This window comes from Vipera ursinii, assembly GCF_947247035.1.
Source record: "Vipera ursinii genome assembly, chromosome: 9".
Lineage (NCBI taxonomy): Eukaryota > Metazoa > Chordata > Lepidosauria > Squamata > Viperidae > Vipera > Vipera ursinii.
The window spans coordinates 15,499,756-15,606,813 of NC_139523.1; the positions used below are offsets into that span (position 1 = coordinate 15,499,756).

General features: G+C 42.1%; 2 protein-coding genes across 14 annotated transcripts; both read right to left on the reverse strand.

The window, feature by feature from the left end:
* Positions 1-13,608: 13,608 nt before the first annotated feature.
* Positions 13,609-63,811, reverse strand: PUM1 (pumilio RNA binding family member 1). Of its 10 annotated transcripts, none has more exons than XM_083370044.1 (22): positions 63,686-63,811; positions 57,388-57,761; positions 49,462-49,530; positions 39,207-39,315; positions 37,675-37,853; positions 37,221-37,387; positions 35,463-35,733; positions 34,746-34,839; positions 33,953-34,069; positions 33,215-33,363; positions 31,443-31,581; positions 31,165-31,308; positions 29,492-29,782; positions 27,197-27,433; positions 23,015-23,282; positions 21,925-22,054; positions 21,472-21,606; positions 20,447-20,584; positions 18,947-19,072; positions 17,634-17,755; positions 16,403-16,595; positions 13,609-15,409 (listed from the first exon to the last, which is right to left on the reverse strand). In XM_083370044.1, the coding sequence occupies exons 2-22, from the start codon at positions 57,748-57,750 to the stop codon at positions 15,278-15,280; spliced, it is 3,573 nt and encodes a 1,190-aa protein (XP_083226170.1). In that variant the 5' UTR covers positions 57,751-57,761; positions 63,686-63,811; the 3' UTR covers positions 13,609-15,277. The 10 variants fall into 10 exon arrangements, with proteins under 10 accessions (XP_083226170.1, XP_083226171.1, XP_083226163.1 ...); XM_083370045.1 differs by having other exon boundaries at positions 63,520-63,723; XM_083370037.1 differs by lacking the exon at positions 63,686-63,811 and adding an exon at positions 63,021-63,038.
* Positions 63,812-72,658: 8,847 nt separating this feature from the next.
* Positions 72,659-102,613, reverse strand: NKAIN1 (sodium/potassium transporting ATPase interacting 1; the record flags this gene model as incomplete). 4 transcript variants are annotated; one of them, XM_083370051.1, is made up of 8 exons in its annotated part: positions 102,479-102,613; positions 83,837-83,974; positions 82,809-82,889; positions 79,780-79,977; positions 77,666-77,726; positions 75,470-75,642; positions 75,148-75,229; positions 72,659-73,926 (listed from the first exon to the last, which is right to left on the reverse strand). In XM_083370051.1, the coding sequence occupies exons 1-8, from the start codon at positions 102,530-102,532 to the stop codon at positions 73,892-73,894; spliced, it is 822 nt and encodes a 273-aa protein (XP_083226177.1). In that variant the 5' UTR covers positions 102,533-102,613. The 4 variants fall into 4 exon arrangements, with proteins under 4 accessions (XP_083226177.1, XP_083226178.1, XP_083226179.1 ...); XM_083370052.1 differs by lacking the exon at positions 75,470-75,642 and having other exon boundaries at positions 72,663-73,926; XM_083370053.1 differs by lacking the exons at positions 72,659-73,926; positions 75,470-75,642 and having other exon boundaries at positions 75,144-75,229.
* Between the last annotated feature and the right edge of the window lie 4,445 nt (positions 102,614-107,058).

Below are 107,058 nucleotides of genomic sequence, written 5' to 3' on the forward strand. Positions count from 1 at the left end.
TCTCTTACCTCCTGAGAGCTACCTGGTGATAAATTCACGGGCGGCTTCAGTTCTGCAGGTTTGGAATCCAGTGTTGGTGGTTTCCAAACAGGTTCAGAGAGAGGGCTTGAAGGCTTCTGTTTATAACTTTCAAGTGCAGTGGCTCTTGAGAACGATTGTCGTGATGAAACATAGCCCTGTGGCTGGCACAAAGCTTCTCCTCGCTTCTCTGTCTCCTTCTGAATGCTACCTGAGGGCACAAACACGTGTTGCTCTTTGACAGGTTCATGTAATGGACTTATCTGCTTGTCCATCCACTTTTGACATCTGTGCTGTGCTACGGCCACTGATGGAGTCTCTTCTGGCTTGGAAGATTCCAAGGGGGTTCCATGAAGCTGTTGCTCCCGACCATCCTCATGAAGAGGGTCTGGTTCTTTATAAAATCCCAGATTGCCATGAGTAGGAATAGTAGTCAGTGTTGGGATCTCCCAGTCAGCTTCATGAAGTGGACCTGACTTTTTGCTCATCCCCTGCTGCCGCCTGTCAGGGAGAGCAACAACTGAGAAAATGTCTTAACTGATGAGGCCCTTCAAGGACTTGTGTAGTAAAACAGCCACTGTCTTTTGAGTTATTGTGACTTCTCATATGACATTTTCATTGATGGCCAACATAGTGGATGTTATATGATTGAAGATAATGTGGGTTGGATTTGGATACCCCAGTTTTTCTTCACATTGGTCATTATTGCATGATAGATGTGTCATCATGGAAGAAGGAGGGCTACTTGGCAGTCCTTTGTTATGATGTAGCATGTCCATCAAGCTTGCAATGGGAAGGCTTGAGTGACATACTCTTTAGGAGACTCTGGAACTATTTATTCTGGGAATTCTGGTAACAGCATCTGAAACTATGGGTGATGTCATAGGGGTGAAAGCCAATCATGTCCAAAGATTGCCAACATCGTTCTTCATAGCAGTTTTAATACTGTTTTAAACTGGGCTAAATATTTAATCGTTTTTTAACTTTTGTATTCTGCTTTTTTATATTTACTGCCCTGTACACCGCCCTGAGTCCTTCGGGAGAAGGGCGGTATAAAAATATAATTAAATAAATAAATAAATAAATAGCCTTGAGAGACTATTGACCAACTGTGCAATGCAATGAACAAACAAGTATATACACGCATGTACACACCGAGAGAAAAGCAGTAATTTCTGTCATTTCACTGATGTTTATAAGTGCTGTTGGCTATAAGATATTCATAGGGTAAAGAGCACCCCTGTATTGCTTGCCTCATTTGCAATAGAATATCCTAGGGCTAGTTCCACACAATACTGTATCTGTTCTTTGACTATGGAGATCTGTTTAACTGGCAACTTACACATAGGTGTCCCTTTAAAGAAACTCACACAAAGCTCATAGACTTTGGATGCCTAGGATGGTCCATGAACGTGAACCAATTTAACCATGACTGCTTAATATTTGGATATGAAAGGCTGGATTGCAGTGGGCTGGGATTCAAATTTTGAAGAAGCTGACTCTGATTTTGAAGAAGAGCCTATAGCAGAACCTGCGGGGTGTCAACCTCAGGAGACACAAAGCCAAGAATCACATGGGGTGATCAAAACTAGGTACCACCTGGACAATTGGAGCCATCAGATGAGGATGACTAAGGCCTCCCCTCTACTCTAACCTGGTGAGTAGACAGGTGAACAGAGCAGAGATGTTCCATGAGGCTCCTTGCCAAACACAGGAGTACATCGATAGCATGCCCTGCCCAACAGCATCAGATATTAAGAATAAATCTCTTGATTAAAGATTAAAGAAATCAAACTGGCTGCAGTTTGATTTAAGAGGCAGCCTTGGTCCATGTTCCTCTGTTGGAAACAGCCATCTGATCTCCAGTGCTTGCAACATGTTCTTGTAGAGTCTACTGATGAAACTCTGACCACTTTGACATGGCTCTCGGTACCTTGAACATATTTTTGCAGCATTCTTCTGCATATTGCTGTTTAAAAGCTACCCATTCAGGCAAGCATCTGTCAGAGACTCTGTTTTAGCTTGCCTGCTTAAGACTGTTAACCCTTTGACCTTGAGTAAACTGTGAACTACCATACCAACTGTGTGTGAGTTAGTATTCATAACCAGAAGCAGGACACGGGCAACCTGAGAAAAGATTGGTAATCTTTTTCCATCTGGGGAAGAGGCATCCTCTGTCTCTTTGTGAGGGAGTTGTAGTTACTTTGTGATGTCATGGGTGGGTGGAGCCAAATTCTTCAAATCTCTTCTGCTTTTTAGTTGCTATGGGCACCTTTGTTCTTTGAAAAGCTGGTTGGACATTTTGCCTCTTAAAATCTCTACCTTGAATTTTTTAAAAAAAATAATTGAAGATTATAGCTCTACTCATTTTGGTAGGGCCCACAGATGTCTGGGGGGGCACATGGCTAGCTATCTGTTGCTCACCAATAGAACATAACTGACAATACAGCTTGTACCACTTTTCCCCAATTCGGTGCCCTCTAATTTTTCAGACTATGCCATCAATTAGGATCATAATAAATGAGATGACAAGAACTGAAGGCCAAAATACAACTACAATTTGGGAAATGTCTTGATGCCTGATGGACATGATTACTACATTACATGTTTTAGATATTTAGGGTTTTCCATTTCATTTGTTTTTGTCTCTGGTTTTGGAATCCTACAGGTGACGTCGAACCATCTGGAACTAAAGGAAGTATTCAGATAAACTACAAGGTCACTAATACCTCTGTTGTTTAGGACTGGTTTGAAGGGAGTCGCTAGTTGGATTATAGGGGTGCGGTGGCTCAGTGGGTTAGGACGCTGAGCTTGTTGATCAGAAGGTTGGCAGTTTGGCGGGTCGAATCCCGAGTGCCACATAACAGAGTGAGCACCTGTTACTCGTCCCAGCTTCTGCCCACCTAGCAGTTCGAAAGCATGTAAAAATGCAAGTAGAAAAATAGGGACCACTACGGTGGGAAGGTAACAGCGTTCCATGCGCCTTTGGCATCTAGTCATGCCGGCCACATGACCACGGAGACGTCCTCGGACAAGCACTGGCTCTTCGGCTTTGAAACGGAGATGAGCACCGGCCCCTGGAGTTGGAAACAACTAGCACGCATGTGCGGGGGAACCTTTACCTTTACCTTTTTACTAGTTGGATTGTTTCTGCAGGAACTCAGAAGCCCATTCCATCTTATTCCTCCTCTTGATTGGTTCTCCTTTGTATCAGTCCTGGAACACTTAGGTTTATCCAGAAGAAATAATAACAGATAATTGATAAAATCTGGTTACATCTTAATTATCTAAATTAATATTTCATCCATATCAAACACAATTTCCACAATCTTTTTCATATAAAGTATTTGCTTTGTTACTATGTTTATATCTAGTTAGAACCCAGGAAGCTGACTTCTCTTGAAGTGGACAATCAGTCCATTTAGCTGAGTATTGTTCACTATGACTGGAAGAAAGTTCAATTCAATCCAAAGACAATATTCAAAGATGATTTGATCAAAGCTCCACTTTGAACCACATGGTCAGACTGAATTGCAGAATTAATTTGTCATGTCTAGCAAAATCAAGCAACTCTGAATTGATTGGAGGATTTGTCAGGTACTAGCAAAGGCTGGGTTCACTTTTTTCCCCCAATTCCAGTGGCTGATTTGAACACTATTAATTCCATTTGATGATTCAGATTGATTTGAGTCAATTGACTTGACTCAGCGAATAAAATTGACTCCTTGACTTGACTCATTGAATCAACAATATAAATGGAATCTTAAGGAATTGGCACATTTGCACTGTCCAAGTTGATTTTTCAGGATTTCAAAGAGACATCTTTTTTCGGCTCTCTCTGGATATGCTAGATTTGAACCTGGAATCTTCTGAGCTATAGAAATTATCTTGCAGGAGGCATTGGGCACCAAAGATGTCACTTTTCTGTGATATTTGCCAGTGAAATAATGCCTGACATTATAATTTGTCTTAGGAGATAATATTAATATTTCATATTCAGTGGTCTGGTCATATTCTTAACACATTGAGGTTTTTTTAAAAAAATCTTTAAAATTATGTTACCTTTTGTATAACACTAAGAAGAATACTTCTCTTCCAATCTATTGAGATCAGCTTTTATAGAATAGAATCAGAGTGTTGGAAAAGACCTTAGAGGTCTTCTAGTCCAACCCCCTACCCATGGCAGGAGACATTATTTCATCCCAGACAAATGGTTGTCCAATGTTTTCTTGAAAACCTCCAGTGATGTTGCACCCATACCTCCAAGAGGCAAGCTGTTCTATTGATTAATTGTTCTTACTGTCAGAAAATTTATCCTTAGTTCCAAGTTGGATTTCTCTTTGACGAGCTTCCACCCATTGCTTCTTGACCTACCCTCAGGTGCTTTGGAGAATAAACTCACCCCCTCTTCTCTGTGAGAGCCCTTCAACTATCAGAAGACAACTCTTACGTCACCTCTAAACCTTCTCTTCATTATTTATTTTATTTATTTATTTATTTTAATTCCATTTATATCCCGCCCTTCTCCGAAGACTCAGGGCGGCTTACAAGCTTAGCAGTAGCCTTCATTCTATGTATATGCCTGATTATTAGGGCTTTCACACCCCCTCCAAGCGGCATTATTACAAAGTCAGCTTATTGCCCCCAACAATCTTAGCTTAGACATACCTAGTTCCCTTAACTGTTCATGATATCATTTAGCCTCCAGACCCCTTATCATTTTTGTTGCTCTTCTCTGCACTCTTTCTGCGGCAGTATGACAGGCAGTGTAGCAGTTTTTAAAAGAAATGTATGCTTAAACTGTCAAATGTGGTCTTCACAAATTGCTTGTAATCTAATGAACATAGCATAGCAAGTAAAGGAGAATGAAAGTGAGGGGAGAACACACAAAAAAGTCAAGTCTCATTTATGGTCTCTCTCTTTTTTTTAATGAAGCCAAATTAAAACAAGAATTGGTGGAATTCTCTGAAGGAGACATATCTCATGGGAAAAGTCTGACTTTTCTCCCCAAAATTTCCAGCAGTTCTCCAAAGGCATAGTCAATGATAGAATTCTTTTAAGTGAGCAGGAGCTCAATGACAATCACACCCTAGAAGATTCATAGAGAGGGATTCAGCCACTCTGAAACAATAGCCAGAAGAAACTCCACTTTCTCCACTTCTCCCGGCTTGGTCAGGAGAAACTTGGCAGATTGAAATGATTTGCCCGCCCGTCTATTGTGTTCCAGCATTTGGCAGAATCACCACTACTGGAGTTTACAGAAGGTGAATGGAGACCAGGGATGATTCCTCAGCCTCCTCCCTTTTTGAGAGCTGCTGGCTGTGACTGGCTGAGAAGAAGGCAATTGCCCCTCATTGTGAGCGTCTTCCTCCCATTCCCTTTGAAAGTTGACAGCTGGGACAGCCACCAATGGATTCTGCACTAGTAGGGAAGAGTCTAAAGGGGGCTGTTCCCAAATGGGCTCATGAAGAGGGCCTAGGTAATGTCCCTTCTTGTGACTTTCAGATGCAATGACTCCTGATGACGTTTGATCCGGGAAAACAAGGCCAAAAGGCTTTTGGTTCAAATCATTAATAGATGTTGGTTCTTTCTTCTTCTCTTTCTGACAACATGGCAGTGACATAACTACAGGAAGAACTGGTTTTGAAGATGAAGATTCTAACGGTATATTCCAGATCGGTTCATGGAGAGGACCTAGATAATCCCCTTTCCTATTTTTGGAGCCTCCAAATGAAGTAATCCCTGACAAAGTTTGTCTTGAGTCCACTGATGGTGGTGGTGGTATCAAGCCAACTGTGCAGAACGCATCTGGTTGTTTCTTCTTCTTCTTCTTCTCCTGATTACTGCGTAATGGGATAAACAGTTCTGGAGAAGAGGGATGCAGTGTCGGTGGATCCCAGACCAGCTCAGGCCTAGGATTTTTCATGCTGTCCATCCACCTCTGACATTTGCATTGTGCCTCGGTTACTGGTGGAATCCAATCTCGTTTGGAAGAGTTCAAAGGGAGTCCAGGAGGATGTTGCTCCAAAACAGCTTTGTGAAGGGCACCTGGTTCCTTGTCATTTTGTGTTGGATTGCCATGAGTTGAAAGAATCTCTGGTGAATCACATTCCTGAGAGGAAGAGCTCAGTGACGCTTGCTCCCAGGCCGGCAGAGGAAAGAAAACTGGTTTTCTGCTCATTTCCTGCAGCTAGTTTCCAGAGAGAGTGATAGTTGGTAGTATTTCTCGTGAGTAGGTAATACTCACTGACAATCTCCATCAAGCTTATATGCTGACCTGATCTGCCTCTTTAATTCTTTCAAGAGTGGGTTTTAGAATAGCCACTGCTGGAGAATCTGCTGAGATTTATTGTGGCTTCCTATCCAGGATTTGTATCAATCGCTACCATGTTGATGTTGTAGGAGCGTGGCTGCTAATGAGATAGATTTGGACATCTCAATTTTTGCTGAGTCTGGTCATTGTTGCATGGATATATGTGTTGTCACGGGTGCTGGAGTCATCATCATCATCATCATCACCATCATCACTGATGAGCAGGAACCATAGCAATTACAGTGATAATAATTGGTTGCTGATGGGATGATCCCTGTTTTCCCTTGACTTTCTTGTGTTGGGAGCTGTGATAATTATGACTAGAAAAGGGGTTCCTGAATATGTTTACAAATAGTTGCAGAAGGTGATTCCTTCAAGAAACAATATTACTTGTGAAACGGCCTTTTGATTGGTTCACTGAAGAGTGCATTTGATCAAAATAGTGTATGCACAGTATATTTTTCATGCTCTTATGAAATCATAGAGTTGGAAAAAGGCTTTAAATTCAAATATCCACCCAAACAAGAATTCAGTTTAAATCAAACTCAGCAGATAAGCTTACAGCATCTGCTTGAATCGACACGGGAAGTTCATCCCCACTATATACTATTCAACAGTTCTTATACTGTAGTTAGATTTTTTCCCCCTAATATTCAACCAGACTCTACCTTCCTGTTATTTGAAATAATGTTCCTGTGTTCTTGAGGCTCTTCTGTGTGACTTCTATTTAGCTTCAGTATTTGGAGAGTGTTATTTTATCCCTATCACAGGGATAAATCTCGCCTCACAATCACGAGTCTGTGAGTTCAATCCTAGGTAGTGGCAGATATTTCTCTCTCTGGGGCAAAGAGAAAATATCTGCTGTGAGCTCCACATAGGGGTCGAGAAGGGCATCCAGCCAGTAAACACTCAGCTCCATTCAGTCACCCCAACTCCACCCCGATTCAAGGCATACAGGGTCGTTAAAAGAAAAACAATTATCCCTGTCACACTCCACCTCCAATCATCATCTTTCAAGACTAAACACTCTTGGATCTTTCAGACTTTCCTTGTTAATTTCACTTTCCATCTCTCTTACAATCTTCATTACTCTTCTTTGCACTTTTCCAGTTTCCCCCCAAATCTCTCTCAAAATGAATGTCCAGAAATGGACATAATATACTAGAGTCTGACCAAAGCAAAATACAGGGGAACTATTAATCCCCACAACTGGGAACCTGTACCTTTATTGACACCATCCTAAATTGCACTTTTCTTTGCCGCTGTGCCTCACGATTCAGTAGTAATCAATTGCAACCATGAGATTCTTTGCATGTTCTTTTCATGTACACCAGGCATCTATACTTGAATGGAAGGTGGAAAAAATGTTCATGTGTAGGCACTGATTTTCAGGAACCCATGCTCAATACCTGGATGTTGGACGACATCTGAAACATGTATGATAAAGTAGAGGTCCCCAAACTTTTGGGCACCAGAGTACTAGTCCACGGACTGGGGGTTGGGGGCCCCTGTGATAAAGAACAGTGGTGCATTTAGTCACTCTTGTATTTCAGACATGAATATTACTGAACCTTTGTAGGATTGCTGAATATTCAACATCTGAAGCACGTGCTCTACAAATGAGGTGCTACCCAGCACATAGGAAGCTATGCTCTGACGAGGTAAACTCTTATTAGAGTTCTACATTGATTGGTAAGCCCTTTCCATGTTTTCAGAAGTGTGTTCTCCTGCTATATACAGTATAGAGATGCTGAGGACTGAGATCTCCTAAAGCTGTTGTCTTCAGCTACAAAGAATACATTTCACCACTGAGCTAGAGAGATTGCTTTGGGGGAAAACACTTGATAGCCAGTGAGTATTTGACTCCAAAAAAAGACCCCATTTATTATGTTGTGGTTAGGACGCTGGGTTGGAGGTTAGCAAGCCCAGGTTCGAGATCCGAGTGCTGCCATGGGATGGGATGAGCTCTTGTCCTTCACTTCAGCTCCTGTCAGGGACGTGAAAGGAGCCCCTAACTGGGCATTCCCAGGCAATGGTGATGTCATCAGCTAATCCTTTCAACCTGGAAGTGTCTTAGTACTTCTGACACGAGTGCAATTTACTATGTTCCTTAACTTTGCAAGCTATCTAATCTAATGGGAGAGCGAGAATCCTTAATACTTTTCAAGGCTGTATGATTTTGGAAAAGTCATAGCAAGGTTACACGTTCAATCGCTGTGATCATGCTAACTTTTGTGAGTCTTCTTTACATAGAGCAATCTGCTTCACGCACTACAGTATAGTTCTTATGGGGATTTTAACTGTCAAAATTATAGAAACGCAACTGAAATGAGTTAAAATCTCATAAAAGTGGAACAAAAAGTATGAACGGTGGAGGAAAAATAAGAAAACAAGCTAAGTCACTGCTTGGGTACCTTCATTATTATTATTTTTTACCAAAACAGGCCCAGATGTAATGGCTACTGATGGTATTGGAAGGAATAAGAGAATTCATGGCAAGTGGTGATAACCAGGCTCTCTTTTTGACAGAATTGGCTACCGATGGACACCATTTTAAGGAAAGTGGATTCCAATGGTAATCATTCCCAAAGAGTCTCATGGAGAGGACCTAAGGGACTTCCCCCTACTTCTTGGCCTTTACCAGGTATGATGCCTACAGATGATGCCCGTTCTAAGCAGGGGGAGCCCAACGGCAGTCGAGCCCATGTAGGCTCATGGAGATTGCCGAGATGACTACTACAATGTGGAATGGTCACTGAAGTAGTGTGTTGAGCTTGGGAGGTATCTGGCACAGGCAATGGATCTAGCTGGTCCTGCCCTTTCTTGTGACCATTATCTAGTTGAATAGGCTCAGGTGGAGTCTGCAGTAGGAGGGAAGAGCCCAATGGTGGTTGATCCCAGAGAGGCTCATGCAGAGGTCCTAAGTGTCTCTTCATCCCTTTCTGGCAACTGTTTGGTGCAATAGTCAATGATGGTGACTGTTCAGGTTGAGAGGAACGTGATGTCTCAATAGGATCCGGTTGCCTTTCTACCCTCTTCTGATAGAGGGGATTTGGAATGTTCAGGGGTGATGGAATCCGTTGCAGGAGATAGGAAACAAATGGCATTCGGCACCATGTAGGCTCGTGGAGAGGGGTAAGATGCTGCCTCTTCCCTTTTTTATGATTGCCAGATGCCACTGGTGGAGTTTGATCTGAGAAGTTGGAGCCCAATGACCTTTGGCTTAAAGTAGGTCCATAAATACGATTCAGCTGACTTGGCATCATCTTCTGGTAGTTGCCAGATTCAATGGGTTCTGGTGGAGTCTGGAATAGAAAGGTCTCCAATGGTGGCTGATTCCAAACAGGTTCATGAAGTGGGCCTAACGGTCTCATTACACTCTTCTTAGAGTTCCTAGAATCAGCAACTTCTGTGGGAGTTTTCCCTAGAGAGGAGGTAGCTGATGGCTGTTGCTTCACACTAGGGTCATGAAGATACAACTGTCTATATTTCTCTTTATGAGAACTGCCAAATTCAATAGGTACTGCAGGAGTCTGCAAGAAGAGAGAGGTGCCCAAGGGTGGTTGTTCCCAGACAGGTTCGTGGAGGGGGCCTAGACATCTATTCATCCATTTTCTACACTTGCATGGAGGAATGACCACAGGTGGAATTGCTTCTGTTTCAATGGAATTCACTGGTGGTTGCTCCAAGATGGGCTCATGGAGAAGACCTGGCTCTTTGTCAATCCCCAGATGATAGCCATGAGGAGGAACAATTACTGATGGCACCTTGTCTACAGAAGGAGAGTCCAATGAGGGTTGTTTCCAGATAGGTTCATGGAGTGGGCTTACTTCATTGGTTATTCCATTTTGATATTTGTCATAGGGATTTGCCATTGATGTTGTCTCTTCTGGGTGGGAGGAGCCCAGCAGCAATTACCCCCAGTTAGGCTCATGAAGAAAGTCCATCTATTTTTCTCTCCATTGTGCTGGATGTGTGGTGGAATAAGCCACTGGTGGAGATGTTTCTTGAGATTTATTGCAGTTTTGTGTTAAAACTTCGCAGCACGTGTCTGCATGGTGATGTTGCATGAATGGGGTTGATGAGTTGATAGATTGGACATCCCAGACTTTGTTGCCATTAATCATTATTGCATGGTGAGATGTGTCATCATGGGGGATGGACAGTAGCCCTTTCCTATGATGCAACATAGAGGATGTTTGGTAGTTGATTATTTTCCCTGGCTTGGCTTGCTTGTAGTAAGAGCGGCAGCTATTGCTGCTTCTTTATATGCGGTTCCTGAAGCCGTTTGTGATGTCATGTGAGTGTGAGATATTTGTACCATGGTAACTGAGCCATTCTTGGTGGCATAATATTCTATAAAAACTAGAGTAAAATACTGTTTCCTCTTGCACTCTGCTTATAGATTTAGATCAGGATAGAAAGGCTTACAAATTTCTGAAGCTAATTAAAGATGCCAGCATGATCACTCTACCAGAGATTTTCAAAAATTTTCCTAGGTAATAAAAACTGGAATCCAAATGGCATTAAGAAATTTCCATCTCATCTGGAAGATGACCCTTGGTCAATGGCTTCTTGCTCGATCTTTCACTGGACTTGTAGACATCATCCCTATGCTCACTATTAGACATAATTCCTCCCTCCAAGACTGGTCATCTTAAAAGGTCAGGAGCCGATTACAGCCATACCTCAGTACTCCACTGTTTTTAAAACTTGTTGAATTTGGCCCTTGATGCATATTGACGCGAAACTTTTGTCCTGGTTATCCGTTTGTTTGGTACTTGACACACAAGCTAGAGCTTGTCAGTGTTAACTGCCTCATGACTCGTTACCTTTTCCAGCCAAAACAAAGGGTCACATGTTGAGTCATATGGGTTTTTTGGTACTTTTCAGTACTCGTATCTCCCAGAACCAATTGACGAGGACCAAGATACCACTGTATATACAGAGGCAAAATGTGCAGTAAATGTTATATGCAAAATAGATTCAACTTAAGTCTCAACACTCTTTGAACACTTAAAACTGTAATATTTGTGTTCAAACAAGCCTTGACTCCCATAAGAGTTTTAAATACACCAGGAATGTTTTAACTCTGGTTTGCTCAATAAGCCACAGTAGCTTGAATCAACTATAGCACCATGCCATACACCACAGATTTCAAATCAATGATTGGCTTAATGTATCACTAAGTCCAAAACAGGTAATGTGATTTATCATGATGTGTCAATCGAATTAGACTATACCTAGGATAAGTCATACATTTCCCTCTTTTTTTGGCTGTGTTCACACAGCATACTTAATCAGGCCATTGCACATTTTCACAAATTTTACCTTGGTTACTGTTAAGGATGGCCTAGTACATTGTTTGAACACCATCAATCCATTCCTGAAAAACCAAGCTCTGGTCTATGGAAGCTTAATTGAGAAGGTGCTGTATATTTTACTTGGCTTTTATTGCAGACCCTCTTGGAATTATGAAACAGGTTGCAGCTCCCTCAAGTGGCCTAAATTGGGCACCTAGATTCCACAACTGTGTTTCTCTAAAACGCGCACTGAACAAAGTCTAAAATAAAACTATTATGCTGTACTTTAAATAGACTTTTTTTTACAATGACGTAAAAACAAAACACGGTTGAAAAAGGCTAGATTATTTTGAGCCTACAGGTCAATTAAACACTATTCACTTTTTAAAATATATTAGCTAGCCACTTGAAGTCTTCAAATAAGAACGGATGCCCTCTCCTAGTCACAGGGAATTTTATTTAAGATTGTAAACTTGTATATAAATTTCCTTTTAAAAACATTTCTTCTAGAATGGTTTTATGCATTTCTTAAGAATTCCAACAAACTGGCTTCCATGATAGTTGCAGTCCTACCCTCCTTGTGAGCAAACACCACCGAACTGAAGAGGATTTACTTTTGAATAGATCGAAGTCAGGTTCTCGTAATGTGGTTGGGATTTGACTTAACATTGCTGTTTGTTCAAAAAAAATATCATGGTTTACCATTACCATATTTCAACTATTACTGCCCATATTACTGCCCTAAATGGCATGGGCCCGGATTATCTAAGGGAGCACCTGCTGCCAGCGTCAATTTCCCATCGTCCTGTGCACTCCCACAGGGAGGGCCTCCTCAGGGTCCCGCCAGTCAAGGATTGCCGACGGGCGATCCCCAGGGGGAGGGCGTTCTCTGTGGGTGCGCCTGCCCTATGGAATCAACTGCCAACGGAACTCCGGACTGCCCCCGACCTTCGTTCATTTCGCCGGGACCTAAAAACCTGGCTCTTTGAGTTATCCGGTCTGGACAGAGAGGTTTTAATGTTTTTAAATTGTGATTTTAATTTTTTGCGGCTAGACTTAATTTAATTTTAATTTTGTATTGTATTGTTTTTAAATTTTGCCTTGTAAACCACCCTGAGTCCTTTGGGAGTAGGGTGGTATATAAACCAAATAAATAAATAAATAAATAAATAATATTCAGAAGACAGCCCTCCATAAAGAAAAGTATTAGATACACCTTTGGTTAATTAAAGGAACCCTATCACCGTAAGAAACAAGTGAATACCCTTATCTCCCATTGGAAGCAAGACTGATGGTTTAAGTCAGGGGTCGGCAACCTCGGCTCTTTTATGACTCGTGGACTTCAACTCCCAGAATTCCTGAGCCAGCTGTGCTGGCTCAGGAATTCTGGGAGTTGAAGTCCACGAGTCATAAAAGAGCCGAGGTTGCCGACCCCTGGTTTAAGTGAAGTTCCCTACATTAGCATATCATCTTGGTCCTTTCTGCCTAGAACCATCTTCAGCAAATAACATTTGCCATTCATTATGTAACCATCATGCAATCACAAGAACTTTACCTACATCCGAGTACTTCCCCTCATCTTTAACTCCTCCTCTCTGGACTTAAAAATCAATACAAAATTTCACTGAATGCTTAGGGATAAAACCAATATATAAATACAGTGGATTAACTCATATATGACATTAATCCATATTCTGAATTATTTTGACACAGAACATTCATTGTAACCTACAAACTTAATTTATAGCTTCAGATTATGGGTGATTCCTGCTAGCTGTGTCTTAAGACTATAAGCCACCTTTAGATCTGTATAGGAACCAAGCAATAGAATATCCCCCCACCACCCCCACCCCAAAATACAACTATTTCTTTAAAAGCACTGCATAAGCGCATGGTGAAATCAGAAAGACAGAGAGTTATTTAGAATATTTCGTCCTGGTGCATTATATTGAAAATACTCAAATGAAACACAAGTCCAGATTCCAAAGTTCTGTATTTTTCAAAATAAAGATCACACATTGTTTAGAGACAATCTACACAAGAGTTACAAAAAATAGTTGCCCAGGCATAAGCATACACAGGTTTGTTAATTATACACATATGGTTACAAGTGTGCTCGCAAAAAGGTTCATTGGAAATATACACAAGGCTCTGTAAATGTACACCGTGTAGTGTTACAATTCTATATTCAAACAAGGAAAATTGACAGTATGTTACATTCACTTACAAGTAGACAAAATGCAAAATACAGTTTTATCTTCTGTACAAAAAGGCAAAGTGATTTCACACTTTACAAGGTGAAAGAGGGACTCTGATTGAAAAGGAATAAGGGGTGTGTTGTTTTTTACTGCCACAAAATAAGTAAAACATTGCTTTTCTTTTTCAAAGAGTCAAATAAACGCTATTTTTTTAACTGAATCGTTTGTAACATTTAGAAAGGATTGCTACTCTTTTGACTAGGTGACAAATAAAAAAAACCCAAGCATTTTCTTTTAAACATTAACCAGGCTGTATAAAGAGAACATTTCCTTCCAAAGAAAAAAAAATTTACTTCTGGTTGAAATTACAATTTACAATATACAACACTATATGCTACGACCATAAAAGGGGTGAATATACACTGAAATGCACAGGTTTTGCTAATTTATTTTCTTACCAAAAATGGGTTTATGTTGATTCAAACTTCTCCACATTTACATTACAGAGGTTTACAAATGTACAATTGTACAATCAAAAGTATGTTCCACTACTAGGGTACATTATAGATACAGATTAGACATCAAAACAAGAAAATACTACAAATTTTTATATATGCAAAGTCTACACCAAGTATACACTATATATTTATAGAAGCAAGACCAAAGTTGAATTGGATTTTTTTTCTACATGCTAAATAATTAAAAAAAATTGCCTCTGTGTTAACAGAAGAACTGTAGTAGGCAGTAACCACACACCAACCAGCTATTTTTTTTAAAAAAACTCTTGGTGTGTATGTTTCCCCCCCAAAATTGACTGCTAAGCTCAATTTTTTAGCACTTTGTACTATGAAAAAGGAATTTTTAAAAGTTTGTGAAACTTAAAAACTTACCTTAAATTGAAGCTTTAGCAAACTGATTTTTTTTAAATTTATAAACAGTGTTAAATGCAGTTCTGCGCAATTTAACTAAAACTTCTCCTTGAGTGTGGACTAAAAGAGAACAAAACAGTTGTTTCCAAAAAGCTCTCCTGTAAGGTAGAGGAGTTAAAAATGTTTTTGTTTTTTTAAATTTCATATTAGCCACCTTGAAAGTTTTCCATATTTGAAATAGTTACATCAATGAACAAAAATGTGGCTTTCCATGTACATCTGTTGCCTATGTACAAGAATTCTATACACCACTGAAACAGCAGGGCAATTTAAAAAAATAATTAGTACATGTTATGCAGGATAAAATTAAAGAAATTTACAAAGGGTCTTTTTTGCCTCCCCTCCCAGCTTTTTTTTTCCTGTTTAAATTTGTTGATTAGTTTTATTTTGTCATTCTCATAATATCTATGTTGAGCAACCATGAATATTTTTCAAAGTATATATTAGAACTTGACAGGTTGCTGGTTGTGTATTCCAGGTACTGTGGTCACAAATTCTCTTCTGTAGCTCATTGTTTCAGATGATGCCATTTGGTGGTCCACAAATAGGTCCAAGGTCAACCCCGTTCTTCATGTAATACTTCTCCAGCTTGGCCAAGATGTGTTTTCCATAAGTATATTTGCGGAGAGTGGCAATGTGAGGTCGGATCTAGGGGATGAGGGCAGAGGAATTTAAGCACCATTGGTTCACAAGCACACTCACATGAAACTATGACTGCTGAACTACATAGGATGATGAAACATCAGATCTGCTTATCATCCTGGATTACACAAGTACTCCTGAAATAAACAGTCTGGTGGGATCTTTCAAGCTGCCACAGAGTGGATTAAATGCAAACCATGAACTAGGCAGCAAATGGCAACAACAATTTCTGCCTTCATACAGATAGTGCCATTATCTGTTGTAAAGGTGAATTCAGAGACCAATGAAACTAAGCCAAACTAGAGATGATCAACCTTGGGAACTTTTGTTCAACTAGTAAAATGCAAAACAGAGGTATCAAGTTCTGACTAGCCAGTATTAGGGAGACACATATGCACTTCCTTCCAAGAAAGATTTGGGATCCTCCCAAATAACGTATTTTAATGTACATGTGATAGCCAAGCCTTTGGTAGTCATCATGATTGTGCATTACAGCAGCAGTCCCCAAACTTTCCAGCTTGGTGGGACCCGGTGGGGTGGGGGTGGGGGTGGGAAAAGGTAAGGTTCCTTGTGAGCAGCAAGAACACATGCTCGCACAAATGGAGCTGTATGTGCACACACTCAGCTGCTGCTTGCATGGCCTGTTATGGTTGGAGACCCCTGCATCACAGATTATCATTTGCATTGTCATGATCCTCTTCATGATTATTCACTAATATATAAACTGAATAATGCAAAACCAGCAAATACGGTTAATTTAAACATTGTTGGTATTTTAGTAGGGAAAGTGAATGCCAAAACATCATTCAAGATGCCACCCTATAACAAAAACACAACAGCAGCTTTGACAGCTTCTGTTGCCCTAATCAGGACAACTGAGAAGGGGTAGTGGCATCTTTCAGGTCCTTGGGTAGTACCTCCAAGAAATGTCTTTTCATGATTTCTGCACTGGCTGTATTCCAACAAAATAAAATGGGCAAATCTAGGCCATCGACTCACCTTGTGCATCACAATCTTCCTCTGGGCTGGCTCTGCCACATCGATCATTTTCTGTACCACATAATTGGCATACTGATCTTTCATCATGGTGTATAAGGCACTGTGAGGGCCATCGTTCATAGTACACACCTCATCAATCAGCATGGCTCGTTCAGTGCGGGAGGCATGCGTGACACATTTCTCCACAACATTGCTGCAGCAAGTCAGAAAGGCTACAGGTTATTGGCAGGCATCCCAACAGGCATCTATATCAATGGATTTTGCAAAGTATTTCACGCATCTCTAAGTGTGGATACGCACATCCAGAAAGGACAAAACATCTGAACAGCTTTCCCCTTATCGTTACATAAGAATGCAGACTCAGAAATTAAAATAAATGGTCAGGACTGAGTTTTAGCTTGAGACTGAGATAACAGTGTCTTCTATAAACAAGCTTTAAAATATGCTAATGTTGACTCAGTGGTATCAAGAGCAACTAGGAATAATGCACATAGCTACTATCTACATTTATCTCAAAAACAAGTGCTTTACAATATAGCACGTACCCATCTCCAACTTCTTCACCTACCCTTAAAGGCCTCCTGAATTGACAAACACAAAATAGTTGGTTGGGCTAGAACAAAGATTGTGATTCTAAAGACATGCTGAATATACACTGCACACTGCTTTATGTCAACAGCAAAATTGCTCTTGGATGTTCTTAGTTCCTGAAGCAGTAACAGCTTCATCCTCCTCTAGTATCTACATTACACTGCACAGAAGCTGCCCCCAGCTGGAATCAGATAATACTCAGTCCTGATTTGGAGAAACGTATTGGTGCAAACACTCTTGACACCCAAGGATTTGAATTATGTTTCATAAGAGGGCAGTACTGGATAAAACTAAGCAACACATCACCAAGTGATAATCTAATCTTTCATCTTGGTCTGTTCCATGACTGCATTTAAACTCTACTCATGCAGAATTCATCATTTCACTACCCTTTAGCCTCTCCCCACCTTCCCAATGCCACATTCTGCTCTATGCAACTCTGCCCAATAAAGAGATCTAAAATTACGTTTGTGGGACAGGAGAGAAGCTACTAAATATTTTATCATTAAGATGAATCCTGAACCTTCATTTTGAATTAGCAGCTCTTTTTTCTGTATATGATAAACGAACCTCCCACTTCAGTATTTTTCCTAGAGCTAATTATTTAGAAATAAGGACATAAAAAGAAATATAACGATACCTGGCAAATTTGTGTTGACTCAATACAAGCACATTGCCTCTAATTTCTGCCACTATCTTGCTTTTATCTTCAGGTCGCCCATGTTCAAGTACATGTTGGATAACATAGTTCCCATATTGATCCTGTTTGGGTAGACAACAGGAAACCCTTTTTTCTGCTAAACATTCTTAAAACATGATTGTAATTACGCAGTACTGTGTAATAAGCCAGGCTGTAATCAAGCTAACTACAATTTTCACTTCTGAAATGGAGTACCAAAACTATTGTCTTCTCATCAATTCTTTCTTCATCAAAACTATTGTCTTCTCATCAATTCTTTCTGCATCCCACCTTTTATTCAGGAACTTAACACAATGCTTTGTTCTATATTTCTCTACAAAAAGTGTGAGAGGTAGACTGGTGGGCTGAATATGATAACCAGTTGCTACATAAGAAGGATTAGGTGTGACATGATAGGAGTGTTCCAATGTCTATGGGGCTGCCACAAAGAAGAGGTGATCAACCTATTGTCCAAAGCATCTGAAAGGCAAGGCAAGAAGCAATGGGTGGAAACTAATCAAGCAGAGAAGCAACTTAGAACTAAGGAGGAATTTCCCAAAGTTAGAACAATTCATCAATGGAACACCTTGCCTCCAGAAGTTGTTGATGCTCCAACACTGGAAATTTTTAAGAAGAGATGATTTATTTGAAATGTATAGGGTTTCCTACCTGAGCAGGGGATTGTGCTAGACCACCTCCAAGGTCCCTTCCAACTCTGTTATTCTGTTTTCCTAGTGCCAGTTTAACACCTTCAACAGTATAGGTAGTCAATGTTTTTCAGCCTTGGCTTTCTGAAGCTGTGTGCACTATAGTTCCCAGAATTCTCCAGCCAGCTATGCTATGCTGGCAGGAAAATTCTGCAAGTTGAAATCCACACATCTTAAAGTTGCCAAGGTATGCGTATGATAGTCCTTGTTTAGCCACAATTGGGATCAACACCTAAGTGAAACCATAACTACGTTCATGATCTTACTTCAGCATTCCTTTGCTTTACCAATCTGCTAAGGTCATACATGCAAGTATTGGTCATCAAATAACTTTTTCATCACTATTGTAATGGTCAGTAAGCAAGGCAGTTGCTAAACAAGGATTAGGCAGATATCCTATTTTTCTGCCCTTCTCCAATCTGGTATCTTCTGGATGTGAGTTGCTGAACTTCCAGATTGGCCTACCCAGCATTGTCATTGCTGAGAATTTTGAAAACCGACCACATATCTGGAGAACATCCAAGTATTAGAACACTGTCCAATTTCATTTATGATTTGACAGATTACCTGTACAAGCTGTTCTGTGTGTTGATGAAGCTCTTCCAGGATAGGGAGGGTCTGTTCAGGTAGACAGTGTTCAAGGATCCTCTGAATGACCCGGCAGCCATATGGATGGGTTGACAAGGCAAACACCTGAGTTCAACAGACAGAGGTGAGGACAGGGTAAAAATCCTTATTCAGAACAGCCTAAATTTAAAACAAACAAAAAACAACAGGCAAGGTAGCATGTCAAATATTTAATACTCGCTAGTTATCACTCACTGCCAGGCTCCAAAAGCTGTGAAACTGAATTCTTTGCACATTTTAAAACTTGATGTTAAGATTGATGATTACATGGTGCAGTTGGGAGAAAAATGGTCATTTTGAGCTTTCAAAATGTTGTCATCTTGAACTACCTTATTTTCCTGCAGTTCTGGAAAAGAGAAGGTAGCCTTGGCCTACTGCATACTGGATTACCTGAACACGGAAATGCACATGACTCCTTTGTGCACTTCATGCGCAGGGCCCTAAAATCCTGCCGAAGGATTGAAATACTTTTTTTTTAAAAAACTGGTTGTTATTTATACAGAGAGATATATTCCCAAGACCATAGGATGTGTGGACTTTCAATCCCTTCTCAAAACTTAGCTCATTTTGATGATGTCTGCTTTTCAGCACTTCAATTTCAGTCCAAGTATTTATAACAGAACTGATCCAAAATTTGCTCAGTGACTTTGGGACAATACTTGGAATTTAAGCATTGCAAGGCAGGAACGTGGAGATATACATCCATACCCACACATGTGTATGTACGAAGAAACTTTCCATCTTCCACTGCTCTTTTCCTCTCCCAACACTTTACCAGTTACTCTATAAAACAATATACATATTGGTGGAAAAACAATGGTAATAGCATCCCCAGTTAGAAATGAGGGGGGAAAATGGGCTACGGGACGCGGTGGCTCAGTGGGTTAGGACGCTGAGCTTGTCGATCAGAAGGTCGGCAGTCTGGCGGGTCGAATCCCGAGTGCCGCGTAACAGAGTGAGCGCCTGTTAGTCGTCCCAGCTTCTGCCAACCTAGCAGTTTGAAAGCACGTAAAAATGCAAGTAGAAAAATAGGGACCACTACGGTGGGAAGGTAACAGCGTTCCGTGCGCCTTTGGCATCTAGTCATGCCGGCCACATGACCACGGAGATGTCCTCGGACAAGTGCTGGCTCTTCGGCTTTGAAACGGAGATGAGCACCGGCCCCTAGAGTTGGAAACGACTAGCACGCATGTGCGGGGGAACCTTTACCTTTTAGACAGCAGCAGACAAAGGGTACAGATCAGATCACTAAGTGTAACTTTTCAAGGAAACAAAGCATTTAAATGATCTGGTATCTGATCATCATCATCCTGCCATTTAACTCAAGGTAAGAGTATCCAAAATTAATTCCTTCAAGTCCTGCTCTTTTACCACCAATTTCCCTGCCTCCTAATGTCTGTGTACATTCTCTGTCAAATATGCACACAAACACCTTCTTACCTGCCCCTTAAATGCATCGATTATAAACTGCAGGGATTGTGGCTGCACACATTCAATGCATTTTTGCACAACATGATTTCCATTCTGGTCTTTTACACACTTCAAGACGTGGCCATCCAGTTCTCGGACCATCTCGTTCTATGGAAGAAGGGATAGAGAAACACAGAGAAAGCACCACCAGCACCAGAGAGAGCAGGCACTGTAACAACCAGGCCTTGAGAACCAGCTAAGAGGATTCTTCTTCTTAAACTCCCAAGCACTGATCAGCAAGATTCTCACGGATCTTGGGCCAAATGAAGCTTCTCCTATCTCCTCTTTCTGATAGGCAGGAACTGAATCGCTTGTGCAAACAAATTCAAACCCAACATGGCTCTGGAAATGACATGATATTGCTCTGATCACCCAAGTGCTTATAGTTCATAGATAGATTTCAGGTTCAAGCACAAAATGGGATGGTTTCAAAACTCTTCTGGAATGGTCAGAAGAGCATCCAAACAGCAGTCTTGAGCTGGGAACAAAGTCTTTCAAACGCAGGATGTTTTGAGTTCAAAACATTTTGCAAAGGCCTATTATTTCACTTCCCCCCCCCAAAAAAAAAACGCATCTGAGCTTGCCAATCACAAAGAGCAGATTTTGCTCAATGGGCTGTGGGCTATCTCAAGAGAGGAATGTCCCAACTGTAGCTCCTCCTAGCTAGCAATCACCACTAACCCCACCCCCACCCCCCCACAAGAAAATAGCAAAGACTGCACAAGACCTTTTATTATTTTCTTCACTACCTTTATGGCAAACGTGATCTGGGAAGAACACACAGCATCCCCTTGCCCACCAACACCTAGTCTTGCATTCCCCAAAAGTCTTTCACTATTTGTAACACGTACACAGGTCACAGAATAGATACATTACAACCACTAAAAGGAGAAGAAAAAAAAATCACAAAGACAAAGCCTAAGGTAATTTAGCTTAAAATGAAAGCCAACACTGACATGTAACATCAAGAGATAAAAAGTAAAATGGAAACTTACAATTACCTGCTGGTCTGGGGGAATAAACTCAAGAGCTTTTTGTATAACTCGGCAGCCATACATTTGCAAAGCCAAGGAGAGGACATGGCCACGGATACGTTCTGCTAAAGCGAGCTTCTGTTCTAGGCTGCCAAACTAGAAGCAATGACAGCGGTTACAAGACATATTTCCGACTTTATCAAAAACATGCAGAGTAGGTTAAAACCCATCTGATTTAACATTCTTAAATGGCCAAATTTTTTTGCAAGACCGCTGAATCACAGGAAGTTTCTGCGTTCTCACAGGAGATTTCACAAGGTGACATCATTGTGACTAGATGAGATTAGAGGTAGGAAGGAGACGGTGATGTTCGCCTGAGAGGTTGGCCAACTCCTGAATCATTCCACTTAATTTGCGGCTAAGCCAGATGGAAACAGTACCTTCTCTGGAAATAGCACTGTAAACAGAACTCACCTCAAAAAATTTCTGGATTACGTAATTTCCAAACACATCAACCATCAGCTGATAGGCTGCCTGTAGGATTTCATTGAAGACAAGCTGTCTTTCAGCTGGGGTGGCACGTTCCAGTTTGAGCTGGATAAACCTGGGGAGGGTACAATTAAACAAGAAATTTGTATGGCTGATGTTGATGTATTTTTTTTAAAAAAAAAACTGAAATGACTGAAGTCAAGACAACTATGCCTAGCATTCGCCTGACAAAAAAAAAAACGAATAAAAAAACAGCACTGAGACTTTCTACTGGATTAACTTATCCATTACCCTCCAGCCAGCAATTCCCTATTGATTTTAACTCAAAATAAGCATAAATCCGAGGATACCAATTGCTACTGGCACGCTGAAGCATATAAACCTTTCTACACAATAATAACCCTCCTCCCTGTCTTTCCCTCGGGACGGCTGCTTGAACCAGAGCTTTCTAAAAAAAAAAAGTTTCTAAAAACAAGTGACTCTTGAGGGCTTCACTCTATGGAAATGATATAGCTAAAACTCGCCAGGATTTTAAGTTGCTTTAAGTGGCAATCAGACAATTTTATGCAGTTTCTGTTGCCAGTGCATCATACTGTCTTGCTCCTTAAACTATTTCTGACATTTATAGGAATGAACTCAGCCACCCACCGTTCCCAAAGGCTTCAATGATCTCCCCAGGCCTCTTCAAAATTCCAATGGTTTTAATGTGAAAAGAGGATGAAACATGTAATTATATTGGTCACATTCTAGGCAGATGGGTGACCTTGGGTCAGTTTCTTAGGGCTAGAAAGAAAGCAATGGCAAACCACTTCTGGGGAAAAAATTGCCAAGAATAGTATGGCTTTGTCTGCGTACTTGCCAGGAAGGAAGACTGACTCAAAGGGACCAAAACAAAAACCTCCCCGTTATAAATAGAGGCTAATCTGAATTTGCAGGGCCCAGTCGTCTTCGAGGAGAGCAGTCCCGCAGAATGCCACTCGAACATTATGCTTGGCCTGGGGGGGGGGGAAAGGGGGGGCAAAGACCTTGCATTCTTTTCTATAAAAGTTCTCTTCTGCTAGTTCTCCCCACTTACCTTGATCCGTGTTGATCCTGGGAAAATTCCATAATGTGACCAGCAATCTCTCTCAACTGCAGGTTCGGATACCGGTTATTACGGAAGTCTTCGAGCAGCCTGCTGCGGCCGGAGGGCATGACATCGGACATCCCATAACGCAAGCGCGAGGATGGGAAGAGGGTGCTGCTGGGACTAAAGAGACTGGAAGCGCTGCTTGCACTCCGGTACTTGGCTTCAGCTCCAGGGGCAGCAGAGATGTAACGGCCACTTCCATTTGTGAGACCTCCTGCAAGGATTTTAAATATATATTTATTTATTTTATTTATTTATTTAGTTATATTTATATACCGCCCTATTCCCTGAGGACTCAGGGCGGTTTACAGGGAATTAAAAATCCAAAATACAAAAATTAAGAACCAAATTAAAAAATATTAAATTGACCCTGTACTCAATTAAAAAGAACCCCAAATTAAAAATTTCTCCTCAGTCTGGGCCCGAGAGCTCGAAGAGCCAGGTCTTCAGGCCCTGGCGGAATGATCGGAGGTCGGGGGCAGTTCTCAGCTCCACCGGCAGCTGGTTCCAGAGGGCAGGCGCTCCCACCGAGAAGGCCCTATCCCTGGGTGTCACCCGCCGGCAATCTCTTACCGGCGGGACCCTGAGCAGACCCTCCCTGTGGGAGCGCACTGGGCGAAGGGCGTTTGATGCCGGCAGCAGGTATTCCCTCAGATATCCCGGACCCAGGCCATGTAGGGCTTTATAGGTGATAACCAGCACCTTGAATTTCACCCGGAGGGCAACCGGAAGCCAATACAGCTCACGGAGTAGAGGTGTTACATGGGAGTATCGGGAGACCCCCATTACAACTCGCGCGGCCGCATTCTGCACCAGTTGAAGCCTCCGAGTGGTCTTCAAGGGCAGCCCCATGTAGAGAGCGTTACAGTAGTCCAAACGGAAGGTCACAAGCGCGTGAGTAACTGTGCGTAGGGCGTCTCGGTCCAGATAGGGACGCAACTGGCGCACCAGGCGAACCTGAGCAAAACCCCCCTGGTCACGGCTCCTATATGGTCTTCGAAATTGAGCCGTGAATCCAGGAGGACGCCCAAGTTGCGAGCCCTATCGACGGGGGGTAACACCTCACCCCCCATCATTAAGGATGGAATAACTTGGTTAACCCGAGATGCCGATATGCACAGCCACTCAGTCTTGGCGGGATTGAGACGAAGCCTGTTTCTCCCCATCCAGACCTGAACCACCTCCAGGCACCGGGACATCACGGAGAGGGCATCACTGGGTTGGTTCGGGGTGGAAGAAAAAGTTGGGTATCATCAGCGTACTGGTGATAGCCCACCCAAAAACCACGAATGATCTCGCCCAGCGGCTTCATATAGATGTTGAACAGGAGAGGCGAGAGGACCGACCCCTGAGGAACTCCACAAATGAGAGACCTCGGGGCGGATCTCTGCCCTCCTGTCAACACCGACTGCGAGCGGCCCTGGAGGTAGGAGGAGAACCACCGTAGAACGGTGCCTCCCACTCCCAGCCCCCTGAGACGCCGCAGTAGGATACCATGGTCGATGGTATCGAACGCCGCTGAGAGATCTAATAGGACCAGGACAGAGGAGCAACCCCTGTCCCTAGCCCTCCAGAGATCATTCACCAGTGCGACCAATGCCGTCTCCGTGCTGTGTCCGGGCCTGAAGCCCGATTGGTACGGGTCCAGATAATCAGTTTCCTCCAGGAACAGAGGGAGCTGATGCGCCACCACGCTCTCAACAACCTTCGCCAGAAAGCGAAGGTTGGAGACTGGACGGTAGTTGTTTAAAACAGCCGGGTCCAAAGCAGGCTTCTTGAGAAGGGGTCTCACCACCGCCTCCTTCAAGGCGGCAGGAAAGACACCCTCCTTCAAGGAAGCAGTTATTACTGCATGGAACCAGCCTCGTGTTCCTTCCCGAGCCGCATAAGCTAGCCAGGAAGGGCACGGATCCAACAAACAGGTGGTGGTGCTCAGTCTCCCCATGATCCTGTCCACATCATCAGGGGAAACAGGGTCGAACTCATTCCAGATAACGTGCTCAAGACCGCCTGATTCCTCCACATTAGACTCTGCCCAGTCAGAGTCCAAGCCGGTCCGGATCTGAGCGATTTTGTCCGCCAGATGATGACTAAACTCCTCGGCTCGTCCCTGCAAGGGATCCTCTCTCACCTCCTGATTAAGGAGGGAGCGAGTCACCCTAAACAGGGCGGCCGGGCGATTATCTGCGGACGCGACAAGGGCGGCAAAGTAGTTAGACTTCGCCGTCCTTATCGCCGCAAGATAAGACCTTATAAAGGTTCTTAACTGCAATCGGTCGGATTCGGATCGGCTGGATCTCCAACCGCTCTCTAGACCTCGTCTCCGCCGCTTCATCTCCCGGAGCTCCACAGAGAACCATGGGGCCTAACGGGATCTGCGTCGGGTCAGAGGTCGCATGGGTACAACGCAGTTGAGTGCCCTGGTGGCTGCCGTTTCCCAGGCCTCCACCAGGGCATCGACTGGGCTGTGGGTAAAGGTGATAGGTATAGGCCCAAGCGCCCTCTGGAACCGATCTGGGTCTATTAGGTGCCTGGGGCGGAACCACCTGGTCGGCTCTGCCGCCCAGCGGCGGGGGATGGCATGACGGAAAACCAGCCTCAGGAGGTAATGATCTGACCATGACAGAGGGGTGATGGATGGAGCACCCCCTCCCAGATCATCCAACCACTGTCCAGACAGGAACACCAGGTCGAGAGTGTGACCCCCCTCATGAGTCGGGCCCTCAATAACCTGGGTCAGGCCCATGGCTGTCATGGAAGCCATGAACTCCCGAGCTAACTCCGACGACCCTCCCAGTGATGGCAGGTTGAAGTCACCCAGGACTACAAGCCTGGGGAACTCCACCGCCAACCCTGAGAGGGTGTCGAGCAGCTCGGGCAGGGCTGTTGCCACACAGCTGGGCGCCAGGTATGTAAGCAACAAGCCCAACTGAACCCGAGGACCACACCTCAAGAGGAGGGTTTCACTCCCGGCCATCTGGACAATGGTGGCCTCCCGGGGACACAAAGTCTCCCGAATAACCACTGCCACCCCACCACCCCTGCCCTGAGCCTGTGGCTGGTGCAGCACCCGGAAACCCGGCGGGCATAACTCGGTGAGAGGCACCCCTCCCTCCGAGCCCAGCCAAGTTTCCGTGATGCACGCTAGATCCGCACATTCCTCCTCGATCCGATCACGGATGAGGGGAGCTTTATTAACTACGGATCTAGCGTTAAAATAGACCAGCCTGAGCTCAGGGGCCTGATCACCCTCATCCCCGGGTAAGAGGGTGCTAACCGGAGGGTCGGAGCGCGCCACCGCTCGAAGATAGCGGGGGCGCGATCCCAGATGTTGATATGACCCTCCGCGCAAACACCTGCTGCCATACCCTATCGCCGTGGGGATTCGATGCCCCACCCCCACATTCCCAGCGCCAGCAGCCACCTCCCTCAACCCCGTCCCGTCAGGACCTCTAACAGGACCAGACTGAGTGCCGGTTACAGGTTCCCTCCCCACCCCACCCTCCCTCCCCCTCCCTAACCTCTTAAAATAACCGGCTAAAAATCTGATCAGGGGCCTCTTAGCGCGTCTTAACTCGAGGCCCCTATCCAAGCCCAACCACCTCTCGGAGTCCCAAAGCTTGGGCCCGTCATTAAGGGGAGTATGGAAACAGGCGACAGGTCGCGCCCATGAGGCAGGAACCGCCCTAAGGGCATACAAGTCCGTCCTAACCCACTGAGCCACCGCGTCCCTACCCAAGCAATATAGCATAACAATAGACAAAATAGGATCCTCTCAATGTTTTGAACTGGCTGACCTAGGCTGTTAGCCAAACCATTCTAGAGCAGAGATGCCCAAAAGTTTGAATACCAGGGACTGGTTTGTTGGAGAGAGGTTTTTCCACAGACCGGAGGGGGGGTGGTTTTGTGTGCTGCCTGCATCCCGCGGATGGGGCTTTGCTCGTTTGTGTGGACGGGTCGCTGGCATGCCGCGGCCCGGTACCGGTCCACAGACCAGGGGTTGGGGGACCCTTGATCTAGAGGACAGCAAGTTTCAAGCAGTGGACCAGACGGGAAACAATGAGTGAGGGGCAGCCACAGCTTCAACCCAGATGCAGGTTTAACGTGTGAGAACAGCAGTGCCCTTACCAAGGTTTAAGCTTGAAGAAGAGCCATGAGAAGACAAAGATGGCGGAGGAGTCTGAGAATGGCCAGGTCCTTGACTAGGTAAAGGCATGCCGACTGGGCCAGGTGAAGAGGAAAAACCAAGGCCATTATAAAAGCTATGTCCTATAGGAGTCAAATTGCTGGAAGTCCTCTTGTAGAGATCGGTGCTGCCGGTGAGGGAATCTCTGCGAGAACCGCTGCCTGTGTTGGAATTGGCAACTGAAAAGAGAAAGGAGAGGAGCGAAAGGTTTCATCAATAAGAAAAGAAGGATACTGGGAAGGAGGAATACCTCAGGGACCACCTGCTGCCGGCGTCAACTCCCCTCCGCCCTGTGCGTTCCCAGAGAGAGGGCCTCCTCAGGGTGCCTCCGGTAAGGGAATGCCAACTGGCGGCCCCCAGGGGGAGAGCCTTCTCTGTGGGCGCTCCGGCACTATGGAATCAACTGCCGGTGGAGCTCCGGATGACATCAGACCTCCGAACCTTCCGTCGCGACCTGAAGACCCACCTATTTGAATTAGCTGGTCTGGCCTGATGGGGGAACATGGGCTTTTAAAATTGTTGTTCTTAGCATTGTATTATTGTTTTTTAACTGGGCATTGGTTTAATCTTATTTTAACTTTTGTATCGTAATTTATATATGCCCTGTGAACCGCCCTGAGTCCCTAGGGAGAAGGGCGGTATACAAATTAAATAAAATCTAAATCTAAATCTAAATCTAATTATCAAAGCAAAACTGAGAGATTGGGAATTATCTCCTAACGCTACCAAAATTCTTTCACATTAACAGAAACAGGCATGACAGCGCTCTCCACATTAAATAATTTTAAAATAATTTTTTTAAAAAAAATAAAATCTGGAAAACTCTTGAAATCAAAATCTGGCTGGAATGCTCGCGTCCTGTTTTACACACCCTTTTAATTTTCTCACGTGAGATTTCTAGAAATAGAGGGATCAAATTACGGATAGGGATGTGGCATTCCTCGTAAGAGATTTTCTCTGAGAAAGACTGATTTTCTCAGACACTTTCTCAGCAATTTAGCAAAGCGCCAGTGAGATGTAATGGTTGAAGTACTGAGATTCAGAGGCCGGAACAAAATTTACTAGGAAGCCTTGGCTGAGTCACAGTTTTAACACAATACTTTCGAGGTAGGTGTTTAAATAGGATAGGGGAGGCCACAAAAAAGGCTAGGAAAACGCAAACAAATAAAACACAGCAATAAATATTCCTTCATATACAGACATCAACGAGCTGAAATGTAAGTTGTGCTAACACACTGGGCTAAGTCATACTTATTTGTCATATTTAACCACCACCAATCTCCCTCACGGAGGGACTTCTGTGATTTATTTGATACGGCTGTGTTGTCTGAACCTAATTCTTGAGACACCCTGAGAAAACTCTGGCTTTAGACCAATGTGTAAGCCCAGGGTCACGTCCTAAAGCAGTGATGGCGAACCTTTTATAGAGACGGAGTGCCCAAACTGCAACCCAAAACCCACTTATGCATTGTCGGGTGTCGGGTGGGTGTGGCCCATTGGGTGGGCGTGGCCCATTGGGTGGGCGTGGCAGCAACGGCAGACTGGGTGGGACTAAAAAGTTCAATCAATCAATTCCAACTTTGCGAGATCTTTTTTCCGAGAAGTTGAAATTGATTGAACGTTTAGGGGTTTTTTTGCACACGGCGGCGGAGGGCTAAAGCAAAAAGGTTTCATAAAACCAAGCTGAAGGCCTAGGACTGGGGCGACAGCGTGCGTGCCCATGGAGAGGGCTCTGCGTGCCACAGGTTCGCCACCACGGTCCTAAAGGATTTTCACTGGGTCTATTAAGAACCGGGAGCTTTATTCAGAACTGACCCGACATCAAAATTCTCATTCCCTCCTCCGGAGGCAAGTCATACAAGTCATATTGTATGACTTGTATGACTTGGTGGAGCAGTGGGCTAATGCCTCCTTAAGTAACACCAGCTGCCTGCAATTAGTGCAGGTTCGAGTCCCACCAGGCTCAAGGTTGACTCAGCCTTCCATCCTTCCGAGGTAGGTAAAATGAGGACCCAGATTGTTGGGGGCAATTAAGCTGACTTTGTAATAATGCCGCTTGGGGGGTGTATGAAAGCCCTAATAAGCAGGCATATACATAGAATGAAGGCTACTGCTAAGCTTGTAAGCCGCCCTGAGTCTTCGGAGAAGGGCGGGATATAAATGGAATTAAAATAAATAAATAAAATAAAATAAAATATTGTTTGCTTCGCTCCGGGAGAGCTGCCGCTCCTTCCTACCTGCTGTTCCGAAACCTCCCAGCGCAGACCCCAGGGTAGCACCAAGGGAACTGCTGCTCCCAAAGCCGAGGGAAGTGTTGGCAGGTTGGGCAGAGCCCTGAGAAAAGAGCGAGCTGCTCTGCGAATTGCTCGTTAGGGAATTGTTGCCGTAAAAGGAGCTGGAGGCCAAGTTGCTGGTGGGCTGCTGCTGCGGCTGCGGCTGCTGAGTCCCAAGAGGTCGGAAGGGTCCGCTGGTCGTTCCTGCCAGGCCACCCGCAGCACCGTTTGCTGAAGCTGCAGCAGCTGCAACCGCTACCGCAGGGAAAGGGAGAGGGGGTAGGGGGTAGGGAGAGAGAGAAACATTAACAAGGCAAAGAATGGGAAACCTCACCCAGCCTGAATAAATAACAGTTCATTTAATGACCGTTCAAAGTTACAAGGGCACCGAGAAAAAAAGTAACCTATGACCGTTTTTCAGAGTTACGAGCTTTCCAATACCCCCAGAATCACGTGGTCAAAATTCAGATGCTGGATAACTGGTTCGTATTTATGAGGGTTGCAGCGTCCCAGGGTCACTTTTTTTTTTTTTTGCACCCTTCTGACAAGCCAAGTCAATGGGGAAGCCAGATTCACTTAACAACCGTGTTGCTAGCTTGTCAACTGCAGTGATTCCCTTAACAGCGGAAGCAAGAAAGGTCGTAAAATGGGGCAAAATTCACTTATCAAGGGTCTCACTTGACAACAGAAATTTTGGGCTCAACTGTAGCCGTTAAGTCGAGGACTATCTATACGGCATTTATTTTACAGAATGCTATGCATCCAAATTCATTTCCAGGAAAGGCCATCGGTAACTTTTATGTGTATCACTTGGACCAGTAATTTCTAAACGGTTGGGAGAAGAGTCTTATCACACTGGCAATCAAATTAAATGATTTGCCATGATAGCGAACCAGCTTTCCACTTAACATTCCATACCCTCCTTTTCTTTCTAGTGAGTTTGTAAACAGCAAAGTACTTTTACTGCTGTGGCAGTTTGGAATCTGCTTACATGCAAACCAGCAATTGTGCTTTATTTATTTATTTAATACTATTTCTATACCGCCCTTCTCCCGAAACAAAAAACAAACTCTAGCTTACTAAAACAAAGCATAAAACAATCACCTGGTTAACATGTAATATTAAGCCACAGTAGGAAAGATTAGCATAACGTGATTTGCCAACCTTGTATCTTAAGTGTTATGTGCAAATCTAGCCACGGTCGATCATTCAAGAAACACTCAATTTTTTTTTTCAATTGAAAAAAAATCCTAGCTAAATATAATGTGAGAATACCACCAATTCAGGCTTGGAAGACGGTAGATTCAACACTTACCAACTAGAATCCCTGCTCTGTGTGTTATAATTTAAGAATCACATATGCATAGAAACGAAACGCCAGTTTGGTCTGCATGAGGGAAGAATGCTTGGGCCCAGTTTGCTAAATGGGAACGACACCTCCTGGCTCGCAAACATGCTAGGCAGGACTTGCCTTTTCCATAGTTAACAACATCGTATTTCGTGTTTTCTATGGATTTTTAAGTCCTATGCAACCATCAGTGTTCCATCTGGATTCTGATACCCGTTACATCTAACAGTTTCACAGAGTTGCTGAAACGGACGATGCATCCGACTGCGGTGCTCCCACAGAGACTTGCCTGCTTGTGCAGCTGAGGAACTGATGAGGACAGGGGCAGGAGCCACCAGTCGTACCGGAGCCCCAAGGCCATTCCTTGCCCCTGTATTCACCACAAGAGCACCTGTTTGGTCATAATAGGCAGCTGGAGCCAGGACTGGGTAACCTATGAAGACAGATGGGACCGTTATAAGGAATCGTCTTTACAATACTGGTGTGTGTGTGGGGGGGTTGGTGTGTGTGTTGCCATACACACACACACACACCCCACACACAGCTCTTCTGGAAATAAGCTCTTACCTGGCATTCCTGCTGCCAGCCCCTGCCCAAAAGCAAGAGCTGAATTCACGGCTGCTGCAGCCACTAAAGGATCCGTCTGCTGACCCTGCTGGTTCTGATTTGGGGTCAAAGGACGCTGGCTGGCTCCTCCCCGGAGAACCTTGGAGAAAAGCAAGGAGGTTATCAGGTATCAGCACTATCAAGAGTAGAAAACAAAATGGTGAAATTAACACAGAACATCCCTTTTTATTTGTTATATTTTGGAACCAGCCATCTCCCCTAAAACACCTCCACTGAATGTCTCATATATATAAAAAGTTGGGCTAGAGGAAACATTTATTAGTCAGTCAAACCTTGCACGCTCTTTTTCTAAAACCTCAATTTTTCAACTGCTCCTCATCATTCCTTCTAGAGTCCCATGATGGTCTCCAGCCTATCACGTTTATCCTTGTCTTTGCTCTGGTCTACTGCCTCCCAATTTTTTAAGAATGTCTCACTAGAAATGTAGGTTATGCTTAAGGCTACAACTCTGCTTTAAAGCATTGCCACTTCTCAGGGCTGTTTTTATAAAAGAATTAAAAAAAATCAGGAGGGGTGGAGAATGTGCTGGGCTGTAAGGGCAAAGTTGCTAAGGGACCCTGAAAAGGTTGGTTTTCAACAGCGGCACAGATTCCTGATTTTCACTCAGAAAAAAATTAAAAAATGGAGTTTCCTTTATGGAGTATTTCTAGCCCAAAATGACACCATTGATATGTATACCTGGATTTTTCATGGCTGAGTATAATTAACTAAGCTTAATACTCCTCATCATTATCCATAATTAGTCTTAATGGATTGCTGCAAGAAATACAAGGTATACATATAAATTCATGAGTACCACAATGAGCGTCTGTCCTATTTTATTGTAGTTTTACATAGCAAGTCGTTATAATAACAATTTGTAACTGTTTTTATATATATGGGAACTTATAAAAAATATCTAAGTAAATTCTTTGGAGAACAACCGTCAATAATATCTCCATGTTCGTTCAGCAGAAAACAAATGGTAAACTCTTATCATAATAACAATGTGTTGTTTAAGAAGGTCCAGCTCAGCTTATCTGAGTCCATAGCAAGGTTCTCATTATGGAACAATGTTCTCAGTGAGGGCAAGGGTGTCATCACTGCCAGACCTTTGGAGTCCAATGACTCTGAAAAGTAAATTAAACTGCATTTCCTTATCCTCACATGGCTGAAACCGCACTGCCAAATGACTTATTTGTTGCAATCAAATACATTATTCTGCCAAACCCCATGCCAAAATCTAGACAGATAATCTTCTTTTTGAGGATAGATATGCATATTTTTAGCCAGGATATGAAAGCTATGAAACAGACAGAACACAATAAACCACAAATCATGGTTAACAAACCCAACAGGGGAGTTCACACAATACGCGACACCAAAAGCACTTCTACAGCTTAACACGATATTGGAACCCAATTAAAACTGCCCGTACATGAGAATTTCAGCAAATATTCTTGGCCATATTTCCATCCTTCTTCTCTGCCTCGCCTCCTTTTATGCACACACCAGGCTTTCTTTCTCACAATCAAGGACCAACACGCAAATCCCATTTATCAGTTTCCGCCTCGGAACTACTTATAAAAAAAGTCTGCTACCGCTGCAGACTTGGCTCCAATAGGAGACTGCTCAGCAGGAAACCAACAAAAAGAGTCTCGTGCCATCACCAACCAGATCACACCTAGCTACTACAAGGGGAAGGTGCTGTCTTTTGAGGCAAGGCTTCTTACCTGCTGTTGTCCTTGCTGGGTCTGCTGTGAGGTCTGTTGATTTGAGGAGTTTGTGGCAGCGGCGGCAGCGGCTTGTTGCTGGAAAAGACTGGCGGGATACACTCCCCAAGGAGCTACTCCGTAATATTGATGCGGGACAACGGCAGGCCCTAAAACACCAACAAAGGACTGGCTTTATCTTTTACTAGTTGCCTCACAGGGATTTGTAGCTCAAAGCAATCCACCATTAACTGAACAAGAGAAATAAAGAGCTAGGTAGCTTAAGTGGAGGAACCCTATCTGGCCCAAGGGGAGAGGGGATAAAGAAGGCGGCCCTGCCACATGGCCAATTTTCTAACATGTTCCAGTTATAGGCAAAAATAATAATAGTACTTAACGCCCAGAACAAATACTTGCTTACTGGCAGGTATCTTTCACCTGAGATGCCTATACTTTTTCAGTCCAGAAGCCCAGGGATACAAACTAACTGCTCTAACTACTTAAGGGTCTGGACAAGCTAAACAACATACTTGGGTCAGTTTCGTCTCCCTGGTCACCCCTTTCCCAAACTTCTGAAAGCCAAAGCAGGGGAAGGCAGCAAGCCGAGGAGGATACTGTGACTCAAGATACAAAGCTAATTCTGTGAGACGTGAGGAAGATGGTCCCTCGGAGCCTTGAGTATCTGCGGGGGGTGGTGGTGGTGGTGGTGGTGGGAGAGTGTGTGTGTCCCAGAGCAAAGAGTGTGTAAAAGCAACTTACCTAAAGTTGCAGCTGCCGCAAGCCCTGCTGCATAGGGATCCGTTCCTGGTGGAGCAGCACTGATGATGTATGGGTTGGGCACAAAGGCAGCAGGAGCTAAACCTGCTGAAAGCATACCTGTCAGTGAAAACAAACTCGGCTAGCACTGCAACCCTACTAAACAACTTCTGCAGGGTGTGTGTGCGTTCGTGTGTTTGTAAGCAACCTATCTCCGATCTAACAGAGCAAAGGGTTCAAGGCATTAAGACAAGAGTCTTAAAATCTAGAGGTCTTCTGTTGAGAAAACTACTACTCATTTTGATTTATTATTTTTAAAAAAGAGCTTAAAATGTGGTGGTTCTTTCCCATTTTTTCAATAATTACATAGAGCATTTTATCCACGTTTGATTTTATTTTATTTTGGAACAGCTCTATAAACCCCCATAATAAGGCATATTTGCCTTCTTGTTCAAACATTATGCGAGGCTATTTCAGGAGGAATCGGAGGCAGGAGAATGTGTTTCTCACTTCAATCTTTTAAGTAGCTTAATTCACGTCTGGCTCAGAGGCAACGAGTCCTTCCAATAAAAGTTCTCATTATAGACTCACAGTCTCAGTGAGGGCAAGAGCATCATCACTGCCAGACACGATAAAGGTAAGGATATAAAAACCCTGTAAAATCACATAATCATTTCTGCTTTATCCTCTTTCTTGAAACAAATGAACACCCATCTCCAGAGTTACTTAACCAAGTGATGAATGTTTAACAGAGAAGGTGATCAGATTTTTACCCATTCAGGACCTGAAGGCTTACCTATGTGAGGCTGATGAGCAGCTGCTAATGCGTATTGCTGTTGTTGGGCTGCTGTCAGTTGCTGGACCGCAAGTGCATTCGGTCTTTGGAACAGCTGAGAAATATGCAATTTTTTTTAAAAAAAGACATTAATTTTACAACTTTACCCCAACGCTCTTAATGCCAGGAGCTCATTTAACCTAGAGTCTCTTTCTGCCCATAATGCTATCCCTCTGACAAATACAATTGTTTAGCGATTGCCTCGTACAGCAACTATTTGCAGTGATGAAAACATAACTCTGTGACCAATCCTCACATTTATGACTTTTGCAGGTCTATAAAGCAAAGGAAAGCTGAAAATAATAAGCCCACCCAGCTGCCATTTTGCAGAGTGACAGCTTCGTTTAACAACTAGGCCAGTGGTCCCAATTGTGGTTACTTAAATGAGACCCTGCAATGGCAATTCTTGTTATGCCTAAAACCTGCCATTCTGTTTAATGCTAATGGAAGTCCCCATTCTACTCCCTCATTTTACTCTCTTTCTAGCCATCTCTCTCTCTACCATATGGTCCCTGAGTGATAATTCAGTTCGCTGTTATCAAACTTTAGGATGCATTTATTTGTCAAAATTTCCCTAGAAGGCACTTGTATCTATTGCCACAATAATGCTACACATCACATAGGGCCAGAAGAGAGGTGGTTGAAAAAGGCATCTGGGTCGATAAATGTAGTAGCTACCTGTTGTTGTGAGTTGTAATCAAATAAGCCCACAGTTGCCGCAGCAGAATCCACAGGTACTTGGGTGCCAGAGTAATCAAACTGAAGTGGCTCCATGCCAACATGCTCCATGGGATCCAGAGGAACATTCTGGGATTCCATATTAGAGAAATCCTCCACAGGCTTGGCACCATTAGTACTAGCTAGCTGGGCTAAGCTTTCTGATCCATTCTGGTTTGGCCCTAAAAGATCCACATCACTGGCAGAGTTCTGACAGTTTCCTGGTGTCCTGCTGAAAAAGAAAGGGGAGGCTCTGTTTTCAGTTTCTCCTACATATTTCCTATACACTTAATTTTAAGCTCCACAGGAACATGTATACTTATGTGTTACAACACACTCTGCTTAGTTGGTTTATTATATATGGCTTCTTTTTTCTTTTGTATTATAAACGTCTTCAACCCAGACAGGGTACCATTTTGGAATTCTCTCCCAGGATAATTTTATTAGTGACAATAAAATCTGAAGGCAGCACATTAAGGTCTTGCAAAATTATCTTGCTCACTTAGCGATCCAATGAAGCTGCCTACTTCTATGTGATCTCCCAAACCACAACTCCCAGGATTCTCAGTCAATAATCCTAGCTTACAAGGGGAAAAACCTACCTGGCCCTTCCTACTCGACCCAGGATAATTTTATTAGTGACAATAAAATCTGAAGGCAGCACATTAAGGTCTTGCAAAATTATCTTGCTCACTTAGTGATCCAATGAAGCTGCCTACTTCTATGTGATCTCCCAAACCACAACTCCCAGGATTCTCAGTCAATAATCCTAGCTTACAAGGGGAAAAACCTACCTGGCCCTTCCTACTCGACCAAGTTTAAAGTCCAAGCCTAGTAATTTGGTAAAAGGTAAAGGTTTCCCCTTATCCATTCATTTCTGACTCTAGGGGGCGGTGCTCATCTCTGTTTCTTAGCGGAGGGAGCCAGCATTGTCCAGATATTTCACGGTCATTGGTCAGCACGACTACACGCTGCGGCACAGAGAACCCCATTACTTTCCCACCAAAGTGGTACCTATGTATCTACTCTCATTTGCCTGCTTTCAAACTCCTAGATGGGCAGGAAATGGACCAAGTAACAGGAGCTCACCTGTTGCACAGAGCTTGAGTCTCAAATTTGGGCAGTCAGCTTTCCAGCTGACAAGCTCAGCTTCTTTTACTGCTGAGCCATCATGCCCTCTTAAGTAATTTTGTAATACATTACAAACTTTCCACCAAGTGGACGTACTTGGCTACATTTCTACATAACCCTGAACTATGTGCATACGTACCCACTCCATATAAATTTAATAAACCTAAACCTTTAATAAACCTAAACCTCCTTCTGGAAGAAAGAATTGGAGAAGCACTCCAATTCATTTTCCTGGTTTGCTGTTCATCAGTGAAAACAACTTTAAATTAGGATTTTTATTTATTAATCACATTTATATGGCTGCCTGTCTCATACAAAGCAACTCTGGACAGCTACGTAAACTTAAATTTTCTGTTCAAGTCAACCAAAACGCCAGGTCTTGTCTACCAGTTTGCTTAGCAACTGATCAGCATCTGTTGTTGCTAAGCAAACTGGTTACAAGACCTAGCGTTTTGGTTGATCTGATCAGAAAATATAAGTTTACGTAGCTGTCCAGAGTTCCTTTCTCCTTAGAGAGTATTAACCCTGATTCGGCATGATGAACTGCTGCCCTGCCCAGCGCACCATCACATATGGAAACTTACGTACCTAAAATCTTTTGTATCTGCATCAATTCCATTTTGCACAGGTAAACCATTAGCCTTGTCCATTACGTCTCCCTCTTCCTTCAAATCACCTAATTTATCGCCATCAAATGTACTTTTATTTTTCTTGTCTCCTTTATCATTGTCATCATTCTCTGCATCCCTTGGCCCCTGTGCAAAGCATAGAGGGTTGCTAAATTTTGCATAAACCATGTCAGAAAATTCAATTATAACAATTTGGAAAAATTCTGCATCATAATCTGCATATCACTTATAAGTTTAACTACTGTTTTAATTCAGTCCTATTTAATTTTACCTTATGTCAACGTAATTTTGGGGTATTAAGATGATGATCCACTCAAAATTGTTCCAAATACAGTGACAGCGCATCAGGTATATCCCAAATAAATAAATGATTCAAAAACAGCAATGCCGTAAATAATCTAGTTATTACTTACAAATCCTCCTTTTCTGAGACAGGAGTCCCCAGGGGATGAACTCAACACGTATTCTACCATGCTAACGCCGAGTCCACCACTTTCTGATCGTGGAGACAGCACTGAATTAACTTCATTATTCACATGAAAACCTTGACCAGGTCGTCTCTGAACCATGATTGGTTGGGAAACAGAATGATCTACGACAAAAATAACCACAACAGTCACGGGTTACAATTTCTCAAAAGGGAAATTTGTTACCAGCAAAATATTTGGGGTCCGCAACATTATGATTATTTCCCACCTTGTCCTTCATGCCCTATTATTACCTACTCATTAATTTTACCATTTTTCCCCACCTCTAAAAGCCACCAAGGATAATGTTCAATTAAAAACATCTACTAAAAGTTAGCATGAAACCTAAGGACAAGGAGACACTGTCCTATAGAGTAAAAGCTGATAGTCATCTATGACAAATATTCCACATCATTTCATGTTGCTGGAATTGGGTATGTGTAGTTTAATGAAGAGAAGGGTGAGGGGTGACATGATAGCAGTGTTCCAATATCTCAGGGGCTGCCACAAAGAAGAGGGAGTCAAGCTATTCTCCAAAGCGCCTGAAGGCAAAACAAGAAGCAACAGATGGAAACTAGTCAAGGAGAGAAGCAACCTAGAACTAAGGAGAAACTTCCTGACAGTTAGAACAATTAACCAGTGGAACAACCTGCCTCCAGAGGTGGTAAATGCTCCAACACTGGAGGTTTTTAAGAAGAGACTGACCAGCCATTTGCCTGAAATGGTATAAGGTTTCCTGCCTGAGCAGGGGGTTGGACTAGATGACCTCCAAGGTCCCTTCCAACTTCTTCTTCTTCTTCTTCTATTATTATTATTATTATTATTATTATTATTATTATTATTATTATTATTATTATTATTATTATTATTATTATGTAAAGTAATACAGAAAAGTATTTACTGCCTATTTAAAAGCACAGACAGAAAGGAGGCTAAACTCTTTTTTCTCTTGGCAGGTGTTTCACAATCAGAGGCAGCTACCAACAATACCCATCAACCTTGGCTCTTGAGGGCCTCTAGGAGTCATGTTAAATGATCAGCAGCCTCAAATAAAAGAAGTGGGTGTTTCAGATATCCTGGTCATAAATTATTTAGGGATTTCAGAGTCACAACCTGCACGCTGAATTGTAGCTGAAATAAACTGGAAGCAATATCCTCTTCCAAGAATGGTGCAATGTAATCTCTGAAAGGCATTCCAGTTAAAAAAAAAAACCACCACCCTACGTACAAAGGTTTTCATTCTGCCTTTAAGGAATTTTAGTCTTTAACAAGCGCAAAGAAATTAAGTACCCCTCAGTGGCTGTAGTCAGCCCTGACCTTTTTTTCCACTTCCTTAAAAAAGTGTACCCAAGATAATTTGCTTTCCTGTATTATTCCCTTAATCAATAAAATGTATTATTCCCTTAATCAATAAAATTATACTTTTAATAACACAGATTTGTCCAGAATTATTTTAAAATCGGGGTAATTCAAAGTACCTGATGTCCCCCAGGCGCTGTCTCTCCACTGATCACCCAAAAATATTCCTTTTGGTCCATCTTTGCTTGAATCATCGGATTCCCAAAATTTTTTCCCTGGCAAAAGCTGCTGTAAAATAAAAGCAGAAATAATGCAATGTAAACATTGGGAGAAAGATAGAAGCTTTAAATCGTCACCCTTCCTCATGTCGCTGATAAATAAAGCAGATTTCCTAAGTATGTTAGGACTGCAACTTCTTCCCAGAAAGGTATGCTCGGAAATTGCCCTCTCAACACAACTGGAGGGTATGGGTCAAGTATGTTTTGTCATTCAACATTTCAAAGCAATGTTGTGTGTGTGTGGAAGACAAAGTGATTTAATTTTGGACAGAAAAAAACATCATTACAGGTAGTGCTCAACTTAGAAGAATTCGCTTAGTGACTGTTCAAAGATACAACGGCACTGGAAAAAGACACTTAGGGCCATTTTTCACATTGACAGCCATTGCCACATCCCCATGATGTGCAACTAGCTCATGCTGACGACAGTCACAGTGTCCCTGGGTCACGGGATCCCTTTTGTGACCTTCTGACAAGCAAAGTCCATGGGGAAGCCAGATTCACTTAACAACTCTGGCAAGAAAGGTCGTAAAATGGAGAGAAACTCACTTAACAAATGTCTTAACAACATACATTTTGGGCTCAATTGTGGTCATTAAGTTGAAGACTACCTGGTCCTATTCTCAATTCTTTGCAAGGAAGGAGGCAGAAATACCTTCCTTGAATTACAAAGAGAAGGCAGACACTCTTGAGCAACATGTCCAATAAATCACCAAAATAATTCAATTTATGGGGCAGGTGTAGGTCAGGCACAGCAGGCCTGGCAATATCTTTTGCTCCAAATTTACAAAAGTTTCGATGACTGTTAGGCTTTAATTGGGTAATAATAAAGTAAGGCAGAGTTGGGTGGAACAAAATTGAGTAGTAGGGGAGAGAGGTACATTTAGGAAATTCTTCAACAACAACAAAAACAGTTATGGCTCAGTTAGTGAGGAAATGCTTTCTAAAAGGGAACTTATAAATAAGTGTACCAAGAGCAGTATGACAGTAATGCCTCAAAAGAACACACAACTAATTTAAGGCCGAAGAGTCATGTTTACATGCCAGTATTTACATACAGTAATAACATGATTATATAACTATATACTCATACTAGAATGAACAATTAAAAGGCCAAACACAGCCACTATGCAGGAAGTGGTAAACATTTAAGCAACATGGAATTTCTCATTCTCTCTGCGGCCTGACAGCTGCCTTCTTTTACTCCCTTCGCCATGTTCAAGTCCCCATTTGCTAAAATACAGTTTAGTAGCTTACAATAAACCACAAAAGCTCTCACTCCTAGTAACTGACAGGAAACTATAATATTTTATTTCAGACCTGTTGGCATATTAAATCAAGATGGAAGGGTGGAAATGCTGAAGAAGAACGGCACAAATTCTGGAAATAATTTCACCCAATGAACCATTTAAAAAAAATACTCGTCTGATCCAGCTGGGTTTCTTTGACTGTCCAAAGGCAGGGGACTAAATTTCCAAACTGCGCTAGTAATATCTAATATCCTACCCTACTCAGGTAGGGTAATTTAGGGTTACTGTGACACAGAGCAATATCAGCTTTGTTGTTAGGATTCATCCAAGGAAACTGGGCTAAAACAAACTATGACTCAATGCACTTGTGACCCCAACCAATTTCTCATATTCTAGGGACTAAGAAAGGGGCCGAGAGAGTATGGGAACCATTCCTTGTCACTTATTTGGAATTTTATAATTAATACACACGGCACATATTATTATGCTATGGGGTCTTCCCATTCAGGAAGTTGGCTGACCATTGACATTTCATGATTTGAAGTTGATGTATCTCATAAACCTTCTGTATTTCCCCTTCCGTTATTCAGTATCACGAAGGTACAAGGCACAAGTCCACACGGCATGTCTTGTTTTTGCTTTATTTATTTTTTATTAAAAAAAAGCTTTTTATATTTCTTTTTAACAGTTTGCACAATCTGGAGCTTCCCTCAGCTTTTTGGGGCCTTATTCTTCTTATTCGGAGTCCGTTATGGGTGCAAATAGCAGCTGAGTCTGCTTTAGAGGAAGTGATGTCTACAGTAATGAAACTCCACAGATACAGCAGTCCTATCTATTGCTGGTCCTGTAAGTCCCCCTAAGCAGAAGTAACCAGCATGGAATGTTTTCGTCTAAGACAGGGGTAGGCAACTTCGGCTCTTTTATGACTCATGGACTTCTGACTGAGGAATTCTGGGAGTTGAAGTCCATGAGTCATAAAAGAGCCGAGGTTGCCTACCCCTGGTCTAAGACAGTATGCTGGCTGGGGAATTTTGGGAGTTGAAGTCCACATAGCTGTAAGCCACCAAGGGTAAGAAACATCGATCTAAGAATTTGGTAGGGCAGAGTGAAGGATGGAATAGCATACTATGCTGATACTGAAAGTCAAGTATTCAGGGATTATGTAGCAATTCAGATGTACGAGCTGTGGTCTTTTTCTATCAGCATACATTATTCATTTATAATGCATCAGTCAAAAATTAAAATGTGAAGCCGAACAAAAAAAATGTATTGTATCAAGCAAGTTAATATTTTCTCAGTGAACGTAGGTGTGTGCAATTTTTTTTAGATTTTCTAATCCCATCTTTTTTATTTTTATAAGTAACTCAAAGTGGCAAACCTACTTAATATTCCTTCCTCCTTCTATTTTCCACACAACAACCCCATCAGGTGAGTTGGGCTGAGACTGAGTGACTGGCCCAAAGTCACCCAACCGGCTTTCATGCCAAAGTCAGGACTAGACTGCAGTCACCTGCTTTCTAGGCTGGAGCCTTGACCACTAGATCGAATTGGCTTGGGGATAGTCCACAATGATTAGGAGAAATACGACCTGTGACTACCAATTTTATGTGTTTTTTTCCTGGTTGGTTAGTAGATTTTAGCTGATGAGATCGCTTTTTTCATTTAAAATTCTAGTTTTATTTCAAACCACCATCCATAAATAACTAGCAGAGTTTTTAAAATAAAACATCACTATCCTATTCCAAACATTACCAAAAGGAAAACCAGTAGCCCTGTGACAACTTTCCTTTTTTTAGGCTTCTACAGAGAACCAAGGAGTTTCACTTATATGGTTCTTTGGTACCTGGGTACTTATTCCTGTGCAAAAGAAGGACCCTTGTCCCAAGAACTTTGCACTTTACCACAGCTATAGCTACAAAGACTATAGTTAGAAGATTTACACAGACCTGCCATAATTTTTTTGTAAATAAACTTAGTGGTAAATCCCATTCTTATAATCTTTTGAGAGATAGTTCAGAAAAACAGCTTTGCCTTGTAATCCAGATTCTTTTTACCTTATGTTCTCAAATGCTCTCATTAAGTAAACTTGGCTGTTATTATTTAGGATCTTATAAAGGTCAACATCAAAGCTTCATTTATTCACCTGCAGGTGAAACCAAGCCAGCCAATTAAAACTCTATAATACTGTCCTTCAGATCTTTTGGGGTTCTCTGTTTTAAATGAAGATATTGTTAGTATGAGCATTTTAAGCTTAAGGTTTACTTGTATTTATATACTTTATAAATTTATAAACATTTGTATTTATATTTGTAATTTATTTCTGAAATATTTATATATTTAAGAAAGTAGCCAAGACCCTTGGTGTTTTTTTCTTTCCATCATCTCTAACTTATTTTGATAATTGTTTTTATATGCAAGGAAGCTACGTGTCAAAAGGTCACTTTCACCCTAAGGAATAAAATATGTCCTCAACTTTACGGATGAGAGCAACACCTCCAAAGCTCAGTATCTTAGCTGATGCTTTTGGCCCAATTTTCAATATAGTTTGCATACTATTTCACACTGTCCCACCTACATTAAAAAAGGTTCAATAATACTGACAAAGAAGCAAAGTGGAAATGAAGTTAACATTAGATGGACTAATTTTTGAGACACAGAATTATATAGCATAAAACAGCATTGGCACCTTCAAGATGCTCTCTAGAGACAAGAGTTTAAAGCAGGGGTCTTCAAACTTGGCAACTTTTAAGACTTGTGGACTTCCAACTCCCAGAATTCCTCAGCCAGGCCTTAAAATTGCCAAGTTTGAAGACCCCTGCTTTAAAGTATAGGCAGTATACGCAGTCCTCGCTTAAACAGTATTGGGACTGGGAACTCCATCACTAACCGATGGGGTCATTAAGTGTGGAATGTGATTGTGCCAATTTATGGCAGCTGCAGCAGTTAAAGTTGCTGTCATTAAGCGAATCCCACACTGTCATTAGGCACAATGTCAACTGATTGCTGTTTGCAACCTTCTTTTGCCTTCCTGACTGATTTTGCTTGTTAGAAGCTGGCTGTGAAGACTGCAAATGGTGATCACCTGACCAAGGGACCCTGCAGCCATTTTAATTTCAAGCCAGTTTGCCAAGTGCCCAAATCACAATTATGTGATCGAGAGGATGCTGCAAAGGTTGCAACTACAAGGACTGATTGTAAGTCTCCTCATTCAGTACTGTCATAACTTCAAACAGTTGCTGAACAAGTGGTTGTTAAACGAGAAACATCTGTATTCAATCATAAAATTTATTTGTGTGGATAGCAGCACTAGTTACACTAACAGAAATCTCAGTTCTTTGAACTCCAGTCATATGAAGCCAAAGTAGATCCAGCAACATGAGGGAAGTTAGCAGGCTCAGAAGAACAATAGAGATTAAAAAAAATATTTTACTAAGGAAAACCTGAGGATGTTTAGTAAATGGAATTATTAGACCACCTGATAGAGAGCACTCCATACTTTAATATTGTGTAATGTTTCTACTTTCCAGCTTAAAAAAAAACACTCTACGTAATAGGAGAATGCACAATGTGATTTTAGTGAACTTACTCAAAGACTTCTCAGGACAATTTTTGCAAGAACGAAGTTATTAAGCTGCTAATAAATCAGATTCTTGGCTTTCTATGCAAACAGATTAATTAATTTTAATTAATCCAAACTTCAAATACCAAAGATGAAATGGCCTGAAAAAATAAACACACTTGCAAAGGCTATTATTTTCCTCTCTGTTCTGGCAAAATGCCCAAACAAACCACAAATACGGCAGCTTTTCATCTCCATTTTTGCCTGTACAATTTATGCTTGGAAAAATAAATATGGGTAGAATCCTCACAAATACTACAAATGGGTAGGGCAGCCTTGCCACTAGATATGCTATCCACAGCCCAAGTCACCAACCATCCAGAATCTCTGACTGATTAAAATGTTTCAAAAACAGGAGACCTATAAAGTGAGTGCCAAGATTTAATTAAACTGCTATTGGAAATTTGTAGGTTACCATGAACAAACTGCACCCTACTGCAGATAAGTTAATCTGTGCCCATCTTGGTACACCCTACTTGTATCACTGCCAAACCGATCAAAACTGAGTCTTGCGCTCGCTCCTTCACAAGTCAGAATCATGATGGAGATTAGTTCATGTTTGAGGAATCATGGCAACTTCTGGAAGCAACGAGGCATAAATCCCATTCAGTTGTTATTTTACACTTTTCAACTTCCAGATGTGTAGGACTGCACCTCCCACTATCCTACTGAGCATTTAATTTTTGGTTTGCACGCAAAGGAGGAGCAAAATTGGAGAGTTAAGAGTAGGGCTACTTCTAAAAATAAATCGTGTTCTCCAATATTCTAGCACAGGCATGCCAAACTTGCGACATCGCACGACGTATCACGACTTTTTTCCCATTGCCGGCAATGGGGAGGGCACGGTTTTGTCGTGATGCATCCAGCCCGCGGGCCGGCAGTTTGACATACCTGTTCTAGCAGATTCTTGGTGCAAACCTCACTTCTGCTTTCATTCAGAGCTTTTTTTTTTGTAAGCATCATTTTAGTCCACGCAAGCTAATATATTTTCCTTCCCAAGTTCACCAAGTAGTCCTAACAACCGCCACATATTATTAAAATAAATTCTGAGTTGGTCATTTCCCATATTTGGAAAGATTTTTTATTTTATTTTTTTGGAGATCCACATGATCAGATTTTTAAGGTGGAGGGAGTAGAAATGTCGAGGGGGGCAAAGTAATAAGGGTTCCTCTAATAAGGCAATTCTTCAGTAATTAGCAAACTTGAAAACTCTTGAACACATTCTTTCTTAAGAGAAAGAGAGAAAGATAACTGCCTCCCCCCCCCCAAAAATCCCTTTTCTTCTACCATGCCTTGAGGAACAATTCCATCATGCAGTCAAATTACAGAAACCAACTGAAGGTCAGACCAGCTAGAGTTAGGCACAACTGCTTCTTATCAGCATTTAACTTTGTTTTTCCAGGGCAAAGCACGTAAAGAGTCTGGGTGGAGATGCCTCAAAGGGAAGCCAATCCTTTATCTGTTAGTTAGGATAAGGAAGCCTCTCCCTAATTCAGTCTCCCTATATGGCCCAGGCTGCCTTACAAAGCAAAATAGGCTGACTGACCATAGGAATAAAAAAAAAAGCCTACAAAGCAGATTGAATCCACCTCCATTGCTTAGTACTGTATTCGTCAAAAGTATCTCTTGTCCATTTGAATCCAAGAGCAAATAACATTTGCATTTTATTGGCCAACCTTTTACTTAGTTTACAGCAGCTGGCTTTGGATTTCATATAGCTAAGGTGTATGGCAATTTGGTGTTTTTGGCATGTAGCTTGCAGGCAAAACTCAAAAATGTTCTTAAAGTTTCAATAGCATAATACAAAGAGCTCCAAGTAGCTTACTTCTCTTATTTTTATTTTATTGATTAAATTTATGTGCTGCCCATCTCACTATCCAAAGCAATGCTGGGCATAAGTTTTTAGAACTTTCAAGGGCCACCTTACTTGTGCTTTCTCCTCTATGTGGAAGGCATATGTGGGAACATGACCCCAGGCCATTTCTACACAGGCCTATAGAATAGCACTCTAAGGCAGGGGTCCCCAACTCTAGGCTGTGGTCAGGAACCGGGCCACGCAAGCAAGCGAGGCCCCAGCCATGCAAACACGGGATCCAGGCAGTGCACAAAACCACTCTCTCCAGTCTGTGGAAAAAATGCCCAAGATGGAACTGGTTCCTGGAACTCAAAACATTTGAGGGCCACTGGTTTAAGGAAATGTTCCTCAAAAGGTTTGTAAACCAGAAGTTACTAACTTAAGAAATCATTAAAGCCTGGAATACCCTTCAAAAATGGTTATGAAAAAGGTTCTTGTTTAATTCTACTATTAAATGAACAAATAATATAGAAATTTTAAAAACTATTTTTTTAAAAAAATATTTTTTTAAAAAATAAAAAAATAAAAATTGGATTATCCTTTAAAAGAAAGGTAATGGGATCTGATACAAACAGAATACTGAAGTTTAGGCTGACCATTTTTTTTTTAATCTCCAATGCTGGACCGTCCTGTGATCATCTAAGCAGAGAATATTATAGATCATAAATAGAGAACTAATTATAGTGACAAACATCAATGATAAGTCAATGTTTAATTACCTAAACAGCTAGAGAATGACCCCAGGTGGAGGAAAAAAGCAGTGGAAGCAGGAGCGACTTCCTGCTCGTGGGAAGCTGGCAGGAAACATTGGAAATCACCACCATGTGATTGCAGAGATGCTGCTACGCCACAACTTTGCAAATAAAACTGGTCTGAACATTTTCAAGTAATATTTCAAGTAACAGTGACAATCTCTGTGGCAACCACGAGTGCGCGCTCAAAACTGATTTAGCTGGACTTTGGCTGGTTTCCCTTGAGAAGTTGCTATAAGGCAGCCTGCTAACTTCTGTAATAACTCTAATGAACATGTTCTTTTCCGTATAATAAAACGTAATGACACTATTTATTTGTATTCTGCCTTTTATTGTTATTTGTATACTGGATCAAACCACAGCACCACTAAGTGATAAAAACACTTCTTCTTCCCCACCGCCTTGACTCTCTTTCCCAAGGATTTACGCCCGCTGAACTTTTCACACAACAAAACCATGGGAGATTTAGGACTCGGAGGGAAGTTTTAAATAAGAAACAGTCTCTTTTTCCAAAAATCGCTCATTGAGAAAGGAATAGCTGCTCTATGATATGTATTTCTGGCATCTATATATCCAGGTTCAATTTCTTCTTCATTTCACGCATGGACAAATCAGTAGACAATAAAGGGAGGAGGAGGTCTTTTCTATTTTCTATTCCCTTAATATCTGAAAAAGCCAGTTCAGGGATATAATATTGAGCTCAACAGATATGACATGATAAAAGGCACCTTTTGTTGTGATTCAGGGTCAGCCTGTGGGGTCGGCAGTTGGGTCCGACGACTCAGAGGAGGAGGAGGGGGGTGTTGAAGAGCTTGCTGATGATGGCCTTGAGGCTCCGCAGAGCCCTCAGCCAGGCCCCTCCCACCTGGTCACGACGGAGACCCAGCTGTGTGAGCCTGACAGCGTGGATGAAGATGACCCACAGCTGGCCCTGTTCAAGGACGCCCGACGCAGGAGGCAGTCAATCAGGAGTAAACAGAGGAAGGCAATGGGGCACCTCGGAAGGAGGCAGAGAGAAGCCATGCCCTGAGCTGTATAAAAGGGGAATGCGTGGGAGGGCTGGTTTGCTGAAGGCAACCACTTGAAAAGCTCCTGTTTCATGGTTCGTGTTTGCTCTCTTTGCTCTGTGTTTTTATGTTAATAAATTTGGCAGGCTTAATTCCAGCCTCTTGCCTTCTTGTAAAAGGGGTTGTCCCTGCCTTTTTTTGCAGGGCCGGTAGCAGGCTGGTACAGAACACCTTTTTAGGGTCAATACTCCTACTCGGAATGAAGAATATATACATGAACGTGGCTAGTCCAAAGCAGGACCAACAGTCAGAGATGGCAGAGGTTACAGTCTCAAACACCAGTCCTCAATCTGTACCGGCAGCTGCACTGGTGACAAGAGGGGATGGTTTCACACAACCTAGCTCCTGCACATGCATAAATGAAGTTTCACACACTTGTCCACTTCTTGTGCAGCCTGGTTCCCAACGGGCAGCATATTGGTACCGGTCCGCAGCCTGGGGGTTGGGGACCTCTGGTCTAAAACATTTGAAAAAACCCAGGCCAGTCTGGGATAGAAAAGTAGTATTAATCATCATTTAGTAGATCATGCATGTGTACAATTTGCTTAGCTATTAGTTTATTGAATAAGCCACAATTGGTTAAATTCATACACAATAGGTTATGCCATAAATTTGGGCTTACTAATGCTTCTGTCTGCATTCAAAGCCAAACAACAAAGAATATCATTTAGTAACACTTTACAGCCAGCAATATCGTCACAGCATCACACAACCTACTATGAAGAATTCAAAATAAACAGGAAACCTATTCTATTCTATAAGGTCATAAATGTAGTTTTGTAAATATGTAGTCGTTTTACAGAAAGGGAAAAAAATAACATTTAGAAGGCTGGAACATTGAAATGGATGAGCCGCTATAAACATACCTTTGAAATCGCCAAGTATTTAAGTACAGAAATGCCAAACACCTTAGGGGGCTATTTACTCAAGCAAGATTTGAGCAGCTGGACACAATTGTTAAATAAGGAAGGCATAATCAAATCCCGTATAATGAATATACTTATATTTGAGGAGCCCCAGAGACAGAAGACATAACACATATTTTATCTGAATGTCAATAGTATAAGAAAGAGATAAATCAGTATCTGGAACTGCATATTAGATGAATGGCCTATCGGGATTATTATATTAAAATAATAGATTTCATGTGCAGTCAGAACCCAAAAATTACATATAATATGGATTTTTACTTGAACCCAAAAATTACATATAATATGGATTTTTACTTGAACAAAACAGTACAGCTGAGAACTGCATATGTGGTTCTAATTTGAGGTAAGTTGTAGGGTGACATGAAAATTGATTTGCATTTTCTTTTACAGTACTTATTTCTTTTATTCTATTTTTAACATATGGTCTTATTGTTCTGTGTTTTATATTCTGTATTCTGCTTTGGCTTAATGGTTAATTCTGCTTTGGCTTAATGGTTAATCAATAAAGTATTACTGATACAACATCTGGACAAAAGACAATATTCCCATAAACAGTGTGAGAGTTTTATCTCTAGTTCCATCTCTAAAATTAAGCCTAAATCAGGTCATTTATCATATGGAGACAAGGAAGAGCACTGGCTTTGCTAGAGGAAGATCAAGAGAATAAAATCACCTACTTACCTCCCCCATCGCCCTTCCTTCCAAAGCAAGTGCTTGAAAATCATGATTTAATTCATCCATGGATCGAACCTATTAGAGAGGGAAGAGAAACTTAAGTAAGAGAAACTGAAAAACTAGAGGATATAAAGCAGAATTTTGAGCAACTCGAACATAACCATATGTACTTAACTTGCATAAAAGTATATTTAAAATTACAGGTGCAAAAACAAAAGCAAATGCTTGGTTATCGGTTAAGGTACACAAATCATTTAAATTTACTGAAACAGAGAGATGGTTAGCCAACATAAAAGAAAATGCAACTGAAGCTAATATAACTAAACAAAACATTCACATTTATATATGTGTATTCCTTTTAAGTTCGTAAATCTCAAAAAGTTTCTTGAAAAAACAAAAAGAAATAGAAGCTTATGACTGCACCTAAAGAGACTCTGGATTGCATTTAATAATTAGAAAACCATCATTATCAACTGTATTAATTTTCTCTTATATGAAATATCTAATGAAATCTCTCCTACATTTCAGCTCAAAAGGAACACAACATGATTGTTTTCTTTTTCTTTCCCTCTATAAGTTGCCTTCTGAACTGGTAGCAACGGATACATTATTGTTATGTTACCGAAAGAATGCATAAAAATATACAAAGTCCATATGACTAACGAAATTGTTTACGCTCAGGACAAAACATCCATATCAATTTTACAGCACTAGACAAAGTTTACAGTAACTGAATCTATGCCTCATCATTCTGTGTAACAACTCAAAAGTAGAAGCATCCAAAATTTCCTTATACTGTATTTACTGCTATAAATAGGCAAATGAATTAAGTTAATTCCAGAAACGGAGCAAAAAGAGAAGAGAAGGGAGAAGCATAAAAAGCTTTTTCCCCCTTGATTCCTCCTAGGGAAAAGAAGGGCTCCAAATAAATAACAAGTATTGTGTTGAAATGTGATGTGTATCTAGTCTGCAACCCCTAAAAACAGCTTCTGATTCATGCTAAAACAAATAAGACTAACTATGAAATTCATATGACATTAAAGATGTCCTGATTGTCTTAGGTAACATCAAATTTCACACTTATTTTCTCCTCAGGCGTGTACATATATTAATATAATTTTTGTGTTTACGGTTACCTTCAATCAGTTTTGATTCGAAGTGACATGAACATGTCTATGCAGTTTCTCACAACTATTTCAGAAACAGTCTACTATACAATACCATAACAATCCAACTTGACTAGAGCAATAGTTCCAAAGAGCTTTTATGCTCATATATTCTGATTGACATCAGACCAGAAAAGGATTGTGCAACTTTGTATTCTTGAGATTCCTCCAATACAGATACAGCTAGTCCTTGACTTAGGACCAGTTGCTTAGCAACTGTTCAAAGTTATGACCTACCTGAAAAATGGGCATTTCTAGCCATTCCAAAGTTTCGCAGTCACATGACTGCATTTTGGACGTTCAGCAACACAGCATTTGTAGCCATTTGCAGCATCCTGTGGTCACATGAATGCAATTTTAACACCATTACTTCCAGTTTTATGCAGCTGCGTAGTTGGACAGAGCTTTGCCTGAAACATGATGCCCAACTGCAATTAACAACGGCCACACAAAAGGTCATAAAATCTGATTTACAACTGTCACAGTTTACCACAGTAATGGGCAAGCTCCATTACAGTAGCAACCTGAGAACTATAGCTGTATGCTCTATCCCTGAACACAGCTAGTGATAGTATCCCAATTTTAGGGATTACAGTCCTGATATTTCACTCATACTACTGAGTGGTAACTCCCAAATCAGCTTCAAACAATTCCACACTTCTACAGAAAGACAGCTGCAGTGTCCTTCTGGGATAAACAACAGCTTCAGAGGGAAAAAGAGGCTTAAGCAGAACCACTGCAAACAGGAGTCACCCCATCCTCATTCTGTGTGGCTACATTGTCAAATCTAGTTCTATACTTAAGGGTATAATTAAAAAAAACTGACTTGTAAAACATGATTCATTATTTTCCTCTTTCCTTTGTCAAGAAGCTGGTAAATTATAAGTGTTAGCATAAACTTGCTCATTATCTTATGTTGCTAGTGCTAATCAAAATATAGTCATCATTCTTGCTTTGAGATTAGTACTAAATAACTGGGGCAACAACAAATGAACAGGCAACATTTAAAGCAGGAGACCAAAACTATGTTATCTGTACAACAGCTTAAACCTTTGTTGTACTATTTTTAAAAAAACACTACCAAAATTGTTTTGTGTGAAAAGCAAAAACTTTCTCAAGGCAAAAATAAAAGAAATCAAAATTGGTAATGTTTCAAATTTACGCCAGGCCATTCAACTTCTCTCAACCTTTAAGAGGATTTTGAGGGGGGGAAAACACAAACCTCAAATCAATTTTAAGTGTAGTATATTTTATTTTTTTATTTTATTTTATTTTATTATTTTTATTACATTTATATCCCGCCCTTCTCCAAAGACTCAGGGCAGCTTACAAGCTTAGCAGTAGCCTTCATTCTATGTATATGCCTGCTTATTAGGGCTTTCACACATCCCCCAAGCGGCATTATTACAAAGTCAGCTTATTGCCCCCAACAATCTGGGTCCTCATTTTAGGAAGGATGGAAGGCTGAGTCAACCTTGAGCCTGGTGGGATGCGAACCTGCACTAATTGCAGGCAGCTGGTGTTACTTAAGGAGGCATCAGCCCACTGCTCCACCAAGGCTCTATATATGTTAAATTTTATATGGCAAACCTTATGTGCAAAGTATTAATATATTATCTTCAGACTGCTTATTTCAGCAATGCCCAATGGAAGTTTTTATTAACTGATTAAGCCCCCAGCTACAAAATTAGATGGAACGCTTAATGAAAGCTTGTATGATTGATCATTAATGAAAAGAATTTTACAGCTATAAATATTAAGATCAACCAAGCATCTTTAAAAACGTAAAAAAAACTGGTTATGAAAGCTGGAACTTACTAAACTATTGGATGGCAATACTTAAATATCTGCCAAAACAGAATGAGGAAACTACAAAAAAAGCTGGAAAAAATTGTTTTGTGTGAAAAGCAAAAACATGTGTTTCATAAACTTTTCCAAGAAAAATCAGAGACAAATAATGAGAAAAAGTACTGTAAATTAAAAATTACACATACTGCCTCCAAATTCGCTAGTTCTCTACCAGACAATTGAAAAAAATCACTTTTATAAAAGATCCCGTAGCACTGGGATAATCAGTTGACTGTGCCTATTTACTGATTCTTGGGCTTGTTAATTTTTACATAATGACTTATCTGGGGGATGGGACTTATGTGATGGAAGACACCACAGCCTTATTCGTTCAGGATCTTGGGTCTCTCTCTTTCTCTGTGTTTGTAAAAAATAATAAAGGTGGTGTCCGTGTGTGTAAAATATAAATTTAAATGTTATAACTGTCTCAGGCCTAGTTTATCCACTGTAACTGTCTCCTAACAGCTGTTGCTGATCTCTCCCTGTCCCGCGATCCTAGCACAGGTAGTCCTCAACTTACAATTACAGTTCAGCCCCCAATTTCTGTAGCTAAGTGGGACATTTGTGAAAAGGGAGTTTTGTCCCATTTTCTTGCCACAGTTGTTCAGTGAATCACTGCAGCTGGTAAGTTAATAACCCGGTTGTTAAATGAACTTGGTCTTGATTGTCAGAAGGTCGCAAAAGGTGATCACATGACCCTGGGACACAGCAATGGTTATAAAGCATCACATGATTATGGGCATATATATATATATGGATCCATGGTTTTTCGGGTTTTTCCCCGCGTAGAACTAGAGGTGTAGGTGCAACGTTTCGACGGAATCCCATCCGTCATCATCAGGCTTTAGCTTCCTTCTTCTGGGAGAAGCATGTGGCTGTGCTTCTCCCAGAAGAAGGAAGCTAAAGCCTGATGATGACGGATGGGATTCCGTCGAAACGTTGCACCTACACCTCTAGTTCTACGCGGGGAAAAACCCGAAAAACCATGGATCCACATACAGGCACCCGCGAAAACCTCAGAAAACAAATATATATATATATATATATATATATATATATATATATATATATATATATATATTTCAGTGCCTTTGTAATTTTGAACAGTCACTAAACAAACTGTTATAAGTCGAGGAGTACCTTACAAAACAGTGACATTTTGACTCTGTTGGACCTTCCACATCATTTTCACAATTTCCTGGTACCTGTGTTTACAGCCCTCCAATTACATAATTCCCTCTGTCTGTCTTCCTTTATGTTTTGGTTCATTATGCCAATGTCACTGTCTCCAGTTTCTGAGTTTTTAGGGACCTGATCCTGTAACACCGCAACCATCCCTTTCCCTCTGTGGAAATATGATGGTTTGAAATAGTTTTTCTTTTATTAGATTAGTGAATTAGGGTAGGTCTGGTTGTTCCAGCCTAATTGTATTTAGGAGAAAATTGTAGGTTGCATCTGTTTTAAATATATTCAGTCCTACCCCAAAGTAGTTTAAAAAATCACTGTGTGGTTATTTTATTACGAATGAAGGCAAATAAATGTTATATTATTATTTATTAATATTGTTGTATTACATTGTTGCATTCTTTTACTGGCTCTTTATGTGTTCATATTTGTTTAATAGATTCTGGGTTTATGTTATTGGATTAATTTGTAATTACTGTTTTCTACTATAGGTTGGTAAAGGCATTTATTAAATCCTTACCCTTGTTCTCTTTATTGTCCTGCTTGTGCTGACAGGATGTAGAAAATGTTTTTGTGTTAAGTTTTGTAAGCTTAACAGAATCTTTCCCAATCTAGTGTCTTTCAGGAATGCTGACCCATAATTCCCATCTAGAGTCAGTGTGGGTAATTAGCGAATGAGTAAGAGCTCTGGAGCCTTTGTTTAGTTTTCAGTCTCCTTCCACATAGTCAACTGGATCCAACCGAGTTGACATGCATAGAGCTACATTATAAAACTTTTTCCTTCCACAGTGAATCTAAATTATGGCACAGCTATTAGACACTAAATAACTGGTTTAGGAACAAAACAATTGGCTATCCCTAACAGCGTACAGAATGACTTTACACATCAAAAGTAATTCCAGAAGGACCATATCTAAAGAGTTTTAATTTCCATATTCTATACACAATGTACCCAGCTAAAATAACTGATGGCATATCCCTTCTTAAGAAGTTTAATTTGTGTAATACCAGAGGATATTTTGCACAACAAGCAATACAGGTTTTAAATTAAGTAAAGGTTTGATATATGAACGTCCATATCAGGCTTTTAAATATTTTTTAATATCTTTCATGAAAATGTAACTGTTTCATAAACATTTGCAACTCAACTGCTTTGAAACTCATCGAATTTGGTGCTCAATGTATTTTGACGCAAAAATTTTGTCCCAGTGCTCACTGTTTGTTGGGTACTCAATGCGCAAGCTAGAACTTGTCAGTGTCAGCTGCCTTGTGACTCACTACCTTATTCCTAATGGGAAAAATCTGTTTTGATACTCATCGTTTTTAGTACTCATCATGCCTCCTGGAGTACTGAGGTATTCTACAATTCAGGAGAAATACACCTCGATTATAACAGATTCTTACATTTAAAGCAAACAGAACATAATGTAGATCGTTTTCCAATTAAATTCTCAAATCAGGACCTGAGCTTTGTTTCATTCATAAGCACAGCCAAATGCTAGAAGAAATTAATATTCTTAACCCTTATTAGAAAATCCTGAAAAAGGGATGGAATGAAAGCCCTTGCTGAATCTATCGGAAGAACCAGCCTAAGGACAGGAAAATCCTTCCAAAAGAGGACAGGCAGAAAGGCAGACCACAGATTTTGGGATAAATACCAGGGGTCCCTAATCCCTGGTCCGTGGACCGGTACCGGGCCACAGTACGCCAGTAACCAGCCTGCACAAACAAGCAAAGCCCCATCTTTGGGATGCAGGCAGAACACAAAACCATGCACTCTCTGATCCATGGAAAAACCTTTCTCCACGGAACCGGTCCCTGGTGCCCAAAAGATTGGGGACCTCTGATATATACCATTATCTAAGCAGTATTGTACCACATGCTAGATAATAGTTTTACTCCAGCTCATCAAAATTTTGGTTGAGGTCATGCACAAAGGTTTATCCTATTAAGAATCTTGCTAATTCCCAAGCTCTTAAAGAGACAGCAGATTATCTTGTAGCTTTTATCCTTTTTTCAGAAAGTGTGTCAGGACACTCCTCTTTCATCTGGCATTCTGAGCTGCTGCAATGTTAACTTTACCAGTCATGTATGAATTTTAATGATGCTTCAGAAACAATTATTTCAGTATGTTAGTTGTCATTGTTCAGATGGAATAAATAAAAACATGTTTCAAAGTAATGTGCTAATTGAAGTCTTCCATGAGAAGAGCATGGTAGGAATCTAAGCAGTACAGACGCCTGAGAAGAAATTATCAAGTTAGCAGTTTGAAATCTGGACACTGAAGAGTGAATATATATGATTTCTGCTACACAAAATACTGAGAAATTAAACAGGGTATGCTTAGCAGCTGTCACTACTATTTGATAGACATTCTCAAAAAAAATGCACAATTCATTTTCACAAGACGACAGTAATTATTTATTTTACAGCGCTCTTTATGTATAAGATTAAATCCACAGAGTAAATTTCATCAAGAGAAAATATATTTCTCAAAGCATGGCTACGCTTCACAGGTTGTCTTACTCTTTGTCAACTTTTAAAAGGGGGTGTCCGGTTCCTAGAAGGACAAAAATGTTAAGAATTGGACATTCAGCTCTGATCCAAACTTCATATTCTTAAGAGACTGAATCTGTTCAAGATTCTCATTAGCTCAGGAAGGCCCTTTTTAAAAGAACATGTTTAATGAGATTAGTTTCAAATTTTCACTTTTAAACAATCTAACAATGCCAACATGCTAAAACAAAAAGAATTAAAAGTTGTGAAAATCATTATCTTTAAATTAACATCAACACATAAAAAATAAACACAGTCCCACCCTGTCTTCTAAATCCCCATTACTACCCACAGCCTTCTATATATGAATACAATATAGTGAGTTTCTACATAGCATTCCAAGCACATAGAACAAAGGCATATAGCAGCAGCTATTTCCTGCCTACATTATAAATCACCACGACCACCCTTCTTCCATGTGGCTCAAAAGAAAAGAGCTGATGGAAACACACTCCCATTTCAATGGCTTTTGACAGATGATTCAGGGAAACATAATTACTGTATCCATATAATTTAGTTTCTAGAACGGTTTACAGGACCATAAAAAGCATATACAAAAGAAAGGCTTTGCTTGGGTGACCAAATAGATGTTTTAAATTTAATTTGAAAACATTTTTAAAATTCCACGGTTATTGGATATGTAATAAAATTCAGCTTACTTAAAAATATTTACTAGCAGCAGTAGGAGGGCAGAGGGAAATGAAAGTCCCAGGAATGTTTGGTTTTTAAGTTATGCTTCCCCCAGTCCCAGCAGATATGGGACTGAACAAGCAGCAAACTATAGACATTCCACCAATATAAAACATTAAGCATCTTTGCCAGTGACGCTTTAAGAACTTTGATAAATGTACTAAATAGATTAACAATAGCAGCACATCTGAAAAGGAAAGAAAAGGGTGAGGGAGAGAAAGAAGCATTGCACTCCCAATTTTGATACAAAAGCAAATTGAACAAGCTTAAAACAACTGATGAATATTCTGATTTGAATCAAAAGGTATTTGGAATCTCTTGTTACTGTGCTCTAAGCAAAAAAAGAATGTCAGTTTGGAAATGCAAGAAGCAAGAGAAGGAAACATGATCAATTAGATACACAGGCATTTCATAACATCCACCGCATGCAGCTACCATAAGGCCCGCTTAGCTCATTTGTTCAGTTCTGAAATATTTAACTTTTTACCTGATGTTCAGCATGAATGTTATCCCCAGTAGGCCACCGATGTTTGCTGTTATTATAGCTGCCTCCACCACTTCCGCCTCCCCCAAGCTGCTCACCATGCTGCCTCTGAAAGAAGTAATCCACCATTGCGTCGTCCTGGGAGCGACCTGCAACCCCTATGGATCCAGGAACAGGGCTGGAGTGGGTCCCTGCTGCAAGGGCTTGATTTGCAGCTGGCTGTGACTGAGCCTGGGACCCTGTTCCAGATGTCAAAACAACAGGCATGTTGGGATTAGCTGTGTCTTGACTGTGCTGTTTCAGGTGGGGGCTGAAAGAGTCCTGCCAGAGCACTGCTTTTCTCTTCAAAACACATGCAACGCTCATTCCACCAGTACCTAAGGGAAGACAAGTTCAAAACACTAATTAAATTGAGTCTGCCATTTCCAAAACTCACTGAATAGCCATATCAAGGAATCCTAAAACTACGTCCCACATGTATCACTACACTAGCCCAGTGGCCCCCAACCTTTTGGGCACTAGGGACTGATTCCGTGGAGAGAGGTTTTTCCATGGACCAGAAGAGGTGTGGTTTTGTGTGTTGCCTGCATCCCGCAGATAGGGCTTCACTTGTTTGCGTGGCCCACTTTGTGGCATGCCGCAGCCCAGTGCCAACCCACAGACATGTACTAGCTTACTTTTTCACAAGGCATTCTTGAAAGTGTACCACAGCAAACATTACTGGATGAACGCATGTATCCCTAAATTCCTGGATGAAAAATAATTTTGGGTACATGCATACATACACACATATTCCCCCTTACACACTCCTCATTCCTTCAGAGTGGTATCAGCAACTACTTTTAATTTTAAGTAAGACATAATTCCCAGTTTAGTTGGAATTCAAGGAAATGTGATCATGGCTTATTTAAAGAGTTTGGATGATACAATATACAGAAGCAAAAGTGCTAAGGGTGCATGCATGAAACATCATTACTCCTGTTTCCATACAGTAATACTTTTCACACATCTATCATCTCAAAGAGAAAAAAAGACAATTCAGCATGCTCTGGATTGCAGCTTAATCAACCTATATTTGGATATCAAAATTACAAAGTTTCCAGTTTTGCTGTTTATATATAGTAACAACAAATTATTAACAAAATGTGGTCAAATTAAAATAGTTACTTAAATAAAATTATTTCAATCTGCATTCAGTGCCATCATTAAGTGTAACTTATTTTGTTATTTGGAGCTACAGCTCCAAAACAAACAATTTTTCTTCTCTTTTTATTTCCAAATATGAAAGCATTCTCCAGTTTAAAGTTGCTACTTGTCCTACAGGAATGGCAAAAAAGTTGCATTATAACTGACATTTTTTAAATTAACATATAAATAAAATACATATGTTGGCTTTCTACTCTACAGACTAGCTTAAGCAGGAAAAATGTGTTTTGATGTAACAAAACAATGAAAAAAAGAGTATCCAAGCCGCAAGGCAAATTACTGCAATCTCTATATTTAGACAACCACTGAAATCAGAACTACTGTACTTTAACCAGTATTTTTGAAGCATAGCCAACCAAATTGTCCTTAGGAAGGGAAGCCACAAAGTGAGTACTACTACTACAGGCCTACAACTGAAAGAGTGAAGAGTGGGGGCAAGGCAGTTTCCTTGCAAAGGGGAAAATCTGCAAAGCATACAGAGAAATTCCATTTCTTAAAATTATTTGGTAAATGAATAACAGTCAAATAAAGCACGCAAACAGCATGTATACTCTTAATTAAGTAAGAGCTGTCCTTTATTTTGTTCAGGTGAATTATTCCTCTGAAACACAGTTGAACTTCAGGATATTCTACTGGGCTAAGCTATGCATTACAACATTCATAGTTGCTTGGCCCAGAAGTCTGAGCATAGCATTTTCCAGAAGGTGGATCTGTGCTTCTGACAAGCCATAAGAGAGCAGCATTCAACAGACCTCTCATTTCAATAAAATCTGGAGAAACACTTTCACACCTCATAAGAGGCCACTATTCTTGCCACTGTATAGGGATATTACAATGAGATGGCATACCTTTCTGATTTTCTAAAGGACATGTCAATGAAATGCACTCTGAGAAACATGAGGAAATTTAAGTTATCAATAGTAGACACGGTGACTATATGAGACATTCAGAATCCATGGCAGGTTATCTTACACACCAGTTCCTAGATAACAATGGTGTGAGAGAACTGCTGCCTTTCCACTCTGTTAAGTTTCCTAAATCCATCCCAGTTGCATGAAATGGTCTTCGGGCTGATTCATCAGAATTATTCTTCTCTTATAAAATAGAGGAAATCCTACAGTTGCATAACACTACCAGGATTATCAAAAGTTGTCATCCCTCCCTTCCCCAATAACCTATTGGCCCAATCCACATGGCATTACTGGAGCGATAAGAAAGAGTAAATTAAGCAATTGTGTAGAATTTCTAGAGTTTTTCAGGAGGGATTTGATCCTATTTTGTTTCCATTAATATTCTCAGGAAGTTAACACGATCCAGAGCATGTTTAGCTAAAGAAGGAAAAAAGAACTAACATGAGAAGAGAACTATTGTTTTTTCCCCACAAACCTGAGTGAAGGTGTAAGCTGTTATGCATCAGCTATTTCTCTGCTATATTTAGTGATAACAAACTATTTGTTATTTGTAGTCTTTGTTATAAATTTAAATGCTGTGAACGGCTTTGTCAACCTTCTAGATCAAAAGTGGGATACAAAACCAAAAAGGTTTGAGTGCTGTTCATGGGCCTTGAAAGCTTATCTTGCAATTCTTTTTAAAAAATAATTTAAGAGGTTTTGAGATAATTAAAAAATTAAGTCAATATATTTTGAACAGCACTGCATTCACGATTTTTGTGTTGCACTAATGCTCCTTATCAATCCATCTGTCTCAAGATGTAAAGACAAATCCATATGACAAAAGGCTATCTTACTACAAGAATAGCAGCAACAATGAGCATTCCCAAGGTCAATTGGTGAAACAAATTTTCAATTCTTCTGTGAATGACTGCCTGTATTGAAAATGTTAAGGGTAAAAGTATTATTTTTCTATATTCAAAATTAAAAGAAAAACCTACAGTATTATAACAATTCTTAATTACTGAAATAAAACATATTTTCAGCATCATCTCCAGGACCAAGTCAATAAATTTGTGCTTGAGGGGAAAATATTGGTGAGTATATGTTTCTGTACACCTTCCCCTGTAAAACCATTGCTTTCATGGATGTTTATATAGTATCAGTTCTATTCATGAACATGGAAGAGAAAGCACCCCATGCAATGTAACTGCTGCATTGTTGCTTGCAAAATTGTTAAAAAAACTAATTCTATTCTGTCTTCTGGAGAATTCAAGAATATGGCGCAATATGTTAGTTAAAAACATCCCAGCTTAAATCAGCTCAGAACCTCAGAAGATTTTAAGCCAGACATTTGCTCTTAGTCAGCAGCTAACTATCACATAGGACCACAGGAGGACAAGAAAAAGACTTTGTAGGTTGCAGGAGCTATATGGAAAAAGAGTAGGCTAAACTATGATGAAGGAATTAATCACTTTCTCCTCAGAATCTTAGCAAGCATCAGTACTACCAAGAGTCATAGATTTTTATCTGCCATCCGCAAGGCATCCCAAAATGAGTAAGCCTGACAAGTTTTGAACAGCAAATGGGGAGCAGCATCACAGGAAAATTAAGTGTAAAAATGTTTGCATTACTCCATGGAAACAGGTGACACTGAGCCTGATCATTCAGAGAACTGAGAAATGAACCCATTGCATCTCGTGGGATTTCTTCATTAGCCCATGTCTTTACCCCCTCTTGTTTACAAGAAGAAACTATAGTGCACCTCCTATTTTTAGTTAAGACATCTATATTACAGAATTATTATCAGATGATTAATGGAATTAAATCTCCTGGAAAATTCTAGAACCTACATAGGTAAGATTCACCTGTCATGGTGTATATCTGACTAGAATGTCAAGGATGCTGTTGCCTAGAAATTTAAATTCTAAAGGGGCACTCTAAAACTGACAGATTACAATTCCCATTGACCCTAACCTGGCCGGATGACAAAAAGCCCATCTAGGGTTTATCAACTCTCCCTTATCAAAAGTTCATTGCCATTAGGAGAAAATAGAACACTAAAGTTCTACTACCTTCATTTTTCACTCAACAAAAAGTCCTGCTGTACAATTTGAAACATGTCATTTAAGAATATTACAACTCAGTAAGTTCAGGTCTCATGATCACCACTGCTTTTTTAATTTCCCTACTTTGAGCCCCTAAATTGTTTTTGGTTTTGATTCAGTTGCCGGCGAGATTTATTTGCAGTTATCAAAGAGTTTGTCAATGTATTCTTTAATAAAAAGTTATGCCTGCTATAAATTACCCAGTGTTAAGCTGGAACGGAAATTAAAACATGATCACAAAAAGCCATGGTGTATTAATATTTTGCTGAACAAACCAATACTGTCACTCTAGATTCACACAGGATACCAAGCCAAAACCAAATAAATCACTTTACAGCTGAGCACAATGTGAAGCTACACATAGCGCACACACAAGCACATATATTTATGTGTACTCATCTCTTTCTCTATATATATATATGTGTACACACACACACACAGCTTGAAATAAACTCAAAAATCAGTTTGGTAATAAGAAAACTGTCTTCTAAATAGTACATCTAACTGTAAAACTATATTTTGAAAATCCCATGCAAGAAAATATTTTTAAATACCTCTAGTCTAAATACCTGTAATTTAAACTTATCTTATTAGGCCATCAAAGCTGTCTTTAATGCAAAACCTAAAATCAGCTGTTTCCCCTCACAACTGCTTTCAAACTATACAACCTAAAAACACTAAACAGTCGACTAATATAGGACATAATTCCCCACATACATGCATGGGGAGTAAACATGGCTGAATACAGTGGAAATCACTATAAATAAACATTTACAGAATCAGGCTACATTGTTAAAACTGTCCCCCGAAATGCAATCCAAACACTAAAAACTTCACAAATTGCACAAGTCTCCCCTGTTTAAACAAAACATTTGATAAGTACAACAGGACTTACTCCTGGATATGTACTGACTGGACTGTGAAATACTGCTAAGCCTTTTTTCACAGGACAAATTCGCATTATAACAATAGGCCACCCGGTCCTCTTCCATAACTGCTTTGTTTCCCAAGCTGCTTGGCCAAAACTAACTTGAAACTGGAACAGCCGAGGGCCTAGGAAGAGATGAAAACAGCCTCCTGTTGCTGCTTGCTCCCTTAACGGACCAAAACATCATTTTTAAAAAGTTATAGAAGCGAAGCCAAGAACGAAAAGCCTTATATTTTCTTCCCAGTCCCCTTTATTTAGTGGAGGGGGTGGGGAGAGGAAATCAACTCGGCGCACTTTTTTGCCTTGTTAATCCTAACCTAAACATTACTGAAGTCCAAAAAAATAAATAATAATAATAATAATAATAATCAAGCCCAATTACATCCTACCGAGCGACCCGGCTTTCAAATGAAGGACAGCCAAATCGTTCATCGTTTTAACACAGCCCAAAGCTTAACGGATGACACCCGTACAACCCCAAACAGATAAAAAAAAACTTCATACCCTAGGTAGGAGCTTGTGCAGAAGTCACGTACTCCACCATTTCCTGCACATACGACTCCTCTACGTGTTAATTAAGACCTCGCCTTCCCCATCCGAGTTATTTTCCCTTGTCTTACTTTTCTCTCCCTCCCTCACCCCCCCCCAACCCCACTTTCCTTTCAAAACCACGATGGAGTTGGATGAAGGCAGGGGGAAAGCCCCCTCCCAACTCAAGAAATCACCAAGCCACCTTCCTCCTGGCTCTTTGGAAACAGTATCCTAAAGGCCAACCAAGCGTTCCCCCTCCCCCCAAGAAAAGCGAAAGGGCAGGGAGGGAGGAAAAAATAAAATCGAGCCAAGCCGCCGTTGGGGAGCGTAGGGGAACCCCCCCTTCTTTTCTTTGGGGTCGGCCGAACGGGGCAGCCGCCGCTTCCCCTCGTCCCCCAAAGAAGCGGCTGGCCTTTCTCTCCCCTTCCTGGAACAACAATAGAGGCCTTGCCTCGGACTCGACAACATGTACCAGGAACAAGCGCGAGGAAGAGCCTCGGCAAGAATGCCCGCCCAGGGCCGCCTTTCGGAGGGCCCTACGCCGCCTCGGCCGAAGCCCTTAACCCCAATACGACTTCGCCGTCGGGCCTCCTGGGGTCCGGAGTCCCGTTCTAAGTCGCTTCGGTCCGGATACTCACGGGCGGAACGGTAGGATGAAGACGGATCTCAACGGCCCCCCCCTCCCCCCGGCCTCGTAAGCTCCGGCTGCCGCTCCCCCTTTGCCTTTCACTTCCACAACATGGCGGCGCACTGGGGACTCGGGGAGTCGCGCTGCATTCTGGGAAGTTGAGGCTGGCAGCGCGGAGAAGCTCGGCCGCCGCGGAGTTTCACACACCCCCCCCTCGGCGTGGCGGGATCTGGGCAAGCGAGAAGAAAGGGAAAGAAAGGGGAGGGTCTTTCGGTAGGGTTTCTTCCCACCGCCCGGACGCGTCTGAGCCGGCGGGGGTGGGGGGGGTGGGGGGGGGAAGGAAAGTTGCATTGGATCTCCGTGCATTCTTCGCACGAGCCATCAAATGCCCATTTTTGCCAAGAGAAGATTGGGCTGGTTGGGGCTGCGGGGGGGGGGGGCTGAGTGAATGACCGATTTGAGCGAACAGATACGGGTTAACGGGAATGTTGCATTCACAAATGCAATGATCCAGCACGGGGGGGGGAGGGAGGGAGGGAAACAGCTGATCCCCTATATCAGACAATACGTTGCAACACGGGTGCCTGCGCCCCCGTAACGCGTTGCAAACGAAATCCGTCAGTGGTCAGAGCGAGTTGCGGAAGCCCCTATGGCCAAGGAAAAGGAAGGCGAAAGAGTGAACAGCTGGCTCGACAGGCAGAAATCCGACAGGTTTACCCCAACCGGCTCTCTCTGCCCGCAAGAGATGGGCAAGGTTTGGAAGCTTTGACGACAATAATTGCACTTTTTTTAAAAAAAAAAAGTTTCACTCGGTGTTTTTCAAACTTGGCAACTTTTAAGATGTGTGCACTTCAACTCACTGGAGCAGGGGTCAGCAACTTGAAACAGTGAAAGAGCCACTCGGAACAGGTTCCCTCACAAAAGGAAAAACTGGGAGCCACAAAAAATGTGTGCACATGTGCGTACATGCATGCATGCGCAGAACAGGGTTTGACTGAAGAGTGGAGCCAAGGCGAGATATGCACCTACGCTGCATATTTGAATTGATTAGTTGAACTTTTTTAGTCCCACTTTTTTTTTTTGGACTGCACATGGCAGAGGACTGGGAGCCGCAGGAGACGGCTGAAAGAGCCGCATGCAGCTCCGGAGCCGCGGGTTGCAGACCTGTGCACTGGAGTGATACTGCTGCCCCTTCTATAACGGGGTGATTCACAACTGGGGTCCTGCTCTTCCACTGAGCTTTGTATAACTATAGTTTTTTTTTTGTTTTTTTTGCTTGAAACCTGCCCAGCATCGTGAAAGAATCAGGCAGCATTGACATTTGATGACACACAGTAACCCTAGCAAGTTGGCTACATGATACATTTAAAAATTAAACCAAGGTTAGTCTTTTGTTTGGCTTATAACAGGTTATAATAGACCTGGTTAAGTCTGTCAGGTGAACCAAGCCATACCCAGTGGAAAACACTAGGCTGTTTTTTATTGGAACAAAAACTGCTCCAACTTCTCTTCCTTCCTATAAACAACCCACAAACAGAATAGTTCCTTCACCAACATTAGTTAGTTCCATATTCTCGGCAGCAGATGAAATCCACTCAACCCAATTTCACTCTCTCACCAATTTTTTTCAGAAGAGCAAGCACAAGATGACACCAGCCATACTAGACCGAGTTGAGTATGGTGGGACAATGCCCCGTTTCTCCCGAGGCCTCAGATTTGCAGATCTCAGTTGCTACTCTTAGTCAACACAGTAAACCAGCGTGATCTTGTACAATTTCCTCCAACTTTCTGCCAGCTTCCTGCTTTGCAAATATGGACTTGCCACCCATAAACAGCTTGTCAGTAGCCTGTCAATCTTCCCCCACCTTTTTTTTAGTAGAAATATTTGCTAAATGCCCATCCAAATCAAGCCTCCGGATCCTTCTGCAAACTTTTAAAACCTGAAAGATAAGGTGGTGCTCACTTGATTTACCTTAGGAATCACAGATTAAAACAAAGGGTGAATACAGATAACAAATAATAATCTGCTTTCTAAATTCCTTTCCTATGGAAATGGAACACAGTAGCACTTTCCAATGAATATTAGACGATATTAGAATATTAGCATGGGAGAACTGTGGCTAGGCCTCTTCAAAGCAAAGGTCAAAACTCCCCAAAACTATGCTTTCAAAGGGAAGAACTGCAGATCCAATACATCTAGAGAATTCATATTGAAGCAAATTTATTCGAGATAAGGATTGGGACTTACCCAGTCCTTGTGTGAACTTATATTGTGGTTTGTCAGCCGTGTTTTTGTTTAGTATATCCTGTGGACCGATCTAATTGTGCTTTATTCCATGTATTATTAGTAAAAAAAATCGTAGGAAAACATGCTGTGTGAGCAGGCACCTCTAGCCTGTATACAAGATTCGGCTTCCACAGGACGTATCTGTGACTTTAAAAGAAAAAAAAAGTGGGCGGTGCGGAATTACACAAAGAAAGGTCCCTCTGAAAACCTCTTCGTTATAAATACAGATGATCGACTTTGTGGACTCTATGTCCCACCTTGCATTGCTTTTCCCGGATATGAAAGTTGGATATATTACACATTGACCCTGTGCATTCTGGGACTCGTAGTTCCTGCAAGCATACATCCAAGTTAAAGGAACCGCTCGTTTGAAATCCGGCGAGGAGGAACAATCCAGGAAGAGAAAATCAGGTTGAAAGAAGGAAGAGGATTCAGAACAAACAAACAAAAAAAGCCGCTCTTAATAAGATTTCCGGTTTCCTTACTACTCTGGCAATTTTACTATTAGCCCTTGATATCTACAGCATCAGCACAGCAACAGAAATATACCCAGAATTTTGGAACATCGTAATTCTATGGCTTATTTGTATAACGAAATCAAGTTGCGAAAGTTGTTTAAATGAATGCGTAAAATAAAATTATATTTTATTTGAAATAAACAGCAGAGAAATAAAAATATTGTTACTTAGGATCTAGAAAACACTGACAGAATGTGTATGATTTAAGTGGTGCATTTGGACATGGAAAACGACATACACACCACAGCCCGTTGGCTGCATCTGGTGTCTCTAGTTCTCTTTTTGTTGTCCAGAGTATTGAGCTGAAAAGATCGCCGTTGATTTCAGTCTTTGGCTGTATTCTCATGATGTACAAAGCCACAAACACCTTGTGTATTGTATGAGGCCAGAGAACTGGATTAATGGTAAGAATAGTGAGCAGACACTGCTGCTTTAATTTTATATAGGTTAAACCTAAGCCACTTTAGGCCTTATAGAGAAAGATTCCTCAAATTTATTTTATTTATTTATTTATTCAGCTTGTATAGCCACCCACCTCACTTCTGTGACTCTGGGCAGCTTATGATTGAAAACATAATTGGTATCCAAGAACCCAAAAGCAACCATACAAACAATGTAAAATGTTAAAAACAAGTTAAGGTCATACAATACAGTCACCAGGAAAGCACAGTCATTCAACAACATGTCATTTTGTTGCCTCATCTTGCTCTCTAATCCTCAAGTGAGATGGCAAAGCCAGATCTTTATGCCCTTCTGGAAAGCTATCAAGGTTGAGGTCAGCCTGTTCTCATGGTCAGCACCTGCCGTGCAAATCCCAGCAAGCCAGTCTAGGTTTAATTTTTCAGACTGCCCTTTGCGAGTCAAAGACTTGACATCTCAAGCGCTTATTACTATTGTTGTTTCTACTACCAACCCCATTAAAGGCAATTTGAAAATAGAAATTTTGTTGGCTGATGATGAGGTTGCAAAGTCAATAGTAAGAAGTAACAAATATTGTCCAGCTCCCAGTGTAACTATTACTACATACTACAAACCTCTTATTCCAACTCCATGCAAGAGAAAAAATAAATGGTTGCATGCAGGCACACAAATACGTAGTGGTGTTTTTTTCACATTGTGCTTATTCCTCCGATTTGTGGATTTGTTTCTCTGATTCGTAGATCCCATCAGAGGGAGCTATAAACCTACACAACCTGTGTAGCGCAGTGCTGAAGTGTTGTACACCCAATTTTAAATTGACCTTAGCTGAACTGTTCAATGTGCTAGCCGCCCATATCTCTCGCAAATGAAGGCAAATATATGTGTCCTGGGATAATGTTGCAGGATCCAATCTGGATTGGTCACAGGACCTGGGGCTAAGTCTTCCGAATTTTCGTTAGAAATTCCTTAAGGATGGGCTCCAGCACAAGTCCAAAAGCTTGGAAGACAAAACCCCTGGTCCTGGTGATCAACCCAGATTGGATCCTGAGACTCTTAGTTCTTCACTTTCTCTCTGCCCAACTTGCCTTACAGGGTTTTCACTGTAGGAATAAAAGAAGGGAGATGTTCTTTGTGGGAACACACAAAGATAACTCATCTGAGCAAAAAGAAGAGCATTTGAATCACATCTTGAAATACGGGCATGGAGAGTGGGTGAAGAGTCTTCTCTGTCCTTCTCACGTAATGTTATGCAGGAAAGACCTTGGAGACTGGGCCAAGAAATGCTGCCAAAAGAATGAATGGTCAGATAAGAAACAGCATAGCCCACAGCTGAGTAGTGGGGAGAGCAAGAGGCTAGTTTTTTAAGCAGTAAAGGAAACAGAATTGGGGGGGTGGGCTGGGATTGTACTTTTAGATTTTCAAGATTCCGTCAATGTAGCTTTACAATAAAGTAGAATCAGCTCATCCGGTTGTCTCTTGTCTGATTTCAACCACAAACAAATCCAGTGTGTCTTTTAAACCTAGAGGACAAACTCTCAAAGCACCTTATCTTGAATGGGCTTTCAAGATTTGCAGTTCTTATAATGGATTAATTATTTAGATCAGACACAGACCCTCCCTCCGGATATTTGTGGCATGGTTTACCCAAGGTTTGGCCATGGAACATGCTGGCTGGCAATGATGGGCACTGAAGGGCATAATTGGCTTTGCTAAGATAGTTGAACTAACAACCTTTGATGAAAGGAACACACTGATGGGCCTCCAGCATATCTTCTAGAGACCAATATGGCTCTCAGATACCAAAAAGCTATTCCTCCTTAATTTATGCTTTACTACAGCCGGGGTCCTCAACCTTGGCAACGTTAAGACTTATGGACTTCAACTCCCAGAATTCCTCAGCCAGCTTTGAGGACCTTTGTACTATGGTTTAAAGAAAACTGTTAACGGTTTATTCCAGATACCATAGTTTAATCCAATGTGTGACCCCAGTTCATCAGCTAATCAGCACAAGGACACAATTCATCAGTTAATTAAGAAACTTCCTGGTATGTTACAAAATGTTACAAAGTAACATTTCAAGCCATCACAGAAGAAACACTTCCACTTGCTTCTGAGTAGACAAAGATTACACTACTGAAGTGAAAAAGCTGCCTACATTTACCTCTTTCACCTTTTCTTCTCCATTAAATTCCCACGTGAAAAAGGGAGAAATAGGTGTAGAAAGCTCCATTTTGCCATTGTTATATGGTGATTTCGATATCAAAATTACTCTAAGCATTTAAAACGGGTCAGGTTTTTCAGATCTGTACAATATTAAATATTTATAGTTGAGTGCCATATTGGGCAAGTGGACAAATTGCAAACTGGTCTACCCAGATGCAAAGACTGAATAGGATAAAGCATCTTGTTCCTCAAAGGTTGTGTAGGATAAGCATCTTGTTCCTCAAAGATTGAGTAGGATAAATAAAGCATCTTGTTCCTCAAGAAAGAGGATGCTTCCAGTTGCTGAGTCAGGGAATATCTTTATTTTTCTGTCTACCATGTAAATCGTACATTACCTTTTTCAATGTTTAGGAAGTTTTCAATTCTGGGATTGAAGTCCACATGTCTTATAGTTGACAAATTTGAGGCACACTGCATTCAGCTGTTCAATCAAGGAGGCACGCGCTACCCTCTGAAGGCTTATTCCAACAGAATACTTCAGCAAGCATATTGCACCAGAGATATTTAAGGAAACGTGAAATCTGACAAGTTGACAAGCTTTTCAATCATCCACAGGAAATCTGGCAGACAACCATCCCAACAGGTAACAGGTACATTTTATTTGATATACAGGTAGCCCTCGATTTACAACAGTTTATTTAATGACTGTCCAAAGTTACATCAGTTTTTAAAAAATGACTTATGACCATTTTTCACACAGTTACAACTGTTGCGGCATCCCTGTGGTCAGGTGATCAAATTGCAGATGCTTGTCAACTGATTCATATTTATGACGGTTGCAGCATCCTGGGATCACGTGATCATCTTTTGCAAACCAGTTGACCAGCAAAGTCAATGGGTAAACCAGGCTAACTGAAGAACTGTGTTACTAATTGCAACTCTTCACTTAACAACTGTGGCAAGGTTGTAACATGGGGCAAAACTCACTTAACAAATGTCTCGCTTAACAACATAAATGTTGGGCTCAATTGTGGTTGTAAGTTGAGGACTACCTGTACACCCCACCTTTCCACCAAGAGGGTACTCCCTTCCCCCTTTGCTCCCCTCCCCCTGCCATGAAAGCCCTGTTTTAGTAGATGAGAAACAGTAGTGGGGCCCATGTTGTCCAGGAGGATCCATGGATTAAGGCTAGACTTCATGTTCAGAAGAGATTGAAAAGCAGGGACAGCAGATCAGCATAACAATATGCCTGCAGCCGTGAGATTCAAGGGCACAGTTTCAGAGAAAGGTTTAAGAGGGTTAGAGCAGGGATGGGGAATTTCTGACCTGACTGGTGACAAAAATGTCCGTTACCATTTTTCCCCTATGGCCACGCAAATGGCTTCCATGGTAATTCACAAATATCGGGAGCTCAGGAACAGGACGTTCCTTATCGTTGGTATAGGAATGGCAGATTTAGTACGCCATATTTTAATCTGTATCTATTGCTCATTCAGACTATCTGCCAATCATTCCACTATAAGAGAGGTCCCCAATGTTTTGGGCACCAATTTCGTGGAAAGAGGTTTTTCCGTGGACCGGAGAGTGCGTGGTTTTGTGTGCTGCCTGCATCTCGCAGATGGGGCTTTGCTTGTTTGTGCGGACTGGCTGCTGGCGTGCCGCGGCCCGGTACTAGTCCACGGACTGGGAGTTGAGGATCCCTGCACTACAGGTTGTCCTCAATTTACAACCGCAATAGAGCCCAACATTTCTGTTGCTAAATGAAAGGCTTAAGGGAGTTTTGATCCACTTCACAACAATTGCTTGCCACAATTGTTAAATCACGAATTGCTGCAGTGGTTAATTTAGTCACACGGTTGTGAAGTGAACCTGGCTTCCCCTATTGATATTGCTTCTCAGGGGGTTGCAAAAATGGATCACGTGACTCAAGGGACATTGCAACCGTCACAAATATGAATCAGTTGCCGAGTGTCTGAATTCTGATCACGTGACCGTGGGGATATTACAACGGTCGTGTCAAAAATAGTCATGTCACTTTTTTCAGCACCGTTGTAACTTTGGCCGGTCACTATGGGAATGACCATTTTGTTGCATGCCGAGGGCACATCATTTGAGGTAATGAAACTAGTCCTCTGGAAGTACCCGCCTTCTCTTGTGGACACATGATACTCCAGGATTCAGTTGCGGGAAATGGGGTGGGGAAAAGAGGAAGGAAACAGTATTTTTTACCCCAAATTTCAGAAAAAAACTGATTCTCGTGAAGTCCAGTTGACCAGTTTACAGCGATTTGTATTTTTTAACGTCAACAGTTGTGGAAAGAATACCTAACTAGATGGAAAACCTGGGCAAGATGGTAGGAAATCACCTTAACCAAGAGTTTTGGACTCCAGAGATTATTTTGGGCTGGAAATATTGGGAGACACTTCTGCACAGGAGTAACACAAATCCTTTCCCAACTACGAATAGTCTTCAACTAACAACCGTTTGTTTAGTGACTGTTCAAAGTTACAACGGTGCTGAAAAAAGTCACCTAGGACCATTTTTCACACTTATGACCATTGCAACCGTTTTGATCATGGTTACATGATAAAATCTGGACGCTTGCCAACTGGCTCATATTTATGACTGTTTCAGTGTCCTGGGATCATGTGATCCCCTTTTGTGACCTTCTGACAAGCAGAGTCAATGGGGAAGCCGGATTCGCTTCACAACCGTGTCACTAGCTTGTCAAGTGCAGTGATTCACTTAACAGCTGAAGCAAGAAAGGTCGTAAAATGGGGCAAAGCTCATTTAAAATCATCGCTCAGCAACAGAAATTTTTGCTCAGTTGTGCTTGTTAGGACAACCTGTATCAGGGCTGCCAAAATAGGCCTCATGGGAGAGTCAAAATGAAACAACGCAACAAGTTGCTTCATTTCCACTTTTGGAAGGGAAAGCCTGGGGAATTCTGGGAGTTAAAAGTCCACACTTAAAAAATACCCCAATGATTTAAAATGTAAAAGGATAGTTCTAGAAGAAAGAGGGGGGGAAAATGGAAGACTGATTTGAAAGGATGTGCCTGGCTTTTGCCTAGTGAAGTTAGACACAATTGGGACCCCATCCTGTGATCGCCATGGTATGAATATGGAATCGCAGATTACAACAGTGTTTCTGAACCTTGATAATTTTAAGATATATATGGACTTCAACTCCCAGAATTCCTCAGCCAGCATGCTAGTTGAGGAATTCTGGGAGTTGAAGTCCATACATCGTAAAGTTATCAACGTTGAGAAACCCTGAATTAGAATCTGCAGTGTAGTACCCATGGGTTCACAGGCCATCCACCACCCATCAAAAAGTTGCTCATCACCATTAATTTTTTTAAACAGAAAGTGTTGAAATTTCATGTATCCATAATTTTTTCAGGACTTCAGCTCATTTATGTGGAATCACAGGATTCCAGAGCTTCTTTGCAAGATCTTAGGACAGGGGTCTTCAAACTTGGCAACTTTAAGACTTGTGGACTTCAACTCCCCGAATTCCTCAGCCAGGCTGGCTGAGGAATTTGGGGACTTGAAGTCCACAAGTCTTAAAGTTGCCAAGTTTGAAGACCCCTGTCTTAAGATAATCCTTGAAATCTTGCAAAATGTTATGGGATCAATTTTGATATGAGCCAGAGGACCGAACAAGGTTGCCTGCTTGTCATCACTGAGGCCATGGCCTTCAACAAACAGGGGGGCTACACAGAAGGGGGTAGGAGAGACTCGAGCCCCTTTACAAAAGAAATCCCAGAGATATAAAAAACAGTTTAGACCCCCATCTTCAGCCATCATACCTCCCCTTCCTAAGAACATGATTTTCCACCTCCAGAATTGAGAAGTTAATTCATCTCACACTTTTCATGAAAAAGAGGTGGTGTCATCTGAAGAAAAATAAACCATGCTTGCCCAAATAGACATCCATTTGGTTTTATCTTTTTGATAAAAGGAACGATTTCTGCCTACAGATCTATTTAACTGATGTTCTTTGACAGACGTTCATTTTGATTCGATTTTTCAGGGGTTCCTCCTAAAGCCCACATTATCAGCCACAAATGAGTGAGGGGGGGCACTTTCCCCCTCACCTTTGTCTCTCTCTGCCTTTTCTCTCCCTTCCTCTTCACCTGAAAGCTGGGTTGGAAGATAAAATTCTGGCTATACATCAGAATGGAATGCTTCTGATTTGGAGGCAACCATGCCATCCCTAGATGAACCAGCTTAGAAAAATATTCACTAAAGGATGCAGCACATGTTACAGATTTCAGACCCTAACCAACCTTCCTTTCCATTACCCACCTTTTATTTCATTTTCCATTGATTTTATTCCTCTACTCCTTTTCGTTATTGCAAAATATTGCAGCCTACAGTTTAGCACACTGAAAGTCATTTGCTCAGAAAAAGAAGTATCTCAGAACTATTTTTTTTTTTTAGAAAAACCAACAAACGAAAGAAAAATCAGGAAAAAAAGGATCTTGCTTAGAAATAAGCAATAAAATCCGTCAATTGGCCATTGACAGTACATAATCTGGCCAGTAGGTGGCGTTCTGAGCTTGTTTTGGCTCTGAGGTCTTTTTTAAGCAGAAACTTAGATCTGGAGAAACCCTGTTGGTCAAAGTTTCCCCAATGAGTTCATGATTCTTGCTTAGCTACCAAATGAAAGGCATTAACGGATGAGGAGGACAAGATGGAGTCACTGTAGTTGTCCCTCCGGGAACACCAAATCTCCAGCAAAACTGCTTTGCCCTACTCCATTTATCTTGGTGGCTTGGCGTTGTTGTTATTGTTGTTTGCAAACGTCCCCAAAGGCTTGTTCACTGTAGGTAGGCAAGGAAGCAATTATCCAGAGCTAAAAAAAAAGAACAGAAGACCAGTGACATAAGATTATAACATGCTTCAGAGACAATTGAAGAAACACAGATTGAACGAAGAGCTAAGTCAAACCAGGAGCTACTCTGTCTGATAATACTGTATTCATATGTTCTAAAACAGAGATGTCAAACTCAATTTCATGGAGGGCCGCATCAGCATTGTGGTTGCCCTCAGGGGGCCGGGTGGGTGTGGCCTGGATGGGTGTGGCCTACTGGGTGGGTGTAGCTAGAGTGTGTATGGCCTACTGGGTGGGCATGGCCAGCTCTACATCGTTCGCATCAAGGGTGCCTATGGGGGCCTGGGCAGGAGTGGGACAGATCTGAGGGTCTCTGGCAGAAGGAGGGTCTCTGGGCCAGGGCCAAGGCAGCTGGGGCCGTTCCCTCACTGTTTCCAGGATGGCTTCGCGGGCTGCATGAAACCACTTCGCGGGCTGGATCTGGCCCCCGGGCCTTGTGTTTGACATGTCTGTTCTAAAACAAGGGCAAGGAGAAATAGAGGTACATAAATGAGAATTCCATTTGCAACTTTTACCCAAACTCAGATAATTTATACCACAAAAGCAATGTCTCTCGACGTTGTCAAGTTTAAGATGTGTGGACTTCAACTCCGCACATGCTGGCTGGGGAATTCTGGGAGTTGAAGTCTACACATCTTAAACTTGACAACATTGAGAAACACTAGAGAAAAGGATGTCCTCAGCTGCCTCTTGTCTGATTATTGTCTAATACGCACCCCTTCCTCCTGTCTCCCAAGGTCAGTCCCCCATGCCGCTACCTCTACTCCTAAAGGCAGAGTTCAACCATTTCTCTCTTTCTGGAAAGAATCAGAGCAGATGCAAAAAATACTGCACCATTGGGGAAGAGAGACTGATGTATGAGGCTTAGCTCAAGGAAGGAATCAAATGCATCGTTAAGTCTTGAACCCCTTCGCGTCCCCAAGTCCAGCCCAACTGGAATTTCATTGACTCTTGTCTCCCGTCAATTTGCTTTGATTATTAGTAGTTCAATTCTTGTAGAGAGTTTAAGCTTGCAATAAGCCCTTATGTACATTTGAACTGCCTGAGTTTCCTGGTGTCCAAGCTTGACAGCCAGTGCCCTAAGCAGTATGTGGTTAGGGAAAGGGAAGGAAAACTACTTTCCTATAGTTCTTACAAATGGCTGGTGGGGAATCAGAATCTCAATTGATAAAAGCCACTTACGTGTACAGAGGCTGTAGCTGAAGGTGTGACATCTTTTGGGGTGCCTGGTAGCCGTAGGAATCAAACCCTCCAATGAAATCAACTGTGGGTGAAAAGAGAAGAAGGTGATTGTTCTGACAAACAGCTAGACCAGGGGTAGGCAACTTTGGCTCTTTTATGACTCATGGACTTCAACTCCCAGAATTCCTGAGTCAGCTGACTCAGGAATTCTGGGAGTTGGTCCATGAGTCATAAAAGAGGCGAGGTTGCCTACCCCTGAGCTAGACAAGGTAATGGTTATTATCTTACTCAAAAGAAGTCATTTAAAGCAGAGGTCCCCAACCTTTTGGGCATCAGGGACCGGTTCCATGGAGAGAGGTTTTTCTGTGGACCAGAGGGGGCGTGGTTTTGTGTGCTGCCTGCATCCCGCGGATGGGGCTTTGTTTGTTTGTGCAGACCAGTTGCTGGCATGCCGCAGCCTGGTACCGGTCCACGGACCCCCAGGGTGGGGGACCCCTAATTTAAAGAAAATTGCAATAAAGCACCTAGCATGCCAGCTGGGGAATTCTCTGAGTTGAAGTCCACACATTTTAAAATTACCAAGTTTGAACAACATTGCAGTAAAAGAACAAGAGATCCCCTTAAGTTGCCGAGGCAGATATTCATGGATGAACCTCAGATTTTTTTTTCCTAAATTTTTTTCTATTCCTTCAACTATTGGTTTGCAGGGGGAGGGGAAGAAAATCAGTTCAGGAGTTCCCACTTTTTCCTCTACCTTTTTTTTAAAAATTGCTTGCTTGTTTGCACTGATGGGCACATCAAAAATTCCCAAATGTCATTGAACCCTCAAATGACCAAGAAACAGCTTGAGTTTACCCAAATAAGCAAAACAACAAAAGCATTTACAGGTAGTTTTCGATTTACTACCTGTAAATGGTTTTGCTGCTTTACTTATTTACTACCTGTTGCTAAGTGAGACATCTGTTAAGTAAATTTTATCCCATTTTACGACCTTTCTTGCCACAGTTGTTAAGAGAATCACCGCAGTTGTTAAGTTAGTAACACGGTTGTTAAAAGTGAATCTGGCTTCCCCATTGACTTTACTTGTTAGAAGGTCGCAAAAGGTGATCACGGGGGGAAGAATTGTCTACAAAGATCACTCATTTAGTGAAAAGACTTCCTGGCCCATCATCCTTTACCTGGCCAAGGAGGGGAACCCAAAGTCTCCCCACAGGGTTAAGTGAAGGTGGAAGAAAGTCTGATGAGTAGCTGATGGTGGAACCTATGCGTAAAGATTTCAAAGGCTTCAATAAAGCATAAATAAAGGGGAAGCATCCAAGCTTACTCCATTTACCCAGTGGTAAATGAGATATTTTATCTATTAAAACTAGCAAAACCTACAGCCCTGTTGATACTTTCCATCCATCTCTTTTTCATTCGGTATTGTCTGAGCTTTTCAAATATGCTTTTAATGTATTTTCCATATTAAATTTGCTGCAGCCAAGGCTGCCCGTCTCATCTTTTTAATGGAGTGTTTTATTAGGTCTGAAAATAAATCAATGAATGTCAAAAACCAAAGCTCTCTCAGTACCCATGAGGGTGGGTAGAAAAAGAGAGGGAAGGAACACGGGCATAAGAGTTTGGTCCCACAGAGCTGGAGAGACAGCATGCTAATGCTTACAATTTGCCACCCATGAATAAGCTTTTTCATGTGTAAAGCTTATTAATAAAGTTCATTGGCATCAAATCACACAGTGCCCGTGCTGTTAGGAGCCCCTGCCGGGATTCAAATATATAAGAGCCGCTTCTCGCATTAGGTAAGAAGTTCCTTATTTCACACCAAGATTGTAATTTTCCACTGTGCTATTGGAACTTTTGTCAGGCCATATTATCAGCCTCTGGCTGGCAGGTGACAATCTTTCTGGGAAAAGAGCTGAGGATTCAAGAGAACATCCCAAAGGTGTTTATCCAAAGGCAACTGGACTTCCCTGGTTTTCTCCTTTGAAAACGTTTTGCTTCTCATTCAAGATGCTTCTTCAGTTTTTGAAGTCCAGTTGCCTTTCGGGGGAAAAACACCTTTGGGACAACCATGACCTGGATGATTGAGAATCTCCATAGATTCAAGAGACTATATTTATTCATTTCTTGGAGAAGACAGGGAAATGAATGAAAAAGCGAAAGAAACTGGGGATGAAATAGAACCCCTGCTTAAAAAGCATTAGAAGATGGTTTCACAGAAATTAATTAATGGGAAATAGACAAACAAATAAAAAATGAACTCTTGTAAGTCAAGGACTACCTCTGTTAAGATTCACATGAACTTATATAAATACATAACAAGAAAGGGAAAGAGAGAGAGAAAGAAGAACAATCTTTAAGCAGCAGAAACTGGAATATGAAAAAATTCTTTGCTGTCTTCTCATGGCTGACCAAATTCTTAAACATTTGGCAGCCCCACTGACAAACCACTTCTGCATCTCCCTAATAATTCAAGCGGGGACAATATTCCTACTTATTCAGTGCGATAATGGATACTTACAGCTGTCTTCCTCCTCCATAAACATTTTGCTGACATAGCAGGCGTAAACAAATCCGAATAGCTTCAAAATACGTGTTTTGAAAAAAAGAGAAAAACTTGAATTAATTATTTGAAAGCAAAGAAATGCACCAATTATTGTCACACTAGGATCCGACCATTGAAACAGATGAGGGAAAAGTTCAGGCAGCCAAGTTTATTTCTTCCATTTATATCTCCGCTGCTGTCTCAAACTACTCTCGACCATGCTGGATCTTTAGATACAAAATTTGAAATAAGAGCAAGACCAAATGGGTCAAGGTGGGCTGATTAATTTAAAACTCTCAAAAAAGTAAGCCAACTGTCAAGCTCAACATAACGACTTATCGCCCTCGGAATTAAAAAAAAATAAGTTAAAGGCAAAGTTGCAAATGGAAGGGTCAAAAGGATGTTCAGGACTTGCAAATTTTTAGTGATTTACCAGGAAGCAGTTCTGACTAATCTTTGTCATTGGGCTTCATTTAACAAAGTAATCCTTAAACCTGCTTAACACAACACAATTGCTATGTTCACGTGACATGTAATATTACAGGCTGTATGGTTTGTACACTGGCGAAACCATAGAGTTTTATGCGGGAGAGGGGGAACTTGCGCCCACAAGAAGCTTTCTGAAACACAGCTCCCATCATCCACCACCAGTGGCCATGTTGACTGGAGCTGCTGGGAATCATCAGTGCCCCATATATGATGATATATGTGAATGACCTTGGGAGATGGGGAAAAGAGATGCTGCCTAAGGGAACGATCAAATAAGAGAGCGCAGAGCCCACAGCTGCCCTGTGGGTGGAGAAAGAGGTTCAGAAGGAAACCCTCCCTACGTGATCAGGCTCGGAAAGTTTGTACTTTCAGGCTTGCAAGATTCTGTTAATGTTAATGAGCAATGATTCAGCAGTTAAAGACACCGAGCTGGTCAGCTGCAGAGCTGATAGCCCAGGTTTAAGACCCAAGCACCGCACGACGGGGTGAGCTCCTGTTACTTGCCTCAGCTGCTGCCCACCTAGCAGTTCGAAAGCATGTAAATGTGAGTAGATAAATAGATAAACACTTCGGTGGGAAGGTAACAGCATTCTGTGTGCCTTTGACATATAGCCATGCTGACTATGTGACCACAGAAATTGTCTTCGGACAATGCTGGCTCCCTCGGCCAAGAAACGGAGATGAGCACCCTGCCTTAGAGTCAGACATGACTGACATGGAAACTTTTACCTTTAGTCTGACACTTAAGTAGAATTAGCTCATCTGGCTGTATTCCCTGTCTGGTCCACCTGAGGAGGCTGACATCAGACTTTTAATTCAATCCATTGAAGGTGGAGAATCACTTTTTCCTTCCTCCCTCCTTCACTTCCTTCAGCTTAATATGCCACTGACTCTGAGCAGCGTATGTACCCCATGCAGTATTCTGATGAAAAACAAATACCCAAGAAATATATACCAAAATACCCTAGGGCAGGGGTCGGCAACCTTGGCTCTTTTATGACTCGCGGACTTCAACTCCCAGAATTCCCGAGCCAGCTATGCTGGCTCGGGAATTCTGGGAGTTGAAGTCCGCGAGTCATAAAAGAGCCAAGGTTGCCGACCCCTGCCCTAGGCAGTGCTAACAGGACTCCTAGACAACATTAAACACCAGAAAAGAGATCAAACAGAGCATTTCTGGTCCCAAAGCCATGCTGGAAATGTCAGTTTTAATAGCGTTTCAAAAACCTAGGAGGCTAAGGGCCAACGTAAACTTCAGGGGGAAGGTTAGGACTGACAGAGGGATATTGGAGATACAAAATGTCAGCTTCCCATTTAACTTTTTTAAAATGAAAACATCTGCTTTTTTAATTTTAAAAAATGGTTGAAAGCCTGAAGAGCACAAAGGGAGGTGAATCTGATGTCCATATTTGATAGATACTGTATATACTTTGTAGATCAAATGGGAGCAAAGGGTTTTTTTTTTGTTCTTGTTCAAATGGGTATAAATTCTGCAGCAAAAACTGACAGTAGAATCTTTACTGCCTCAGTTTTGTTTTGTTTATTTTTAGAAGTAATGGAGAGGCCAAACCATCCAAGAAGAGCTACCGATACCACTTACTTACCGCAAGGAATATCTGCATTGCGCTGCTCACCACCTCAATATATTGATAATCAAGCAAACATCCAGTTACTGTGATGACATGATGGTCTTCTAAGGCTAAGTTGGAGTTGATCACTGGGGTCACCAGGCAACCAGGACCATTCTCCATCCACCACGAGCGATGCAGTGATGTGTTAAAGGTCATGATGAAGTCTCGATCCTACAGAAATGGGAGAAAGATGAATTCAACGGTGAGGTTTGGACCGCTACAAAGATGGAGAATATATACATACTCATAATCCCTTTGAGGTAAGCAATGCCATGCAAAGAAAAGAAAAGCAGTCATCAGAAGCAATGACATCCAGAGTGATGGAGTGTTAAAACCGGAAAGATGATGGGCAGAACATCACAGTACAAACCAAAAGAACACAGTATGCATTGTGATACTCCATCCACTATCTGCCAATTTTGAACTTTGCAGGGACCACTGACTTAATGAGCTTATAAATATTGAGTTTTGTTGCACAACATAGCTGAGGTCAATCAAGATTTCCACGTGATACTTTTCAAAAAGGTAATAAATGAGTAGACTGCATAAGCAGCCTTACCCCTACCCATGCCACAACAGTACTGGTCAGTTTTAGTGCCTTGTGTGCAAGCCAGGATCTCTAATTTGTAGACTATCTTGTAAGATGACACACTGTTGTCTTATCCAGCTACTAGGAAGTGCATACAATAGACCCACATTCTTGGTTTTTGGAGAATGATCAGGTGACAAATTAGATAAATTAGTACCCAGCTATCTTATAATTCCACCACTATTCCCTGCCCTCCATCTATCAGACACAAGAAAACACAGAGTCAGCAAAGGGCACTTTGGGGCTCCTTTCCAGCCTGACTGCCTCTGATCAATATGTTTAACTAAAGAAGAAGAAAAATTCTGCGAAGGGATTTAGTCTCCCTTAACTTTTGAATCTAAAGGAGATTATGAAATGAGAGTTGAAAATTCTTTGCATAACAGTCTAGTCCAGGGGTAGGCAACCTCGGCTCTTTTATGACTCATGGACCAACTCAGCTGACTTAGGAATTCTGGGACCTGAAGTCCATGAGTCATAAAGGAGCCAAGGTTGCCTACCCCTGGTCTGGTCTAAAACTTTATTTACACCTGGAAAGGATTCACATTTATTTTGGGGGATGAGGGGTGGGGCACTGTCTTTATGACCTCACAGAATTGGTTAAGGGATTCTTTTTCTAGGTTGGCATGGAGGGCCTTTGGGAAGACCTCCCCCCTGTTTGTGTGTGTGTGTGTGTGTGTGTGTGTGTGTGTGTGCTGTTTTAGATGCATATCCTTTCTGAAAGCTTGCCTTACCTTATTTGCACTCTTTTTCACTAAGCAGCCAGGAAGGCCTTGGAACATATATTCTAGCATCTACAAGATCACAGTTGTGCAAACCACGGGATATTTTCTGTGGCATGCCAGGCAAGCAAAAGTTGTTCTTTAACAAAGAAAGATGGGAAGAGCACGGACGCTTTTCAACTTTGGTGTTGGAGAAGATTGTCAAACAATTTTTCTTTACTGTGAGGCATTCTTGCAAAAACTTTCCTCCTTGAAATGAACATATGCTCATCTTTTCCCATGCTACCACAAAAGAGGAAAAAAACTCCAGATATCTTTGCTTATGGGTTTGAGAAGTAGGACCTGGAAACTCTGCATTCATACTTCTCATTCACCCCTAATTCAAACTTTAAAAGACATTAACGAAATTGTTGTGTCAACCTCAGTCACGAGAAATGACTGGACATACTGTTCTAGCCCTGAATTTGGTTCAATATACATTGGACTTCAAGATTTCTGGTTCTTATAAATAAACTATTCCACAGAATTAGATGGCATAGTCTTTGTTTTAATAATAATGATGATGATGCTAGAAAAATAAAACAATGTGCTTGGAATAAAACTGTTTCTCAACCTTGACAATTTTAAGATGTGTAGATTTCATTTCCCAGAATTCCCTAGCCAGCCATGCTAGGCTAGGGAATTCTGGGAGCTGAAGTCCATGTACCTTAAAGTTGCTAAGGTTGAGAAACTGTAGAACAGGCTAAATTGGAAGGCAGAGTTAAATGTGTCATAAGTTTGGAGTCATTGCGTTGCCACAAGAGAGCCAAGTCTATCTCCTTCCCCCATGAATTCCACTGACCCTTATCTAGCACCAACTTAGCTTTGACCATTAGTTGATTAGATTCTTGTAAATAGGTAACTGTTCTGTGCTTCAAACTCAACAAATGCTCTTAGTTATTTGCACCTGACAGAAACAATGGAATAGTTATTAGAAGAGGCATCCCCACTTGTCGACCACAAACAGACAGCAATGCCTTTTCCAAAATGACATGTGAGATCCAGGAATCTATAACCCTGATAAAAAGTGTGCTTAGAATTTGTAATGATTATCTCCTTGGAACCTGATTTAATCGGTGAGCAGTATGAGACACACACACTCCCAATGCATTTACACTGCTCCAGCATAAATACAGCCTGATTTGTCTTCTTTCCCTCCCAGCCCCCATCTTCCCTTGTGGATCAACCCATCTGTTTACAAAACAGAATGGTTTCTGCCAACGTGCTATGTGAGCACTGCGTTTCGAACAGAGCTTTGTCTTTACTTGCAAGACCTGTGCAGGCCATAAAAGAAAAAGGCCTCAGCAAGAGAAGGTGGGGGGGGGGGAAGCACACAGCCTGAACACCTGGAGAGGCCAAACCTTCATTTATTTATTACACAGAGCAACACAGCAAGTCTCCCAGGGGCCTCCCAGTATTGTGCCAAACCTGACCTACAATGTCAGCACTGGAAGAAGTTGCTGGGGTTTGGATGGAGGGGAGGAGAGTTAATTTGAAAGGAACATGGAAGCATTTTACAACCTGCGATCTTCTCCTGAATTCTAATCTCTTTCCCAAGGAGCAATGGCTGCCGGAAAGGTGATGGATGGAAAACTGTTGGGTGGACTGATGGCTCGAGAAGGGCAAGTTCTGGCTGTGATTAGAGAGGTAATTACCTGTGAAAGGTGTCCAACTTCCAGGTAGAAACAGATGATGAATGCATTCCAGCCAACCCAGACTACGAGCCACACCGCATACTAGTGAAGGAGAGAAAGAGGCAGGTTGAAGCTGTACAGTGGGAAAAAAAGGCAAGTAGAAAAATAGGGACCACAATGGTGGGAAGGTAACAGCGTTCCGTGTGCATTTGGCGTCTACTCATGCCGGCCACATGACCACGGAGACGTCCTCGGACAAGCGCTGGCTCTTCGGCTTTGAAACGGAGATGAGCACTGGCCCCCTAGAGTCGGAAACGACTAGCACACATGTGCGGGGAAACCTTTACCTTTTACCTTTATTTTAATTTTGATTAGAGTGGCGTGGTGGCCTAGTGGTGATGACACTCGCCTCCCACTCGGAAGGTTGAGAGTTCAATCCTAGGTAGCAGCAGATGTTTCTCTCCTAGGAGGCAATGAAAAAATATCTGCTGCGAACTCTGCATAGGCATCAGGAAGGGCATCTGGCCAGTAAATGCTCAGCTCCATCCTCTCACCCCAACTCTACTGTGAATAGGGGCTAAAGGTAAAGGTTTCTTTATCAGTCATGTCCAACTCTACAGTACAGTGCTCATCTCCATTTCTTGGCTGAGGGAGCCAGATTTGTCTGAAGATGTTTTCCATGGTCATGTGGCCAGCATGGCTATACGTCGAAGGCATATGGAATGCTGTTACCTTCCCACCGAAGTGGTCTCCATTTATCACCTTGAATTTGCATGCTTTCCAGCCACTAAGTGGGTAGGAGCTGGGGCAAGTAACGGGAGCTCACCCATTGTATGAGCCACTGACTGCAGGGTTGTAAAATGGGAGCTTTAATTAATTTAATGTTGATTGAAATGTATCTGATGGGAAATCTAGTTTTATCCAATCACGGTGCTAAGAAACTGGCTGTGGCAATACAATAGATTTAATACACAAAGCAACAATCCAACACATTTCACTATTTTTTTAAAAAGAAGCAAAAATATCACAGAGCAGGACATAATACCTACCAGCATGAGGTATCTGGATCTGTACTGAAGGGTGCCAAAGACACCCAGGATGACGGCCATAATGTGTAAAAAATTGGCCAGGATCGGCAACCACTGATAACCCAGGAAGTCAAATATCTGTCTCTCCAGGGCTGCAACCTACAAGAGACCATAAAGACAGACAAAGAGTTCTTCATTGCACAGCATTGCACAGAATAAGAAAGCAGCAAAGTCTAACACAGAATTAATAAGAAACCCTATGGGCTATTAGTCACAACCAACAGAGATGTTGGCATGAATCATTAGCTGCTGTCAAAGAAATATATTCCAAAGCAGGGGGATTTATTAGGTTTCATCACAAGGCAAAAAAGGGGGCTTGCACTGGCAAATTGCACCAGTGGAAATGACCACAAATGGGTCAATGCTTCACTTTGCAAGAGCAGCAAAAGAAGACAATTGTCCCCAAAATTGGTAAACATGGGTATGTCCCCAGGAGCTTGTTCCTTTGAATCCAAAGAGACTTATTTCAGGAACATTAGAAGCTTCTCAGGATGGGTGTCATTCATTGGCAACCTCTCTCCATGGTTCTAAACCACTGGGTTTTTTTACTCTATTTGAAAAAGCAAGAACTGTGAGTGGTGGCTCTCATCCTTTAAGCCAGGGATCCCCAAACCCCAGTCTGTGGACCGGTACTGGGCTGCAGCATGACAGCAACCGGTCTGCACAAACAAGCACAGCCCCTTCTGCGGGATGCAGGCAGCACACAAAACCCTGCACTCTCTGATCCACAGAAAAACCTCTCTCCATGGAACCAGTCCCTAGTGCCCAAAAGGTTGGGTACTTCTGCTTTAAGACAGAAGTCTCCAAGCCCTGGGCCATGGACCGGGACTGGTCCACAGCCTGTTAGGAACTGGACCTCAGAGATGGAGGTGAGCCTCAAGTGAGTGAAACTGCACGTGCATGGGATCTTGATTGCATGCTCCTCCTCCACCCCTCAGGTCCATGGAGAAATTATCTTCCACAAAACTGGTCCCAGGTGCCAAAAAAGGTTGGGGACTGCTGCTTTAAGCCATAGCAATCATCACTTGAATCGACAACCCAAGGATTGTACGGCGAGTTATAATTTTTAGAAGGAGATGGGAGGGTTGATTTGAACAAAGAGGGGACTGAAGTCTAGATCAGGGGTCCTCAACCCCTGGTCTGTGGACCAGTACCTGGCCATGGCATGCCAGCAACCTATCCGCACAAACAAGCAAAGCCCCATCCATGGGATGCAGACAGCACACAAAACCACACCCCCTCCAGTCCGCGGAAAAACCTCTCTCCAAGGAACCGGTCCCTGGTGCCCAAAAGGTTAAGGACCTCTGGTCTAGATCAGTGTTTCTCAACCTTGGCAACTAGGGAATTTTGTGAGTTGAAGTCCACACGTCTTACGGTTGCCAAAGTTGAGAAATGATGGTCTAGATCCCTCCTGGCTCAGGAATTCTGGGAGTTAATGTCTACAAGTCATAAAGGGGCCATAGTTCCCCACCTCTGATCTAGATGGACTTCACTGACAACCCTCCCATCAGGATAAATTAAGTACAATTCTCATCAGCAGAGCAGGGCCTCCCTGCAGTTACCCAAAGTGATCAAAGGATGTGCATGAATATCTTGTCTTTCACCAAACCATCATCTCTTGCTTCACCCACTTTAAACTCTGAACCCGAGGGGATTCTTCTCACAGATGTTTTCAAACTGAGAAGGGTAAGCAGCCAAAAAACATAAGACAAATCAGTCTGACCGCTGTTCACACCCTCTGCCACTCCCAATAATCAAGCAGCTCAAAAACGGGAACGAAAAGAAATCCTCAAATATCCTGGAAATAAATTTGTAGCCAAACAAAACCACTTTCAGAGAGAAAAAAGCAAGCTTCTGAGATATTCAAGGTCAACCTTGGCCCAGCAGGACCATCCATAAACCAGTGTTTTCTGGGATTGAGAGTTTATGTCAGAAGTCAGATGGGACAGAAATAAACCTCAAGTTGAACATCAGAGAAAGAACATCTTGACAAAAGAGGAATGCACCTAGAATAAGAAATGGAAAACAAGGCAGAATCCTTGAATTCAGGCCAGCATTTTCACTGCAAGCCTCTGAAATTAACCACACCTGTCAGCAGGGATCCTGTCTCCACACTTTTTCCCTTCCCCTCCCCACATCCCTAGTTTAAGCCTGACAACCCTCATAAATCATTTTTGCAGGTGACTTCTCCTTCTAGATTAGGCTAATTGGGTTCTTAACGGCCCTACTGAGCACAGGCCACTTTGAAGTCAGAGTCGGTGTGTTTCCTTGGTGGACCTTCCATTTCCCTGAGCTGAGATCAGCCATGAATCATGTAGTCCACCTCTGGGGCCCAGGGTAAAAAAAAAAGCTGGCAATTAATCTCTGACACCACAAAATGGTCTGCCATACTATAGCTTTCCACAACTGTTGCTACTGGATTATTGGATTGGGTCTAGTGAGAGTTATCGCCCAACACATCTGGTAAATTGCAGTTTCAGCACATCTAGGAGGCTCCGGAATAGTGAACGTGGTCAGATTAATCACGATAATGAAATTCTATGCCAGTTCCAAGCCAGGACCTGCTTCTGCTTAGAGTAACAGAAAACAATCATTGCTACATACAATATTAGAGTTGTAAGATATCTAACACTGCAGATTGGGCACAAAGGAAATGTGAGATTCAGGAAGTAATACAATATTAGCATGTCCAGGTAACAGTTGGTTTGTTAACTCTGCAACTGAGAGTAAATGTAAGTGCATAACTTGATTTCTCATGGTTTGAAAACTGGCAGTTGCACATATAAATACAATCCTGTGAGATATACTATTAGAACAAGGCAATGGCCCAATGCTAGCGCGCGATGTTTCTAAGGTGCTGTCCCTGGCTTGCTTGTTGAATTCCTAGTTTAAAACATCCTGACTCAGGGACCACTGACGAACTGCTTTTTCTCTTACTGCTGAGGGATGATGATGGATGTTGTTATCACATGGAAAGCACCAACTCAAAAAGGTTCATATGATACTTGAATTGTTCTTAAGCCTTAAGTCTGTCTTCATTGGCTTGGTAGCTTCAAGGAGATCCTGAAGAACCTGCTTTGCGGGAGGAAAGTACTAAATCCCAATATTTTTAGGTAGGTCTTGAAAAATTACCCAAGATCATGGAAAGCCAACAACAGTCAAGGCCTTGGAGACACTTAATCTGGCTACTCTATATTTAACTAACCCTTTGTGCAAGACTACATCCCTTTATATCCCATGTGACTACTGGAGCTCAGCACCAAAACAACCTTGAGATTAATTGCATCCCAATGGGCCATTATCCTTGAACTGTGTGATTTCATTTGCTATATGCCTTGGGCTCATCGGGATTTCATTTAATTAAGCTCCACCAGAAGTAACCACTTCTGAATCAGTGAAACGTCTGCTACCATCATAGAAACTCCATGTGTAATCCTGGGTTCTTGAGCCCTCTTAGTTATGGGAGTAGTAGTAACCATCAATTTTCCAGGAGTTTGGGAAACATATCTACAAGGGAGGGAGGAGGATGTGAATCCTCAATGAGGAGATAAGGCTGCAGGGCAAGTACGTGTAAAAAGAGTGAAATTCCATCTGCGTATTTGATAACGCCTTGATTCTCTCTTCAGATTTATGCCATTTGAGAAGTTCAACAAGAGCCTGCTCCAAACAGGTGCCTCTGAGGTGGACTTCAGCTCCTATCACCTCCCAAGAGAACAAAGCCAACCACCAAACAGCTAACAGATAATGAGCCTAGAACCCTTGCCACAATTTTAAAAGTCTGGAAAAAATAATTGCAAGCTTGGTTGCAAAACAAATTGCTACAGATGAGCATCTGCTAATGTTGTTATTGCATATAACAATCTTCCGCTAGAAAGCATTCTGCCTGCACATTTGGCATTACCTCGACCAGGCTACTGTATCTTGATGGGAAGGCACAAGCTGATGGCTTAATTGGGTTTAAATGAAGATGACTGTATGCCCTGATTATTGCTTTCTTTAGTAACAGCAGTTAAATTGCTGACAATTAGGTTTCACTTAAATTGCAGGTGAAGATATTTGTGCATGAATGATAACATGCCCTCATATTAACAGAATGGTTGCTCAGCAAGCTATGGAAAAGCAGGATCCTCCTTTTTGACTCTAGATAGCTCCCCAGTAAGCTACCCAGAAATACAAGGCTGTTTTGTATCCTTGAATCTATCTGCTTCCAAAGCATCAATTGTGTTCTATTTTATCCAATCTCTCCCAATACAAAGCAAATGGAGACAGAAAGCTGAAAGAAGAAGGAAAAAAAGCAAGTTCAGAGAGCATCAAGGACACACACACACACACCCCAAGATGCAATTGTCTTCTTCTGGCCCCCTTGTTGCAAACTGAATAAAGGAAAAAAGCAAGTTGGGGGCTTTGCCCAAGGCCAATGTGAGAATGCAGAATCTCATCCATTGCAAACTAGAAGATGCAAAGTGGATGAAGGGAGGTTAACTGGACTGAATTAATTCAATGGCCTGGGATCATACAAGACAATGGATGCGTTTGCACAATGTAGTTTGACCACTGTTTATTTCAGGGGTCCCCAACCTTGGCAACTTTAAGACCCATGCTGGTTGGGGAATTTTGGGAGTAAAAGTCCAGAAACTTTAAGACCCATGCTGATTGGGGAATTTTGGGAGTAAAAGTCCAGAAGTCTTAATGTTGCCAAGTTTGGAGACCCTTGCTTTATTCAATTAACACAAACTTCTGGGCATAGAATATTTCACTCTCTTTGAGAATGAGCATAGTGTGTTCAGAGAATCTTGTCAGTAAAGGAGTCTAAAGTTGGGACACTGGTTATTACAATTTTAACCTTAATTACAGTGTGTGTGGTTTAATGTACTGTGTTAACCCAAGCCACTGGGTTAGTTCAGGACTGGGCAAATTAAAAAAAAAAGGTTGATGCAGGAACCAACTTGAGTGTTGTATAAACACAATCAGTAAGGAAGACTGCAACCAGATTGCTCTACGCTGGTGTTCACTGTTGATGGGCATCTTCAAGGTTTCTTTTCCATACTTCAGAGGCTGAAGCTGCAGGTTTAAGCCCCATTCAAATATAGGGCTACTGCATAACTCTGGCAAATCTCTGTGGCAAGATCACATATTAGGCTCAGTTACTATATGGTTTCATCTATAAACCCAGACATTATGTCAGAAATGAAGGTGGCAAGATTTGACTAGCAAGACTGGGGCCAGCATTCTGGAACCAGCAACACTGTTAATGTCAGTATAGAAAAATAGGTTGCAACAAACAATTCATTATAATTATTATTATTGTTATTAATTTAATTTGTATACTGCCCTTTTCCCGAAGGACTCAGGGCAGTGAACAGGGCAATACATAAAAACAAGATACAAAAATTAAAAATTATTAAAAAGTAATTAAACAACAGTGCCCGTAATAAATTAATACAAATTAAAAGTTAAGATCCATTAATAAAATCCAACCCCGTCCCATCAGGCCAGGCCAGCTTGTTCAACAAGATGGGTTTTAAGATCGCGCCGGAAGGAGCGGAGATCGGGCGCCATCCGGAGCTCGACCGGAAGATGGTTCCATAGATCCGGTGCACCCACAGAGAACGCCCTCCCCCTGGAAGGATGGAACGGGGGGGGATGGAATGGGGGGGGACTCTCAAGATTTCAATCTTGGACCAAACACCTCTATAATTAGATTCTTAGGGCCTGTGGAAAACAATATGTCTGCAATAACAGAAACGTATCCAGTGTAGCTCTGCTTTTAATGTTTCTGTGAGAGCTCTTGGATACAGTTTGAGTGTTTAAAGAGAATTATTGCAATGCCTTGAGTGTTGTTCTGACACTTTGGGCTTCATAGTTATGTGTGCACCAGACCAATCAGGCTATTTTAAAATTGCGATTGAACCTAGGCTAAGCCAAGATTTTTAGTTATTGCAAGATTATTATTCAGAGAATAGAATGAACAGAGACTCCTCACCCCATGCCCTGTTGGTCAACTTGCACGGCAAGACAAAATATAAATATTGTGATTTAAGTTATACAATCCTTCAAATAGCTGCTCTTTATGATCATGACAAATCAGTAACCATGATGCCCAAGACTGCTTTCATTGCTTCTCTCCTTCCTAAATTAAAAAAGAATGGAATCAAATTACATGGGAATAGAATAAAATGGAATAGGAATATGATGGGATGGAATACAGAAGGGAAGGGAGAAGGGAAGGGAGGAAAGGAGAGGAGAGAGAATAGAACAGACTATTTTATTTGGCTAAGCGTGATTAGACACACAAGGAATTTGTCTCTAGTGCAAAAACTCTCAGTGTACATGCAAAGCAACAGAGTAATAATCATCCCAATAATACCAATAAGAACGAGAATAAAGAAGATGGAAAAAAGGTAAAATCTTATGAGATTATCAGATCTCACAAAAATCTGTCCTTACGCTCCAAAGTCAGAATGTCATCTTTCCAAAATTACAAATGGGGACTATATCATAATATTACATTTGCGCTACATTGGACTAACTTTTGCTTCAAAAAAGAAAAGAAAAGAAAGGGAGGCATTTTTAAGAGGTATTCACAGTAAAAACACAATATCTACTCCAAAAGGCTTTTAAAAAATCTTCCTTTTAGTCACTTCGACTTGTTCTTCCTCTCTCCCATACAAATATGACAGTCGTTTACAGTATACAGATGACTCAGTGCCACTTCATTCTTTAGGAAGGTTAAGTTATATACCAAAAAAAAAACCAGATACACACAAAGAAGAGATGAGAAACACAACTGCCCCTACAATTTGGACTTTAAAAGGGACAAAGCCCCTCTCTATGCTTGCAGCTAAAAGTGTCAGACCCTTGGTCTTTAAACTCACAGGAATGGAATTACATTTTTAAATGTCAGGGTCAAACTTCAACCTTCTCATAAAAAGCAAGCAACCACAAATTTCTGTTATTTCAAATAACTCTCGCGCCTGTACATGTAGATTTTTGGGCAACTATCAGATTCTAAATCCCTCTAATTTTTTTAATAGCACAGGGCTGAATAGACATCCTGTTGCCTCTAACATAAAATTAATAAAATGTATTGCAAGAAGGTACATTTCTTTGGGATTGACGGAATGGGTGCTATGTTAGCAGCGTCCTCCGTGAGGCCAATATTGACCCCAAGGATCAATGAGATTATCCAAGGGGTCAATAAGTGGCTTACGGTCAAAAGGGGTGTGTGTGTCAGTAAATGTCTGGGAGTCAACAAGTGATTAATAAATGATGGAAGGTTGATTGGGGATCAATTCATTTTTTTCGGGTCACTTAGAGCTCCATGCTAGTCCCTAATCCTGAATGGAAGTTAGCTAGTGGTGAGACAGTGTTACCCAGGATTGGATGGTTAGTAGCAAGAGCAATCTTGAGTTGTATCTATTCATTATTATTTGTGGTACTATTATGTAATTAAATTTAGTATTTATTAAATTATTTCCACATAATGTTTGGAGGTCAATGAAGAATCTGAATCTTCATGAAGGGTTGACAAACTGAAAAATGTGGGGGAACCCTTGCTTTAGATGCAACAAATTAGAAGAAGCAGGGCCTTATAACTGCAACATTGATCCTTTGTTGCTTTTTTTAGAAGTGGGAAGGCTCTGAGAAGGATCAACATTTCCTCTTTGTTTTTGGCATTTTCTTATTTCCCTTTCATTATATTTTCAGCCCCTCAAATCACTTCTGTTCTTGCAAAGACATTTTTGAATTCCCTTCCCAAAAACATATGTATCATCCCACTAGCCTTTTGATTTTATTTTACTCTAGTAAAAAAAAAATGCCGGGAGAAGCAGCTCTTACTTCCAATATATCAAATGTTTTCTTGTTGACTTTCTTGACTTGTTCATTCTGGTTTCACAAAGAGTTGGTTGGGTTCACACAACAGCCAGAGGCAATATAAGGCAGTTTTTATGTCTTTCATAATACAACTTAAAAGAAAATGAAAACTCTTAAGCTTTCGAGATCTGTTTTAATGCCCTTTTTTCTCTTGATAACAGATTGTGTCATAATTATGAGATTTCAGCTGCTTTACGTATTCTTCTAGAAACTGGCACTTTGCATTAAAGCAGTTCATAATTAACTTTTTCAGTGAATAGGATTCACTGCTGGTTTTTTAAGTTGGAATAATTATTACAGACAACTCAGCTCACTTGTGTCCTTGAGAGGGTTTTTGGCAAGCAATTATTCTTTGGACCAGTCCTCTCATTAGAAACAACAAAGCTCTTACCTAAAGAAACAAACTTTAGGAAGCAACGGCAAGATTTTGAGAAGAGGAGGACATGTAGGACAGCATAGCCTGGATCCCTAGTGAGCCTGCTCCATTTATCTTCAGTGGGAAATGATTTGTATATTCTACTCATTGCTCTAACTCAGACATGTCAAACACAAGGCCCGGGGGCCGGATCTGGCCCGCGAAGTGGTTTCATGTGGCCCGTGAAGCCATCCTGGAAACAGTGAGGGAATGGCCCCCACTGCCTTGGCCCGGGCCCAGAGACCCTCCTCCTGCCAGAGACCCTCAGATCTGCCCCACTCCTGCCCAGGCCCCCATAGGCACCCTTGATGCGAACGATGTAGAGCTGGCCACGCCCACCCAGTAGGCCATACGTACTCTAGCCACGCCCACCCAGTAGGCCATGCCCACCCTGGCCATACCCACCCGGCCCCCTGAGGGCAACCGCAATGCTGATGCGGCCCTCAATGAAATTGAGTTTGACACCCCTGAACTCTTATGATCTCAATTATAATGTGGTTTTGTTTGGTTTTGGCTAAAATATTCTATGAACACAATCATGAAATGGAATGGAATGGAATGAAATAGAATAGAAAATAGAAAATAAAATAGAATATACAATAGAAAATAGAATACAATAGAATAGAATATAGAATAGAATATAGAACAGAATAGAAAAGAAAATAGAATAAAATATACAATATACAGTAGAAGAGAAGAGATTAGACAACAAGGAATTTGTCTCCAGTGCAGAAGCTCTCCATGCAAAGCATCATCATCATCATTATCACCATCCCAATAAGAGGGAGAGTGAAGAAGATAATAAGGATAAATGATAGTACTACAGCCATACTACAGAGGTAAATATATACAGACTTTAGACATTATTTATTTATTTAAATAAATAAATAAATTAGTCTATAAACCATTGTTCATAGTTTCACATGAGGGAGGCAAATTGAGGACCCATGGCCTGCTGGCCTTCAAGTTGATTTTTTATTTTATTTTTTTGTTTTTGTTTTTGCAAGCATACAGCTTTGTCTCACCACAATGGTCTGAAAATAAATGAGATTATCTCCCATCATATTGAGGCAATTCAGTGTGACTCTCTATAGTCAATACCAGAACAGAGTTAGCATGGTCAAAACAAAACTCCTAACTGCCTTGCCCACACATGCCAGTCCCAGCCACATCTATCACTTTAGCCATTACCCTCCGACCCTCCTTGTGCTTGCTTCTGTCAGCTTTGGATTGTTTTGCGTGTCCTGCCAATTGTGGTGTACTCAATAAACCATTAAGGGGACGTGGTGGCTCAGTGGGTTAGGACGCTGAGCTTGTCAATCAAATGGTCGGCAGTTTGGGAGGTCGAATCCCGAGTGCCACGTAACAGAGTGAGTGCCTGTTACTCGTCCCAGCTTCTGCCAACCTAGCAGTTCGAAAGCACGTAAAAAATGCAAGTAGAAAAATAGGGACCACTACGGTGGGAAGGTAACAGCGTTCCGTGCGCCTTTGGCATCTAGTCATGCCGGCCATATGACCACGGAGACGTCCTTGGACAACGCTGGCTCTTTGGCTTTGAAACGGAGATGAGCACCGGCCCCTAGAGTTGGAAACGACTAGCACGCATGTGCGGGGGAACCTTTACCTTTACCTTTTACAATAAACCATGCTTAAGCAAGCCATAACATAGAGCAATGGGTGAACTTAGACCTTCAGTTGAAATGGCCAAGGTGGCTCTTTTCAGGATTGCAAAATTCTGGTACCCAGCAAAGAAATGCCACCACTTTTCCAACCCAAATGCCATTTGTCAGCTCCAAACATGATTTCCATAGCAACAATGCAAATGTGGAAGCATTCCATAATCATTACAGAGAGGGGATAGGCAGCCTAAACAGTGACTGCAGTAGATTATATGCCTATTACAAATAGTTGCGGTTCCTGAGCACTAGTAATTATACCCAATTGTGCCTTTAATTGTGTAATTGAAAACTCACATAGTTTTCCTCTCCCTTCCTCTCTCTCCTCTCCTCCTGCCACAAGCTAGGAGGCAACACTAAGTAATGCCACATTCATGATCTCTTGACCAACCCATCCACTTTCACACAGAACCTTCCATGAGATTCACAAATACAGGTACAATATCACAAATACAGGTAGTGTGGTAAGGAGCAAGATTTTACTCAATTTTCTGGAATTTTGATGGAAAAGTAGAGATGGGAATGTTTTTACAATTTTACTCAAGTAACGATGGATAGATCCATCTGATATGGAAGGATTCAACAATTGTTCAGGGATGACGCCACCACATATTACATCAATAAGCATGACCATTCCAGGCAGGTTTGACTATTAGGATGTTCTTCTTTTAAAAGTGCTGCCAATAATTGCATTTTATTGATGCAACGATGTAATTTGAAAAAAAAATCATTTCTGTGTGATTTTTGGGCAGGAAAAATCCCACATTTCCTTAATCAGTCAAAAATCAACCTGATTTTTAAAGGATATTATGTTAATATTAAAGGCTCCCCTATTTATAAAGCCTTTGTAAATGACCATATGCCATTGAATTTAAAAGTATTTGATTACAATATATCAAATCCAAACTTTACTTGGAAAAGAGTTATGTTGAAACATTCTCAAGTATCTTAACAGCCTATTTCTTTTTATGTCATATGGATCTTAAATAAGAAGCCACACAAAACTCTTGCATATTAATTTTAATATGCTTAAAGAGCTCTATGCAGCCCCTTAGAATAGTACGCTTCTTTCCAATTAATTACTACTTCGAGTTTAAATCAGAGTGATACTGTGGTCCTCCCAGTTGTACAATTTCACCTCATTTTATCCATATAGCACCACTCTGAATGATCCTATAAGGGAGAAAGTCTCTTTGTGAAGTCTTCTTTTTCTACATAACTTCTTGGTAGGTCCTGTAAGTATGCAAAATCATGATGTCAACTGATGTTCCAGGATTTGTAGAAACAGAGATGTGTGTGGCTGAAAACATACTAGGGGTCTTTTTTTTTTGAAAAGAGAAACTGATGGACAAATTCTAACAATACCATCTTATACATTTAATAATTTAATATTCACAATGTGAATTTTCTCAAAAAAATCCTTAAAACCCACTCAAAGGCAAAAAGAAGGAGAGTGGTGAATATAATCCACTATTGCCTAGATCAGGGGTCTCCCATTTGGCAACTTTAAGACTTGAGGACTTCAACTCCCAGAATTCCTTGGCCAGTTTGGAGACCCCAGTCTAGATGACTTCATAGGAAAGATGTCCTATTTAGAGCATCTACTTTGTGCATAGGCTAATCAATTTTGTCTAATCTTGGCAAATTCCAGATGCGTAGACATTGGCTGCCAGAATATTGAATAATGGTTATACTACTTGGCGCCTGCCCTCTGGAACCAGCTGCCAGTGGAGCTGAGGACTGCCCCCGACCTCCGGTCATTCCGCCGGGACCTGGCTCTTCGAGCTCTCGGGCCAAGGCTGAGGAGTAATTTATTTTAACCGGGGTTTTAATTGCACAGGGTTAGTTTAATCTTTTTTAAATGGGTTTTAACTTTTGTATTGCTGGTTTTTTAATTCCCTGTAAACCGCCCTGAGTCCTCAGGGAAAGGGCGGTATATAAATGTAATAAAATAAATAAATAAATAAATTTCATCCACACACCGGGAAGTTGCCACAGGTGTGAAATATGACACTAGGTTGTCAACATATGACAGTCATGTATCAGTCACCAAAAATCAGGATCAAAATCAAAAACAACAAATTCTGGAACAAACTTTCTGGTCTATTGAAAGTTCCTTTTTATATCAGCCTGATGCTCTCGGCTACAGAAAGGCTGAAACCCAGGGAACTGAGATCGTAATTAATATATGATTGGGCAAATGTTCCACATTAATGCATATTTTGTTTATTCATAATTTACTGAGTAAACCACAATCAGCTGGCATGCTAGCTCATAATGCATAATTTATGAATAACAGATTCTCGGTTTGTGCAAGACACTGAGCCAAACCACATTGCAGCTTAGGGCAACAACAGTATACAAACCACTATTGTGATGCTCTTTAATCAGTATTTGGCCAACTCATCATTCCTAGCACTATTTAAATAACACACACAGTATTTAAAAGCACAGAAGACAAAGACTCTTCTCCAGGTTAGCCAGTATTAAAAACAAAATATCCATTAGAATTACTTGTGATAGCTTAATTCCAGGTATTGGGTACTAGCTCAAAAAGAAAGTGTCAATGCTGCTAACATTGGATGTTCTTGCTTTGACAACAGATGGAAATGTAGCCATCTTTTCTCTTTCGCTTTTAGAGTTAGTTGATGCTAGGAGGGGGGATGTGGATGAGAGTCCAGCTAGTCATAACAATAATAACTCAGCCTTGGGAACCCAAGGTTATTAGGTCCAGAGTTGATAGAAATTTGGTGTGCTGGAGAGCTGGGGGGAAAGCCTGCACTTCAAGCTAATTGGGGAATGTGATTTATGACTGTTAATTGGAGGAGGGAAATGTGCTTTGCTACTTTGTGCCCAAGGGAGGGGAATTCAGTTTTTGACTTTAACTATGGAGTGCCGATACTTTGTTTCTCGAATAAAAGATTCTTCAAGGTAAACAATGCCTTGAAATTCTTTTGAAGAGTTTCATCTGTCGGAACCATGACAAAAGAGATGCTGAGGAATAATAATGAAGGAAAACCCAGTAAAGATAATGTTACAGTAGTCTAGCTAACAAAAGCATTAATGAGAGCTGTGGCGTCTCGGATGAGCAGACATGTCCATAGCACTATTTACAAGATAGATGGTGCAATCTGCAAATGCTTTCATTATACAACACGCAGTTAACCTATGAAATTCATTAACACCAGACACCCTGATGGGCAGTGATTTAGAGACTTTTAAATGGACAGCAGACAAATGAGTAGATGATCAGGCAATCCATTACTACTCATTCTGATGGCTGCACTGCACGTTACCCACAGAATCAAGAATATTCTTCCAGCACCAGCTGCAAGGGAGCAGCACTGGAAGACCCATTGTTGCCCTCTCCTCCCGTTTTCCTGTTTCTCAGGTGCATCTTGCCACCCAGTGTGCCATCAGAGACTGCTACACTAAATTGGGTCCATGTTTGATCTCAGAACGTCCATGGAAATTCTCAGTCATCCAGGCCATGGTGTCCCAAAGGTGCTTTTTCAAGAGGCGATTGGGCTTTCTTTGCTTTTCATCGAGGACGTTTTACTTCTCATCCAAGAAGCTTCCTCGGTTCTCAGAAGATACTCCCCATGCTCTCACCCAGCAGCACAAAAAGAAACCTTCAAATACAACCATTTGCATAAACTTCTTACAATTCACCCCAAAGGCATCCAGGCCAAGCAATGCACTGTCCAGACTACCCTGCCCTCCATAAGGCTCCAAAACTTGAAGAGAAGAATGAGTCAACGGATGAGTCAGAGAGCAGGATCATGCTAAGAGACAGATCCAGTTATCAAACAGAACTTCCTGCGGAAGTGGGGATGCACTGATAAATGGGGGGGGAGGGTTTGCAAGAGGAGCTGTTAAAAAAACTGCAGTGGGATCAGTTCCTCCCACAGTAGTTGTGAGAGAATGGTATTAAGCCTACAAACAGCAGATATAACAAGCCCTGCATGGAGTTGCTTTGCCACAGCAGTCAATCAGGGGTTGTGAGCTGTGACAGCTATGGGCAACCAGCGGCAATGGGCTGGACCCACAGGTCTCACTGAGTCAAAATGTGACTTGTTTGTTGCTGACTTAATGAGAGGGTTAGCTAACTTCTCGGTAGCTGAGTACCACACAGGATATACTGATGATGTAACACGAGTAGGACTGTGTGATGGATAAGGGAAGGGAAGGAGGGGGAGGATGTTCAGCGAGGGTGGGGCTTATTTACTTCACTGTGTTATTTTGGGCATAAACTTTGCTATTCGTGGGCTCAGAATCAAAGGGATTGAATCAAAGTTCTGATCCCTGGGGATTATTACAAGGTTGACTCCTTGGACTTCTCTTGCTTTGCAGACCCAACCATTTGTGGTTCATTCTGCAAGTATATAAATTGAATAAATAAATAAATAAATAAATAAATAAGTGAAGGGTAGTGTAATAAATAAATAAATCTCAAGTCTCTCTGGCCATCAGTTGGAGGGAGAGCAACATGGGGGTATACAAGAAAGAAAGCTCTTTGTGCCTTGCTTGCTGCTGTTTTTCTTCAAAACCATCTGGCTGTTGAGTGTAGAAAACTGGGTGCTAGGATGACAGGCTGCTGACTGGGACAAACACATCCCCGTCAAGTCCACGCCGGCTGTGTCTATTTACTTGTAGCTGGTTCCTGGGAACAAAGCCAACCTGCACTGGTTCACTGAAGCATGCATGCCATCGAAAAAAGAAAGAAAAGTACGGCAAGGAAGAGAATGTATTTTCTCAGCCTTGCCAACCTGAATTTAAAACAGTTAAAAAGCTGAACCCAGAGTGAACAACTGCATAAAACAGTCACTTCACCCTATTAAGAGCTCTTGAAATGGTAGACAAAACAACGTTGCATTTTAATACGAAAGGTCTTTTATCAATTTGCATTCTGCTTGTCATCTCTGGACCTGCTTTGGGGTGCATGATATGCAACTCAGGGTTCCCACAACCTTCGTTTCCCAAATCCTTGGCTATGGCCATCAGAGCCCTTTAAAAATTACTGCTGAATTAGGATTTTTGAATATAGTGAGTTAAAAACCTCTAATACAAAGGAAAATAAAACAAAATAACTATAATTCATTCTTTTAATTTTAGTTAAATTCAATCATTTTTGTCCTGGCCAACCTTTCTCTTTCTTTTTCTTTCTTTCTTTCTTTCTTTCTTTCTTTCTTTCTTTGAGTGGAAATGCTAATGCTTAGTGTAGATTGAAAGATATTGTGCACGCAAGACCTACAGGGAAAAAAATAAAAGAGTGTCCACAATGAGACAGGTAAAGAATGTCATGTACATTGTCCTATCATTGTGCATATGATGTACAGATGTTATTGTGTCAGTCTGAACAGTTACAAATTATATGTCATTTGGATGGCATCACGATATTGTACATGCTGTGTCACTATGCCTGATAACAAATGCCTATGGATACATATTAGTAAAAGTTTGCATAATATCTCCATATTATCCAAATTCACAAAACATGCTAAGCCAGCTAAGGCAAAAGTTATAGCTTTCAAACCACAATAGCAAGATGCTAAGCCAAGCCAAACCATCTACTACGACTTAACATGTCGTGTGAACTGAGTTAGAGATTGGAATAAGAGCAAAAGCAAACTATAAAAAATTGCTCATTCTCAGAGAGCAGTTTCCAAAGATTGTAGAAATTGATGGACGCTAGATGAAATTTTGATGCAACATATTTAAGAAACAGATGAGGCACTTATGGAGTTGCTCCAGTCAGTCAGGATTTGATTCTGATTTGCAAAGCATGTACAGGATAGGTTCACACATTATGTTAACCTGTTTAGATTAATTTCAATGTAATGTTTTGTCTGAACCCACCAACTGTACAGCAATGACTACGAATATTAAAAAATGGCTTACACTGAATCAACGTCTAACCAACTGCTCAATGGTGAATATTCTGGTCCATGAGCATAGAAGGGTGTCATATGCATAAAACAACTTTAATGAATCATGTGCCCGATTTTAGTATGGTGTATGAGATGATATTGTGATTTTTAATGATCATCATCATACTCTTGACTAGCAAGAGCTCTGCATGATTTATGCCAACTCTACCTGGAAACAATGGGTATTGAACCCAGGTCCATCAACAAGCAAAATACATTTTCAACTACTGAACTACGGCCCTGTGTTGTGCAATCAACCCAATGATTTTTTTTTACCAATGGACATTCAAGTATATGGTTATAAGTAGCATTTGGACATTCCATCTCCATGGACAGGGATGGTAGCAACAGCACCCAAACCACAAATAAATTGGGAAGGGCATGCATTCCATGTGCTAAAATATAATTATGGGAATTGGCTATGTTGGAACTTTATTAAACATAGAGAATTACTCTTGTACCAAAAAAATGCTAATTTTCACAATTTGTATAGTGGATGAGAATTGAAGCCTATCACCTCTAGTTTCTAACACCACAGTTATGCCCCAAATGCTTCCGTATGGAATTAGAGTTCCACTATATTCTCTTTCAAGCTAGCCTGTTACTAAAATAAAACTGGAGAGTAGAAACATGAATCTAATAAAGCAGTAAAGAATTTTTATGTTAACTTTTATGCCATAAGCATAGCAATCTGCTGTAACAGTAGACCTGTTATTGCTCTTGTGAGCTTATTATAAATTTCTTTTCAGGACATTCGTACAAAATTACTCATGTGATGCCATTCTAATTTGCATTCTTTAAAATAGCAAAAAAAAAAAACCCACTTTGGCAGACCCTCAGCATCACATTAAGATTTCCTGTAAACAGAAAGATCAGTTTTTCTCGTCATCTTCAACCACAGCATCCTGAATCACTTCTCAGAAAAGCTAAAGACCGTTCCAGCACCTGCAGCTCGAAAGAGACAATCACATATTTTACTACCTCCCCGGGCTAAGATCTCAGCCCTGAGCAGCTTACAATATAAAATTCAACTCAGGGTGGTAAAGAGGAGATGAAAATCAGGGATAAACCTCAGGAAAAGGAACGGCTTTCTTCCCCATTAAACATACTAGAACACTCTTTCTTCAGCCGTGGAATCCTGATTGCTTCTTATTACTAGAAGGAGCAGGGGTCCTCAACCCCCGGTCCGTGGACCTGTACCGATCCGTGGCATGCCAGCAACGGGTCCACACAAACAAAGCCCCATCCACACGATGCAGGCAGCAAACAAACCCACGTCCCCTCCGGTCCACGGAAAATCCTCTCTCCAGAGAACTGGTCTCTGGTTCCCAAAAGGTTGGGGACCTTTGTCTTAAGAGTCTCTTTGTGATGGCTTTTAAAAAAAAACAAAAAACCCTCTCAAATACAGGTCATCCTCGACTTACAACCACAACCGACTCCAACATTTCTGTTGCTAAGTGAAACATTTGTTCAGTGAATTTTGCCCCATCTTACGACCTTTCTCGCCACAGTTGTTAAGTGAACCACGGCAGTTGTTAATTTAGGAACAGGGTTGTTAAGTGAAGCTGGCTTCCCCATTGACTTTGCTTGTCAGAAGGTCACAAAAGGGGATCAAAGGACCCCGGGTCACTGCAACCGTCATAAGTATGAGCTAGTTGTCAAGCAGCTGAAGTTTGATCATGTGACCACGGGGATGCTGGAAAGGTGGCAACTGTGAAAACAAGCCGCCCTAAAGTCACTTTTTTCAGTATTGTCGTAACTTTGAACCGTCACTAAATGAACTGCTGTCAGTCGAGCTCTCTCTCTCTCTCTCTTTTTTTCTTTCTCTCCCGTACCCAGAGAATTTCCATGTTACCAGGATTCATTTCTTCCCCTTTGTTTTCTGATCAAAATTGGATTTCTGACCAACCAATCAATCAAAACAGGGCGGGGCTGAGACCGGGCAGCTCTCTCTCTCTCTCTCTCTCTCTCTCTCTCGCACAGCCCAAACGGGCCATTCCTGCATCAAGGCGAACTCAACCACGGCGGCGGGGGGGGGGGGGGAAGGAGGGAGGGGGGTCCCCGCCCCTCCCCGTCCCAGCGAAGAGATTTAAAGTTTGAGCCGGAGGAAGGGAAGCTTTGCCCGGGCGCCCGAGCCCCGTCCCCGCGCCTCTTATTAAGCTGCTTCCCCCCAGCCTCCCCATCCAAAGCGACCCGGTCTCCCAATCCCGCGTCTCCACAAAGGGCTGGGCGGGGGAGGCCTGCCCGTCCTGGAGCCCTTCCCCCTCTTTCAGGGTCTCCAACACTGGAGGTTTTTAAGAAGAGACTGGCCAACCATTTGTCTGAAATGGTATAGGGCAGGGGTCGGCAACCTCGGCTCTTTTATGACTCGTGGACTGAGCATAGCTGGCTCAGGAATTCTGGGAGTTGAAGTCCACGAGTCATAAAAGAGCCGAGGTTGCCGACCCCTGGTATAGGGTCTCCCGCCTAAGAATGGGGTTGGACTAGAAGACCTCCAAGGTCCCTTCCAACTCTGTTATTCTATTCTATTCTATTCTATTCTATTCTATTCTATTCTATTCTATTCTATTCTATTCTATTCTATTCTATTCTATTCTATTCTGTTCTATTCTATTCTGTTCTATTCTATTCTGGTTCTGTTCTATTGTCTCCGGCCAAGCGGGCTGGGCAGCAAGGTCACCCTCCTCCGGGACCCCGCTGGGCTCACCAGTTGCAAGGAGCAGAAGCCGACCAGCGTGCAGCGTCCGTTGCATCTGCCCATGATCGCCGAAGCCTCCTCTGGCCGTTAGCGTCAGGAAGAGCACCGCGCCTCCCGTCGCCAGTGACAACCTCGGCTCAGAGGGCAGCCGAAAGCCGCGGCGCCGGCGCCGGCGGCTGCACCAGCAGCGTCGTCGTCAGCGGCCGCTTCCTCTGTGCCATCGCTGCCCGGCGAAAGAGCGAGAGAGCGGCGCTTCGGCTCGCGCCTACGGTCCCCCGCACGCCTTTTGTCTCCTGCCGCCGCCGCCGCCGCCGCCAACCTCCGAAGCGCGGACGCCGAGCCGAGCCAGCCAAGGCGTTATCTGCTGCCCCCGCTGCGGCGCTTCTCAGCCCGCGGGAAGCGGCAGCCGGGCTCCATTGCAAGGTGCCCGCCCGCCGCCGGGGTGCCCGGCTCCCGCCTGCGCTCAGCACCCGCGCTCCATCCCCGGCTGGGAGAGGAGGGCCGGTCGATGGGGCGGGGGAGTGGCCGGGCTTTGTCCCGCCTTGCCCGCGGGGGACAGAAGCGCCTCGCTCAAAGCCTCCGCTCTATTGTTTTCGCCGACGACGACGACGACGACGACACACCCACGGCTGCGCTGCTCCCCGGCGGGCGGGCGGGCGTGGACCGATCCGGCGCTTGGCTTGGAAAGCAGCGTCACTCGCCACGGAGGCAGCGCACCAACCCGGAGCCTCGCCGGCAGGCAGAAGACGCTCCGCGCCGGAGAGGAGGACTAAGTGGCACCGGGCCCCGCCCTCGCCCCGCCCTCGCCTCACCCCGCCCCACCACGTGGCTCTCCAGCTGCGCCCTGGGCGTGCGTGGGGCGGGAGGAAGAGGCGAGAGCGCGAGCCCCGCCTCTGCCTTCAGCTGTCCAGTCACGGAGACGGACGCCGCGGAGCCAGGGGCTGGGCCTCGAGAGGCCACGCCCCCCTCCCCCCCCCTTCCCGCCGTTATGGCTCCCTTCGGGTCCGCCGAGGGAGAGTCGGGCGAAGTTGGAAGAAGCGGGTTGTGGGGCGTTCTCGACCCCCCCAAAAATAAAATAAAATAAAATAAAAATGCAAGCGGGGGTCGAGGGGCGCGTCTGGAACATCGCCGACGTGTCTGTTCTTTGCGCGGGCTGGGGATTCGCCCGGCGTGGATGCTTTTCAGTTTTAAGTTTATTGAATTTATATACCGCCCTTTTCCCCCGTAGGGCTCAGGGCGGTTTACAACAGCGTTTCCCAACCTTAGGAACTTGAAGATGTGTGGACTTCAACTCCCAGAATTCCCCAGCCAGCTATGCTGGCTGGGGAATTCTGGGAGTTGAAGTCCACGCATCTTCAAGTTCCTAAGGTTGGGAAATGCTGGTTTACAAAGTATTTAAAAACATCAATACGATACAAGAGTTAAAAACAGTTAAAATAATTAAATTTGATCCCTGAGGGGGAAAAAAAAAACTCCTCTCAGCCTGGGCTGGAAAGCTCGAAGAGCCAGGTCTTCAGGTCCCGGCGGAATGACTGAAGGTCTGGGGCAGTCCTAAGCTCCACGTGCAGCTGGTTCCAAAGGGCAGGTGCACCCATTGAGAAGGCCCCCTGGCTGTTATCCGCCGGCAGTCTTTTACCAGTGGCACCCTGAGAAGGCCCTCCAAGTGGGAGCGCACTGGACGAAGGGAACTTGATGTCGGCAGTAGGTGTTCCTTCAAATATCCGGGACCCAGGCCATTTAGGGCTTGATAGGTCATCACCAGCACCTTGAATCTCACCCGGAGGGCAACCGGAAGCCAATGTAGCTCGCGGAGTAGAGGTGTTACATGGGAGTATCGGGAGACCCCCCCATCACAACTCGCGCAGCAGCATTCTGTACCAGCTGAAGCCTCTGAGTGGTCCTCGAGGGCAGCCCCATATAGAGAGCGTTGCAGTAGTACAACCGGGAGGTCACGAGTGCATGGTTGGGGACTCCCAACTTCAAACGTTCCACTGGGAAAATGAGGGGAATCTTTTTTTGGTATTGGGAAGATAGGCGTTGCAAAGGACCGAGCCAAAAAAAAAAAGGATGACTTAACCAAACTTAACGTACCGTATTCTGCTAGGTTGGTCACTAATGTTCAGCGTGTGAGACCCTGAAAAAATTAAAAAGGCTTTCAGGCAGTGGTGGGATTTAGCCAGTTCGTACCACTTCAGCAGAACCGGTAGCTAAATTTTCGTTGCCCGGGCCCAGAATGGACTTCCAGCGTGCCTGGCTGAGGAATTCTGGGAATTGAAGTCCACAAGTCATAAAAGGGCCAAGTTTGAAGACCCCTCGTTCTTGGGCATGGAAGCTGGTTGCTGAGCAACTTTGGGCCAGTCCCTCCCTCTCGGAACCAACCCACCTCAAGGTTTCTTATTGTGGGAAAAAGAGGAGGAAGGGGCATGCATGCTCACCACCCTGAGTGACTTATAAAGTACCGTAATTTAAGACAGGATAAAAATCTAATTAATAAAATTCCCTTTCTCGTGATGAAAAGCCAAGACAGCTAAATAAACTACAAGCGGAAACTGCATCTCCCTTGCAGATAAAGAGAAATGTAAAAAAGATATCCTGAAGTTAAACTTGTGAGTGGATGTGAAAAAAGGAACGTCAGAATAACTCCTGCATCTCTTCAGTTCCTCCAGATGCATTAGCGTCATGTTTCCTTGTTCTGCACATCCAACATCGTATCTGAATGATCAAAGATAGGCAAACCTCAACCATATGGGAGAGAGGCTCTGGCAGGGACACCTGACTCCTGTCTTGCTCTGCCAGTAAAGGAAGTCAGGTAAAAACTGAATATTATGCTGAGCGGTGTTGTTTTGTTATGCAGAGTAGAGCTCCCTCATTAAGTTTTAATGGACAGGCCATTGATGGCTGTAATGGATGCATTGATGGAGAAAATGAACAGTTTGTGTTCTCAGCACATGGAAAGCAATGGACACCCATCTGCATGGCATTGAAATTGGGTCATCCGTTGCAAACCTGAAATCTGACTAGGCTTGAAAAGCCTAAAAATCTAGATTTTGATGTGACCTGGATAATCTGATTTTCACGTGACTTTAGCATCGATCGATTCTATTTTATTTTGTGTAACTAAAGGCCAAGTTTCAAGCCAGTTCAGAAAGAGATAGGAAATGTTAAGTGGCTTTTAGAAATCCATGTAAAAGTATATACTATCTATATATGAAAGAAGTCAAGGCAGCGGATCTGACTATACCACAGGTCTGCAACCCGCGGCTCCGGAGCCACATGCGGCTCTTTCAGCAGTCTCCTGCGGCTCCCAGTCCTCTGCCGTGTGCAGTCTAAAAAAAAAGTGGGACTAAAAAAGTTCAACCAATCAATTCAAATATGCAGGGTAGGTGCATATCTCGCCTTGGCTCCACTCTTTAAACCCTGTTCTGCGCATGCGCGCATGTACGCGCATGGGCACACATTTTTTGCGGCTCCCAGTTTTTCCTTTTGTGAGGGAACCGGTTCCGAGTGGCTCTTTCACTGTTTCAGGTTGCTGACCCCTGGACTATACAATCAAAGCCCTGCTAGGTTTTTTTACATGCATTGTCCATGTAGCACGCATAAAAAGGGGAAGGACCTTGAGCTTGTCTGGAGGGAGTGGGAGCAGCTATTGTACAGCTTTGACTGAAGATCTGTAGCCTCCTCCTATGTTGGATGGTCCTCCTCTTCCACTGAGCACACAGCTTTGGGAGGGATGCACATGGAATAACAACAACAACAATCATGATAATAGTTGGAAGGGGCCTTGGACGTCATCTAGGCCAAGCCCTGCTCAGGCAGGAAACCCTATACCATTTCAGACAAATGGCTGTCCAGTCTCTTCTTAAAAACTTCCAGTGTTGGAGCATTCAGAACTTCTGGAGGCAGGTTGTTCCACTGGTTAATTGTCCTCACTGTCAGGAAGTTTCTCCTTAGTTCTAGGTTGCTTCTCTCCTTGATTAGTTTCCATCTGTTGTTTCTTGTCCTGCCCTCAGGTGCTTTGGAGAACAGCTTGACTGCCCCTTCTTTGTGGCAACTGCAGAGATATTGGAACACTGCTATCATGTCCCCCCTCATCCTTCTCTTCATTAAACTCATCATATCCAATTCCATCAACCGTTCCTTATATGTTTTAGCCTCCAGTCCCCTGATCATCTTTGTTGCTCTTCTCTGCACTGTTTCTAGAGTCTCAACATCTTTTTTACATCGTGATGACCAAAACTGGATGCAGTATTCCAAGTGTGGCCTTACCAAGGCATTGTAAAGTGGTATTAGTAAGGCCACCGCATCCAGTTTTATATAATGAGGACACCCACCTGATCAGCCAAATCAACTCTGGTGATCAGTGGGGTGACAAATGCTGCAGCCAAATTGCCCTTTTGCCAATTGCCAAATTGCCTTTTGCTTCCTTTTTTCTATTTTTTTAAAAGAAATTAAAAAGGGGGATAGGACTGTGATCCTGGTGGCAGATGTGGCCACCATCTTTCCAGACATCCTGAAGCCATTTTGTTGCTGAGTTCTACATGCCTCTCCTCCAAAAATGAGGGCAATTTGGCTGCGGCATTTATCACCCC

Coding starts and splice junctions, on each gene's coding strand:
- PUM1 (XM_083370044.1), bottom strand. CDS start 57,750: ATGAGCGTTGCATGTGTTTTGAAGAGAAAAGCAGTGCTCTGGCAGGAC. Junction 37,388..37,674: donor GTCTCAGAAAAGGAGGATTT/GTAAGTAATAAC, acceptor TGCTTTGCACAG/GGGCCAAGGGATGCAGAGAA. Junction 31,309..31,442: donor GCTGGCAGCAGGAATGCCAG/GTAAGAGCTTAT, acceptor CTGTCTTCATAG/GTTACCCAGTCCTGGCTCCA.